Source organism: Oncorhynchus keta, unplaced genomic scaffold, assembly GCF_023373465.1.
Source record: "Oncorhynchus keta strain PuntledgeMale-10-30-2019 unplaced genomic scaffold, Oket_V2 Un_contig_3183_pilon_pilon, whole genome shotgun sequence".
NCBI classification, from domain to species: domain Eukaryota; kingdom Metazoa; phylum Chordata; class Actinopteri; order Salmoniformes; family Salmonidae; genus Oncorhynchus; species Oncorhynchus keta.
In genome coordinates this window covers 1-142,604 of record NW_026287121.1, presented here as the reverse complement: position 1 = coordinate 142,604, position 142,604 = coordinate 1, and the positions used below count along the sequence as shown (strand labels likewise).

The following is a 142,604-nucleotide window of genomic DNA, read 5'->3' as shown; positions in this document are numbered from 1 at the left end:
GAGCCACCTCCATTATTACTACAGTAAACTACAGTGCCACCTAGTGGCAGACCACAGCTCCTGCTACACCCATCACCTCAAAAGTACAGGTCAGCGTTTCCATTAGCAACTACAGTGCACTAAAAAGTGTGGGGGAAAAACATCTCTTCATCGTAATAAGATTTAGATGCACTATTGTAAAGTGGCTGTTCCACTGGATGTCATAATGTAATGCACCAATTTGTAAGTCGCTCTGGATAAGAGCGTCTGCTAAATGACTTGAATGTAAATGTAATAATTCTGGCATTTGGACTGACTATAATGTGAACGCCATCGACAAAGAGGTTAGGATGAACCAGCTCAAAAAAGGAAACAACGGCCATTTTAAGTGTTTGATACCTTTATTTAGCAGTTTTCAATCCAAATGACAAAGTACTCAGCTATCTCATCTCCGAACACAACAGCTGATAATCTGAGTATTGATACTGGAAGAGGAAATAAAACAATGGAATGTTTTTAATTTTAATGGTCACATTTTGTCAAACATTTTTCAATAATTAAGATAAGTTTTTTTTTCTATTTTTTTTGTTGTGTTTGTCCACTTTTGTAACTTTTAATAACGAGGACTAGCTTAAATCTTCTCTAGACCCGGCAGATGTTGTATTCGTTTTTTGTAAAGAAAAACTTTATTCATTTTTGCAATGTTTTCAGAGTTTTCAGGGTTTTTTCCATGTTTAAATTTTTTCTACCATTTTCTTCGGTGAAGCAAGATTACCGTCTCTGAAACAAACAAACGTTAACATTAGTAGCATGACAACGTCGATGTAACACTTAAAAAAAAAAAAAAAACAGATTAAATAATACATTTACAGTCTAAATATAGTTCTTACCGGTTCTTAGCTGGGGACTCCGGCGGGGTTGGTGGGCTTCTGGGCGGACTCCTTGGCCTGGTGAGCCTGCAGCACAGCGACAGCCTCGTCCACCTTGGAGCGGAGAGACTCGGGAGACTCCAGCATGTGGAGCAGCTCGGAGTTGTCTATCTCCAACAGCATGCCGGTGATCTTTCCAGCCAGACTAGGGTGCATGTTTTGGATGAGAGGGAACAGACGCTCGCCTGGAGAATGAGGAGGGGCGGGGGGGGGGGATTCAGCATCAGTAAAAGGACCCAGAAAAAGGCTCAGCAGCCATTGAGGGCCAGCAGTCAGAACAACAGATGGTTCATCAGTGGTTAATTGACGGACATGTTGGGCTCTTTGTCTCAGTTGAAAAATAAGAATCACTGAAAGTCATAAGTTCAGACATTTTTACAGATTACATCATTGACAAAGAGCACATAAAAATGTTGATCGTCGTTTTGAAAAAAGAAGAAGAAGCAGCAAACGGTGTGTAACTCTTTGGGCGACCAGACCAGATTCACATAGAAATGGGCGTTATAGATCCTGCATTCTCACCGAAAGCAAGTCTAAGAAGAGGTAGATATGATCTCTATGTCGCTATTTCTATACTTCCTGTTCTTAAGTTGTTTTTTTCGTGTGTGTTTTACTTTCGTTTTGTGCACCAGCTTCAAACAACTGAAAAGACCATATTTAATGATTTAAAAGATATTTAACAGCGGTTTTAGACAGAACAATGATTCTCTACACAATGACCGATTATTTTATCACGTAAAACTGGAAGTTAACCAAAAATATTTGAATTTTAGCAACCGGGAAATGGCCGGGAGAAACCAACAGGCGAAAATCAGCCAATCCACAACGCCGCCCGGTTCAGCAACATTATGAAACTCTTATCATTCCACTATTACTACAGATATATTCCTGACCTTCCAATGCAGAGGAAGCACCTTTAACTGAAGGAGACGGAGAAGGTCAGTAAAAAAAGAGACTCACCCAACATCTGCTTCTGTTCCTGAGGAGGAGCAGCCGCCAGCATGGAGGCCGTCAGAGGCTCCTGTCCCTGGACGTGGACAGCCGGCTGCTGCATGGGCACCTGGGGCTGGCTGGCCATGTGCTGCTGGGGGTTCCTCACGCCTGCTGCATACTTGTACTGAGGCATCCTCACCGGGGCTGCAGCAGCCGCCGCACCGGCAGGACGCTGGCCCAGGGCCTGGGTGGCTGGAGAGCGAGAGGAGAGAGGAAAGAGAGGGGAGAGGAAAGGAGAGAGAGGAGGAAGAAGAGGAAGAGGAGAGGAGGAAGAGAGGGGAGAGGAGGAAGATGAGGGAGTCAGTCAACATCCAAGAGACAGATTCGTATATTGAGACATGGTGAGCGTACAAAACATAAAGAACACCTTCCAAATATTGAGCTGTACCCCCCCCCATAACAGCCTTAATTCATCGGGACATGGACTCTACAAGATGGCTGGATGTCCTTTGGGTGGTGGACCATTCTTGATACACACGGGAAACTGTTGAGTCTGAAAACCCCAGCAGCGTTGCAGTTCTTGACAAACTCAAACCGGTGTGCCTGGCACCTACTACCTACCACCCCCCCCATTCAAAGGCACCTACTACCTACCACCCCTCCCATTCAAAGGCACCTACTACCTACCACCCCCCATTCAAAGGCACCTACTACCTACCACCCCCCCATTCAAAGGCACCTACTACCTACCACCCCTCCCATTCAAAGGCACATACTACCTACCACCCCCCATTCAAAGGCACCTACTACCTACCACCCCCCATTCAAAGGCACCTACTACCTACCACCCCCATTCAAAGGCACCTACTACCTACCACCCCCCATTCAAAGGCACCTACTACCTACCACCCCCCCATTCAAAGGCACCTACTACCTACCACCCCCCCCATTCAAAGGCACCTACTACCTACCACCCCCCCATTCAAAGGCACCTACTACCTACCACCCCCCCATTCAAAGGCACCTACTACCTACCACCCCCCCATTCAAAGGCACCTACTACCTACCACCCCCCCATTCAAAGGCACCTGCTACCTACCACCCCCCCCCATTCAAAGGCACCTACTACCTACCACCCCCATTCAAAGGCACCTACCTACCTACCACCCCCATTCAAAGGCACCTACTACCTACCACCCCCATTCAAAGGCACCTACTACCTACCACCCCCCATTCAAAGGCACCTACTACCTACCCCCCTTCATTCAAAGGCACCTACTACCTACCACCCCCCATTCAAAGGCACCTACTACCTACCCCCCCCATTCAAAGGCACCTACCTACCACCCCCATTCAAAGGCACCTACTACCTACCACCCCCCCATTCAAAGGCACCTACTACCTACCACCCCCCATTCAAAGGCACCTACCTCAAAGTTCAAAGGCACCTACCACCCCCCCATTCAAAGGCACCTACCACCCTACCCCCCCGTTCAAAGGCACCTACTACCTACCACCCCCCCGTTCAAAGGCACCTACTACCTACCACCCCCCATTCAAAGGCACCTACTACCTACCACCCCCCCTTTGAACTCAAAGGCACCTACTACCTACCACCCCCCATTCAAAGGCACCTACTACCTACCACCCCCCCATTTCAAAGGCACCTACTACCTACCACCCCCCATTCAAAGGCACCTACTACCTACCACCCCCCGTTCAAAGGCACCTACTACCTACCACCACCTACCCTCCCCCGTTCAAAGGCACCTACTACCTACCACCCCCCCATTCAAAGGCACCTACTACCTACCACCCCCCCATTCAAAGGCACCTACTACCTACCACCCCCCCGTTCAAAGGCACCTACTACCTACCCCCCCCGTTCAAAGGCACCTACTACCTACCTACCACCCCCCCCCGTTCAAAGGCACCTACTACCTACCACCCCCATCAAAGGCACCTACTACCTACCACCCCCCCCGTTCAAAGGCACCTACCTACCACCTACCCCACCCCCATTCAAAGGCACCTACTACCTACCCCCCCCGTCAAAGGCACCTACTACCTACCACCCCCCGTTCACACCTACTACCACCCCCCCCCATTCAAAGGCACCTACTACCTACCCTACTACCCCCCCCCGTTCAAAGGCACCTACTACCTACCACCCCCCCGTTCAAAGGCACCTACTACCTACCACCCCCCCCATTCAAAGGCACCTACTACCTACCACCCCCCATTCAAAGGCACCTACTACCTACAAAGGCACCCCCCACCCAAAGGCACCTACTACCTACCACCCCCCCCGTTCAAAGGCACCTACTACCTACCACCCCCCCCATTCAAAGGCACCTACTACCTACCACCCCCCCCATTCAAAGGCACCTACTACCTACCACCCCCATTCAAAGGCACCTACTACCTACCACCCCCATTCAAAGGCACCTACTACCTACCACCCCCCATTCAAAGGCACCTACTACCTACCACCCCCCATTCAAAGGCACCTACTACCTACCACCCCCCATTCAAAGGCACCTACTACCTACCACCCCCCATTCAAAGGCACCTACTACCTACCACCCCCCATTCAAAGGCACCTACTACCTACCACCCCCATTCAAAGGCACCTACTACCTACCACCCCCATTCAAAGGCACCTACTACCTACCACCCCCCATTCAAAGGCACCTACTACCTACCACCCCCCCATTCAAAGGCACCTACTACCTACCACCCCCCATTCAAAAGGCACCTACTACCTACCACCCCCCCGTTCAAAAGGCACCTACTACCTACCACCCCCCCATTCAAAAGGCACCTACTACCTACCACCCCCCCGTTCAAAGGCACTTAAATATTCTGTCTTGCCCGTTCACCCTCTGACACACACACCATGTCTCAAGGCTTAAATCCTTCAACCGACGGTAGAAGTCGAGTAAATAGTAGCTGAAAGGTGGTTGTGAAAACCAGGTAAACTCGCCCATCCTCTGGGTTAACCAGGTAAACTCTGGGTTAACCGGGTAAACTCACCCATTCTCTGGGTTAACCGGGTAAACTCACCCATTCTCTGGGTTAACCGGGTAAACTCACCCATTCTCTGGGTTAACCGGGTAAACTCACCCATTCTCTGGGTTAACCGGGTAAACTCACCCATTCTCTGGGTTAACCAGGTAAACTCACCCATTCTCTGGGTTAACCAGGTAAACTCACCCATTCTCTGGGTTAACCGGGTAAACTCACCCATTCTCTGGGTTAACCGGGTAAACTCACCCATTCTCTGGGTTAACCGGGTAAACTCACCCATTCTCTGGGTTAACCAGGTAAACTCACCCATTCTCTGGGTTAATCGGGTAAACTCACCCATTCTCTGGCCGGCCATCATGCGTGGCACCTGGGAGGACGAGGGCCTCATGGCACCGAAGGTCTGCGGCCTGGGGGCGGACGGACGCATGGCGTTGGGCATGTTCTGGAAGTCTGGAAGCAGAACAGACAATTAAAACAAACCACTTCCTGGGTGGAGCTATTCTCGTCCGGAGTGAAACTGTTGACTAAAATAAATTTTAAAAAATGTAGATCATTACGTTGTGGTCTGACGCCCTGGGTGGCCCAGCGTGGGCCTGGCCTCAGCTGAGCCAGCTGATTGGTGGAGTAGTAGGCGGCGCGGTTCTGAGTCTGGGGGATGGCAGCCATGAAGTACCCAGAAGGAGGGGCAGGCTGGTAGGGGTTGAGGACCGGGTTGGGTACGGGCCGGACGGTGGCCATCCTCTGCATGTACTGGTTGGTGAGGTGAGCCTGGCGCTCCTCTTTCCTCTGGGCCAGCGCCACGTACAGAGGCTTGGTGGCCACGATGCGCCCGTTCATCTCCGTCACGGCCTTGGTGGCCTCCTCCGGGGAGGAGAAGCACACGAAGCCGAAGCCCTTGCTGCGACCACCTTCCATCATCACCTAGAGAGAGAGGCACATTAAATAAAAGGGGTTTCTGAACCAGAAAGACAGGGGCCTATAGACCACACCGCTATATAGACAGGCAACAAGCGTACCACCACACTACAGTAATGGCTCAATCAGAGGGTGAAGTTGACTTAGGAAGGCTGTAGGAAGGGTGTAGAAGGTTGTAGGAATGTGTAGAAGGGGGTAGAAGGGTGTAGAAGGTTGTAGGAATGTGTAGAAGGGGGTAGGAAGGTGTAGAAGGTGTGGGAAGGTGTAGTAGGAAGGTGTAGAAGGTTGTGGGAAGGTGTAGAAGGTTGTGGGAAGGTGTAGAAGGGTGTAGGAAGGTGTAGAAGGGTGTAGGAAGGTGTAGAAGGGTGTAGGAAGGTGTGTAGAAGGTGTAGAAGGGTGTAGGAAGGTGTAGAAGGTTGTAGGAAGGTGTAGAAGGTTGTAGGAATGTGTAGAAGGTTGTAGGAATGTGTAGAAGGTGTAGGAAGGTGTAGAAGGGTGTAGGAAGGTGTAGAAGGGTGTAGGAAGGTATAGAAGGTTGTAGGAAGGGTGTAGAAGGCTGTAGGAAGGTGTAGAAGGCTGTAGGAAGGTGTAGAAGGCTGTAGGAAGGTGTAGAAGGCTGTAGGAAGGTGTAGAAGGTTGTAGGAAGGTGTAGAAGGTTGTAGGAAGGTTGTAGGAAGGTGTAGAAGGGTGTAGAATGGTGTAGGAAGGTTGTAGGAATGTGTAGAAGGTTGTAGGAGGGTGTAGGAAGGTTGTAGGAGGGTGTAGGAATGTGTAGAAGGTTGTAGGAAGGTTGTAGGAAGGTGTAGGAAGGTGTAGGAAGGTGTGTAGAAGGGTGTGGGAAGGTTACCTTGGCGCTGGTGATGGTACCGAAAGGAGAGAACTCCTTCCTCAGCCGCTCGTCGTCGAGGCCATCGTCCAGATTCTTGACGTACAGGTTGACCCCCTGGTAGCGGGTCATACGGTCCTGCTTCATCTGTTCAAACTTGCGTTTCAACTCCGTCTGGCGCTCTCCCTTCTTCTGGGCTCGGCCCACGTAGACCTGTCGCCCGTTGAAATCCTTCCCGTTCATCTCGTCTACAGCCTGAGAACGTGACGGACACAGGCGGTCCCGTTGAGGTCAAGAATCACCGTCTTTTACAGGACACGTAGCTCTATTCAACGTCCAGATAAGCGATAATAAGGACGGTACAACTCACCCTCTGAGCATCCTCGTGCCTCTCAAAGCTGACGAAGCCGAACCCTCGGGACTTCCCGCTGTCGTCCGTCATCACCCTGATGCTCAGGGCCGGTCCTGGAACAGTAGAACCCAACACAAAAACGACATCAAATTCTAACTCTACGGAACCGACATTTTACAACACGAGGGGGGGAAAAAAATCGACAATCTGGGCTAGATTCCGTTATAGCGCCGTGACAAAACATTTATAATAATATAATAATAAATGCCATTTGGCAGACGCTTTTATCCAAAGCGACTTACAGTCAGTCATGTGTGCATACATTCTACGTATGGGTTTTAGTTATTGGACATTAATCGGGCCCCCCCTCCTCCTCCTCGCTTGGTGCCGTTTGCTTCCTAATGACCACACCCCCGGGTGTAGAACAACGGGTGTAGAACAACGACACGTGGAAGACGCTTACCATATTTCCCAAACAGCTCCCTGAGCTTCTCGTCGTCCATGTCCTCTCCGAAGTTCTTGATGTACACGTTGGTGAACTCTCTGGCCCTGGCTCCAAGCTCGGCCTCGCGCTCTTTGCGGGATTTGAAACGCCCGACGAACCTATTGTATGTTATTAATAAAATAATAGTGTTAGTTGAATAGTGTGTTGAAAGGGCTACCTGTTCTGTAGAGTTGGGGAGGGGAGGGGGTGAGCTTGGTGGCATTTGTTACCACCATTTTGACTAAACCCCCCCCACCCCCCAGGGAAAGAGGATTGGGTTTTATAAAGCTGTGAGTAGAGAAGCACAAGGCTACAGAGCAACGGTTCTATATTAGTTGACACTTGAAACAAACAAAACAAAAAACTTGAGTTAGTCAAATTAAAAGTTAGAACTCAAACGAAAACAAAATCATGCTTTAAAAATCAAACCAATTATTTTGAATCCAGTTGAAATTGAAAACCAGTTTGCGTTTACAACTCAAGTTACATTTCTGTACGGTTTGAGTTACATTTCTGTACGGTTTGAGTTGCATTTTAACTCTGTAGACAGCTGACCCCCCCCTTACCACATCTATTATTGATTACGTCTCTTAAGTTCACGAGGACTGATCACACTTACACTTTTCTGTCATTGAGCAGCATGCCGTTCATTTTCTCAATGGCTCTTTCAGCCGCCTCCTGGGTCTCAAAATGCACAAAGCCATAGCCCTTTGAGCCATTCTCGTCACAAACCACCTGGGAGAAGGGACATCGGAAAGAGCACAGGCGGTGGTTTTAAAAAAAAAACACCATGCGCACCAAAACAACAGACTCAAAATTCAACACACATTTCAACCAACACTGGGGGGGGTTGAACAACACAGCACAGCACATGGCAGCCACACACAGCCAGAAAGCGTCTCTTGCTCATCCTACCTTGCACGATAGGATGTTTCCGAACGCCGAGAAGGTGTCATAGAGGGCCTTGTTGTCAATGGACTTGTCCAGGTTCTTGATGAAGATGTTGCCCACACCACTCTTCCTCAGGGAAGGGTCACGCTGAGACCACATGATACGCAGAGGTCTCCCTTTGATGACGTCGAAGTTCATGGTGTCCAGGGCACGTTCAGCTAGAAAACACATATCGGGAGCCGTGTACCATTAAAGAATGCGGGGTTGAAGGAAACCGCGCCATTTGCGGCCGATACTCCCAATTTAATTATTGAACCTAACACGACAACACATTAGGACAGTGAAAGACTCGTTGGCCTCACATAGCTTGCTGAACTGAAACCATGTTAATCAAATGTTGACACGTGACTATGTACTTAGACCTAAATGTTATTCATCACACCGGATTTACATTTTTTTGGTGCAACGTGAACGTGTGAGCCACGTCATGTTATATATATATATATATATTTTTTTTTACTGGTGATTCCATTACCATTACGATTAAATACGATGTATTATTATTTTTTTAAAATAAAATATGAAATAGTTACCATCGGCTGGTTGTTGAAAGTTAACGTAGGCATATCCGAGGGATCGACGAGTGATCATGTCCCTGCAGACCCGGATGGAGAGGATGGGCCCGGCGGGGCTGAACTTCTCGTACAGCATGGCCTCGGTGATATCCTGGTGCAGGTCGCCCACGTACAGGGAGGCCATCGGGTAGCTGGGGGCGCTTGGATTCATGTCTACCGGATCGGGGTTTTGGTTTTTAAATAATACGGGAGGGGAATAAACACGTTACGTTGGCAGGTTAACGTCTGTGAAATGGTGTCTTATGACACCGAAGATTTGCTGTTTGCTAAAAAAAAAAAAAAATGAAATAAAATAAAATGTTTTGGACGTTAACTACTTCGCACTTAGGCCCCAAAAAAAAGCAATGCGGGCCGGTTGGCTAATTCTGCTACCTGGTGTCTAAGCGAGCTAACGTTACCTTCGGGAGGAAATAAATTACCAAAAATAAAGTTTAATAGTAGCTACAATATTTCTTAAACGACGACTAGTTAACGTTACAATAATAACAGATGCGATATCGATAAACAAAACAAAAAATCCCCTGCTACGTTATAGCTTCAAGCTAATAAAAATAATAATAAAATGTCTCGGCGAACTATTAAAATGAAATCACCCCACGCCTTTCCAGCAATGTTATCAAAATGGAACAAAATGACCTTCTCTTCCGAAATCTCGTCCTATTTTCGACGGGTTACTTGTTAAATCCTGCTTCACCGAGTTTTTTTTTCTTTTTCTTACAAAAAAATAATCTTCCCTTGTGTTTATTTATTTTATATATTTTTTTTGTGTTTTTTTTTTGATAATAAAATGTGTGCCGAGGCTCCGGAACACACTCTAGCGTAGCTACGCAGAAGGGAATGAACATGTGGTCATGTGCCGTTGAACCCCCTTAAAACACAGATCTCGCAGATTCTCTCGTTGGTTTGCGTCATCTGATCCTATCAACGCGAGATCTTATTAATCAAAGACCTCTTTGATCAATTACACGTATTGGTTTTTGTTTGTTTTGTTTTCTTCTTCAATTCTACCAAATAATATTCCTTGATTTGACCGCTATTGCTGCTCTCAAATTTCTGCTGTTAGCAAATGCAACACAGCCATTGGTCTTTGAGGTAAAACAAGTTCACGCATGGTTGTATATCTATAACGGGGAAATAACGGGTGGAAGCAGCATTCACTGGTTCCTGTCTTCAGGTTCCAGACACAGACAGTAACTCATGTGAGCAGGGTGGCTGGTGGATTTTCTTCCCGAAAATAATGACGATAATACATAGAAAACGCATGTAATGTTATAACACACAGATACGTTGTTTTGCATGTGGGTTTTGGATTGAACTGAGTGGCAACCCGCCAACGTGGCTGGTGATAATATACATTATATCAGTCAATGCCAAACTCTACCAGCATTAGGCTGGTGTTAATTTCCCTCCCCGCTGATGAGGGTGTCCGTCTGGTAAATGTGCAGATGCTGTACTTTTGAGTCATAAAGACATTCGCAGTATGCGTGCAGTAGCTGTTTTAGCTAATAGTTATTTGTTATAACTAAACCCAAGATAGACCAAAGCTTATCGTTCCAAATGGGAGCCAAATTAATCATAGTGGGGCAGAACGAGCAAGGAGGTGGGCAGAGCCAAGCAAGAGCTATTCAATTCTATTGGTGCGTTCAAGAATTCATTTGCATGTTTCCGTTAGGGAACGCCCACTCGGTGAAGTGCGCATGTGTAAGAACTCATTTCTCGTTTGCATTCCTAAACAACACCATTCAACAACAAAAACAAAAACGTTGGCAAAGGTTAAAGTCTACAAAACGCAGTCCGCTCTGTTTGATATTGATTCTAGTTTTGGAAACAGAAAACTGTATGGAGTTCAAATGTTTCTATAATGAGAAAATGAGCAGAATTTTGGCATAAATTAATTTCGTTCCATCTTCTCCCACCGCTGACCACTGGACTTCCTCTCATTACCATATTTGGTAGTGAGTGGAACACGCCAACCAGATGCTTCACATTGAAACTTCTGGCAAAATATATGTCTCATTGTTCTGTGGTTTTAGTTGTCATGGTCCCCCCCCACTGTACACCGTCAGCCTGCTCTTCCCTCTCACAACCACCAGGGGAAGCAGTCAGTAGGAGAACCTAATCGAAAACATTAACCACACCTGTCTGAGCCCAAACCTGGGTCTGCTTCAGTGTATTTCTGTGGCGGTGAAAACTGTGAACCTCAAATGAGTCCGTCGCCTGGTGTATTTAGGACAAAACTCTGTCTAGAATACCTGTCCCCCCCTAAATCCTCATCCTGAATATATCAGACCACAAGCCCAGGTGTGTATGCTAACCACATGTACGACTCCTGCTGTGGTGCATTGGGGTACCAATTGTTTTCAGTCTCTCCTGATAGACGGGTTTCGGTTCCGGGTGTTGAAATGACTGTTGTGTTACCCCAGTGGGAGGTGTGGCTGGGTTCAGGATCTATACATATGTTAATTAAACCCCAGAGCTTCTCTCACACGTCTCCAGTCTCACTGATAAGGAGTTATGTCAACAATAGTCTGTTTCACTCTCGGTATGCGTGAGCGGAATGTAACGAGGTTTCTGAGGTCCTGGCTGTGAATATCATGCATTCCACCGAGGACCAATGGGAGGGTTCTAACGAGACACCGAGGAGCCAATGGGAGGGGTTCTAATGAGACACTGAGGAGCCAATGGGAGGGGTTCTAATGAGACACTGAGGAGCCAATGGGAGGGGTTCTAATGAGACACTGAGGAGCCAATGGGAGGGGTTCTAATGAGACACTGAGGAGCCAATGGGAGGGTTCTAAAGCTATGGGTTTAATGACCAACACTGAGTAATGGCCCTCAAGCTGTGGGTTTAATGACCAACACTGAGTAATGGCCCTCAAGCTGTGGGTTTAATGACCAACACTGAGTAACGGCCCTCAAGATGTGGGTTTAATGACCAACACTGAGTAACGGCCCTCAAGATGTGGGTTTAATGACCAACACTGAGTAACGGCCCTCAAGCTGTGGGTTTAATGACCAACACTGAGTAATGGCCCTCAAGCTGTGGGTTTAATGACCAACACTGAGTAAGGGGGGGACTACCACTAGACTACCCTGCCTCCCCCCTCTAACCACTAGACTACCTGCCTCCCCCCTCTAACCACTAGACTACCTGCCTCCCCCCTCTAACCACTAGGCTAGCTGCCTCCCCCCTCTAACCACTAGACTACCTGCCTCCCCCTCTAACCACTAGACTACCTGCCTCCCCCCTCTAACCACTAGACTACCTGCCTCCCCCTCTAACCACTAGACTACCTGCCTCCCCCTCTAACCACTAGACTACCTGCCTCCCCCCTCTAACCACTAGACTACCTGCCTCCCCCTCTAACCCCTCTAACCACTAGACTACCTGCCTCCCCCTCCCCCTCTAACCACTAGACTACCTGCCTCCCCCTCTAACCACTAGACTACCTGCCTCCCCCCCCTCTAACCACTAGACTACCTGCCTCCCCTAGACTCTAACCACTAGACTACCTGCCTCCCCCCACTAGACTACCTGCCTCCCCCTCTAACCACTAGACTACCTGCCTCCCCCCTCTAACCACCACTAGACTACCTGCCTCCCCCTCTAACCACTAGACTACCTCCCCCTCTAACCACTAGCCCTCCCCCCCTCTAACCACTAGACTACCTGCCTCCCCCTCTAACCACTAGACTACCTGCCTCCCCCTCTAACCACTAGACTACCTGCCTCCCCCTCCCCCTCTAACCACTAGACTACCTGCCTCCCCTCTAACCACTAGAACTACCTGCCTCCCCTCCCACTAGACTAGACTACCTGCCTCCCCCTCTAACCACTAGACTACCTGCCTCCTCCTCTAACCACTAGACTACCTGCCTCCCCCTCTAACCACTAGACTACCTGCCTCCCCCCTCTAACCACTAGACTACCTGCCTCCCCCCCTCTAACCACTCTAACCACTAAACTACCTGCCTCCCCCCCCCTCTAACCACTAAACTACCTGCCTCCCCCCACTCTCCCCCTAACCACTAGACTACCTGCCTCCCCCTCTAACCACTAGACTACCTGCCTCCCCCCTCCCCCCCTCTAACCACTAGACTACCTGCCTCCCCCTCTAACCACTAGACTACCTGCCTCCTCCCCCTCTAACCACTAGACTACCTGCCTCCCCCTCTAACCACTAGACTACCTGCCTCCCCCTCTAACCACTAGACTACCTGCCTCCCCCTCTAACCACTAGACTAACTGACTACCTGCCTCCCCCCCTCTAACCACTAGACTACCTGCCTCCCCCTCTAACCACTAGACTACCTGCCTCCCCCCCCTCTAACCACTAGACTACCTGCCTCCCCCCCCCTCTAACCACTAGACTACCTGCCTCCCCCTCCCCCTCTAACCACTAAACTACCTGTCATTTCCACTGTTATCGAGTCGACAACACTGATTGGAAGGTGAGTGTTCAAATTAAATCAAACTTTATTTATCACATGCGCTCAATACAACCGGTTTAGACCTTACCGTGAAACGCTTACTTTACAAGCTCTTAACTTAACCAAACCATGCAGTTCAAGAAAGAGTTAAGAAAATATTTACCAAATAAAGTAAAACAATATTTAAAATAAGTAACACAATAAAATAAAATAAAGAGTTCAGGTTAGTCGAGGTCATTTGTTCATATAAGTAGGGGTAAAGTGACTATGCATAGATAAAACAGTGAGTTGCAGTCGTGTGTGGGGGGCAATGTAAATAATCCAGGTGGCCAGTTGAGTAATTGTTCAGCAGTTTAATGGCTTGGGGGAAGAACAATTAATCAAATGGCCACCGCCCCCCCTCCCCCGCCCCTCATGAACATTCTAATGACATTCTGATTCAGAATCTAGTTTTATCAGGGCTGTGTAACCATTGGGCCGGCCAGCATAGGGCTCAGCAACATTCCCATGACATTCTGATTCAGAATCTAGTGTTATCAGGGCTGTGTAACCATTGGGCCGGCCAGCATAGGGCTCAGCAACATTCTAATGACATTCTGATTCAGAATCTAGTTTTATCAGGGCTGTGTAACCATTGGGCCGGCCAGCATAGGGCTCAGCAACATTCTAATGACATTCTGATTCAGAATCTAGTGTTATCAGGGCTGTGTAACCATTGGGCCGGCCAGCATAGGGCTCAGCAACATTCTAATGACATTCTGATTCAGAATCTAGTTTTATCAGGGCTGTGTAACCATTGGGCCGGCCAGCATAGGGCTCAGCAACATTCTAATTCTGATTCAGAATTCAGGGCTGATTCAGAAGGGCTCAGCAACAGACATTCTGATTCATCAGTTTTATCAGGGCTGTGTAACCATTGGGCCGGCCAGCATAGGGCTCAGCAACATTCTAATGACATTCTGATTCAGAATCTAGTTTATCAGGGCTGTGTAACCATTGGGCCGGCCAGCATAGGGCTCAGCAACATTCTAATGACATTCTGATTCAGAATCTAGTGTTATGCTGTGTAACCATTGGGCCGGCCAGCATAGGGCTCAGCAACATTCTAATGACATTCTGATTCAGAATCTAGTTTTATCAGGGCTGTGTAACCATTGGTTCAGCAATCAATGGGAATCTGTGGGCTGTGTAACCATTGGGCCGGCCAGCATAGGGCTCAGCAACATTCTAATGACATTCTGATTCAGAATCTAGTTTTATCAGGGCTGTGTAACCATTGGGCCGGCCAGCATAGGGCTCAGCAACATTCTAATGACATTCTGATTCAGAATCTAGTGTTATCAGGGCTGTGTAACCATTGGGCCGGCCAGCATAGGGCTCAGCAACATTCTAATGACATTCTGATTCAGAATCTAGTTTTATCAGGGCTGTGTAACCATTGGGCCGGCCAGCATAGGACTCAGCAACATTCTAATGACATTCTGATCCAGAATCTAGTTTTATCAGGGCTGTGTAACCATTGGGCCGGCCAGCATAGGGCTCAGCAACATTCTAATGACATTCTGATTCAGAATCTAGTGTTATCAGGGCTGTGTAACCATTGGGCCGGCCAGCATAGGGCTAGCAACATTCTAATGACATTCTGATTCAGAATCTAGTGTTATCATTGGGCCGGCCAGCATAGGGCTCAGCAACATTCTAATGACATTCTGATTCAGAATCTAGTTTATCAGGGCTGTGTAACCATTGGGCCGGCTAGCATAGGGCTCAGCAACATTCTAATGACATTCTGATTCAGAATCTAGTTTTATCAGGGCTGTGTAACCATTGGGCCGGCCAGCATAGGGCTCAGCAACATTCTAATGACATTCTGATTCAGAATCTAGTGTTATCAGGGCTGTGTAGGGCAGCATAGGGCTCAGCAACATTCTAATGACATTCTGATTCAGAATCTAGTTTATCAGGGCTGTGTAACCATTGGGCCGGCCAGCATAGGGCTCAGCAACATTCTAATGACATTCTGATTCAGAATCTAGTTTTATCAGGGCTGTGTAACCATTCAGCAACATTCTAATGACATTCTGATTCAGTTTTATCAGGGCTGTGTAACCATTGGGCCGGCCAGCATAGGGCTCAGCAACATTCTAATGACATTCTCTAGTTTTATCAGGGCTGTGTAACCATTGGGCAGCTAGAATCTAGTTTATCAGGGCTGTGTAACCATTGGGCCTCATTCAGGGCTGTGTAACCATTGGGCCGGCCAGCATAGGGCTCAGCAACATTCTAATGACATTCTGATTCAGGGTAACCATTGGGCCGGCCAGCATAGGGCTCAGCAACATTCTAATGACATTCTGATTCAGAATCTAGTTTTATCAGGGCTGTGTAACCATTGGGCAGCATAGGGCTCAGCAACATTCTAATGACATTCTGATTCAGAATCTAGTTTATCAGGGCTGGATCCCCATTGGTTCCTGCCAAGGGCAGCAGCTTCTAATGACATCTTCCTGGGGTTTATTATGGCATAGGGCTCAGCAACATCCATTCCAGAATTAGTTCCTGTGTAAGGCAGCAGCTAGCAACATCTTCCTGATTCAGGGTTTATTAACCATGGATCCCCATTAGTTCTGATTCTCTAGTGTTATCAGGGCTGTGTAACCATTGGGCAGCAGCTCAGCAACATTCTTCCTGGGGTTTATTATGGATCCCCATTAGTTCAGGGCTGTGTAACCAAGGCAGCAGCTCAGCAACATTCTTCCTGGGGTTTAACCATTGGGCCGGCCATGGATCCCCATTAGTTCAGGGCTGTCAAGGCAGCATAGCTCAGCAACATCTTCCTGGGGTTATCAGGGCTGTGTAACCATTGGGCCGGCCAGCATAGGGCTCAGCAACATTCTAATGACATTCTGATTCAGAATCTAGTGTTATCAGGGCTGTGTAACCATTGGGCAGCAGGACTCAACATTCCCATGACATTCTGATTCAGAATCTAGTGTTATCAGGGCTGTGTAACCATTGGGCCGGCCAGCATAGGACTCAGCAACATTCTAATGACATTCTGATTCAGAATCTGTCAAGGCAGCAGCTCAGCAACATTCTGACATTCCTGGGGTTTATTATGGATCCCCATTAGTTCCTGTCAAGGCAGCAGCTAATGACTCTTCCTGGGGTTTATTATGGATCCCCATTAGTTCCTGTCAAGGCAGCAGCTACTCTTCCTGGGGTTTATTATGGATCCCCATTAGTTCCTGTCAAGGCAGCAGCTATACTCTTCCTTTCCAGGGGTTTATTATGGATCCCCATTAGGATTCCTGTCAAGGCTGCCAAGGCAGCAGCTACTCTTCCTGGGGTTTATTATGGATCCCCATTAGTTCCTGCCAAGGCAGCAGCTACTCTTCCTGGGGTTTATTATGGATCCCCATTAGTTCCTGCTAAGGCAGCAGCTACTCTTCCTGGGGTTTATTATGGATCCCCATTAGTTCCTGCCAAGGCAGCAGCTACTCTTCCTGGGGTTTATTATGGATCCCCATTAGTTACTGTCAAGGCAGCAGCTTCTCTTCCTGGGGTTTATTATGGATCCCCATTAGTTCCTGCCAAGGCAGCAGCTACTCTTCCTGGGGTTTATTATGGATCCCCATTAGTTCCTGCCAAGGCAGCAGCTTCTCTTCCTGGGGTTTATTATGGATCCCCATTAGTTCTGCCAAGGCAGCAGCTCTCTTCCTGGGGTTTATTATGGATCCCCATTAGTTCCTGCCAAGGCAGCAGCTTCTCTTCCTGGGGTTTATTATGGATCCCCATTAGTTCAAGGCAGCAGCTTAGGATTTCCTGTCAAGGCAGCAGCTTCTCTTCCTGGGGTTTATTATGGATCCCCATTAGTTCCTGTCAAGGCAGCAGCTACTCTTCCTGGGGTTTATTATGGATCCCCATTAGTTCCTGTCAAGGCAGCAGCTACTCTTCCTGGGGTTTATTATGGATCCCCATTAGTTCCTGTCAAGGCAGCAGGATCCTCTTCCTCTTCCTGGGGTTTATTATGGATCCCCATTAGTTCCTGTCAAGGCAGCAGCTACTCTTCCTGGGGTTTATTATGGATCCCCATTAGTTCCTGTCAAGGCAGCAGCTACTCTTCCTGGGGTTTATTATGGATCCCCATTAGTTCCTGTCAAGGCAGCAGCTACTCTTCCTGGGGTTTATTATGGATCCCCATTAGTTCCTGTCAAGGCAGCAGCTACTCTTCCTGGGGTTTATTATGGATCCCCATTAGTTCCTGCCAAGGCAGCAGCTACTCTTCCTGGGGTTTATTATGGATCCCCATTAGTTTCTGTCAAGGCAGCAGCTTCTCTTCCTGGGGTTTATTATGGATCCCCATTAGTTCCTGCCAAGGCAGCAGCTACTCTTCCTGGGGTTTATTATGGATCCCCATTAGTTTCTGTCAAGGCAGCAGCTTCTCTTCCTGGGGTTTATTATGGATCCCCATTAGTTCCTGTCAAGGCAGCAGCTACTCTTCCTGGGGTTTATTATGGATCCCCATTAGTTCCTGTCAAGGCAGCAGCTACTCTTCCTGGGGTTTATTATGGATCCCCATTAGTTCCTGTCAAGGCAGCAGCTTCTCTTCCTGGGGTTTATTATGGATCCCCATTAGTTCCTGTCAAGGCAGCAGCTACTCTTCCTGGGGTTTATTATGGATCCCCATTAGTTCCTGTCAAGGCAGCAGCTACTCTTCCTGGGGTTTATTATGGATCCCCATTAGTTCCTGTCAAGGCAGCAGCTACTCTTCCTGGGGTTTATTATGGATCCCCAGTTTCTGTCAGGCAGCAGCTTCTCTTCCTGGGGTTTATTATGGATCCCCATTAGTTCCTGTCAAGGCAGCAGCTACTCTTCCTGGGGTTTATTATGGATCCCCATTAGTTCCTGTCAAGGCAGCAGCTACTCTTCCTGGGGTTTATTATGGATCCCCATTAGTTCCTGTCAAGGCAGCAGCTACTCTTCCTGGGGTTTATTATGGATCCCCATTAGTTCCTGTCAAGGCAGCAGGGGTTTATTATGGATCTACTCTTCCTGGGGTTTATTATGGATCCCCATTAGTTCCTGTCAAGGCAGCAGCTACTCTTCCTGGGGTTTATTATGGATCCCCATTAGTTCCTGTCAAGGCAGCAGCTTCCCCATTCGTTTCTGGGGTTTATTATGGATCCCCATTAGTTCCTGTCAAGGCAGCAGCTACTCTTCCTGGGGTTTATTATGGATCCCCATTAGTTCCTGTCAAGGCAGCAGCTACTCTTCCTGGGGTTTATTATGGATCCCCATTAGTTCCTGTCAAGGCAGCAGCTTCTCTTCCTGGGGTTTATTATGGATCCCCATTAGTTCCTGTCAAGGCAGCAGCTACTCTTCCTGGGGTTTATTATGGATCCCCATTAGTTCCTGTCAAGGCAGCAGCTACTCTTCCTGGGGTTTATTATGGATCCCCATTAGTTCCTGTCAAGGCAGCAGCTACTCTTCCTGGGGTTTATTATGGATCCCCATTAGTTCCTGTCAAGGCAGCAGCTACTCTTCCTGGGGTTTATTATGGATCCCCATTAGTTCCTGTCAAGGCAGCAGCTACTCTTCCTGGGGTTTATTATGGATCCCCATTAGTTCCTGCCAAGGCAGCAGCTACTCTTCCTGGGGTTTATTATGGATCCCCATTAGTTCCTGCCAAGGCAGCAGCTACTCTTCCTGGGGTTTATTATGGATCCCCATTAGTTCCTGCCAAGGCAGCAGCTACTCTTCCTGGGGTTTATTATGGATCCCCATTAGTTCCTGTCAAGGCAGCAGCTACTCTTCCTGGGGTTTATTATGGATCCCCATTAGTTTCTGTCAAGGCAGCAGCTTCTCTTCCTGGGGTTTATTATGGATCCCCATTAGTTCCTGTCAAGGCAGCAGCTACTCTTCCTGGGGTTTATTATGGATCCCCATTAGTTCCTGCCAAGGCAGCAGCTACTCTTCCTGGGGTTTATTATAGATCCCCATTAGTTCCTGTCAAGGCAGCAGCTACTCTTCCTGGGGTTTATTATGGATCCCCATTAGTTCCTGTCAAGGCAGCAGCTACTCTTCCTGGGGTTTATTATGGATCCCCATTAGTTCCTGCCAAGGCAGCAGCTACTCTTCCTGGGGTTTATTATGGATCCCCATTAGTTCCTGTCAAGGCAGCAGCTACTCTTCCTGGGGTTTATTATGGATCCCCATTAGTTCCTGCCAAGGCAGCAGCTACTCTTCCTGGGGTTTATTATGGATCCCCATTAGTTCCTGCCAAGGCAGCAGCTACTCTTCCTGGGGTTTATTATAGATCCCCATTAGTTCCTGTCAAGGCAGCAGCTACTCTTCCTGGGGTTTATTATGGATCCCCATTAGTTCCTGTCAAGGCAGCAGCTACTCTTCCTGGGGTTTATTATGGATCCCCATTAGTTCCTGCCAAGGCAGCAGCTACTCTTCCTGGGGTTTATTATAGATCCCCATTAGTTCCTGTCAAGGTAGCAGCTACTCTTCCTGGGGTTTATTATGGATCCCCATTAGTTCCTGTCAAGGCAGCAGCTACTCTTCCTGGGGTTTATTATGGATCCCCATTAGTTCCTGCCAAGGCAGCAGCTACTCTTCCTGGGGTTTATTATAGATCCCCATTAGTTCCTGTCAAGGCAGCAGCTACTCTTCCTGGGGTTTATTATGGATCCCCATTAGTTCCTGTCAAGGCAGCAGCTACTCTTCCTGGGGTTTATTATGGATCCCCATTAGTTCCTGTCAAGGCAGCAGCTACTCTTCCTGGGGTTTATTATGGATCCCCATTAGTTCCTGTCAAGGCAGCAGCTACTCTTCCTGGGGTTTATTATGGATCCCCATTAGTTCCTGCCAAGGCAGCAACTACTCTTCCTGGGGTTTATTATGGATCCCCATTAGTTCCTGCCAAGGCAGCAGCTACTCTTCCTGGGGTTTATTATGGATCCCCATTAGTTCCTTTCAAGGCAGCAGCTACTCTTCCTGGGGTTTATTATGGATCCCCATTAGTTCCTGCCAAGGCAGCAGCTACTCTTCCTGGGGTTTATTATGGATCCCCATTAGTTCCTGTCAAGGCAGCAGCTACTCTTCCTGGGGTTTATTATGGATCCCCATTAGTTCCTGTCAAGGCAGCAGCTACTCTTCCTGGGGTTTATTATGGATCCCCATTAGTTCCTGTCAAGGCAGCAGCTTCTCTTCCTGGGGTTTATTATGGATCCCCATTAGTTCCTGCCAAGGCAGCAGCTACTCTTCCTGGGGTTTATTATGGATCCCCATTAGTTTCTGTCAAGGCAGCAGCTTCTCTTCCTGGGGTTTATTATGGATCCCCATTAGTTCCTGCCAAAGCAGCAGCTACTCTTCATGGGGTTTATTATGGATCCCCATTAGTTCCTGCCAAGGCAGCAGCTACTCTTCCTGGGGTTTATTATGGATCCCCATTAGTTCCTGTCAAGGCAGCAGCTACTCTTCCTGGGGTTTATTATGGATCCCCATTAGTTCCTGTCAAGGCAGCAGCTACTCTTCCTGGGGTTTATTATGGATCCCCATTAGTTCCTGTCAAGGCAGCAGCTACTCTTCCTGGGGTTTATTATGGATCCCCATTAGTTCCTGCCAAGGCAGCAGCTACTCTTCCTGGGGTTTATTATGGATCCCCATTAGTTCCTGCCAAGCCAGCAGCTACTTTTCCTGGGGTTTATTATGGATCCCCATTAGTTCCTGTCAAGGCAGCAGCTACTCTTCCTGGGGTTTATTATGGATCCCCATTAGTTCCTGCCAAGCCAGCAGCTACTTTCCTGGGGTTTATTATGGATCCCCATTAGTTCCTGTCAAGGCAGCAGCTACTCTTCCTGGGGTTTATTATGGATCCCCATTAGTTCCTGTCAAGGCAGCAGCTACTCTTCCTGGGGTTTATTATGGATCCCCATTAGTTCCTGCCAAGCCAGCAGCTACTTTTCCTGGGGTTTATTATGGATCCCCATTAGTCTCCATTATGGCTCTAAACTGGTAGTGGTATATGTCTTGTCTCCATTATGGCTCTAATCTGATAGTGGTAGATGTCTAGTCTACTTTATGGCTCTAATCTGATAGTGGTAGATGTCTAGTCTACTTTATGGCTCTAATCTGATAGTGTTAGATCTCTAGTCTCCATTATGGCTCTAAACTGATAGTGGTATATGTCTAGTCTCCATTATGGCTCTAATCTGATAGTGGTAGTGGGGTGGTAGATGTCTAGTCTACTTTATGGCTCTAATCTGATAGTGGTATTGGGGTGGTAGATGTCTAGTCTCCTTTATGGCTCTAATCTGATAGTGGTATATGTCTAGTCTCCTTTATGGCTCTAATCTGATAGTGGTAGTAGTGGTGTTAGATGTCTAGTCTCCGGGTTACTACTCTTCCTGGGGTTTATTATGGATCCCGATTCGTTCCTGCCGAGGTAGCAGCTACTTTTCCTGGGGTTTATTATGGATCCCCATTAGTTCCTGCCAAGCCAGCTGCTACTCCAGGTCATCTATAAGTCCATGCTTGGTAAAACTCTGCCTTATCTCAGCTCACTGGTCACGATAACAACACTCACCCCCTAGCACGCGCTCCAGCAGGTATATCTCACTGGTCATCCCCAAAACAAACATCTCATTTGGTCGCCTTTCCTTCCAGTTCTCTGCTGCCATTGACTGGAACGATTTGCAAAAATCGCTGAAGCTGGAGACTCATCTCCCTCACTAACTTTAAACATCTGCAATCTGAGCAGCTTTCCGATCACTGCAGCTGAACATAGTCCATCTGTAAATAGCCCACCCAATCTACCTACCTCATCCCCATATTGTTTTTATTTACTTTTCTGCTCTTTTGCACACCAGTATTTCTACTTGCACATCATCTGCTCATCTATCACTCCAGTGTTATTTTGCTCAATTGTAATTACTTCGCTACTATTGGCCTATTTATTGCCTTACCTCCTCACACCATTTGCACACACTGTATATAGACTTTCTTTTTTCTATTGTGTTATTGACTGTACGCTTGTTTACTCCATGTGTAACTCTGTGTTGTTGTTTGTGTTGTTGTTTGTGTCACTGCTTTGCTTTATCTTGGCCAGGTCGCAGTTGTAAATGAGAACTTGTTCTCACCTGGCCAACCTGGTTAAATAAAGGGTTAGGGTTATATATATATATATATATATATATATATATATATATAAAAATACCTGGTTAAATAAAGGGTTAGGGTTATATATATATATATATATATAAATACCTGGTTAAATAAAGGGTTAGGGTTATATATATATAAATACCTGGTTAAATAAATGGTTAGGGTTATATATATATATATATATATATATAAATACCTGGTTAAATAAAGGGTTAGGGTTATATATATATATAAATACCTGGTTAAATAAAGGGTTGGTGTTATATATATATATAAATACCTGGTTAAATAAAGGGTTATGTATATATATATAAATACCTGGTTAAATAAAGGGTTGGTGTTATATATATATATAAATACCTGGTTAAATAAAGGGTTATGTATATATATATAAATACCTGGTTAAATAAAGGGTTAGGGTTATATATATATAAATACCTGGTTAAATAAAGGGTTAGGGTTATATATATATAAATACCTGGTTAAATAAAGGGTTAGGGTTATATATATATATATATATAAATACCTGGTTAAATAAAGGGTTAGGGTCATATATATATAAATACCTGTTTAAATAAAGGGTTAGGGTGTCACGAGTCCGACCGAGGGTGTTTCCCCTTCCCGGGCGGTTGGCGCTCGGCGGTCGTCGTCACCGGCCTATTAGCTGCCACTGATTGTTTTTCCTCTCCCTCCTTGTATGTTTAGTGGTAGCACCTGTTCATGATTAAATCAGCTAATTAGTTTGTCTTTATTAGACAGCCGGCCCGCCTGGTTGTTGTGCGGGATTATTGCAGTGTAACCTTCGGCTCTGTTGTTAGAAGTACGTGTTAGTGCCTGGTCGTTACGTTTTCTGTTGTACATTCTCATTCCCTGTGTTTGGGGCCGTTACTATTGTGAGCACCCTGGGATGCGTTGGCGCTATTAAAGACGCACAGCTTTGCACTCACTGTCTCCTGCGTTTGACTCCACACACCTACGACACCTGAAGTGTTACAGAATCCCGCACCCGAATCAAATCGAATGGAGTCAGCAGGAGCAGCAGCCAACCCTCTCCCATCGATGGAGGAACGGGTTCTCCACCACACCACCATTCTCCATCGGATCGGATCCGCGATGGATCAAGTGATGGAGAGAATGGACCGATGGGAGAGGAGTGGTCTCCTCTCTCCACCTTCGGCACCCCCGACTCCGGTCTCCCCATCACTCGACTCCAGCACCCTTCGTCTGACGCTACCGAGGGCTTATGATGGAGCGGCGGCGGGTTGCCAGGGGTTTCTGCTTCAGCTGGAGCTATACCTGGCCACCGTTAGACCCCCTCCCTCAGGAGCGGAGAGGGTGAGTGTCCTCATCTCCTGCCTCACGGGTCGTGCTCTGGAGTGGGCGAACGCAGTCTGGAATGGCCCAGACTCAGCGGGAGCACTACCCAGAGTTTTCCTGCCGCTTCCGTGCCGTATTTGATCACCCTATAGACGGCCGAGCGGTGGGAGAACGACTTTTTCATCTCAGGCAGGAGAGGAGGAGCGCCCAGGATTACGCGCTGGAGTTCCGGACCTTGGCAGCCGGATCTGGGTGGAACGACAGGGCCCTTATGGACCACTACAGGTGTGGTCTCCGAGAGGACGTCCGCCGGGAGTTAGCGTGTCGGGACACCACTCTGTCACTGGATCAGCTGATTGACATGTCCATTCGACTGGACAATCTGCTGGCTGCCCGCGGGCGTTCAGAGAGGGTCCTGTGCGTTCCACCACCCGGCCCCTCCGCTCCCATTCCGATGGAGTTGGGAGGGGCTGCGCCGAGGGGTACCGGAGGAGGAGGCCTTCCCTGCACCAACTGTGGTCGGAGAGGACACACGTCTGATCGGTGCTGGGGGGGTCCGTCTGGGAGTAGAGATGGCAGGCGGAACGCTTCTCGGTCACCCCAGGTGAGTCAGCATCAGACTCACCCAGAATCCCTTGTTGGCCATATCTTTGTCTTAATCTCTTTCCTTCACTTTTTTCCCTCTTCCCAGCATAGGGCGCTAGTCGATTCAGGCGCAGCTGGGAACTTTATGGATCGCGGACTCGCCCTTAAGTTAGGGGTTCCGCTGGTGCCGATAGATTCTCCTTTCCCCGTGCACTCCCTAGATAGCCGGCCATTAGGGTCAGGGATGGTCGGGGAGACCACGGTCCCACTGGACATGGTGACGCAGGGGAATCATAGGGAGCGTATCAGTTTTTTTATTATTGATTCGCCTGCGTTTCCAGTGGTGCTGGGGACTCCTGGCTGGCCCGGCACAATCCTAAAATTTCGTGGAGACAAGGGGTTCTCCAGGGGTGGTCAGAGGAGTGTTCTGGAAGGTGTTTGGGAGTTTCCATCGGTGCCACGTCGGTGGAGAGTCCAGACCAGGGTTCCACGGTGTGCATTCCCCCGAGTATGCCGATTTGGCAATCGCTTTCAGTAAAGTGAAAGCGACTAAATTACCACCTTATCGACCGGGAAGGGATTGTACGATAGATCTCCAGGTAGACGCTGCGCTTCCCAAGAGTCATGTGTACCCGCTGTCCCAGGAGGAGACGTTGGCAATGGAGACATATGTCACGGAGTCGCTGGGACAGGGGTACATTCGGCCCTCCATTTCACCCGTCTCCTCGAGTTTCTTTTTTGTGAGGAAAAAGGAGGGAGGTTTGCGTCCGTGTATCGATTATAGAGGTCTAAACGCCATCACAGTGGGGTATAGTTACCCTCTACCTCTCATCGCTACGGCGGTGGAATCGTTCCACGGAGCGCAGTTCTTCACAAAACTGGATCTCAGGAGCGCGTATAGTCTGGTGCGTATTCGGAAGGGAGACGAGTGGAAAACCGCATTTAGTACTACATCCGGCCACTATGAGTACCTCGTCATGCCGTATGGGTTAAAGAATGCTCCAGCCGTTTTCCAATCCTTTGTAGACGAGATTCTCAGGGACCTGTGCGGTCAGGGGTGGTTGTTTATATCGATGACATTCTGATCTACTCGGCCACTCACACCGCGCATGTGTCTCTGGTGCGCAAAGTGCTTGGAAGACTGCTGGAGCATGACCTATACGTCAAGGCTGAGAAATGCGTGTTCTCTAAACGAGCCGTCTCTTTTCTGGGATATCGCATTTCCACCTCGGGGTGGTGATGGAGGGTGAACGCATTAGGGCCGTGCGTAATTGGCCGACTCCAACCACGGTAAAGGAGGTGCAGCGGTTTTTGGGTTTTGCCAACTACTACCGGAGGTTTATCCGGGGTTTTGGCCAGATAGCGGCTCCCATTACCTCACTGCTGGGGGGGGGCCCGGTGCGATTGCAGTGGTCAGCACAGGCGGACAGGGCATTCAACAAGTTGAAGGCGCTGTTCACTGAGGCGCCCGTGTTGGCGCATCCGGATCCCTCTCTAGCATTCATAGTGGAGGTGGACGCGTCCGAGGCTGGGGTGGGTGCCGTGCTATCACAGCGCTCGGGTACGCCACCAAAACTCCGCCCCTGCGCTTTCTTCTCAAGGAAGCTCAGCCCAGCGGAGCGTAACTATGATGTGGGGGACCGGGAGTTGCTAGCGGTGGTTAGAGCTCTGAAGGTGTGGAGACACTGGCTTGAGGGGGCTAAGCACCCTTTTCTCATCTGGACCGACCACCAGAATCTGGAGTATATTCGGGCTGCAAGGAGACTTAACCCACGTCAGGCAAGGTGGGCCATATTCTTCACCCGGTTCCGGTTTACTTTGTCTTATAGACCGGGCTCCCAGAACGTGAGGGCTGACGCACTGTCCCGCCTTTACGACACCGAGGATGGGTCCACCGAACCTACTCCCATCCTTCCCGCCTCTAAGCTGGTAGCCCCAGTGGTATGGGAGGTGGACTCGGACATCGAGCGGGCGTTACGGGCTGAACCCGCGCCTCCTCAGTGTCCAGCGGGGCGAAGGTACGTGCCGCTTGATGTTCGGGACAAGCTGATTCGGTGGGCTCACGTCCTACCCTCCTCGGGTCACCCTGGGGTGACGAGGACAGTGGGGAGCCTTCAGGGAGGTATTGGTGGCCTACGTTGGTTAAGGACGTTAAGGGTTATGTCTCCTCTTGCTCAGTGTGCGCTCAGAGTAAGGCTCCTAGGCACCTTCCTAGAGGGAAGCTACAACCCCTCCCCGTTCCACAGCGGCCATGGTCACATCTGTCCATAGATTTCCTGACCGATCTTCCGCCGTCTCAGGGGAACACCGCGGTTCTAGTGATTGTGGATCGGTTTTCTAAGTCCTGCCGTCTCCTCCCGTTGCCCGGTATCCCTACAGCCCTGCAGACTGCGGAGGCATTATTTACCCATGTCTTTCGGCACTACGGGGTGCCGGAGGACATCGTTTCTGATCGGGGCCCCCAATTCACGTCTCGGGTATGGAGAGCGTTCATGGAACGTTTGGGGGTCTCTGTCAGCCTGACCTCCGGTTATCACCCCGAGAGTAATGGGCAGGTGGAGAGATTGAACCAGGAGGTGGGTAGGTTTCTGCGGTCGTATTGCCAGGATCGGCCAGGGGAGTGGGCACGATACATTCCCTGGGCTGAAATGGCTCAGAACTCACTACGCCACTCCTCTACTAACGTGTCCCCTTTTCAGTGTGTGTTGGGATACCAGCCGGTCCTGGCACCATGGCATCCGAGCCAGACCGAGGCTCCTGCGGTGGAGGAATGGGTACAGCGCTCCAAGGAGACCTGGAGGGCCGTCCAGGAGTCTCTACGACAAGCGAGTGGACGGCAGAAGAGGAGTGCTGACCGCCACCGCAGTGAGGCCCCCGTGTTTGTACCGGGGACAGGGTCTGGCTCTCGACCCGAAACCTACCTCTCCGCTTGCCCTGCCGGAAGCTGGGTCCGCAGTGTGTAGGGCCCTTTAAAGTCCTGAGGAGAATAAACGAGGTGTGTTATCGATTACAACTCCCTTCCTATTATCGAATTAACCCCTCGTTTCATGTGTCTCTCCTCAGGCCGGTGGTAGCTGGTCCCCTGCAGGACAGTGAGGTACCGGAGGTCCCTCCCCCCTCTGGACATCGAGGGGACCCCGGCGTACACGATCCGGGCCATTCTGGACTCAAGACGCCGGGTGAGGGGCCTGCAGTACCTCGTGGACTGGGAGGGGTACGGTCCGGAGGAGAGGTGCTGGGTACCGGTGAGGGACATCTTGGATCCATCCATGTTGAGGATTTCCATCGCCTCCATCCGGATCGCCCTGCACCTCGTCCTCCGGGGCGACCTCGAGGCCGGTGTCGGCGCGCTGCGGGAGCCGCGCGTCAGGAGGGGGGTACTGTCACGAGTCCGACCGAGGGTGTTTCCCCTTCCCGGGCGGTTGGCGCTCGGCGGTCGTCGTCACCGGCCTATTAGCTGCCACTGATTGTTTTTCCTCTCCCTCCTTGTATGTTTAGTGGTAGCACCTGTTCATGATTAAATCAGCTAATTAGTTTGTCTTTATTAGACAGCCGGCCCGCCTGGTTGTTGTGCGGGATTATTGCAGTGTAACCTTCGGCTCTGTTGTTAGAAGTACGTGTTAGTGCCTGGTCGTTACGTTTTCTGTTGTACATTCTCATTCCCTGTGTTTGGGGCCGTTACTATTGTGAGCACCCTGGGATGCGTTGGCGCTATTAAAGACGCACAGCTTTGCACTCACTGTCTCCTGCGTTTGACTCCACACACCTACGACACCTGAAGTGTTACATAGGGTTATATATATATATAAATACCTGGTTAAATAAAGGGTTAGGGTTATATATATATATATATATATAAATACCTGGTTAAATAAAGGGTTAGGGTTATATATATAAATACCTGGTTAAATAAAGGGTTAGGGTTATATATATATATATATATAAATATATATATATATATAAATACCTGGTTAAATAAAGAGTTAGGGTTATATATATATATATAAATACCTGGTTAAATAAAGGTGAAATAAATCAAATAAAACCTGAACCTGAGGTTCAGCAAAATGAGAGCCGTTATAGAACATACATTACAATACAATGATGAATTTACTGTGTTTTAAATGAGGCCTCTCCTCCTGGTTACACCAGTGACCATGTCCCCCGTGCATCCCACAAAGGCGGAGGTGTTGCTAACATTTACGATAGCAAATTTCAATTTACAAAAAAGAAAATGACGTTTTCATTTTTTGAGCTTCTAGTCATGAAATCTATGCAGCCTACTCAATCACTTTTTATAGCTACTGTTTACAGGCCTCCTGGGCCATATACAGCGTTCCTCATTGAGTTCCCTGAATTCCTATCGGACCTTGTAGTCATAGCAGATAATATTCTAATCTTTGGTGACTTTAATATTCACATGGAAAAGTCCACAGACCCACTCCAAAAGGCTTTCGGAGCCATCATCGACTCAGTGGGTTTTGTCCAACATGTCTCCAGACCTACTCACTGTCACAGTCATACTCTGGACATAGTTTTGTCCCATTGAATAAATGTGGATCTTAACGTTTTTCCTCACAATCCTGGACTATCGGACCACCATTTTATTACGTTTGCAATCGCAACAAATAATCTGCTCAGACCCCAACCAAGGAGCATCAAAAGTCGTGCTATAAATTCACAGACAACACAAAGATTCCTTGATGCCCTTCCAGACTCCCTCTGCCTACCCAAGGACGCCAGAGGACAAAAATCAGTTAACCACCTAACTGAGGAACTCAATTTAACCTTGCGCAATACCCCTAAAAACTAAAAACATTTGTCATAAGAAACTAGCTCCCCGGTACACAGAAAATACCCGAGCTCTGAAGCAAGCTTCCAGAAAATTGGAACGGAAATGGCGCCACACCAAACTGGAAGTCTTCCGACTAGCTTGGAAAGACAGTACCGTGCAGTACCGAAGAGCCCTCACTGCTGCTCGACCATCCTATTTTTCCAACTTAATTGAGGAAAATAAGAACAATTCTAAATTTATTTTTGATACTGTCGCAAAGCTAACTAAAAAAGCAGCATTCCCCAAGAGAGGATGGCTTTCACTTCAACAGTAATAAATTCATGAACTTCTTTGAGGAAAAGATCATGATTATTAGAAAGCAAATTACGGACTCCTTTTTAAACCTGCGTATTCCTCCAAAGCTCAGTTGTCCTGAGTCTGCACAACTCTGCCAGGACCTAGGATCAAGAGACACTCAAGTGTTTTAGTACTATATCTCTTGACACAATGATGAAAATAATCATGGCCTCTAAACCTTCAAGCTGCATACTGGACCCTAATCCAACAAAACTACTGAAAGAGCTGCTTCCTGTGCTTGGCACTCCTATGTTGAACATAATAAACGTCTCTATATCCACCGGATGTGTACCAAACTCACTAAAAGTGGCAGTAATAAAGCCTCTCTTGAAAAAGCCTGGACTGGGCTGGGTGAATGGTCTGGATAGGGCTGAGTGACAGGACTAGGTGAATGGTCTGGATAGGGCTGAGTGACTGGACTGGGTGAATGGTCTGGATAGGGCTGATTGACTGGACTAGGTGAATGGTCTGGATAGGGCTGAGTGACTGGACTGAGTGACTGGACTGGGTGAATGGTCTGGATAGGGGTGAGTGACTGGACTGGATAGGGCTGAGTGACTGGACTGGGTGAATGGTCTGGATAGGGCTGAGTGACTGGATTGGGTGAATGGTCTGGATAGGGCTGAGTGACTGGACTGGGTGAATGGTCTGGATAGGGGTGTGTGACTGGACTGGATAGGGCTGAGTGACTGGACTGGATAGGGCTGAGTGACTGGACTGGGTGAATGGTCTGGATAGGGCTGAGTGACTAGGGCTGAGTGACTGGACTGAGTGACTGGACTGGGTGAATGGTCTGGATAGGGGTGTGTGACTGGACTGGATAGGGCTGAGTGACTGGACTGGATAGGGCTGAGTGACTGGACTGGGTGAATGGTCTGGATAGGGCTGAGTGACTGGACTGGGTGAATGGTCTGGATAGGGCTGAGTGACTGGACTGAGTGACTGGACTGGGTGAATGGTCTGGATAGGGGTGAGTGACTGGACTGAGTGAATGGTCTGAATAGGGCTGAGTGACTGGACTGGTGAATGGTCTGGATAGGGCTGAGTGACTGGACTAGGTGAATTTTTTTTTATTTTTAATTTTACCTTTATTTAACCAGGCAAGTCAGTTAAGAACACATTCTTATTTTCAATGGTGGCCTGGGAACAGTGGGTTAACTGCCTGTTCAGGGGCAGAACGACAGATTTGTACCTTGTCAGCTCGGGGGGTTGAACTCGCAACCTTCCGGTTACTAGTCCAACGCTCTAACCACTAGGATGGTCTGGATAGGGCTGAGTGACTGGGCTGGGTGAATGGTCTGGATAGGGCTGAGTGACTGGAATGGGTGACTGGGCTGGGTGAATGGTCTGGATAGGGCTGAGTGACTGGGCTGGGTGAATGGTCTGGATAGGGCTGAGTGACTGGAATGGGTGACTGGACTGGGTGAATGGTCTGGATAGGGCTGAGTGACTGGAATGGGTGACTGGACTGGGTGAATGGTCTGGATAGTGCTGAGTGACTGGGCTGAGTGACTGGACTAGATAGGGTTGAGTGACTGGACTAGGTGAATGGTCTGGATAGGGCTGAGTGACTGGACTGGGTGAATGGTCTGGATAGGGCTGAGTGACTGGATTGGGTGAATGGTCTGGATAAGGCTGAGTGACTGGACTGGGTGAATGGTCTGGATAGGGCTGAGTGACTGGACTGAGTGACTGGACTGGGTGAATGGTCTGGATAGGGCTGAGTGACTGGACTGGATAGGGCTGAGTGACTGGACTGGGTGAATGGTCTGGATAGGGCTGAGTGACTGGACTGGGTGAATGGTCTGGATAGGGCTGAGTGACTGGACTGAGTGACTGGACTGGGTGAATGGTCTGGATAGGGGTGAGTGACTGGAATGGGTGACTGGGCTGGGTGAATGGTCTGGATAGGGCTGAGTGACTGGAATGGGTGACTGGACTGGGTGAATGGTCTGGATAGGGCTGAGTGACTGGGCTGGGTGAATGGTCTGGATGGGGCTGAGTGACTGGAATGGGTGACTGGACTGGGTGAATGGTCTGGATAGGGCTGAGTGACTGGACTGGGTGAATGGTCTGGATAGGGCTGATTGACTGGACTAGGTGAATGGTCTGGATAGGGCTGAGTGACTGGACTGAGTGACTGGACTGGGTGAATGGTCTGGATAGGGGTGAGTGACTGGACTGGATAGGGCTGAGTGACTGGACTGGGTGAATGGTCTGGATAGGGCTGAGTGACTGGATTGGGTGAATGGTCTGGATAGGGCTGAGTGACTGGACTGGGTGAATGGTCTGGATAGGGCTGAGTGACTGGACTGAGTGACTGGACTGGGTGAATGGTCTGGATAGGGGTGTGTGACTGGACTGGATAGGGCTGAGTGACTGGACTGGATAGGGCTGAGTGACTGGACTGGGTGAATGGTCTGGATAGGGCTGAGTGACTGGACTGGGTGAATGGTCTGGATAGGGCTGAGTGACTGGACTGAGTGACTGGACTGGGTGAATGGTCTGGATAGGGGTGAGTGACTGGACTGAGTGAATGGTCTGAATAGGGCTGAGTGACTGGACTGGTGAATGGTCTGGATAGGGCTGAGTGACTGGACTAGGTGAATTTTTTTTTTTTTAATTTTACCTTTATTTAACCAGGCAAGTCAGTTAAGAACACATTCTTATTTTCAATGGTGGCCTGGGAACAGTGGGTTAACTGCCTGTTCAGGGGCAGAACGACAGATTTGTACCTTGTCAGCTCGGGGGGTTGAACTCGCAACCTTCCGGTTACTAGTCCAACGCTCTAACCACTAGGATGGTCTGGATAGGGCTGAGTGACTGGGCTGGGTGAATGGTCTGGATAGGGCTGAGTGACTGGAATGGGTGACTGGGCTGGGTGAATGGTCTGGATAGGGCTGAGTGACTGGGCTGGGTGAATGGTCTGGATAGGGCTGAGTGACTGGAATGGGTGACTGGACTGGGTGAATGGTCTGGATAGGGCTGAGTGACTGGAATGGGTGACTGGACTGGGTGAATGGTCTGGATAGTGCTGAGTGACTGGGCTGAGTGACTGGACTAGATAGGGTTGAGTGACTGGACTGGGTGAATGGTCTGGATAGGGCTGAGTGACTGGACTGGGTGAATGGTCTGGATAGGGCTGAGTGACTGGATTGGGTGAATGGTCTGGATAAGGCTGAGTGACTGGACTGGGTGAATGGTCTGGATAGGGCTGAGTGACTGGACTGAGTGACTGGACTGGGTGAATGGTCTGGATAGGGCTGAGTGACTGGACTGGATAGGGCTGAGTGACTGGACTGGGTGAATGGTCTGGATAGGGCTGAGTGACTGGACTGGGTGAATGGTCTGGATAGGGCTGAGTGACTGGACTGGGTGAATGACTGGACTGGGTGAATGGTCTGGATAGGGGTGAGTGACTGGAATGGGTGACTGGGCTGGGTGAATGGTCTGGATAGGGCTGAGTGACTGGAATGGGTGACTGGACTGGGTGAATGGTCTGGATAGGGCTGAGTGACTGGGCTGGGTGAATGGTCTGGATGGGGCTGAGTGACTGGAATGGGTGACTGGACTGGGTGAATGGTCTGGATAGGGCTGAGTGACTGGAATGGGTGACTGGACTGGGTGAATGGTCTGGATAGGGCTGAGTGACTGGGTTGAGTGACTGGACTAGGTGAATGGTCTGGATAGGGCTGAGTGACTGGACTGGGTGAATGGTCTGGATAGGGCTGAGTGACTGGACTGGGTGAATGGTCTGGATAGGGCTGAGTGACTGGACTAGGTGAATGGTCTGGATAGGGCTGAGTGACTGGACTGGGTGAATGGTCTGGATAGGGCTGAGTGACTGGACTAGGTGAATGGTCTGGATAGGGCTGAGTGACTGGACTAGGTGAATGGTCTGGATAGGGCTGAGTGACTGGACTGGGTGAATGGTCTGGATAGGGCTGAGTGACTGGACTGGATAGGGCTGAGTGACTGGACTGGGTGAATGGTCTGGATAGGGCTGAGTGACTGGACTGGGTGAATGGTCTGGATAGGGCTGAGTGACTGGACTGGGTGAATGGTCTGGATAGGGCTGAGTGACTGGACTGAGTGACTGGACTGGGTGAATGGTCTGGATAGGGGTGTGTGACTGGACTGGATAGGGCTGAGTGACTGGACTGGATAGGGCTGAGTGACTGGACTGGGTGAATGGTCTGGATAGGGCTGAGTGACTGGACTGGGTGAATGGTCTGGATAGGGCTGAGTGACTGGACTGAGTGACTGGACTGGGTGAATGGTCTGGATAGGGGTGAGTGACTGACTGGACTGGAGGGGGGCTGAGTGACTGGACTGGATAGGGCTGAGTGACTGGACTGGGTGAATGGTCTGGATAGGGCTGAGTGACTGGACTGGTGAATGGTCTGAATAGGGCTGAGTGACTGGACTGGTGAATGGTCTGGATAGGGCTGAGTGACTGGACTGGGTGAATGGTCTGGATAGGGCTGAGTGACTGGACTGGGTGAATGGTCTGGATAGGGCTGAGTGACTGGACTGGAGGTGAATGGTCTGGATAATGGGCTGAGTGACTGGACTGGGTGAATGGTCTGGATAGGGCTGAGTGACTGGACTAGGTGAATGGTCTGGATAGGGCTGAGTGACTGGACTGGGTGAATGGTCTGGATAGGGCTGAGTGACTGGACTGGGTGAATGGTCTGGATAGGGGTGAGTGACTGGACTGGATAGGGCTGAGTGACTGGACTGGGTGAATGGTCTGGATAGGGCTGAGTGACTGGATTGGGTGAATGGTCTGGATAGGGCTGAGTGACTGGACTGGGTGAATGGTCTGGATAGGGCTGAGTGACTGGACTGAGTGACTGGACTGGGTGAATGGTCTGGATAGGGGTGTGTGACTGGACTGGATAGGGCTGAGTGACTGGACTGGATAGGGCTGAGTGACTGGACTGGGTGAATGGTCTGGATAGGGCTGAGTGACTGGACTGGGTGAATGGTCTGGATAGGGCTGAGTGACTGGACTGAGTGACTGGACTGGGTGAATGGTCTGGATAGGGGTGAGTGACTGGACTGGATAGGGCTGAGTGACTGGACTGGATAGGGCTGAGTGACTGGACTGGATAGGGCTGAGTGACTGGAATGGGTGACTGGACTGGGTGAATGGTCTGGATAGGGCTGAGTGACTGGAATGGGTGACTGGACTGGGTGAATGGTCTGGATAGTGCTGAGTGACTGGGCTGAGTGACTGGACTAGATAGGGTTGAGTGACTGGACTAGGTGAATGGTCTGGATAGGGCTGAGTGACTGGACTGAGTGACTGGACTGGGTGAATGGTCTGGATAGGGCTGAGTGACTGGACTGAGTGACTGGACTGGGTGAATGGTCTGGATAGGGTTGAGTGACTGGACTAGGTGAATGGTCTGGATAGGGCTGAGTGACTGGACTGGGTGAATGGTCTGGATAGGGCTGAGTGACTGGACTGGGTGAATGGTCTGGATAGGGCTGAGTGACTGGACTGGGTGAATGGTCTGGATAGGGCTGAGTGACTGGACTAGGTGAATGGTCTGGATAGGGCTGAGTGACTGGATTGGGTGAATGGTCTGGATAGGGCTGAGTGACTGGACTGGGTGAATGGTCTGGATAGGGCTGAGTGACTAGGTGAATGGTCTGGATAGGGCTGAGTGACTGGACTGGGTGAATGGTCTGGATAGGGCTGATTGACTGGACTAGGTGAATGGTCTGGATAGGGCTGAGTGACTGGACTGGGTGAATGGTCTGGATAGGGCTGAGTGACTGGACTGAGTGACTGGACTGGGTGAATGGTCTGGATAGGGGTGAGTGACTGGACTGGATAGGGCTGAGTGACTGGACTGGGTGAATGGTCTGGATAGGGCTGAGTGACTGGACTGGGTGAATGGTCTGGATAGGGCTGAGTGACTGGACTGGGTGAATGGTCTGGATAGGGCTGAGTGACTGGACTGAGTGACTGGACTGGGTGAATGGTCTGGATGGGGGTGTGTGACTGGATGGATAGGGCTGAGTGACTGGACTGGATAGGGCTGAGTGACTGGACTGGATAGGGCTGAGTGACTGGACTGGGTGAATGGTCTGGATAGGGCTGAGTGACTGGACTGGGTGAATGGTCTGGATAGGGCTGAGTGACTGGACTGAGTGACTGGACTGGGTGAATGGTCTGGATAGGGGTGAGTGACTGGACTGGATAGGGCTGAGTGACTGGACTGGATAGGGCTGAGTGACTGGACTGGGTGAATGGTCTGGATAGGGCTGAGTGACTGGACTGGGTGAATGGTCTGGATAGGGCTGAGTGACTGGACTGGGTGAATGGTCTGGATAGGGCTGAGTGACTGGACTGGGTGAATGGTCTGGATAGGGGTGAGTGACTGGACTGGATAGGGCTGAGTGACTGGACTGGGTGAATGGTCTGGATAGGGCTGAGTGACTGGACTGGGTGAATGGTCTGGATAGGGCTGAGTGACTGGACTGGGTGAATGGTCTGGATAGGGCTGAGTGACTGGACTGAGTGACTGGACTGGGTGAATGGTCTGGATAGGGGTGAGTGTGACTGGACTGGATAGGGCTGAGTGACTGGACTGGATAGGGCTGAGTGACTGGACTGGGTGAATGGTCTGGATAGGGCTGAGTGACTGGACTGGGTGAATGGTCTGGATAGGGCTGAGTGACTGGACTGGGTGAATGGTCTGGATAGGGCTGAGTGACTGGACTGAGTGACTGGACTGGGTGAATGGTCTGGATAGGGGTGAGTGACTGGACTGGATAGGGCTGAGTGACTGGACTGGATAGGGCTGAGTGACTGGACTGGATAGGGCTGAGTGACTGGACTGGGTGAATGGTCTGGATAGGGGTGAGTGACTGGACTGAGTGAATGGTCTGGATAGGGCTGAGTGACTGGACTGGTGAATGGTCTGGATAGGGCTGAGTGACTGGACTGGGTGAATGGTCTGGATAGGGCTGAGTGACTGGACTGGGTGAATGGTCTGGATAGGGCTGAGTGACTGGACTGGGTGAATGGTCTGGATAGGGCTGAGTGACTGGACTGGGTGAATGGTCTGAGTGACTGGTGGGTGAATGGATAGGGCTGAGTGACTGGACTGGGTGAATGGTCTGGATAGGGCTGAGTGACTGGACTAGGTGAATGGTCTGGATAGGGCTGAGTGACTGGACTGGGTGAATGGTCTGGATAGGGCTGAGTGACTGGACTGGGTGAATGGTCTGGATAGGGGTGAATGGTCTGGATAGGGCTGAGTGACTGGACTGGGTGAATGGTCTGGATAGGGCTGAGTGACTGGACTGGGTGAATGGTCTGGATAGGGCTGAGTGACTGGACTGGGTGAATGGTCTGGATAGGGCTGAGTGACTGGACTGAGTGACTGGACTGGGTGAATGGTCTGGATAGGGGTGAGTGACTGGACTGGATAGGGCTGAGTGACTGGACTGGATAGGGCTGAGTGACTGGACTGGGTGAATGGTCTGGATAGGGCTGAGTGACTGGACTGGGTGAATGGTCTGGATAGGGCTGAGTGACTGGACTGAGTGACTGGACTGGGTGAATGGTCTGGATAGGGGTGAGTGACTGGACTGGATAGGGCTGAGTGACTGGACTGGATAGGGCTGAGTGACTGGACTGGATAGGGCTGAGGACTGACTGGATATGGGTGACTGGACTGGGTGAATGGTCTGGATAGGGCTGAGTGACTGGAATGGGTGACTGGACTGGGCTGAATGGTATGGATAGTGCTGAGTGACTGGGCTGAATGACTGGACTAGATAGGGTTGAGTGACTGGACTAGGTGAATGGTCTGGATAGGGCTGAGTGACTGGACTGAGTGACTGGACTGGATGGGTGAATGGTCTGGGCTAGGGTTGAGTGACTGGACTGGGTGAATGGTCTGGATAGGGCTGAGTGACTGGACTGGGTGAATGGTCTGGATAGGGCTGAGTGACTGGACTAGGTGAATGGTCTGGATAGGGCTGAGTGACTGGATTGGGTGAATGGTCTGGATAGGGCTGAGTGACTGGACTGGGTGAATGGTCTGGATAGGGCTGAGTGACAGGACTAGGTGAATGGTCTGGATAGGGCTGAGTGACTGGACTGGGTGAATGGTCTGGATAGGGCTGATTGACTGGACTAGGTGAATGGTCTGGATAGGGCTGAGTGACTGGACTGGGTGAATGGTCTGGATAGGGCTGAGTGACTGGACTGGTGACTGGACTGGGTGAATGGTCTGGATAGGGGTGAGTGACTGGACTGGATAGGGCTGAGTGACTGGACTGGGTGAATGGTCTGGATAGGGCTGAGTGACTGGATTGGGTGAATGGTCTGGATAGGGCTGAGTGACTGGACTGGGTGAATGGTCTGGATAGGGCTGAGTGACTGGACTGAGTGACTGGACTGGGTGAATGGTCTGGATAGGGGTGTGTGACTGGACTGGATAGGGCTGAGTGACTGGACTGGATAGGGCTGAGTGACTGGACTGGATAGGGCTGAGTGACTGGACTGGGTGAATGGTCTGGATAGGGCTGAGTGACTGGACTGGGTGAATGGTCTGGATAGGGCTGAGTGACTGGACTGAGTGACTGGACTGGGTGAATGGTCTGGATAGGGGTGAGTGACTGGACTGGATAGGGCTGAGTGACTGGACTGGATAGGGCTGAGTGACTGGACTGGGTGAATGGTCTGGATAGGGGTGAGTGACTGGACTGAGTGAATGGTCTGAATAGGGCTGAGTGACTGGACTGGTGAATGGTCTGGATAGAGCTGAGTGACTGGACTAGGTGAATTTTTTTTTATTTTAAATTTTACCTTTATTTAACCAGGCAAGTCAGTTAAGAACACATTCTTATTTTCAATGGTGGCCTGGGAACAGTGGGTTAACTGCCTGTTCAGGGGCAGAACGACAGATTTGTACCTTGTCAGCTCGGGGTTTGAACTCGCAACCTTCCGGTTACTAGTCCAACTCTCTAAGCACTAGGATGGTCTGGATAGGGCTGAGTGACTGGGCTGGGTGAATGGTCTGGATAGGGCTGAGTGACTGGAATGGGTGACTGGGCTGGGTGAATGGTCTGGATAGGGCTGAGTGACTGGAATGGGTGACTGGACTGGGTGAATGGTCTGGATAGGGCTGAGTGACTGGGCTGGGTGAATGGTCTGGATAGGGCTGAGTGACTGGAATGGGTGACTGGACTGGGTGAATGGTCTGGATAGGGCTGAGTGACTGGAATGGGTGACTGGACTGGGTGAATGGTCTGGATAGGGCTGAGTGACTGGGCTGAGTGACTGGACTAGATAGGGTTGAGTGACTGGACTAGGTGAATGGTCTGGATAGGGCTGAGTGACTGGACTGGGTGAATGGTCTGGATAGGGCTGAGTGACAGGGCTGAGTGACTGGACTGGGTGAATGGTCTGGATAGGGCTGAGTGACTGGACTAGGTGAATGGTCTGGATAGGGCTGAGTGACTGGACTGGGTGAATGGTCTGGATAGGGCTGAGTGACTGGACTAGGTGAATGGTCTGGATAGGGCTGAGTGACTGGACTAGGTGAATGGTCTGGATAGGGCTGAGTGACTGGACTGGGTGAATGGTCTGGATAGGGCTAAGTCACTGGACTGGGTGAATGGTCTGGATAGGGGTGAGTGACTGGACTGGATAGGGCTGAGTGACTGGACTGGATAGGGCTGAGTGACTGGACTGGATAGGGCTGAGTGACTGGACTGGGTGAATGGTCTGGATAGGGGTGAGTGACTGGACTGGATAGGGCTGAGTGACTGGACTGGATAGGGCTGAGTGACTGGACTGGATAGGGCTGAGTGACTGGACTGGGTGAATGGTCTGGATAGGGCTTAGTGACTGGACTAGGTGAATGGTCTGGATAGGGCTGAGTGACTGGACTGGGTGAATGGTCTGGATAGGGCTGAGTGACTGGACTGAGTGACTGGACTGGGTGAATGGTCTGGATAGGGGTGAGTGACTGGACTGGATAGGGCTGAGTGACTGGACTGGATAGGGCTGAGTGACTGGACTGGATAGGGCTGAGTGACTGGACTGGGTGAATGGTCTGGATAGGGCTGAGTGACTGGACTGGGTGAATGGTCTGGATAGGGCTGAGTGACTGGGGTGACTGGTCTGGATAGGGCTGACTGGACTGGGTGAATGGTCTGGATAGGGCTGAGTGACTGGACTGAGTGACTGGACTGGGTGAATGGTCTGGATAGGGCTGAGTGACTGGACTGGGTGAATGGTCTGGATAGGGCTGAGACTGACTGGACTGGGGGCTGAATGGTCTGGATAGGGCTGGATAGGGCTGGACTGACTGGTGACTGGACTGGGTGAATGGTCTGGATAGGGGTGAATGTGACTGGACTGGATAGGGCTGAGTGACTGGACTGGATAGGGCTGAGTGACTGGACTGGATAGGGCTGAGTGACTGGACTGGGTGAATGGTCTGGATAGGGCTGAGTGACTGGACTGGGTGAATGGTCTGGATAGGGCTGAGTGACTGGACTGACTGGACTGGGTGAATGGTCTGGATAGGGGTGAGTGACTGGACTGGATAGGGCTGAGTGACTGGACTGGATAGGGCTGAGTGACTGGACTGGGTGAATGGTCTGGATAGGGGTGAGTGACTGGACTGAGTGAATGGTCTGAATAGGGCTGAGTGACTGGACTGGTGAATGGTCTGGATAGAGCTGAGTGACTGGACTAGGTGAATTTTATTTTATTTTAAATTTTACCTTTATTTAACCAGGCAAGTCAGTTAAGAACACATTCTTATTTTCAATGGTGGCCTGGGAACAGTGGGTTAACTGCCTGTTCAGGGGCAGAACGACAGATTTGTACCTTGTCAGCTCGGGGGTTTGAACTCGCAACCTTCCGGTTACTAGTCCAACTCTCTAACCACTAGGATGGTCTGGATAGGGCTGAGTGACTGGGCTGGGTGAATGGTCTGGATAGGGCTGAGTGACTGGAATGGGTGACTGGGCTGGGTGAATGGTCTGGATAGGGCTGAGTGACTGGAATGGGTGACTGGACTGGGTGAATGGTCTGGATAGGGCTGAGTGACTGGGCTGGGTGAATGGTCTGGATAGGGCTGAGTGACTGGAATGGGTGACTGGACTGGGTGAATGGTCTGGATAGGGCTGAGTGACTGGAATGGGTGACTGGACTGGGTGAATGGTCTGGATAGGGCTGAGTGACTGGGCTGAGTGACTGGACTAGATAGGGTTGAGTGACTGGACTAGGTGAATGGTCTGGATAGGGCTGAGTGACTGGACTGGGTGAATGGTCTGGATAGGGCTGAGTGACAGGGCTGAGTGACTGGACTGGGTGAATGGTCTGGATAGGGCTGAGTGACTGGACTAGGTGAATGTCTGGATAGGGCTGAGTGACTGGACTGGGTGAATGGTCTGGATAGGGCTGAGTGACTGGACTAGGTGAATGGTCTGGATAGGGCTGAGTGACTGGACTAGGTGAATGGTCTGGATAGGGCTGAGTGACTGGACTGGGTGAATGGTCTGGATAGGGCTAAGTCACTGGACTGGGTGAATGGTCTGGATAGGGGTGAGTGACTGGACTGGATAGGGCTGAGTGACTGGACTGGATAGGGCTGAGTGACTGGACTGGATAGGGCTGAGTGACTGGACTGGGTGAATGGTCTGGATAGGGGTGAGTGACTGGACTGGATAGGGCTGAGTGACTGGACTGGATAGGGCTGAGTGACTGGACTGGATAGGGCTGAGTGACTGGACTGGGTGAATGGTCTGGATAGGGCTTAGTGACTGGACTAGGTGAATGGTCTGGATAGGGCTGAGTGACTGGACTGGGTGAATGGTCTGGATAGGGCTGAGTGACTGGACTGAGTGACTGAGTGACTGGACTGGGTGAATGGTCTGGATAGGGCTGAGTGACTGGACTGGATAGGGCTGAGTGACTGGACTGGGTAGGGCTGAGTGACTGGACTGGGTGAATGGTCTGGATAGGGCTGAGTGACTGGACTGGGTGAATGGTCTGGATAGGGCTGAGTGACTGGACTGAGTGACTGGACTGGGTGAATGGTCTGGATAGGGCTGAGTGACTGGACTGAGTGACTGGACTGGGTGAATGGTCTGGATAGGGGTGAGTGACTGGACTGGATAGGGCTGAGTGACTGGACTGGATAGGGCTGAGTGACTGGACTGGATAGGGCTGAGTGACTGGACTGGGTGAATGGTCTGGATAGGGCTGAGTGACTGGACTGGGTGAATGGTCTGGATAGGGCTGAGTGACTGGAATGGGTGACTGGACTGGGTTAATGGTCTGGATAGGGCTGAGTGACTGGAATGGGTGACTGGACTGGGTGAATGGTCTGGATAGGGCTGAGTGACTGGGCTGGGTGAATGGTCTGGATAGGGCTGAGTGACTGGAATGGGTGACTGGACTGGGTTAATGGTCTGGATAGGGATGAGTGACTTGAATGGGTGACTGGACTGGGTTAATGGTCTGGATAGGGCTGGATGACTGGACTGGGTGAATGGTCTGGATAGGGCTGAGTGACTGGGCTGGTGACTGGACTGGGTGAATGGTCTGGATAGGGCTGAGTGACTGGAATGGGTGACTGGACTGGGTGAATGGTCTGGATAGGGCTGAGTGACTGGAATGGGTGACTGGACTGGGTGAATGGTCTGGATAGTGCTGAGTGACTGGTCTGAGTGACTGGACTAGATAGGGTTGAGTGACTGGACTAGGTGAATGGTCTGGATAGGGCTGAGTGACTGGACTGAGTGACTGGACTGGGTGAATGGTCTGCATAGGGTTGAATGACTGGACTAGGTGAATGGTCTGGATAGGGCTGAGTGACTGGACTGGGTGAATGGTCTGGATAGGGCTGAGTGACTGGACTGGGTGAATGGTCTGGATAGGGCTGAGTGACTGGACTAGGTGAATGGTCTGGATAGGGCTGAGTGACTGGACTGGGTGAATGGTCTGGAAAGGGCTGAGTGACTGGACTAGGTGAATGGTCTGGATAGGGCTGAGTGACTGGACTGGGTGAATGGTCTGGATAGGGCTGAGTGACTGGACTGGGTGAATGGTCTGGATAGGGCTGAGTGACTGGACTAGGTGAATGGTCTGGATAGGGCTGAGTGACTGGACTGGGTGAATGGTCTGGATAGGGCTGAGTGACTGGACTGGTTGAATGGTCTGGATAGGGCTGAGTGACTGGACTGGGTGAATGGTCTGGATAGGGCTGAGTGACTGGACTGGGTGAATGGTCTGGATAGGGCTGAGTGACTGGACTGGGTGAATGGTCTGGATAGGGCTGAGTGACTGGAATGGGTGACTGGACTGGGTGAATGGTCTGGATAGGGCTGAGTGACTGGACTGGATAGGGCTGAGTGACTGGACTGGGTGAATGGTCTGGATAGGGCTGAGTGACTGGACTGGATAGGGCTGAGTGACTGGACTGGATAGGGCTGAGTGACTGGACTGGGTGAATGGTCTGGATAGGGCTGAGTGACTGGACTGGGTGAATGGTCTGGATAGGGCTGAGTGACTGGACTGAGTGACTGGACTGGGTGAATGGTCTGGATAGGGCTGAGTGACTGGACTGAGTGACTGGACTGGGTGAATGGTCTGGATAGGGGTGAGTGACTGGACTGGATAGGGCTGAGTGACTGGACTGGATAGGGCTGGTGACTGGACTGGATAGGGCTGAGTGACTGGACTGGGTGAATGGTCTGGATAGGGCTGAGTGACTGGACTGGGTGAATGGTCTGGATAGGGCTGAGTGACTGGAATGGGTGACTGGACTGGGTTAATGGTCTGGATAGGGCTGAGTGACTGGAATGGGTGACTGGACTGGGTGAATGGTCTGGATAGGGCTGAGTGACTGGGCTGGGTGAATGGTCTGGATAGGGCTGAGTGACTGGAATGGGTGACTGGACTGGGTTAATGGTCTGGATAGGGATGAGTGACTTGAATGGGTGACTGGACTGGGTTAATGGTCTGGATAGGGCTGGATGACTGGACTGGGTGAATGGTCTGGATAGGGCTGAGTGACTGGGCTGGTGACTGGACTGGGTGAATGGTCTGGATAGGGCTGAGTGACTGGAATGGGTGACTGGACTGGGTGAATGGTCTGGATAGGGCTGAGTGACTGGAATGGGTGACTGGACTGGGTGAATGGTCTGGATAGTGCTGAGTGACTGGTCTGAGTGACTGGACTAGATAGGGTTGAGTGACTGGACTAGGTGAATGGTCTGGATAGGGCTGAGTGACTGGACTGAGTGACTGGACTGGGTGAATGGTCTGCATAGGGTTGAATGACTGGACTAGGTGAATGGTCTGGATAGGGCTGAGTGACTGGACTGGGTGAATGGTCTGGATAGGGCTGAGTGACTGGACTGGGTGAATGGTCTGGATAGGGCTGAGTGACTGGACTGGGTGAATGGTCTGGAAAGGGCTGAGTGACTGGACTGGTGAATGGTCTGGATAGGGCTGAGTGACTGGACTGGGTGAATGGTCTGGATAGGGCTGAGTGACTGGACTGGGTGAATGGTCTGGATAGGGCTGAGTGACTGGGCTGGGTGAATGGTCTGGATAGGGCTGAGTGACTGGAATGGGTGACTGGACTGGGTGAATGGTCTGGATAGGGCTGAGTGACTGGAATGGGTGACTGGACTGGGTGAATGGTCTGGATAGGGCTGAGTGACTGGGCTGAGTGACTGGACTAGATAGGGTTGAGTGACTGGACTAGGTGAATGGTCTGGATAGGGCTGAGTGACTGGACTGGGTGAATGGTCTGGATAGGGCTGAGTGACTGGGAATGGTCTGGATAGGGCTGAGTGACTGGACTGGGTGAATGGTCTGGATAGGGCTGAGTGACTGGACTGGTGAATGGTCTGGACTAATGGTCTGGATAGGGCTGAGTGACTGGACTGGGTGAATGGTCTGGATAGGGCTGGTGACTGGACTGGGTGAATGGTCTGGATGGGGGCTGAGTGACTGGACTAGGTGAATGGTCTGGATAGGGCTGAGTGACTGGACTGGGTGAATGGTCTGGATAGGGCTAAGTCACTGGACTGGGTGAATGGTCTGGATAGGGGTGAGTGACTGGACTGGATAGGGCTGGACTGGGCTGGATGGGCTGAGTGACTGGACTGGATAGGGCTGAGTGACTGGACTGGGTGAATGGTCTGGATAGGGGTGAGTGACTGGACTGGATGAGTGGGCTGAGTGACTGGACTGGATAGGGCTGAGTGACTGGACTGGATAGGGCTGAGTGACTGGACTGGGTGAATGGTCTGGATAGGGCTGAGTGACTGTGACTGGACTGGTGAATGGTCTGGATAGGGCTGAGTGACTGGACTGGGTGAATGGTCTGGATAGGGCTGAGTGACTGGACTGAGTGACTGGACTGGGTGAATGGTCTGGATAGGGGTGAGTGACTGGACTGGATAGGGCTGAGTGACTGGACTGGATAGGGCTGAGTGACTGGACTGGATAGGGCTGAGTGACTGGACTGGGTGAATGGTCTGGATAGGGCTGAGTGACTGGACTGGGTGAATGGTCTGGATAGGGCTGAGTGACTGGACTGAGTGACTGGACTGGGTGAATGGTCTGGATAGGGCTGAGTGACTGGACTGAGTGACTGGACTGGGTGAATGGTCTGGATAGGGCTGAGTGACTGGACTGGGTGAATGGTCTGGATAGGGCTGAGTGACTGGACTGGGTGAATGGTCTGGATAGGGCTGAGTGACTGGACTGACTCTGGATAGGGGTGGTGACTGGACTGGATAGGGCTGAGTGACTGGACTGGATAGGGCTGAGTGACTGGACTGGATGGAGGGCTGAGTGACTGGGGTGAATGGTCTGGATAGGGCTGAGTGACTGGACTGGGTGAATGGTCTGGATAGGGCTGAGTGACTGGACTGAGTGACTGGACTGGGTGAATGGTCTGGATAGGGGTGAGTGACTGGACTGGATAGGGCTGAGTGACTGGACTGGAATAGGGCTGAGTGACTGGACTGGGTGAATGGTCTGGATAGGGGTGAGTGACTGGACTGGGTGAATGGTCTGAATAGGGCTGAGTGACTGGACTGGTGAATGGTCTGGATAGAATGGTCTGAGTGACTGGACTAGGTGAATTTTTTTTTATTTTAAATTTTACCTTTATTTAACCAGGCAAGTCAGTTAAGAACACATTCTTATTTTCAATGGTGGCCTGGGAACAGTGGGTTAACTGCCTGTTCAGGGGCAGAACGACAGATTTGTACCTTGTCAGCTCGGGGTTTGAACTGGCAACCTTCCGGTTACTAGTCCAACTCTCTAACCACTAGGATGGTCTGGATAGGGCTGAGTGACTGGGCTGGGTGAATGGTCTGGATAGGGCTGAGTGACTGGAATGGGTGACTGGGCTGGGTGAATGGTCTGGATAGGGCTGAGTGACTGGAATGGGTGACTGGACTGGGTGAATGGTCTGGATAGGGCTGAGTGACTGGGCTGGGTGAATGGTCTGGATAGGGCTGAGTGACTGGAATGGGTGACTGGACTGGGTGAATGGTCTGGATAGGGCTGAGTGACTGGAATGGGTGACTGGACTGGGTGAATGGTCTGGATAGGGCTGAGTGACTGGGCTGAGTGACTGGACTAGATAGGGTTGAGTGACTGGACTAGGTGAATGGTCTGGATAGGGCTGAGTGACTGGACTGGGTGAATGGTCTGGATAGGGCTGAGTGACTGGACTGGGTGAATGGTCTGGATAGGGCTGAGTGACTGGACTAGGTGAATGGTCTGGATAGGGCTGAGTGACTGGACTGGGTGAATGGTCTGGATAGGGCTGAGTGACTGGACTAGGTGAATGGTCTGGATAGGGCTGAGTGACTGGACTAGGTGAATGGTCTGGATAGGGCTGAGTGACTGGACTGGGTGAATGGTCTGGATAGGGCTAAGTCACTGGACTGGGTGAATGGTCTGGATAGGGGTGAGTGACTGGACTGGATAGGGCTGAGTGACTGGACTGGATAGGGCTGAGTGACTGGACTGGATAGGGCTGAGTGACTGGACTGGGTGAATGGTCTGGATAGGGGTGAGTGACTGGACTGGATAGGGCTGAGTGACTGGACTGGATAGGGCTGAGTGACTGGACTGGATAGGGCTGAGTGACTGGACTGGGTGAATGGTCTGGATAGGGCTTAGTGACTGGACTAGGTGAATGGTCTGGATAGGGCTGAGTGACTGGACTGGGTGAATGGTCTGGATAGGGCTGAGTGACTGGACTGAGTGACTGGACTGGGTGAATGGTCTGGATAGGGGTGAGTGACTGGACTGGATAGGGCTGAGTGACTGGACTGGATAGGGCTGAGTGACTGGACTGGGTGAATGGTCTGGATAGGGCTGAGTGACTGGACTGGGTGAATGGTCTGGATAGGGCTGAGTGACTGGACTGAGTGACTGGACTGGGTGAATGGTCTGGATAGGGCTGAGTGACTGGACTGAGTGACTGGACTGGGTGAATGGTCTGGATAGGGGTGAGTGACTGGACTGGATAGGGCTGAGTGACTGGACTGGATAGGGCTGAGTGACTGGACTGGATAGGGCTGAGTGACTGGACTGGGTGAATGGTCTGGATAGGGCTGAGTGACTGGACTGGGTGAATGGTCTGGATAGGGCTGAGTGACTGGAATGGGTGACTGGACTGGGTTAATGGTCTGGATAGGGCTGAGTGACTGGAATGGGTGACTGGACTGGGTGAATGGTCTGGATAGGGCTGAGTGACTGGGCTGGGTGAATGGTCTGGATAGGGCTGAGTGACTGGAATGGGTGACTGGACTGGGTTAATGGTCTGGATAGGGATGAGTGACTTGAATGGGTGACTGGACTGGGTTAATGGTCTGGATAGGGCTGGATGACTGGACTGGGTGAATGGTCTGGATAGGGCTGAGTGACTGGGCTGGGTGAATGGTCTGGATAGGGCTGAGTGACTGGAATGGGTGACTGGACTGGGTGAATGGTCTGGATAGGGCTGAGTGACTGGAATGGGTGACTGGACTGGGTGAATGGTCTGGATAGTGCTGAGTGACTGGTCTGAGTGACTGGACTAGATAGGGTTGAGTGACTGGACTAGGTGAATGGTCTGGATAGGGCTGAGTGACTGGACTGAGTGACTGGACTGGGTGAATGGTCTGCATAGGGTTGAATGACTGGACTAGGTGAATGGTCTGGATAGGGCTGAGTGACTGGGCTGAGTGACTGGACTGGGTGAATGGTCTGGATAGGGCTGAGTGACTGGACTGGGTGAATGGTCTGGATAGGGCTGAGTGACTGGACTAGGTGAATGGTCTGGATAGGGCTGAGTGACTGGACTGGGTGAATGGTCTGGATAGGGCTGAGTGACTGGACTAGGTGACTGACTGGCTGAGTGACTGGACTAGGGCTGAGTGACTGGACTGGGGTGAATGGTCTGGATAGGGCTGAGTGACTGGACTGGTGAATGGTCTGGACTGGGGCTGAGTGACTGGACTGGATAGGGCTGAGTGACTGGACTGGATAGGGCTGAGGTGACTGGTCTGGATAGGGCTGAGTGACTGGACTGGGTGAATGGTCTGGATAGGGCTGAGTGACTGGACTGGATAGGGCTGAGTGACTGGACTGGATAGGGCTGAGTGACTGGACTGGATGGCTGAGTGACTGGACTGGGTGAATGGTCTGGATAGGGCTGAGTGACTGGACTAGGTGAATGGTCTGGATAGGGCTGAGTGACTGGACTGGGTGAATGGTCTGGATAGGGCTGAGTGACTGGACTAGGTGAATGGTCTGGATAGGGCTGAGTGACTGGACTGGGTGAATGGTCTGGAAAGGGCTGAGTGACTGGACTGGAGGTGAATGGTCTGGATAGGGCTGAGTGACTGGACTGGGTGAATGGTCTGGATAGGGCTGAGTGACTGGGTCTGATAGGGCTGGACTGGACTGGGCTGGAGGACTGGACTGGGTGAATGGTCTGGATAGGGCTGAGTGACTGGACTGGGTGAATGGTCTGGATAGGGCTGACTGTGACTGGACTGAGTGACTGGACTGGGTGAATGGTCTGGATAGGGCTGAGTGACTGGACTGAGTGACTGGACTGGGTGAATGGTCTGGATAGGGGTGAGTGACTGGACTGGATAGGGCTGAGTGACTGGACTGGATAGGGCTGAGTGACTGGACTGGATAGGGCTGGAGGACTGGACTGGGTGAATGGTCTGGATAGGGCTGAGTGACTGGACTGGGTGAATGGTCTGGATAGGGCTGAGTGACTGGAATGGGTGACTGGACTGGGTTAATGGTCTGGATAGGGCTGAGTGACTGGAATGGGTGACTGGACTGGGTGAATGGTCTGGATAGGGCTGAGTGACTGGGCTGGGTGAATGGTCTGGATAGGGCTGAGTGACTGGAATGGGTGACTGGACTGGGTTAATGGTCTGGACTGGTGACTAATGGTCTGGATGGGTGAGGAATGGGTGACTGGACTGGGTGAATGGTCTGGATAGGGCTGGATGACTGGACTGGGTGAATGGTCTGGATAGGGCTGAGTGACTGGGCTGGTGACTGGACTGGGTGAATGGTCTGGATAGGGCTGAGTGACTGGAATGGGTGACTGGACTGGATAGGTGAATGGTCTGGATAGGGCTGAGTGACTGGACTGGAATGGTCTGGATAGGGCTGGTGACTGGGGGTGAATGGTCTGGATAGTGCTGAGTGACTGGTCTGAGTGACTGGACTGGATAGGGTCTGAGTGACTGGACTACTGGTGAATGGTCTGGATAGGGCTGACTGTGACTGGTCTGGATAGGGCTGACTGGACTGGGTGAATGGTCTGGATAGGGCTGAATGACTGGACTGGTGAATGGTCTGGATAGGGCTGAGTGACTGGACTGGGTGAATGGTCTGGATAGGGCTGAGTGACTGGACTGGGTGAATGGTCTGGATAGGGCTGAGTGACTGGACTGGTGAATGGTCTGGATAGGGCTGAGTGACTGGACTGGGTGAATGGTCTGGATGAGGGACTGAGTGACTGGACTGGGTGAATGGTCTGGATAGGGCTGAGTGACTGGACTGGTGAATGGTCTGGATAGGGCTGAGTGACTGGACTGGGTGAATGGTCTGGATAGGGCTGAGTGACTGAGGAATGGTCTGGATAGGGCTGAGTGACTGGACTGGGTGAATGGGTCTGGATAGGGCTGAGTGACTGGACTGGTGAATGGTCTGGATAGGGCTGAGTGACTGGACTGGATAGGGCTGAGTGACTGGACTGGTGAATGGTCTGGATAGGGCTGAGTGACTGGACTGGGTGACTGGTCTGGGTGAATGGTCTGGATAGTGGTGGTGGACTGGACTGGGTAGAGCTGGTGACTGGGCTGAGTGACTGGACTGGGTGAATGGTCTGGATAGGGCTGAGTGACTGGACTGGGTGAATGGTCTGGATAGGGCTGAGTGACTGGACTGGGTGAATGGTCTGGATAGGGCTGAGTGACTGGACTGGTGAATGGTCTGGATAGGGCTGAGTGACTGGACTGGGTGAATGGTCTGGATAGGGCTGGGTGAATGGTCTGGACTGGGTGAATGGTCTGGATAGGGGTGAGTGACTGGACTGGGTAGGGCTGAGTGACTGGACTGGATAGGGCTGAGTGACTGGACTGGATAGGGCTGAGTGACTGGACTGGGTGAATGGTCTGGATAGGGCTGAGTGACTGGACTGGATAGGGCTGAGTGACTGGACTGGAATGGGGCTGAGTGACTGGACTGATAGGGCTGAGTGACTGGACTGGGTGAATGGTCTGGATAGGGCTGAGTGACTGGACTGGGTGAATGGTCTGGATAGGGCTGAGTGACTGGACTGGGTGAATGGTCTGGATAGGGCTGAGTGACTGGACTGAGTGACTGGACTGGGTGAATGGTCTGGATAGGGGTGAGTGACTGGACTGGATAGGGCTGAGTGACTGGACTGGATAGGGCTGAGTGACTGGACTGGGTGAATGGTCTGGATAGGGCTGAGTGACTGGACTGGACTGGGTGAATGGTCTGGATAGGGCTGAGTGACTGGACTGGTGACTGGACTGGGTGAATGGTCTGGATAGGGCTGAGTGACTGGACTGGGTGACTGGACTGGGTGAATGGTCTGGATAGGGGTGACTGACTGGACTGGATAGGGCTGAGTGACTGGACTGGACTGGGGCTGAGTGACTGGACTGGATAGGGCTGAGTGACTGGACTGGGTGAATGGTCTGGATAGGGCTGAGTGACTGGACTGGGTGAATGGTCTGGATAGGGCTGAGTGACTGGAATGGGTGACTGGACTGGGTGAATGGTCTGGATAGGGCTGAGTGACTGGAATGGGTGACTGGACTGGGTGAATGGTCTGGATAGGGCTGAGTGACTGGGCTGGGTGAATGGTCTGGATAGGGCTGAGTGACTGGAATGGGTGACTGGACTGGGTTAATGGTCTGGATAGGGATGAGTGACTTGAATGGGTGACTGGACTGGGTTAATGGTCTGGATAGGGCTGGATGACTGGACTGGGTGAATGGTCTGGATAGGGCTGAGTGACTGGGCTGGGTGAATGGTCTGGATAGGGCTGAGTGACTGGAATGGGTGACTGGACTGGGTGAATGGTCTGGATAGGGCTGAGTGACTGGAATGGGTGACTGGACTGGGTGAATGGTCTGGATAGTGCTGAGTGACTGGTCTGAGTGACTGGACTAGATAGGGTTGAGTGACTGGACTAGGTGAATGGTCTGGATAGGGCTGGACTGTGGACTGGGTCTGGACTGAGTGACTGGACTGGGTGAATGGTCTGGATAGGGTTGAATGACTGGACTAGGTGAATGGTCTGGATAGGGCTGAGTGACTGGACTGGGTGAATGGTCTGGATAGGGCTGAGTGACTGGACTGGGTGAATGGTCTGGATAGGGCTGAGTGACTGGAGTGACTGGACTGGGTGAATGGTCTGGATAGGGCTGAGTGACTGGACTGGGTGAATGGTCTGGTCTGGATAGGGCTGAGTGACTGGACTGGGTGAAAGGGCTGAGTGACTGGACTGGGTGAATGGTCTGGATAGGGCTGAGTGACTGGACTGGGTGAATGGTCTGGATAGGGCTGAGTGACTGGACTGGGTGAATGGTCTGGATAGGGCTGAGTGACTGGACTAGGTGAATGGTCTGGATAGGGCTGAGTGACTGGACTGGGTGAATGGTCTGGATAGGGCTGAGTGACTGGACTGGGTGAATGGTCTGGATAGGGCTGAGTGACTGGACTGGGTGAATGGTCTGGATAGGGCTGAGTGACTGGACTAGGTGAATGGTCTGGATAGGGCTGAGTGACTGGACTGGGTGAATGGTCTGGATAGGGCTGAGTGACTGGAATGGGTGACTGGACTGGGTGAATGGTCTGGATAGGGCTGAGTGACTGGACTGGATAGGGCTGAGTGACTGGACTGGGTGAATGGTCTGGATAGGGCTGAGTGACTGGACTGGGTGAATGGTCTGGATAGGGCTGGGTGACTGGGCTGGTTGAATGGTCTGGATAGGGCTGAGTGACTGGACTGGATAGGGCTGAGTGACTGGACTGGGTGAAGTGTCTGGATAGGGCTGGAGTGACTGGACTGAGTGACTGGACTGGGTGAATGGTCTGGATAGTGGTGGGGGACTGGACTGGGTAGAGCTGAGTGACTGGACTGAGTGACTGGTCTGGGTGAATGGTCTGGATAGGGCTGAGTGACTGGACTAGGTGAATGGTCTGGATAGGGCTGAGTGACTGGAATGGGTGAATGGTCTGGATAGGGCTGAGTGACTGGACTGGATAGGGCTGAGTGACTGGACTGGGTGAAGTGTCTGGATAGGGCTGAGTGACTGGACTGAGTGACTGGACTGGGTGAATGGTCTGGATAGTGGTGGGGGACTCGACTGGGTAGAGCTGAGTCACTGGACTGAGTGACTGGTCTGTGTGAATGGTCTGGATAGGGCTGAGTGACTGGACTAGGTGAATGGTCTGGACAGGGCTGAGTGACTGGACTGGGTGAATGGTCTGGATAGGGCTGAGTGACTGGACTGGGTGAATGGTCTGAATAGGGCTGAGTGACTGGGCTGGTTGAATGGTCTGGATAGGGCTGAGTGACTGGACTGGATAGGGCTGAGTGACTGGACTGGGTGAAGTGTCTGGATAGGGCTGAGTGACTGGACTGAGTGACTGGACTGGGTGAATGGTCTGGATAGTGGTGGGGACTGGACTGGGTAGGGCTGAGTGACTGGACTGAGTGACTGGTCTGGGTGAATGGTCTGGATAGGGCTGAGTGACTGGACTAGGTGAATGGTCTGGATAGGGCTGAATGACTGGGAGGAGGCAGCAGGAGAGGAGGAAGCAGGAGAGTAGGGCTGAGTGACTGGACTGGAGAATGGTCTGGAATGGTCTGGATGGAGAGGACTGGCTGGGTGAGAGGAGGCTGGGGCTGAGTGACTGGACTGGATAGGGAAGTGGACTGGGTCTGGATAGGGCTGAGGAGGACTGGAGGTGAATGGTCTGGATAGGGCTGAGTGGGTGACTGGACTGGGTGAATGGATAGTGGCTGAGTGGACTGGGGTAGAGGAGAGGGCTGAGTGAGGGAGGGGTGAATGGTCTGGATAGGGCTGAGTGACTGGACTGGGTGAATGGTCTGGATAGGGCTGGAGAGACTGGAATGGGTGAAGCTGGAGAATGGTCTGGATAGGGCTGGAGGAATGGTCTGGATAGGGTGAGGACTGGACTGGGGAAGGTCTGGATAGGGCTGAGGACTGGACTGAGTGACTGGACTGGGTGAATGGTCTGGATAGGGCTGGGGCTGAGTGACTGGACTGGGTGAAGGTCTGAGTGAGGGACTGAGTGACTGGACTGGAGGAATGGTCTGGATAGGGCTGAGGACTGGGTGAATGGTCTGGATAGGGCTGAGTGACTGGACTGGGTGAATGGTCTGGAGGGTGAGGAGGACTGGATAGGGCTGAGTGAATGGTCTGGGGAAGTGACTGGACTAGGGCTGAGGCTGGGGGTGAATGGTCTGGATAGGGCTGAGGACTGGACTGGGTGAATGGTCTGGATAGGCTGAGGAAGCTGGAGGGAAGGCTGGATAGGGGGAGGCACTGGACTGGAGGCAAACTGGAGAGGAGGAATGGTCTGGAGAGGAGGGCTGGAGGAGGACAGGAGTGGGCTGAGGCAGCTGGAGAGGAGGTCTGGGCAGGAGGATAGAGTGACTGGACTAGGTGAATGGTCTGGATAGGGCTGAGGAAACTGGAGAATGGTCTGAAGGAGGGCTGAGGAAGCTGGAGAGGAGGCAGGTCTGGAGAGGTCTGGAGGGCTGAGGACTGGACTGGATAGGGCTGAGGGAGGAAGCAGGAGAGGAGTGAAGCAGGATAGGGGCTGAGTGAGGAGAGGACTGGAGCAGGAGGTGAATGGTCTGGAGGTGGTGGAGGAAGGGCAGGAGAGGAGGAAGCTGGAGAGGAGGAAACAGGTGAGGAGGATAGGGCTGAGTGAGGAGAGGAGGCAGTCAGGAGGGGAAACTGGAGAGGAGGAAGCAGGAGAGGAGGAAGCAGGAGAGGAGGCAAGCAGGAGAGGAGGGCTGCAGGAGGACTGGACTGGAGGAATGGAGAGGAGGCAGGGCAGGAGAGGAGGAAGGATAGGAGAGGACTGGCAGCAGGAGGGAGGAAGCAGAGGTCTGGAGAGGAGGCTGAGTGAGGAGGCAGGAGAGGAGGCTGGTCTGAGGAGGAAGCAGGAGGAGGAGGAGGAGGGGAGGAAGCAGGAGAATGGTCTGGAGGCAGCAGGAGGAGGAAGCTGGAGAGTGACTGGAAGGCAGGAGAGGAGAGGAGGAAGCAGAAGGAGGAGAGGAGGCAGCAGGAGGAGGAGGGCAGGAGGAGGAGGAGGCAGGAGGGAGGAATGCAGGATAGGAGGAAGCAGGAGAGGAGGCAGGTCTGAGGAGGCTGCAGGAGAGGAGGAAGCTGGAGAGGAGGCACTGGAGAGGAGGAAGCAGGAGAGGACAGGTGAAGGAGAGGAGGAAGCAGGAGGGAGGAAGCAGGAGAGGAGGAAGCAGGAGAGGAGGAAGCAGGAGAGGAGGCAGCAGGAGGGAGGCAGCAGAGAGGAGGCAGCAGGAGAGGGTGAGGCATGAAGGAGAGGAGGCAGGAGAGGAGGCAGCAGGAGAGGAGGAAACAGGAGAGGAAGGCAACAGGAGGGAGGCAGGAGGAGGAGGAGAATGGTCTGGAGGGCTGAGTGAGGAGCAGGAGAGGAGGAAGCAGGAGAGGAGGCAGCAGGAGGGAGGAAGCAGGAGAGGAGGCAGCAGGAGGAGGAAGAGGAGGAGGCAGGAGGAGGAGAAAGCAGGAGAGGAGGCAGCAGGAGAGGAGGAAGCAGGAGGAGGAAGCAGGAGAGGAGGCAGGGAGAGGAGGAAGCAGAGGAGGCAGGAGAGGAGGCAGCAGGAGAGGAGGAAGCAGGAGAGGAGGAAGGTGGAGAGGAGGCAAGCAGGAGAGGAGGCAGGAGAGGAGGAAGCAGGAGAGGAGGCAGCAGGAGAGGAGGAATGCAGGAGAGGAGGCAGCAGGAGGAGGCAGCAGGAGAGGAGGAATGGTCAGGAGAGGAGGCAGCAGGAGGGAGGCAAGAGGAGAGGAGGCAACAGGAGAGGAGGCAGCAGGAGAGGAGGAAGCAGGAGAGGAGGCAGCAGGAGAGGAGGAAGCAGGAGAGGAGGCAGAGGAGGGAGGCAGGAGAGGAGGCTGCAGAGAGGAGGCAGCAGGAGAGGAGGAGAGCAGGTGAGGAGGAAGCAGGAGAGGAGCTGAGGAGAGGAGGCAGGCAGGAGGGGAGGCAGGAGGAGGAGGAGGAGGACAGGAGAGGAGGAAGCAGGAGAGGAGGCAGGGAGAGGAGGAAGCAGGAGAGGAGGAAGCAGGAGAGGAGGCAGCAGGAGAGGAGGAAGCAGGAGAGGGCAGGCAGCAGGAGAGGAGGAGAGCAGGAGAGGAGGAAGCAGGAGAGGAGGCAGCAGGAGGAGGCAACAGGAGAGGAGGAGGAGAGAGGAGGCAGAAGCAGGAGAGGAGGAAGCAGGAGGGAGGAAGGCAGGAGAGGAGGCAGGAGGAGGAGGAGAGGAGGAAGCAGGAGAGGAGGCAGGAGGAGGAGCAGGAGAGGAGGAAGCAGGAGAGGAGGCAGCAGGAGAGGAGGCAGCAGGAGAGGAGGGAGGCAGGAGAGGAGGAAGCAGGAGAGGAGGAAGGGAGAGGAGGAAAGCAGGAGAGGAGGTAGCAGGAGAGGAGGCAGCAGGAGGAGAGGAGGAAGCAGGAGAGGAGGCAGCAGGAGAGGGAGGCAGGGAGAGGAGGCAGCAGGAGAGGAGGCAAAGCAGGAGAGGAGGCAGCAGGAGGAGGAGGAGGAGGCAGGAGGAGGAGGCAGCAGGAGGGAGGAAGCAGGAGAGGAGGAAGCAGAGAGATAGAAGCAGGAGGGCAGGAGAGGAGGAGAGGAGGCAACAGGAGAGGAGGCAGCAGGAGAGGAGGCAGCAGGAGAGGAGGCAGGAGGAGGAAGCAGGAGAGGAGGAGGCAGGAGAGAGGCAGGAGGAGGAAGCAGGAGAGGAGGAGGAGAGGAGGCAGGAGAGGAGGCAGCAGGAGAGGAGGCAGCAGGAGAGGAGGAAGCAGGAGAGGAGGAAGCAGGAGAGGAGGAAGCAGGAGAGAGGAGCAGGAGAGGAGGAAGGAGGAGGAGAGGAGGCAGCAGGAGAGGAGGCAGGAGAGAGGAGGCAGAGGAGGCACAGGAGAGGAGGAAGCAGGAGAGGAGGCAACAGGAGAGGAGGCAGGAGGAGGAGGCAGCAGGAGAGGAGGCAGCAGGAGAGGAGGCAGCAGGAGAGGAGGAAACAGGAGAGGAGGCAGCAGGAGAGGAGGCAAGCAGGAAGAGGAGGAAGCAGGAGGGAGGCAGCAGGAGAGGAGGCAGCAGGAGAGGAGGCAACAGGAGAGGAGGCAACAGGAGAGGAGGCAGGAGAGGAGGAGGCAGGAGCAGGAGAGGAGGAGGAAGCAGGAGAGGAGGAAGCAGGAGAGGGCAGGAGGAGGAGAGGAGGCAGAGGAGGAAGCAGGAGAGGAGGCAGCAGGAGAGGAGGCAGCAGGAGAGGAGGCAGCAGGAGAGGAGGCAGCAGGAGAGGAGGAAGCAGGAGAGGAGGCAGCAGGAGAGGAGGAAGCAGGAGAGGAGGCAGCAGGAGAGGAGGAAGCAGGAGAGGAGGAAGCAGGAGAGGAGGCAGCAGGAGAGGAGGAAGCAGGAGAGGAGGCAGGAGAGGAGGAAGCAGGAGAGGAGGAAGCAGGAGAGGAGGCAGCAGGAGAGGAGGCAGCAGGAGAGGAGGCAGGAGAGGAGGCAAGCAGGAGAGGAGGAAGCAGGAGAGGAGGAGCAGGAGGAGGCAGCAAGAGGAGAGGAGAGAGAGGAAGCAGGAGAGGAGGAAGCAGGAGAGGAGGCAGGAGGAGGAGGCAGAGAGGAGGAGAGGAGGCAGAGGAAGCAGGAGAGGAGGAGAGCAGCAGGAGAGGAGGCAGCAGGAGAGGAGGAAGCAGGAGAGGAGGCAGCAGGAGAGGAGGCAAGCAGGAGAGGAGGAAGCAGGAGAGGAGGCAGCAGGAGAGGAGGAAGCAGGAGAGGAGGAAGCAGGAGAGGAGGCAGCAGGAGAGGAGGCAACAGGAGAGGAGGAAGCAGGAGGAGGAGAGGAGGCAGCAGGAGAGGAGGAAGCAGGAGAGGAGGCAGCAGGAGAGGAGGCAGCAGGAGAGGAGGCAGGAGAGGAGGCAAGCAGGAGAGGAGGCAGCAGGAGAGGAGGAAGCAGGAGAGGAGGAGGCAGGAGAGGAGGCAACAGGAGAGGAGGCAGCAGGAGAGGAGGAAGCAGGAGAGGAGGCAGCAGGAGAGGAGGCAGGAGAGAGGAAGCAGGAGAGGAGGAAGCAGGAGAGGAGGAAGCAGGAGAGGAGGCAGCAGGAGAGGAGGAAGCAGGAGAGGAGGCAGCAGGAGAGGAGGAAGCAGGAGAGGAGGCAGGAGAGGAGGAAGCAGGAGAGGAGGAGGCAGCAGGAGGAGAGGAGGAGGAGCAGGAGAGGAGGCAGCAGGAGAGGAGGCAGGGAGGAGGCAGGAGGAGGAAGCAGGAGAGGAGGCAGCAGGAGAGGAGGAGGAGGAGGCAGCAGGAGAGGAGGAAGCAGGAGAGGAGGAAGCAGGAGAGGAGGCAACAGGAGAGGCAGCAGGAGAGGAGGCAGGAGGAGGAAGCAGGAGAGGAGGAAGCAGGAGAGGAGGAAGCAGGAGAGGAGGCAAGCAGGAGGAGAGGCAGCAGGAGGAGGCAGCAGGAGAGGAGGCAGCAGGAGAGGAGGCAAGCAGGAGCAGGAGAGGAGGAAGCAGGAGAGGAGGAAGCAGGAGAGGAGGCAGCAGGAGAGGAGGAAGCAGGAGAGGAGGCAGCAGGAGAGGAGGAAGCAGGAGAGGAGGCAGCAGGAGGGAGGAAGCAGGAGAGGAGGAAGCAGGAGGAGGAAGCAGGAGAGGGAGGAAGCAGGAGAGGAGGCAGCAGGAGAGGAGGAAGCAGGAGAGGAGGCAGCAGGAGAGGAGGAAGCAGGAGAGGAGGCAACAGAGGAGAGGAGGAACAGGAGAGGAGGCAGGAGAGGAGGAGGAGGAGGAGAGGAGGCAGCAGGAGGAGGAAGCAGGAGAGGAGGTAGGAAGCAGGAGAGGAGGAGGAAGCAGGAGGAGGCAGGAGGAGCAGGAGAGGAGGAAGCAGGAGAGGAGGCAAGCAGGAGAGGAGGCAGCAGGAGAGGAGGAAGCAGGAGAGGAGGAAGCAGGAGGAGGCAGCAGGAGAGGAGGCAGCAGGAGAGGAGGAGGAGAGAGGCAGGAGAGGAGGCAGCAGGAGAGGCAGGAGAGGAGGCAGCAGGAGGAGGAAGCAGGAGGAGGCAGGAGAGGAGGCAGCAGGAGAGGAGGAAGCAGGAGAGGAGGCAGCAGGAGAGGAGGCAGCAGGAGAGGAGGCAGGAGGAGGAGCAGGAGGGAGGAAGCAGGAGAGGAGGCAGCAGGAGAGGAGGAGGAGCAGGAGAGGAGGAAGCAGGAGAGGAGGAAGCAGGAGAGGAGGCAAGCAGGAGAGGAGGCAGCAGGAGAGGAGGCAGCAGGAGAGGAGAAGCAGGAGAGGAGAGGCAGCAGGAGGGAGGCAGCAGGAGGAGGCAGCAGGAGAGGAGGGAGGCAGCAGGAGAGGAGGCAGCAGGAGAGGAGGCAGCAGGAGAGGAGGCAGAGGAGGGGAAGAGGAGGAGGAAGCAGGAGAGGAGGAAGCAGGAGAGGAGGCAGCAGGAGAGGAGGAAAGGAGGAGAGGAGGCAGCAGGAGGGAGGAAGCAGGAGAGGAGGCAAGCAGGAGAGGAGGCAGCAGGAGAGGAGGCAGCAGGAGAGGAGGCAGCAGGAGAGGAGGCAGGAGAGGAGGCAGAGGAGAAGAGGCAGCAGGAGAGGAGGCAGCAGGAGAGGAGGCAGCAGGAGAGGGAGGCAGGAGAGGAGGCAGCAGGAGGAGGCAACAGGAGAGGAGGCAAGCAGGAGAGGAGGAAGCAGGAGAGGAGGCAGCAGGAGAGGAGGCAGCAGGAGAGGAGGAAGCAGGAGAGAGGCAGCAGGAGAGGAGAAGCAGGAGAGGAGGAGGCAGGAGAGGAGGAAGCAGGAGAGGAGGAGGCAGCAGGAGAGGAGGCAACAGGAGAGGAGGCAGCAGGAGAGGAGGCAAGCAGGAGAGGAGGAGGCAGGAGAGGAGGAAGAGGAGGAGGAGGAAGCAGGAGAGGAGGAAGCAGGAGAGGAGGAAGCAGGAGGAGGCAACAGGAGGAGGAAGCAGGAGAGGAGGCAGCAGGAGAGGAGGCAGAAGGAGAGGAGGCAGGAGAGGAGGAAGCAGGAGAGGAGGAAGCAGGAGAGGAGGAAGCAGGAGAGGAGGCAGCAGGAGAGGAGGAAGCAGGAGAGGAGGCAGCAGGAGAGGAGGAAGCAGGAGGGAGGAAGCAGGAGAGGAAGAGGAGAGGAGGCAGCAGGAGAGGAGGAAGCAGGAGAGGAGGAAGCAGGAGAGGAGGAAGCAGGAGAGGAGGAAGCAGAGAGGGAGGCAACAGGAGAGGAGGAGGAGGAGGAGAGAGGAGGAGGAGGCAGGAGAGGAGGCAGCAGGAGAGGAGGAAGCAGGAGAGGAGGCAGGCAGGAGAGGAGAGGAGGAAGCAGGAGAGGAGGAAGCAGGAGAGGAGGTAGCAGGAGAGGAGGAAGCAGGAGAGGAGGCAGGGAGAGGAGGAAGCAGGAGAGAGGAGGCAACAGGAGAGGAGGAAGCAGGAGAGGAGGCAGCAGGAGAGGAGGCAGCAGGAGAGGAGGAAGCAGAGAGGAGGAGCAGGAGAGGAGGCAGCAGGAGAGGAGGAAGCAGGAGAGGAGGCAGCAGGAGGAGGCAGCAGGAGGAGGAGCAGCAGGAGAGGAGGAAACAGGAGAGGAGGAGCAGGAGAGGAGGCAGCAGGAGAGGAGGAGCAGGAGAGGAGGGCAACAGGAGAGGAGGAAGCAGGAGAGGAGGCAGGAGAGGAGGAAGCAGGAGAGGAGGAAGCAGGAGAGGAGGAACAGGAGAGGAGGCAGCAGGAGAGGAGGCAGCAGGAGAGGAGGAGGCAGGAGAGGAGGCAGGAGAGCAGGAGAGGAGGCAGCAGGAGAGGAGGAGGAGCAGGAGAGGAGGCAGCAGGAGAGGAGGCAAGCAGGAGAGAGGAGGCAGGAGAGGAGGCAGCAGGAGAGGAGGAAGGAGGAGGAGGAGGAAGCAGGAGAGGAGGCAACAGGAGAGGAGGCAGCAGGAGGAAAGCAGGAGAGGAGGCAGCAGGAGAGGAGGAAGCAGGAGAGGAGGAGGAGGAGGCAGCAGGAGGAGGAAGCAGGAGAGGAGGCAGGAGGAGGAGCAGGAGGGAGGCAGCAGGAGAGGAGGCAGCAGGAGAGGAGGCAGGAGGAGAGGAGGCAGCAGGAGAGGAGGCAGGAGGAGGAGGAAGCAGGAGAGGAGGCAGCAGGAGGAGGATGCAGGAGGAGGAGGAAGCAGGAGAGGAGGCAGCAGGAGGAGGCAAGCAGGAGAGGAGGCAGGAGAGGAGGCAGCAGGAGAGGAGGGCAGGAGAGGGAGGAACAGGAGAGGAGGCAGGAGGAGGGAGGCAGCAGGAGAGGAGGAAGCAGGAGAGGAGGCAGCAGGAGAGGAGGCAGCAGGAGAGGAGGAAGCAGGAGAGGAGGAGGAGGAGAGGAGGAAGCAGGAGAGGAGGCAGCAGGAGAGGAGGCAGCAGGAGAGGAGGAAGCAGGAGAGGAGGCAGCAGGAGAGGAGGAAGCAGGAGAGGAGGAAGCAGGAGAGGAGGCAGCAGGAGAGGAGGAAGCAGGAGAGGAGGAAGCAGGAGAGGAGGAAGCAGGAGAGGAGGCAGCAGGAGAGGAGGCAGCAGGAGGAGGCAGCAGGAGAGGAGGAAGCAGGAGGGAGGAAGCAGGAGAGGAGGCAGCAGGAGGGAGGAGCAGGAGAGGAGGCAGCAGGAGGGAGGAAGCAGGAGGAGGAAGCAGGAGAGGAGGAAGCAGGAGAGGAGGAAGCAGGAGAGGAGGCAGCAGGAGAGGAGGAAGCAGGAGAGGAGGCAGCAGGAGAGGAGGCAGCAGGAGAGGAGGCAGCAGGAGAGGAGGAAGCAGGAGAGGAGGAGCAGGAGGAGGAGGCATAAGGAGGAGGAGGCAGCAGGAGAGGAGGAAGCAGGAGAGGAGGAAGCAGGAGAGGAGGAAGCAGGAGGAGGTAGCAGGAGAGAGGAGGAGCAGGAGGGAGGAAGCAGGAGAGGAGGCAGCAGGAGAGGAGGAAGCAGAAGCAGGAGAGGAGGCAGCAGGAGGAGGAAGCAGGAGAGGAGGCAAGCAGGAGAGGAGGCAGCAGGAGAGGAGGAAGCAGGAGGAGGCAGGGAGAGGAGGCAGCAGGAGAGGAGGCAGCAGAGGAGGTAGCAGGAGAGGCAGGAGAAGGAGGAGGCAGGAGAGGAGGAAGCAGGAGAGGAGGCAGCAGGAGAGGAGGAAGCAGGAGAGGAGGCAGCAGGAGAGGAGGCAGCAGGAGAGGAGGAGGAGCAGGAGAGGAGGCAGCAGGAGAGGAGGAAGCAGGAGAGGAGGCAGCAGGAGAGGAGGAAGCAGGAGAGGAGGCAGCAGGAGAGGAGGAAGCAGGAGAGGAGGCAGCAGGAGAGGAGGAAGCAGGAGAGGAGGCAGGAGAGGAGGAAGCAGGAGAGGAGGCAGCAGGAGAGGAGGCAGCAGGAGAGGGAGGCAGGAGAGGAGGAGCAGAAGGAGGCAGCAGGAGAGGAGGAAGCAGGAGAGGAGGCAACAGGAGAGGAGGAAGCAGGAGAGGAGGCAGCAGGAGAGGAGGAAGCAGGAGAGGAGGAGAGGAGGAGAGGAGGCAGGCAGGAGAGGAGGCAGCAGGAGAGAGGAAGCAGGAGAGGAGGCAGGAGAGGAGCAGGAGAGGAGGCAAGCAGGAGAGGAGGAGGTAGCAGGAGAGGAGGCAACAGGAGAGAGGAGGAAGCAGGAGAGGAGGCAGGAGGAGGAAGCAGGAGAGGAGGCAGCAACAGGAGAGGAGGAAGCAGGAGAGGAGGAAGCAGGAGAGGAGGAAACAGGAGAGGAGGAGGCAGGAGGAGGAGGCAGCAGGAGAGGAGGCAGCAGGAGAGGAGGAAGGCAGGAGAGGAGGAGGCAGGAGAGGAGGAAGCAGGAGAGGAGGCAGCAGGAGAGGAGGAAGCAGGAGAGGAGGAAGCAGGAGAGGAGGCAGCAGGAGAGGAGGCAGCAGAGAGGAGGCAGCAGGAGGGAGGAAGCAGGAGAGGAGGAGCAGGAGGAAGGAGGCAGCAGGAGAGGAGGAAGCAGGAGAGGAGGGAGAGGAGGCAGCAGGAGAGGAGGAAGCAGGAGAGGAGGCAGCAGGAGAGGAGGCAAGCAGGAGAGGAGGAAGCAGGAGAGGAGGCAGCAGGAGAGGAGGAAGCAGGAGAGGAGGCAGCAGGAGAGGAGGCAGCAGGAGAGGAGGAAGCAGGAGAGGAGGAAGCAGGAGAGGAGGAAGCAGGAGAGGAGGCAGCAGGAGAGGAGGAGGCAGGAGAGGAGGCAGCAGGAGAGGAGGAAGCAGGAGAGGAGGAAGCAGGAGAGGAGGAAGCAGGAGAGGAGGCAGGAGAGGAGGCAGCAGGAGAGGAGGCAGCAGGAGAGGAGGAAGCAGGAGAGGAGGCAGCAGGAGAGGAGGAAGCAGGAGAGGAGGCAGCAGGAGAGGAGGCAGCAGGAGAGGAGGAAGGAGGAGGAGGCAGGAGAGGAGGCAGCAGGAGAGGAGGCAGCAGGAGGAGGAGGAAGGCAGGAGAGGAGGCAGCAGGAGAGGAGGAAGCAGGAGAGGAGGAAGCAGGAGAGGAGGCAGGAGAGGAGGCAGCAGGAGAGGAGGCAGCAGGAGAGGAGGAGGAAGCAGGAGAGGAGGCAGCAGGAGAGGAGGCAGCAGGAGAGGAGGAAGCAGGAGAGGAGGAAGCAGGAGAGGAGGAAGCAGGAGAGGAGGCAGCAGGAGAGGAGGCAGCAGGAGAGGAGGCAGCAGGAGAGGAGGCAGGAGCAGGAGAGGAGGCAGCAGAGAGGAGGAAGCAGGAGAGGAGGCAGCAGGAGAGGAGGCAGCAGGAGAGGAGGAAGCAGCAGGAGAGGAGGCAGCAGGAGGAGGCAGGGAGAGGAGGCAGCAGGAGAGGAGGAGGAACAGGAGAGGAGGCAGCAGGAGAGGAGGAAGCAGGAGAGGAGGAAGCAGGAGAGGAGGCAGCAGGAGGAGGAGGAGGAGGGGAGGAAGCAGGAGAGGAGGCAGCAGGAGAGGAGGAAGCAGGAGAGGAGGCAGCAGGAGAGGAGGAAGCAGGAGAGGAGGCAGCAGGAGAGGAGGAGGAAGCAAGAGGAGAGGAGGCAGGAGAGGAGGAAGCAGGAGGAGGCAGGAGAGGAGGAGAGGAGGCAGCAGGAGAGAGGAAGCAGGAGAGGAGGCAGGAGAGGAGGAGGAGGAAGCAGGAGGAGGAGGCAGGAGAGGAGGAAGCAGGAGAGAGGCAGCAGGAGAGGAGGCAGCAGGAGAGGAGGAAGCAGGAGAGGAGGCAGCAGGAGAGGAGGCAGCAGGAGAGGAGGCAGCAGGAGAGGAGGAAGCAGGAGAGGAGGCAGCAGGAGAGGAGGAAGCAGGAGAGAGGAGGGAGGCAGGAGAGGGAGGCAGGAGAGGAGGCAGAGGAGAGGAGGCAGCAGGAGAGGAGGAAGAAGGAGAGGAGGCAGCAGGAGAGGAGGAAGCAGGAGAGGAGGAAGCAGGAGAGGAGGCAGCAGGAGAGGAGGCAGAGGAGGAGAGGAAGGCAGCAGGAGAGGAGGAAGCAGGAGAGGAGGAAGCAGGAGAGGAGGCAGCAGGAGAGGAGGAAGCAGGAGAGGAGGAAGCAGGAGAGGAGGCAAGCAGGAGGAGAGGAGGAGGCAGCAGGAGAGGAGGAGCAGGAGAGGAGGAGGAGAGGAGGCAGGGAGGAGGCAGCAGGAGAAGGAGGCAGCAGGAGAGGAGGCAGCAGGAGAGGAGGAGCAGGAGAGGAGGCAGCAGGAGAGGAGGAAGCAGGAGAGGAGGCAGCAGGAGAGGAGGAGGCAGGAGAGGAGGCAGCAGGAGAGGAGGCAGCAGGAGAGGAGGCAGGAGAGGAGGAAGCAGGAGAGGAGGCAGCAGGAGAGGAGGCAGCAGGAGAGGAGGAAGCAGGAGAGGAGGAAGCAGGAGAGGAGGAGCAGGAGAGGAGGCAGCAGGAGAGGAGGCAGCAGGAGAGGAGGAAGCAGGAGAGGAGGCAGGAGAGGAGGAAGCAGGAGAGGAGCAGGAGAGGAGGAGCAGGAGAGGAGGAACAGGAGAGGAGGAAGCAGGAGAGGAGGCAGCAGGAGAGGAGGAGGCAGCAGGAGAGAGGAAGCAGGAGAGGAGGAAGCAGGAGAGGAGGCAGCAGGAGAGGAGGAAGGAGGCAGGAGAGGAGGAAGCAGGAGAGGAGGAAGCAGGAGAGGAGGAGGGAAGGAGGCAGGAGAGAGGAGGCAGGAGGGAGGCAGCAGGAGGAGGAGAGGAGGGAGGAAGCAGGAGAGGAGGCAGCAGGAGAGGAGGCAGCAGGAGAGGAGGCAGCAGGAGGAGGAGGCAGGAGGAGGAGGAAGCAGGAGAGGAGGCAACAGGAGAGGAGGCAGCAGGAGGAGGAAGCAGGAGAGGAGGAAGCAGGAGAGGAGGCAGCAGGAGAGGAGAGGAGGAAGGAGGAGGCAGGAGAGAGGCAGAGGAGAGGAGGCAGGGAGAGGAGGCAGCAGGAGAGGAGGAAGCAGGAGAGGAGGCAGCAGGAGAGGAGGCAGCAGGAGAGGAGGAAGCAGGAGAGGAGGCAGCAGGAGAGGAGGCAGCAGGAGAGGAGGCAGGAGAGGAGGCAGCAGGAGAGGAGGCAGCAGGAGAGGAGGAGCAGGAGAGGAGGCAGGAGAGGAGGCAGGAGAGGAGGCAAGGAGGAGGCAGGGAGAGGAGGCAAGCAGGAGAGGAGGCAGGAGAGGAGGAAGGGAGAGGAGGCAGCAGGAGAGGAGGCAGCAGGAGAGGAGGCAGCAGGAGAGGAGGAAGCAGGAGAGGAGGCAAGCAGGAGAGGAGGCAGCAGGAGAGGAGGAAGCAGGAGAGGAGGCAGCAGGAGAGGAGGCAGGAGGAGGCAGCAGGAGAGGAGGAAGCAGGAGAGGAGGAAGCAGGAGGAGGAGGAAGCAGGAGAGGAGGCAGCAGGAGAGGAGGATAAGGAGAGGAGGCAGGAGAGGAGGCAGCAGGAGAGGAGGAAGCAGGAGAGGAGGCAGCAGGAGAGGAGGCAAGCAGGAGAGGAGGCAAGGAGAGGAGGAAGGAGGCAGGAGAGGAGGCAGCAGGAGAGGAGGAGGAAGCAGGAGAGGAGGAGAGGAGGAAGCAGGAGAGGAGGAAGCAGGAGAGGAGGCAGCAGGAGAGGAGGCAGCAGGAGAGGAGGCAACAGGAGAGGAGGCAGCAGGAGAGGAGGCAGGAGAGGAGGAAGCAGGAGAGGAGGCAGCAGGAGAGGAGGCAGCAGGAGAGGAGGAAGCAGGAGAGGAGGAAGCAGGAGAGGAGGCAGCAGGAGAGGAGGAAGCAGGAGAGGAGGAAGCAGGAGAGGAGGCAGGGAGAGGAGGCAGCAGGAGAGGAGGAAGCAGGAGAGGAGGCAGCAGGAGAGGAGGAAGCAGGAGAGGAGGAAGCAGGAGAGGAGGCAGCAGGAGAGGAGGAAGCAGGAGAGGAGGAAGCAGGAGAGGAGGAAGCAGGAGAGGAGGCAGGGAGGGAGGCAGGAGAGGAGAGGAGGCAGCAGGAGAGGAGGAAGCAGGAGAGGAGGCAGGAGAGGAGGCAGCAGGAGAGGAGGCAGCAGGAGAGGAGGCAGCAGGAGAGGAGGAAGCAGGAGAGGAGGAAGCAGGAGAGGAGGCAGCAGGAGAGGAGGAAGCAGGAGAGGAGGAAGCAGGAGAGGAGGAAGCAGGAGAGGAGGCAGCAGGAGAGGAGGAAGCAGGAGAGGAGGCAGCAGGAGAGGAGGAAGCAGGAGAGGAGGCAGCAGGAGAGGAGGAAGCAGGAGAGGAGGCAGCAGGAGAGGAGGCAGCAGGAGAGGAGGCAGCAGGAGAGGAGGCAGGGAGAGGAGGAAGCAGGAGAGGAGGAGCAGGAGAGGAGGAAGCAGGAGAGGAGGAAGCAGGAGAGGAGGCAGCAGGAGAGGAGGCAGAAGGAGAGGAGGCAGGAGAGGAGGCAGCAGGAGAGGAGGAAGCAGGAGAGGAGGAAGCAGGAGAGGAGGAAGCAGGAGAGGAGGTAGCAGGAGAGGAGGCAGCAGGAGAGGAGGAAGCAGGAGAGGAGGCAGCAGGAGAGGAGGAAGCAGAAGCAGGAGAGGAGGCAGCAGGAGAGGAGGAAGCAGGAGAGGAGGCAGCAGGAGAGGAGGCAGCAGGAGAGGAGGCAGCAGGAGAGGAGGAAGCAGGAGAGGAGGAAGCAGGAGAGGAGGCAGCAGGAGAGGAGGAAGCAGGAGAGGAGGAAGCAGGAGAGGAGGCAGCAGGAGAGGAGGAAGCAGGAGAGGAGGCAGCAGGAGAGGAGGAAGCAGGAGAGGAGGCAGCAGGAGAGGAGGAAGCAGGAGAGGAGGAAGCAGGAGAGGAGGTTTAGGAGAACAGATTTTTTTTTATCTTTTGGAAAAGTTGTATTAACACATTTCCTTTAAAAACAGCTCATACATTTTTTACATCGTTTCATACACATAAAAACGACAATAAGGCATAAAACAGCATTTGAAAGTTACATTTAAATTGGTTAAAAAGTACATGTTGTCCTTCAAGCACGTGAGGGGTGGGCCCACCACCCCATACAGCACGATCTGACCCATACAGCACGAGCTGAGGTGATGAGAGCTGCTGGCAGACACGGGGAGGTCAAGGGGCCCGCTTCCTTCCACAGGTCCCTGGCAGCACTGCATCCCCAGTGCCTCACCGACTCTTCTTGGCCGCAGCCTGGTCCGGGGCACTCGGATGTCCTCGCCATGCCCCATGAGTGCATAACGGCCCTGACCGGGAGGATCTCGTGGGCGACCATCCAGGACAGGTCCCGATGCCGATTCAGGAGAGCAGGATGGGCCACGTTGCGCCAGACGGTTGTGGGCTCACCTATAGCGAGCCCGCGCAAAGTGGGCACACTGGTTCCTGCACAAGAGAGAGAAGAGCGGTGTTTAGTTAAAACAAGTAATTTACATATATATTATCTTCATTAGGCCAAATGGCATTTTATGAAGTTAGTTATAGTGACTGAGTAAGTCTAAAAAAGACAGGCTATTTTTATTGGTCACGTTATTTTCGTTGACGATGTCTTGAAGTCAAGTGGCTCAATATTGAAATGTAGTTTTCTGTACCACACAGGACAACCACAGGACAACCAGGAAAAAGCGACGGTCGGTGGAACTCTGGCGCCACCAACTGGACAATTGCTTCAGTTCGTTTGTGGCAGCAATGCTGCCAGATATACTTGATACAAGATCAAATGTTACGTCAATATTATTATCTCCAAATTGCCCCCCCACGAACACACACACGTAATATATTATTTAATATATTATTATTCCAATTTAGCTGTTGATCTGGTTTTAATTTAACAACGCGTCCTCTCATTTCTGATTGGAGAGCGGGCGACCACGTGATCTTAGAACCTACAAATGTGTTACATTGTAACAGTCAAACGTGGTCATTCCTGGCGTTGATCGACTCCCCATCTACGCCACCATTTATTTAAAGCGTTATATTTTTTTTATGGAAAACAAAAGCATACAGAGTGTAACCATAGTAGAATTTGACGTGTCGGAGAACGGCTACTTTCTCCCGAAACCATTGTGGGTATCGCTTCTCGGCCTTTTGGCTAAGATCAAGTGTAGTATCTGTTCTTATCAGTTTAATATCTGATACGTCCCCTATCTGGGGACCATATATTAAATTGATTTTTGGAATAGGGAGATGGAATAGGGGCTTGCTCCGTCCACTCCACGCATCGACCTGGTATTGCAGTACCTCCAGGAACGGTGCACCCCCTTTCATTGTAAAGAGAAATCAGACGGAGTTGCTTCGTTGATCTATATTGTATATTCATATTGAGCAAACTTCATTTCAATATCAGTGATGGCAAGATAGTACCGTTTTATTGACTACGATAGCTGTTGGGAATGGGGTGCGTTCATCTTCTACTTACTTGTAAACTTTCCTCAACAGTGCATGATCAAAAATATACACACAGAGCTAAGAAATAAAGTAGATCACTTCTCTGGGTTAGGTGGTGTATATATATATATATATACCACCTAACCCAGAGAAGGGATCTACTTTATTACTTAGCTCTGTGTGTATATTAATATATATATATACATACAGAGCTAAGTAATACAGTAGGTGGTAGTTTATGCTGGTAACAGGTATCACCAGCCAGCTTCAGTCCCTACCGCACCAGGAGTAGAAACTCCCCAGATAACCCAAGAAGACTCAAGGCTGTAATCGCTGCCAAAGGTGCTTCAACAAAGTACTGAGTACAGGGTCTGAATACTTCAATGCATTCAAGATAACTGGGAACTCAGAAAACATATATAATTTTCAATGGTCATCCCAACTTGGAATTCCCATTCTCAGTTACTGTTTGAATGAACATTAGAATGCGAAAACAACTCGTAGGTCCTCGTCACGGATTGGCTGTTGCAGCAGACGACCACACCGGGTTCCTATCAGATAAAAAAACAACAAGAAGAGGCTCCCAGTGGGCACGTGATCATCAACACTGGACAACTGAGGAGTGGAAAAGCAGTGCCTGGTCCGACCAATCCTGGTTCCTGTTGCGTCATGCTGATGTCAGGGTTTGGCGTAAGCAGCATGAGTCCATGGCCACATCCTGTCTGATGTCAACGGTACAGGCTGGTGGTGTAATGGTGTGGGGAATGTTTTCCTGGCACACGTTTAGGTCCCTTGATACCAATTCAGCAAACATTTCTATGCCACTAAGAATTCAGGCTGTTCTGGAGGCAAAGGGGGAGTCCGATCGGATGCACCTAGTACACAGAGTATACAAAAGAAAGAACACCTGCTCGTTCCATGATAGACTGACCAGGTCAATGAGGAGTTCCTATTGGCTGATACAGTGACTGGACAGAACATTAGGAACACCTGCTCTTTCCATGACAGACTGACCAGGTCAATGAGGAGTTCCTATTGGCTGATACACTGACTGGACAGAACATTAAGAACACCTGCTCTTTCCATGATAGACTGACCAGGTCAATGAGGAGTTCCTATTGGCTGATACACTGACTGGACAGAACATTAGGAACACCTGCTCTTTCCATGATAGACTGACCAGGTCAATGAGGAGTTCCTATTGGCTGATACACTGACTGGACAGAACATTAGGAACACCTGCTCTTTCCATGACAGACTGACCAGGTGAATGAGGAGTTCCTATTGGCTGATACACTGACTGGACAGAACATTAGGAACACCTGCTCTTTCCATGATAGACTGACCAGGTCAATGAGGAGTTCCTATTGGCTGATACACTGACTGGACAGAACATTAGGAACACCTGCTCTTTCCATGATAGACTGACCAGGTCAATGAGGAGTTCCTATTGGCTGATACACTGACTGGACAGAACATTAGGAACACCTGCTCTTTCCATGATAGAACTGACCAGGTCAATGAGGAGTTCCTATTGGCTGATACACTGACTGGACAGAACATTAGGAACACCTGCTCTTTCCATGATAGAACTGACCAGGTCAATGAGGAGTTCCTATTGGCTGATACACTGACTGGACAGAACATTAGGAACACCTGCTCTTTCCATGATAGACTGACCAGGTCAATGAGGAGTTCCTATTGGCTGATACACTGACTGGACAGAACATTAGGAACACCTGCTCTTTCCATGATAGAACTGACCAGGTCAATGAGGAGTTCCTATTGGCTGATACACTGACTGGACAGAACATTAGGAACACCTGCTCTTTCCATGACAGACTGACCAGGTGAATCCAGGAGAAAGCTGCGATCCCTTAAATCCACTTCAGTGTAGATCAGAGCTTGCCCAACCCTCTTCCTGGAGATCTACTGTCCTGTTGAGAGCTGCCCAACCCTCTTCCTGGAGATCTACTGTCCTGTTGAGAGATGCCCAACCCTCTTCCTGGAGATCTACTGTACTGTTGAGAGATGCCCAACCCTCTTCCTGGAGATCTACTGTCCTGTTGAGAGATGCCCAACCCTCTTCCTGGAGATCTACTGTCCTGTTGAGAGCTGCCCAACCCTCTTCCTAGAGATCTACTGTCCTGTTGAGAGCTGCCCAACCCTCTTCCTGGAGATCTACTGTCCTGTTGAGAGCTGCCCAACCCTCTTCCTGGAGATCTACTGTCCTGTTGAGAGCTGCCCAACCCTCTTCCTGGAGATCTACTGTCCTGTTGAGAGATGCCCAACCCTCTTCCTGGAGATCTACTGTCCTGTTGAGAGATGCCCAACCCTCTTCCTAGAGATCTACTGTCCTGTTGAGAGCTGCCCAACCCTCTTCCTAGAGATCTACTGTCCTGTTGAGAGCTGCCCAACCCTCTTCCTAGAGATCTACTGTCCTGTTGAGAGCTGCCCAACCCTCTTCCTAGAGATCTACTGTCCTGTTGAGAGCTGCCCAACCCTCTTCCTAGAGATCTACTGTCCTGTTGAGAGCTGCCCAACCCTCTTCCTGGAGATCTACTGTCCTGTTGAGAGCTGCCCAACACTCTTCCTGGAGATCTACTGTCCTGTTGAGAGCTGCCCAACCCTCTTCCTAGAGATCTACTGTTCTGTTGGTTTTCCTATTCCAAGTAGATCTCCAGGAAGAGGGTTGAGAGCTGCCCAACCCACTTCCTGGACAGTAGATCTCCAGGAATCTACTGTCCTGTTGAGACTGAACCCACAGGACAGTAGATCTCCAGGAAGAGGGTTGGACTGAAAACCCACAGGACAGTAGATCTCCAGGAAGAGGGTTGGACTGAAAACCCACAGGACAGTAGATCTCCAGGAAGAGGGTTGTACTGAAAACCCACAGGACAGTAGATCTCCAGGAAGAGGGTTGTACTGAAAACCCACAGGACAGTAGATCTCCAGGAAGAGGGTTGTACTGAAAACCCACAGGACAGTAGATCTCCAGGAAGAGGGTTGCGCTGGCCTGGTGTAGATGAAGGGGTGGAGACACCTTCAAGAATCATTTTTAAGCCTCGATACAATTCAGACATGGACTAAAGTTTGTGTGCCCCATTCAGTGGATGAACGGGGTGCGGTTGTAGGTGCCAGGCGCACCGGTTTGTGTCAAGAACTGCAACGCTGCTGGGTTTTTCACACTCCAGTTTCCCGTGTATCAAGAATGGTCCACCACCCAAAGGACATCCGGCCAACTTGACACAATTGTGGGAAGCATTTAAATCAAACATGTGGAATGCTGTCGACACCTTGTGTGTGTGTGAGAGAGAGAGTGTGTGGGGTGGGGGTTGGGTGGGTGTGTGGGTGTTTAGTCTAAGTAATTCTGTGAGCAGCTCTGGAGGTTGTGTGGTCCGGGGGGGTAATAACAGGACGGCTCCAGACATGAGTGATTCAGAGAGAACAGTAGTTCCAACCAATAGCCTTGTTTCCTGGGAAATACAATGTTTTGTTGGTGTGAACCAGCCAACCTGGACTGTTTTTGCAGTATGCCGACCCCTTTCATTACATACTCTGGATTAGTCACCGGGGTTGCCAGATTGGGTCGCCGAGTTGCCCAGGTTGGGGTCACCGAGTTGCCCAGGTTGGGGTCACCGAGTTGCCCAGGTTGGGGTCACCGAGTTGCCCAGGTTGGTGTCACCGAGTTGCCCAGATTGGTGTCACAGAGTTGCCCAGATTGGGGTCACAGAGTTGCCCAGATTGGGGTCACAGAGTTGCCCAGATTGGGTCACCGAGTTGCCCAGATTGGTGTCACAGAGTTGCCCAGATTGGTGTCACAGAGTTGCCCAGATTGGTGTCACAGAGTTGCCCAGATTGGTGTCACAGAGTTGCCCAGATTGGTGTCACAGAGTTGCCCAGATTGGTGTCACAGAGTTGCCCAGATTGGTGTCACAGAGTTGCCCAGATTGGTGTCACAGAGTTGCCCAGATTGGTGTCACAGAGTTGCCCAGATTGGTGTCACAGAGTTGCCCAGATTGGTGTCACAGAGTTGCCCAGATTGGTGTCACAGAGTTGCCCAGATTGGTGTCACAGAGTTGTCCAGATTGGTGTCACAGAGTTGCCCAGATTGGTGTCACAGAGTTGCCCAGATTGGTGTCACCGAGTTGCCCAGATTGGGTCACCGAGTTGCCCAGATTGGTGTCACCGAGTTGCCCAGATTGGTGTCACAGAGTTGCCCAGATTGGGTCACCGAGTTGCCCAGATTGGGTCACCGAGTTGCCCAGATTGGGTCACAGAGTTGCCAGATTTGTGATCTCTTACCAAAGGCGTTGAGGGGGGGGGGAATGGAGATTAAGAGCTATAAAATAATTCAGATCGGACAACGTAAACTTTTAAATTATCTTTTTAATTCCACATACATGAAATAACATTTCCCTCCAGATAACAGTTATGCTTTTGGGTGTTTCGTATGAACATTTCCAAAAAGACATGGACAAAGACAACCAGCCCAACAACAACCTCCCTTTTCTCCCCATTAACGAGTTCTGAACCACAAGTATCAAAAGAAAACCGGAAAATTAAAATAAAAACTGGGGATGGAAAGAAGAAGCAGCAACTAGAAGCAGCGACTAGAAGCAGCGACTAGAAGCAGCGACTAGAAGCAGCGACTAGAAGCAGCGACTAGAAGCAGCGACTAGAAGCAGCGACTAGAAGCAGCGACTAGAAGCAGCGACTAGAAGCAGCGACTAGAAGCAGCGACTAGAAGCAGCGACTAGAAGCAGCAACTAGAAGCAGCGACTTGAAGCAGCGACTTGAAGCAGCAACGAGGGGAAATTCTTCCTGCTCTGCTGGTTTAAAAACAGTCTGAGTATTAGGAGTCCTCTTTGTTCTAGACGTTTCCCAAACCTCCTACTTGACACGGAAATACAAAATGACGTTAGCAGGTCAGTGAAACTGAAGAAGAAGAAAGTGGAGCAGAACAGTGACAGTTTAATGGAATGTAACATCACTATCCAAGGTTTTCCTCTCAGCTGGAACCCTATTCCCTACATAGAACCCTACTCCCTACATAGTGCACTACTGGAACCCTACATAGTGCACTACTGGAACCCTACTCCCTACATAGTGCACTACTGGAACCCTACTCCCTACATAGTGCACTACTGGAACCCTACATAGTGCACTACTGGAACCCTACTCCCTACATAGTGCACTACTGGAACCCTACTCCCTACATAGTGCACTACTGGAACCCTACTCCCTACATAGTGCACTACTGGAACCCTACATAGTGCACTACTGGAACCCTACATAGTGCACTACTGGAACCCTACTCCCTACATAGTGCACTACTGGAACCCTACATAGTGCACTACTGGAACCCTATTCCCTACATAGTGCACTACTGGAACCCTACTCCCTACATAGTGCACTACTGGAACCCTACATAGTGCACTACTGGAACCCTACTCCCTACATAGTGCACTACTGGAACCCTACTCCCTACATAGTGCACTACTGGAACCCTACTCCCTACATAGTGCACTACTGGAACCCTACTCCCTACATAGTGCACTACTGGAACCCTACTCCCTACATAGTGCACTACTGGAACCCTACTCCCTACATAGTGCACTACTGGAACCCTACTCCCTACATAGTGCACTACTGGAACCCTACTCCCTACATAGTGCACTACTGGAACCCTACTCCCTACATAGTGCACTACTGGAACCCTACTCCCTACATAGTGCACTACTGGAACCCTACTCCCTACATAGTGCACTACTGGAACCCTACTCCCTACATAGTGCACTACTGGAACCCTACTCCCTACATAGTGCACTACTGGAACCCTACATAGTGCACTACTGGAACCCTACTCCCTACATAGTGCACTACTGGAACCCTACATAGTGCACTACTGGAACCCTACTCCCTACATAGTGCACTACTGGAACCCTATTCCCTACATAGTGCACTACTGGAACCCTATTCCCTACATAGTGCACTACTGGAACCCTACTCCCTACATAGTGCACTACTGGAACCCTACATAGTGCACTACTGGAACCCTACTCCCTACATAGTGCACTACTGGAACCCTACTCCCTACATAGTGCACTACTGGAACCCTACTCCCTACATAGTGCACTACTGGAACCCTACTCCCTACATAGTGCACTACTGGAACCCTACTCCCTACATAGTGCACTACTGGAACCCTACTCCCTACATAGTGTACTACTGGAGCCCTACTCCCTACATAGTGTACTACTGGAGCCCTACTCCCTACATAGTGTACTACTGGAGCCCTACTCCCTACATAGTGCACTACTGGAACCCTACATAGTGCACTACTGGAGCCCTACTCCCTACATAGTGTACAGGGTGTTTGACCAAGGTCCATAGGGTTCTGGTCTAAAAGTAGTGTACTCCATAGGGAATAGGGTGCCATTTGGGGAGCAGCACAACGACCACGCCAACCCACCATCGATAAGACGCCATCAGGACTATCCCCTAACGCTCCTGCAGTCAGTCGCCGGGCTACAGACTAAAACCGCTCGCTGCTGACTCCTCCAATCAAGAGAGACTGATGTCGAACCACAAATGAATCAAGCAATGTTGTCAAGCACAAGATCTTTACCATGTAGACAGGTAGAGGACTAGACCAGGTTAATTCCCAACCTGAACACAGGTAGAGGACTAGACCAGGTTAATTCCCAACCTGAACACAGGTAGAGGACTGGACCAGGTTAATTCCCAACCTGAACACAGGTAGAGGACTAGACCAGGTTAATTCCCAACCTGAACACAGGTAGAGGACTAGACCAGGTTAATTCCCAACCTGAACACAGGTAGAGGACTAGACCAGGTTAATTCCCAACCTGAACACAGGTAGAGGACTAGACCAGGTTAATTCCCAACCTGAACACAGGTAGAGGACTAGACCAGGTTAATTCCCAACCTGAACACAGGTAGAGGACTAGACCAGGTTAATTCCCAACCTGAACACAGGTAGAGGACTAGACCAGGTTAATTCCCAACCTGAACACAGGTAGAGGACTAGACCAGGTTAATTCCCAACCTGAACACAGGTAGAGGACTAGACCAGGTTAATTCCCAACCTGAACACAGGTAGAGGACTAGACCAGGTTAATTCCCAACCTGAACACAGGTAGAGGACTAGACCAGGTTAATTCCCAACCTGAACACAGGTAGAGGACTAGACCAGGTTAATTCCCAACCTGAACACAGGTAGAGGACTAGACCAGGTTAATTCCCAACCTGAACACAGGTAGAGGACTAGACCAGGTTAATTCCCAACCTGAACACAGGTAGAGGACTAGACCAGGTTAATTCCCAACCTGAACACAGGTAGAGGACTAGACCAGGTTAATTCCCAACCTGAACACAGGTAGAGGACTAGACCAGGTTAATTCCCAACCTGAACACAGGTAGAGGACTAGACCAGGTTAATTCCCAACCTGAACACAGGTAGAGGACTAGACCAGGTTAATTCCCAACCTGAACACAGGTAGAGGACTAGACCAGGTTAATTCCCAACCTGAACACAGGTAGAGGACTAGACCAGGTTAATTCCCAACCTGAACACAGGTAGAGGACTAGACCAGGTTAATTCCCAACCTGAACACAGGTAGAGGACTAGACCAGGTTAATTCCCAACCTGAACACAGGTAGAGGACTAGACCAGGTTAATTCCCAACCTGAACACAGGTAGAGGACTAGACCAGGTTAATTCCCAACCTGAACACAGGTAGAGGACTAGACCAGGTTAATTCCCAACCTGAACACAGGTAGAGGACTAGACCAGGTTAATTCCCAACCTGAACACAGGTAGAGGACTAGACCAGGTTAATTCCCAACCTGAACACAGGTAGAGGACTAGACCAGGTTAATTCCCAACCTGAACACAGGTAGAGGACTAGACCAGGTTAATTCCCAACCTGAACACAGGTAGAGGACTAGACCAGGTTAATTCCCAACCTGAACACAGGTAGAGGACTAGACCAGGTTAATTCCCAACCTGAACACAGGTAGAGGACTAGACCAGGTTAATTCCCAACCTAAACACAGGTAGAGGACTAGACCAGGTTAATTCCCAACCTGAACACAGGTAGAGGACTAGACCAGGTTAATTCCCAACCTGAACACAGGTAGAGGACTAGACCAGGTTAATTCCCAACCTGAACACAGGTAGAGGACTAGACCAGGTTAATTCCCAACCTGAACACAGGTAGAGGACTAGACCAGGTTAATTCCCAACCTGAACACAGGTAGAGGACTAGACCAGGTTAATTCCCAACCTGAACACAGGTAGAGGACTAGACCAGGTTAATTCCCAACCTGAACACAGGTAGAGGACTAGACCAGGTTAATTCCCAACCTGAACACAGGTAGAGGACTAGACCAGGTTAATTCCCAACCTGAACACAGGTAGAGGACTAGACCAGGTTAATTCCCAACCTGAACACAGGTAGAGGACTAGACCAGGTTAATTCCCAACCTGAACACAGGTAGAGGACTAGACCAGGTTAATTCCCAACCTGAACACAGGTAGAGGACTAGACCAGGTTAATTCCCAACCTGAACACAGGTAGAGGACTAGACCAGGTTAATTCCCAACCTGAACACAGGTAGAGGACTAGACCAGGTTAATTCCCAACCTGAACACAGGTAGAGGACTAGACCAGGTTAATTCCCAACCTGAACTTGCCACATTGCATGAGTTGAGAACTACATGTAACACCCTGTTGCTCCGCCCACAAATAATTATACGCTCAGTAGACAAGTCCCTCACCCCAACATACCATAATATACGTCCCAAAACCCCCCACAACCAAGTCCTGGAAAGCAACCCTCCCACAACCAAGTCCTGGAACGAAACCCCCCACAACCAAGTCCTGAATGAAACCCTCCCACAACCAAGTCCTGGAATGAAACCCCTCCCACAACCAAGTCCTGGAAAGCAACCCCCCACGATGATTCCCGAAAGAAGAGTAAACGTATGGAGGTGTGAGACGACGTGACAGACAGAACTAAAGAGAAGCGTTGGGCAGGATGAGGTGGTCAGTCTGTCTGTCTCCTGTTCCTGGAGGTACTGCAATACCAGGTCGATGCGTGGAGTGGACGGAGCAAGCCCCTATTCCATCTCCCTATTCCAAAAATCAATTTAATATATGGTCCCCAGATAGGGGACGTATCAGATATTAAACTGATAAGAACAGATTTTTTTTTTTGTTTTTTTTTTTGGAAAAATAATTTTTATTTTCATTTCGTATTCAAATACAATTACAAATTTAGTGCATAACGTTGTACATAACATGGATACTTACAAACAGTATCAAAAAGTACCATAACAATATCAGAATACCAAAACTCCTTAAAAAAAATGCTGTTCAGCAGAACCTGACCAGTATTATTGGCCTATATTCGAGATTAACATGCCTCTAACAATCTCCAAAAACAATACAAACAATTCTATAAATACAAATATATACATATGCCAAAATGCACTCTGGATAAACCTCAGTGTATATAAAATATCTACAAAGGCTTACTTTACATTCCAAATGTACCTATGTAATACACTTATATCGGTTATACACACATTTACAATGACGGGTGAATCCCTTTCCATCTCTGTTTTACTGATGCCATGCCCTCCTTATCTATTTCGAATTGTATTCTTTTCCAAACTTCCTGTTTTATAAATTGAACCAATCCCGTCGGTGACCACTTGAGGGTGTCATTAACTGCACCACATCTGGCCTCCCAAAGTTTGGTCTTGATAAGGGACACCAGAGTCACTAATGCTAATAATTGCACCCTTTCCACATTTTTTATTTCAAGTTTGGCAACACCTTCATAATCAATGTTTTTTTAAAATCTCAAAAAATTGTTGACTTTTTCCCCAAACTGATTGGGCAAAAGAACATTCCCATAAAACATGTGGAATTGTTTCGATTGCGAAACAATTGTGCCTGGGACAAAATTTATTTAGGGTCAAATTATGATCGTATAAAGTTGAACGGACCGGAAGACGTCTGTGTAAAACAAGCCAATTAAAATCTTTCAGTCTGTTATCTAACCCTTTTAATTGTGTCCGTATCCAGGTGGAAGGCGATATTGGTAACCTGTCTCTTGGACAACAATTTTCTATTAATTTTGCGTATAGCAATCTGTGGTTGATTACATTTTCTTTACTTTGCCCATTCCACTATTTTCTTAAAATGTAACGGGATAATTTCAGCTTTTGGCTTACTATTATCCCACTTCACCATGAATCTTAACGGTACAGACAGCCAGAATTTGATTAAAATGTGACATTTGTGTACAGAAGACGACAAAAGACAACAAATGTTTGAGTAGAACAACGCATCTAGCTTGAGAGGAATATGAGGGAAATCCCTTCCACCAGCCTCTATAGGCTGGTACATCCGATCTCTACGGATGTACTCATATCCCCCCCCAACAGAAATTAAACAGAACCCTTATGAAAGTTTTTCTTAGGGACACCGGCATGGGAAACACATAGACAAAGTGAAGTAATGAAGGCAGAATGTCCGCCTTCAGCACTAACACCTTCCCACTAAACGATAGTCTCCTTACTTTCCACAGTCCCAATCTTTTATTAATTGATAATAGTTTTTCTTTCCAATTAAACATGTCATCTTTAATTTCATTTCCAAAAGATATACCGAGCACTACCATTGGTCCTGTGCACACAGTCAAACCACATAACTGATCCGTTCTCCATTTCCACTGTCCCAAATATTTTATTTCTGTTTTATTCTTGTTTATCTTCGACCCTGACGCAACAGAGAATTCATCAATGATTTTGATAGACTCTTTCAAGCTCAGGTCGTCTTGTAAATATAAAACTGTGTCGTCGGCATATTGCGATATTTTTAGCATATCCCCTCCAGGTAAAATTATGCCTTTGATGTTATAATTTGTCCTAATTGCGCATGCGAAAGGTTCAATATATAAAACATACAATAGAGCAGATAGAGGGTCACCCTGTCTGACACCTCGTAATTGCTTGATGACATTTCCAATATTCCCATTAATATTTACCCTGCTACCCACATTACTATACAGAATTTTTACCCATTTCATAAAATTATTTCCGAACCCAAATTTTTCCATAATTCTAAACAAAAACTCATGGTTTACCATGTCAAAGGCTTTTTCCTGGTCCAAATTCACAGTAATAGCCGGCAGGTGCCTTTCCTCTAAATAGGCTTGAACGTCTCTGTGCAATTGCAAGTTCCAGGTTAATCTTCTCCCCACCACACCACATGTTTGGTCTAAACCAACAACATATGCCATGGCAGAAGATAGGCGATTAGTTACAGCTTTGCTTAATAATTTATAGTCAACACACAACTCAGAAAACATATAATTTTCAATGGTCATCCTAACTTGGAATTCCCATTCTCAGTTACTATTTGAATGAACATTAAATTACGAAAACAACTCGTAGGTCCTCGTCACGGATTGGCTGTTGCAGCAGACGACCACACCGGGTTCCTATCAGATAAAAAAAACAACAAGAAGAGGCTCCCAGTGGGCACGTGATCATCAACACTGGACAACTGAGGAGTGGAAAAGCAGTGCCTGGTCCGACCAATCCTGGTTCCTGTTGCGTCATGCTGATGTCAGGGTTTGGCGTAAGCAGCATGAGTCCATGGCCACATCCTGTCTGATGTCAACGGTACAGGCTGGTGGTGTAATGGTGTGGGGAATGTTTTCCTGGCACACGTTTAGGTCCCTTGATACCAATTCAGCAAACATTTCTATGCCACTAAGAATTCAGGCTGTTCTGGAGGCACCTAGTACACAGAGTATACAAAAGAAAGAACACCTGCTCGTTCCATAGACTGACCAGGTCAATGAGGAGTTCCTATTGGCTGATACACTGACTGGACAGAACATTAGGAACACCTGCTCTTTCCATGATAGACTGACCAGGTCAATGAGGAGTTCCTATTGGCTGATACACTGACTGGATAGAACATTAGGAACACCTGCTCTTTCCATGATAGAACTGACCAGGTCAATGAGGAGTTCCTATTGGCTGATACACTGACTGGACAGAACATTAGGAACACCTGCTCTTTCCATGATAGACTGACCAGGTCAATGAGGAGTTCCTATTGGCTGATACACTGACTGGACAGAACATTAGGAACACCTGCTCTTTCCATGATAGACTGACCAGGTGAATGAGGAGTTCCTATTGGCTGATACACTGACTGGACAGAACATTAGGAACACCTGCTCTTTCCATGATAGACTGACCAGGTCAATGAGGAGTTCCTATTGGCTGATACACTGACTGGACAGAACATTAGGAACACCTGCTCTTTCCATGATAGAACTGACCAGGTCAATGAGGAGTTCCTATTGGCTGATACACTGACTGGACAGAACATTAGGAACACCTGCTCTTTCCATGATAGAACTGACCAGGTCAATGAGGAGTTCCTATTGGCTGATACACTGACTGGACAGAACATTAGGAACACCTGCTCTTTCCATGATAGAACTGACCAGGTCAATGAGGAGTTCCTATTGGCTGATACACTGACTGGACAGAACATTAGGAACACGTGCTCTTTCCATAATAGACTGACCAGGTCAATGAGGAGTTCCTATTGGCTGATACACTGACTGGATAGAACATTAGGAACACCTGCTCTTTCCATGATAGAACTGACCAGGTCAATGAGGAGTTCCTATTGGCTGATACACTGACTGGACAGAACATTAGGAACACCTGCTCTTTCCATGACAGACTGACCAGGTGAATCCAGGAGAAAGCTGCGATCCCTTAAATCCACTTCAGTGTAGATCAGAGCTTGCCCAACCCTCTTCCTGGAGATCTACTGTCCTGTTGAGAGCTGCCCAACCCTCTTCCTGGAGATCTACTGTCCTGTTGAGAGATGCCCAACCCTCTTCCTGGAGATCTACTGTACTGTTGAGAGATGCCCAACCCTCTTCCTGGAGATCTACTGTCCTGTTGAGAGATGCCCAACCCTCTTCCTGGAGATCTACTGTCCTGTTGAGAGCTGCCCAACCCTCTTCCTGGAGATCTACTGTCCTGTTGAGAGCTGCCCAACCCTCTTCCTGGAGATCTACTGTCCTGTTGAGAGCTGCCCAACCCTCTTCCTGGAGATCTACGGTCCTGTTGAGAGCTGCCCAACCCTCTTCCTGGAGATCTACTGTCCTGTTGAGAGATGCCCAACCCTCTTCCTGGAGATCTACTGTCCTGTTGAGAGATGCCCAACCCTCTTCCTAGAGATCTACTGTCCTGTTGAGAGCTGCCCAACCCTCTTCCTAGAGATCTACTGTCCTGTTGAGAGCTGCCCAACCCTCTTCCTAGAGATCTACTGTCCTGTTGAGAGCTGCCCAACCCTCTTCCTAGAGATCTACTGTCCTGTTGAGAGCTGCCCAACCCTCTTCCTGGAGATCTACTGTCCTGTTGAGAGCTGCCCAACCCTCTTCCTGGAGATCTACTGTCCTGTTGAGAGCTGCCCAACCCTCTTCCTAGAGATCTACTGTTCTGTTGGTTTTCATTCCAAGTAGATCTCCAGGAAGAGGGTTGGACTGAAAACCCACAGGACAGTAGATCTCCAGGAAGAGGGTTGGACTGAAAACCCACAGGACAGTAGATCTCCAGGAAGAGGGTTGGACTGAAAACCCACAGGACAGTAGATCTCCAGGAAGAGGGTTGTACTGAAAACCCACAGGACAGTAGATCTCCAGGAAGAGGGTTGTACTGAAAACCCACAGGACAGTAGATCTCCAGGAAGAGGGTTGTACTGAAAACCCACAGGACAGTAGATCTCCAGGAAGAGGGTTGTACTGAAAACCCACAGGACAGTAGATCTCCAGGAAGAGGGTCTACTGGCCTGTGTAGATGAAGGGGTGGAGACACCTTCAAGAATCATTTTTAAGCCTCGATACAATTCAGACATGGACTAAAGTTTGTGTGCCCCATTCAGTGGATGAACGGGTGCGGTTGTAGGTGCCAGGCGCACCGGTTTGTGTCAAGAACTGCAACGCTGCTGGGTTTTTCACACTCCAGTTTCCCCTGTTGTATCAAGAATGGTCCACCACCCAAAGGACATCCGGCCAACTTGACACAATTGTGGGAAGCATTTAAATCAAACATGTGGAATGCTGTCGACACCTTGTGTGTATGTGAGAGAGAGTGTGTGGGGGTGGGGGTTGGGTGGGTGTGTGGGTGTTTAGTCTAAGTAATTCTGTGAGCAGCTCTGGAGGTTGTGTGGTCCGGGGGTAATAACAGGACGGCTCCAGACATGAGTGATTCAGAGAGAACAGTAGTTCCAACCAATAGCCTTGTTTCCTGGGAAATACAATGTTTTGTTGGTGTGAAGCAGCCAACCTGGACTGTTTTTGCAGTATGCCGACCCCTTTCATTACATACTCTGGATTAGTCACCGGGGTTGCCAGATTGGGTCACCGAGTTGCCCAGGTTGGGGTCACCGGTTGGGGTCAGTTGCCCAGGTTGGGGTCACAGAGTTGCCAGGTTGGGGTCACAGAGTTGCCCAGATTGGTGTCACAGAGTGATTGGTGTCACAGAGTTGCCCAGATTGGTGTCACAGAGTTGCCCAGATTGGTGTCACAGAGTTGCCCAGATTGGTGTCACAGAGTTGCCCACAGAGTTGCCCAGATTGGTGTCACAGAGTTGCCCAGATTGGTGTCACAGAGTTGCCCAGATTGGTGTCACAGAGTTGCCCAGATTGGTGTCACAGAGTTGCCCAGATTGGTGTCACAGAGTTGCCCAGATTGGTGTCACAGAGTTGCCCAGATTGGTGTCACAGAGTTGCCCAGATTGGTGTCACAGAGTTGCCCAGATTGGTGTCACAGAGTTGCCCAGATTGGTGTCACAGAGTTGCCCAGATTGGTGTCACAGTTGCCCAGTTGCCCAGAGTTTGGGTCACCGAGTTGCCCAGATTGGTGTCACCGAGTTGCCCAGATTGGTGTCACCGAGTTGCCCAGATTGGGTCACCGAGTTGCCCAGATTGGGTCACCGAGTTGCCCAGATTGGGTCACCGAGTTGCCCAGATTGGGTCACAGAGTTGCCAGATTTGTGATCTCTTACCAAAGGCGTTGAGGGGGGGGGGAATGGAGATTAAGAGCTCTAAAATAATTCAGATCGGACAACGTAAACTTTTAAATTATCTTTTTAATTCCACATACATGAAATAACATTTCCCTCCAGATAACAGTTATGCTTTTGGGTGTTTCGTATGAACATTTCCAAAAAGACATGGACAAAGACAACCAGCCCAACAACAACCTCCCTTTTCTCCCCATTAACGAGTTCTGAACCACAAGTATCAAAAGAAAACCGGAAAATTAAAATAAAAACTGGGGATGGAAAGAAGAAGCAGCGACTAGAAGCAGCGACTAGAAGCAGCGACTAGAAGCAGCGACTAGAAGCAGCGACTAGAAGCAGCGACTAGAAGCAGCGACTAGAAGCAGCGACTAGAAGCAGCGACTAGAAGCAGCGACTAGAAGCAGCGACTAGAAGCAGCGACTAGAAGCAGCGACTAGAAGCAGCAACTTGAAGCAGCAACTTGAAGCAGCAACTTGAAGCAGCAACTTGAAGCAGCAACGAGGGGAAATTCTTCCTGCTCTGCTGGTTTAAAAACAGTCTGAGTATTAGGAGTCCTCTTTGTTCTAGACGTTTCCCAAACCTCCTACTTGACACGGAAATACAAAATGACGTTAGCAGGTCAGTGAAACTGAAGAAGAAGAAAGTGGAGCAGAACAGTGACAGTTTAATGGAATGTAACATCACTATCCAAGGTTTTCCTCTCAGCTGGAACCCTATTCCCTACATAGTGCACTACTGGAACCCTACTCCCTACATAGTGCACTACTGGAACCCTACATAGTGCACTACTGGAACCCTACATAGTGCACTACTGGAACCCTACATAGTGCACTACTGGAACCCTACATAGTGCACTACTGGAACCCTACATAGTGCACTACTGGAACCCTACATAGTGCACTACTGGAACCCTACATAGTGCACTACTGGAACCCTACTCCCTACATAGTGCACTACTGGAACCCTACTCCCTACATAGTGCACTACTGGAACCCTACATAGTGCACTACTGGAACCCTACTCCCTACATAGTGCACTACTGGAACCCTACTCCCTACATAGTGCACTACTGGAACCCTACATAGTGCACTACTGGAACCCTACATAGTGCACTACTGGAACCCTACATAGTGCACTACTGGAACCCTACATAGTGCACTACTGGAACCCTACATAGTGCACTACTGGAACCCTACTCCCTACATAGTGCACTACTGGAACCCTACTCCCTACATAGTGCACTACTGGAACCCTACTCCCTACATAGTGCACTACTGGAACCATAGTGCACTACTGGAACCCTACTCCCTACATAGTGCACTACTGGAACCCTATTCCCTACATAGTGCACTACTGGAACCCTACTCCCTACATAGTGCACTACTGGAACCCTACTCCCTACATAGTGCACTACTGGAACCCTACTCCCTACATAGTGCACTACTGGAACCCTACTCCCTACATAGTGCACTACTGGAACCCTACTCCCTACATAGTGCACTACTGGAACCCTACTCCCTACATAGTGCACTACTGGAACCCTACATAGTGCCCTACTGGAACCCTATTCCCTACATAGTGCACTACTGGAACCCTAATCCCTACATAGTGCACTACTGGAACCCTATTCCCTACATAGTGCACTACTGGAACCCTACTCCCTACATAGTGCACTAGGAACCCTGCACTACTGGAACCCTACTCCCTACATAGTGCACTACTGGAACCCTACTCCCTACATAGTGCACTACTGGAACCCTATTCCCTACATAGTGCACTACTGGAACCCTATCCCTACATAGTGCACTACTGGAACCCTATTCCCTACATAGTGCACTACTGGAACCCTACTCCCTACATAGTGCACTACTGGAACCCTACTCCCTCTACATAGTGCACTACTGGAACCCTACTCCCTACATAGTGCACTACTGGAACCCTACTCCTACATAGTGCACTACTGGAACCCTACTCCCTACATAGTGTACTACTGGAACCCTACTCCCTACATAGTGCACTACTGGAACGCTACTCCCTACATAGTGCACTACTGGAACCCTACTCCCTACATAGTGTACTACTGGAACCCTACTCCCTACATAGTGTACTACTGGAGCCCTACTCCCTACATAGTGTACTACTGGAGCCCTACTCCCTACATAGTGTACTACTGGAGCCCTACTCCCTACATAGTGCACTACTGGAACCCTACATAGTGCACTACTGGAGCCCTACTCCCTACATAGTGTACAGGGTGTTTGACCAAGGTCCATAGGGTTCTGGTCTAAAAGTAGTGTACTTCATAGGGAATAGGGTGCCATTTGGGGAGCAGCACAACGACCACGCCAACGACCACGCCAACCCACCATCGATAAGACGCCATCAGGACTATCCCCTAACGCTCCTGCCGTCAGTCGCCGGGCTACAGACTAAAACCGCTCGCTGCTGCCTCCTCCAATCAAGAGAGACTGATGTCGAACCACAAATGAATCAAGCAATGTTGTCAAGCACAAGATCTTTACCATGTAGACAGGTAGAGGACTAGACCAGGTTAATTCCCAACCTGAACACAGGTAGAGGACTAGACCAGGTTAATTCCCAACCTGAACACAGGTAGAGGACTAGACCAGGTTAATTCCCAACCTGAACACAGGTAGAGGACTAGACCAGGTTAATTCCCAACCTGAACACAGGTAGAGGACTAGACCAGGTTAATTCCCAACCTGAACACAGGTAGAGGACTAGACCAGGTTAATTCCCAACCTGAACACAGGTAGAGGACTAGACCAGGTTAATTCCCAACCTGAACACAGGTAGAGGACTAGACCAGGTTAATTCCCAACCTGAACACAGGTAGAGGACTAGACCAGGTTAATTCCCAACCTGAACACAGGTAGAGGACTAGACCAGGTTAATTCCCAACCTGAACACAGGTAGAGGACTAGACCAGGTTAATTCCCAACCTGAACACAGGTAGAGGACTAGACCAGGTTAATTCCCAACCTGAACACAGGTAGAGGACTAGACCAGGTTAATTCCCAACCTGAACACAGGTAGAGGACTAGACCAGGTTAATTCCCAACCTGAACACAGGTAGAGGACTAGACCAGGTTAATTCCCAACCTGAACACAGGTAGAGGACTAGACCAGGTTAATTCCCAACCTGAACACAGGTAGAGGACTAGACCAGGTTACACAGGTAGAGGACTAGACCAGGTTAATTCCCAACCTGAACACAGGTAGAGGACTAGACCAGGTTAATTCCCAACCTGAACACAGGTAGAGGACTAGACCAGGTTAATTCCCAACCTGAACACAGGTAGAGGACTAGACCAGGTTAATTCCCAACCTGAACACAGGTAGAGGACTAGACCAGGTTAATTCCCAACCTGAACACAGGTAGAGGACTAGACCAGGTTAATTCCCAACCTGAACACAGGTAGAGGACTAGACCAGGTTAATTCCCAACCTGAACACAGGTAGAGGACTAGACCAGGTTAATTCCCAACCTGAACACAGGTAGAGGACTAGACCAGGTTAATTCCCAACCTGAACACAGGTAGAGGACTAGACCAGGTTAATTCCCAACCTGAACACAGGTAGAGGACTAGACCAGGTTAATTCCCAACCTGAACACAGGTAGAGGACTAGACCAGGTTAATTCCCAACCTGAACACAGGTAGAGGACTAGACCAGGTTAATTCCCAACCTGAACACAGGTAGAGGACTAGACCAGGTTAATTCCCAACCTGAACACAGGTAGAGGACTAGACCAGGTTAATTCCCAACCTGAACACAGGTAGAGGACTAGACCAGGTTAATTCCCAACCTGAACACAGGTAGAGGACTAGACCAGGTTAATTCCCAACCTGAACACAGGTAGAGGACTAGACCAGGTTAATTCCCAACCTGAACACAGGTAGAGGACTAGACCAGGTTAATTCCCAACCTGAACACAGGTAGAGGACTAGACCAGGTTAATTCCCAACCTGAACACAGGTAGAGGACTAGACCAGGTTAATTCCCAACCTGAACACAGGTAGAGGACTAGACCAGGTTAATTCCCAACCTGAACACAGGTAGAGGACTAGACCAGGTTAATTCCCAACCTGAACACAGGTAGAGGACTAGACCAGGTTAATTCCCAACCTGAACACAGGTAGAGGACTAGACCAGGTTAATTACCAACCTGAACACAGGTAGAGGACTAGACCAGGTTAATTCCCAACCTGAACACAGGTGGAGGACTAGACCAGGTTAATTACCAACCTGAACACAGGTAGAGGACTAGACCAGGTTAATTCCCAACCTGAACTTGCCACATTGCATGAGTTGAGAACTACATGTAACACCCTGTTGCTCCGCCCACAAATAATTATACGCTCAGTAGACAAGTCCCTCACCCCAACATACCATAATATACGTCCCAACCCCCCCCCACAACCAAGTCCTGGAAAGCAACCCTCCCACAACCAAGTCCTGGAATGAAACCCCCCCACAACCAAGTCCTGGAATGAAACCCCTCCCACACCCAAGTCCTGGAATGAAACCCCTCCCACAACCAAGTCCTGGAAAGCAACCCCCCTACAACCAAGTCCTGGAATGAAACCCCCCCCACAACCAAGTCCTGGAATGAAACCCCCCCCACAATGATTCCCGAAAGAAGAGTAAACGTATGGAGGTGTGAGACGACGTGACAGACAGAACTAAAGAGAAGCGTTGGGCAGGATGAGGTGGTCAGTCTGTCTGTCTCAGTGTTGATAGATAGAGGATGATGACAGTCAGTCAGACAGACAGACCAGGGAACAGGAACCAGGTCAGTCTCTACCCTCCTCAGCATCCTCTCCATCTCCCTGGTTGTCTGAGGTCCACAGCTACAGAGATGAGAGAGAGGACAGAGAGAGAGGACAGAGATGAGAGAGAGAGGACAGAGATGAGAGAGAGAGGACAGAGATGAGAGAGAGAGGACAGAGATGAGAGAGAGAGGACAGAGATGAGAGAGAGAGGACAGAGATGAGAGAGAGACAGAGATGAGAGAGAGAGGACAGAGATGAGAGAGACAGACAGAGATGAGAGGACAGAGATGAGAGAGAGGACAGAGATGAGAGAGACAGGACAACATGAAAAGGACTGAGAGGTCAACATTCACAGACATGAGAGAGGACAGAGAGAGAGGACAGAGGACAGAGAGAGAGACAGAGAGAACCACTAACAGAGAGAGTCAGAGAGAGAGGACAGAGAGAGAGGACAGAGAGAGAGGACAGAGAGAGAGGACAGAGATGAGACAGCGATTAACATGTTAAAAAAAGACTGTAGGTCAACATTCACATTACATGTCAGTAGAGCTGACCTCGGACTGAGGACATTCACTCATTCTACATTCTATTCATTTAGCAGACTCTCTGATCCAGAACCACTAACAGTAGTGAGTCATTTAGTAGACTCTCTGATCCAGAACCACTAACAGTAGTGAGTCATTTAACAGACTCTCTACAGTAGTGAGTCATTTAGCAGACTCTCTGATCCATAACCACTAACAGTAGTGAGTCATTTAGCAGACTCTCTGATCCAGAACCACTAACAGTAGTGAGTCATTTAGCAGACTCTCTGATCCAGAACCACTAACAGTAGTGAGTCATTTAGCAGACTCTCTGATCCAGAACCACTAACAGTAGTGAGTCATTTAGCAGACTCTCTGATCCAGAACCACTAACAGTAGTGAGTCATTTAGCAGACTCTCTGATCCAGAACCACTAACAGTAGTGAGTCATTTAGCAGACTCTCTACAGTAGTGAGCCATTTAGCAGACTCTCTACAGTAGTGAGTCATTTAGCAGACTCTCTGATCCAGAGACACTAACAGTAGTGAGTCATTTAGCAGACTCTCTGATCCAGAGTGACTACAGTAGTGAGTTATTTAGCAGACTCTCTGATCCAGAGTCACAGGTTACAGCAGTGAGTCATTTAGCAGACTCTCTGATCCAGAGACACTAACAGTAGTGAGTCATTTAGTGACTCTCTGATCCAGAACCACTAACAGTAGTGAGTCATTTAGCAGACTCTCTGATCCAGAACCACTAACAGTAGTGAGTCATTTAGCAGACTCTCTGACCAGAACCACTAACAGTAGTGAGTCATTTAGCAGACTCTGATCCAGAACCACTTTCAGTAGTGAGTCATTTAGCAGACTCTCTGATCCAGAACCACTAACAGTAGTGAGTCATTTAGCAGACTCTCTGATCCAGAACCACTAACAGTAGTGAGTCATTTAGCAGACTCTCTGATCCAGAGCCACTAACAGCAGTGAGTCATTTAGCAGAATCTCTACAGTAGTGAGTCATTTAGCAGACTCTCTGATCCAGAGACACTAACAGTAGTGAGTCATTTAGCAGACTCTCTGATCCAGAGCCACTAACAGTAGTGAGTCATTTAGCAGACTCTCTGATCCAGAGCCACTAACAGAAGTGAGTCATTTAGCAGACTCTCTGATCCAGAGACACTTTGCAGTAGTGAGTCATTTAGCAGACTCTCTGATACCAGAGCCAACAGCAGTGAGTCATTTAGCAGACTCTACAGTAGTGAGTCATTTAGCAGACTCTCTGATCCAGAGACCACTAACAGTAGTGAGTCATTTAGCAGACTCTCTGATCCAGAGCCCACTTCCACAGACCAGTGAGTTACCATAACAGACTCTCTGATCCAGAGTCATTTACAGCAGCAGACTCTCTGATCCAGAGACACTAACAGTAGTGAGTCATTTAGCAGACTCTCTGATCCAGAACCACTAACAGTAGTGAGTCATTTAGCAGACTCTCTGATCCAGAACCACTAACAGTAGTGAGTCATTTAGCAGACTCTCTGGCCAGAACCACTAACAGTAGTGAGTCATTTACAGACCACTGATCCAGAACCAGGACTTACAGTAGTGAGTCATTTAGCCAGACTCTCAGACCCAGAACCACGCCAACAGTAGTGAGTCATTTAGCAGACTCTCTGACCCAGAACCACTAACAGTAGTGAGTCATTTAGCAGACTCTCTGATCCAGAGCCACTAACAGCAATGAGTCATTTACAGACTCTCTGATCCAGAGACACTAACCCAGTAGTGGAGTCATTTAGCAGACTCTCTGATCCAGAGACACTAACAGTAGTGAGTCATTTAGCAGACTCTCTGATCAGAGACACTTACAGTAGTGAGTTATTTAGCAGACTCTCTGATCCAGAGTCATTTGGCACAGCAGTGAGTCATTTAGCAGACTCTCTGATCCAGAGTCATTTACAGCAGTGAGTCATTTCTAACAGACTCTCTGATCCAGAGACACTTACAGTAGTGAGTTTTTGACAGACTCTCTAAGTAGTGAGTCATTTAGCAGACTCTCTGATCCAGAGACACTAACAGCAGTGAGTCATTTAGCAGACTCTCTGATCCAGAACCACTAACAGTAGTGAGTCATTTAGCAGACTCTGATCCAGAACCACTTACAGTAGTGAGTCATTTAGCAGACTCTCTGATCCAGAACCACTAACAGTAGTGAGTCATTTAGCAGACTCTCTGACTCCCTAACCACTCAACAGTAGTGAGTCATTTACTGACAGACTCTGATCCAGAGCCAGGTAACAGCAGTGATTCATTTAAAGACAGAAGTGACTCTACAGTAGTGAGTCATTTAGCAGACTCTCTGATAAGAGCCACTAACAGCAGTGAGTCATTTAGCAGACTCTCAGTGATCCAGAACCACTAACAGTAGTGAGTCATTTAAAGGCCTCTCTGATCCAGAGCCACTAACAGTAGTGAGTCATTTAGCAGACTCTGATCCAGAACCACTAACAGTAGTGAGTCATTTAAAAACCCTAGACAGTCTGATCCAGAGCCACTAACAGCAATGAGTCATTTAAAGCAGACTCTCTGATCCAGAGACACTAACAGTAGTGAGTCATTTAGCAGACTCTGATCCAGAGACACTACAGTAGTGAGTCATTTAAAGACTCTCTGATCAGAGACACTAACAGTAGTGAGTCATTTAAAGACTCTCTGATCCAGAGCCACTAACAGCAGTGAGTCATTTAAGACTCTACAGTAGTGAGTTATTTAAAGACTCTCTGATCAGAGCCACTAACAGCAGTGAGTCATTTAGCAGTGACTCTCTGTATAAAGAACCACTAACAGTAGTGAGTCATTTAGCAGACTCTGATCCAGAACCACTAACAGTAGTGAGTCATTTAGCAGACTCTCAGTGATCCAGAGCCACTAACAGCAGTGAGTCATTTAAAGACCTCTACAGCAGTGAGTTATTTAAAGGCCCTAGACAGTCCCTGATCCAGACCACTAACAGCAGTGACCCATTTAAAGCAGACTGACTCCACATCCAGAACCCTAGACAGTAGTGAGTCATTTAGCAGACTCTGATCCAGAACCACTAACAGTAGTGAGTCATTTAGTAGACCTCTGATCCAGAACCACTAACAGAGTGAGCAGTCATTTAGCAGACTCTCTGATCCAGACCACTAACAGTAGTGACCATTTAGCCCTAGACTCCCAGGCCACTAACAGCAGTGAGTCATTTAGCAGAATCCTACAGTAGTGACCATTTAGCAGACTCTCTGGACCAGAGCCACTAACAGTAGTGAGTCATTTAGCAGACTCCTGAGCAGACCCCACTAACAGTAGTGCAGTCATTTAGCATAAAGGCTCTCTGACCAGAGCCACTAACAGTAGTGAGTCATTTAAAGGCAGACCTCAGGTATAAAAACCACTAACAGTGACCCATGTTAAGACCTGATCCAGACCACTAAAAAACAGCAGTGAGTCATTTAGCAGACCTACAGTAGTGAGTCATTTAGCAGACTCTCTGAGAGAGACACTTACAGTAGTGAGTCAGTGACTCCCAGATCCAGAGACCCTTACAGTAGTGACCCATTTAAAGACTCTCTGATCCAAAACCCTAACAGTAGTGAGTCCATTTAAAGACTCTCTGATCCAGAGCCACTAACAGCAGTGAGTCAGGAGAATCTCCACGTATCCAGAGACCTTACAGTGAGTCATTTAGCAGACTCTCTGATCCAGAGACCCAGTAGTGAGTCATTTAAGACTCTAGAGTAGTGAGTCATTTAGTAGACAGTGATCCAGAGACACCTAGAGCAGTGAGTCATTATAAAGACTCTCTGAGCAGTGAGCATTTAAAGGCCTCTTAGAGAGACAACAGTGAGTCATTTAACAGACTCAGTGATCCAGATACCACTAACAGTAGTGAGTCATTTAGCCCTAGACTCCCTGATCCAGAACCACTAGAGTAGTGAGTCCATTTAAAGACCCTAGAGCAGTGACCCCAGGTTAAAGGCCTAGAGCAGTGACTCCTGATCCAGTAACCCTAGAGCAGTGAGTCATTTAGCAGACTCTCTATAAAGGCCCTACAGTGAGTGACCCATTTAAAGCAGACTCTCTACAGTAGTGAGTCATTTAGCAGACTCTCTGATAAACCACTAGTGAGCCATGTATAAAGACTCTCTAGAGTAGTGACCCATTATAAAAAGACCCTAGAGCAGTGACCACCAGTAGTGAGTCATTTAGCAGACTCTCTGAGTGAGCCCTAACAGTAGTCAAAGGCTCTCAGTGACCCAGATAAAGGCCCTAGAGCAGTGACCCCATTTAAAGACTCTCTGAGCAGAGCCACTAAAAGTAGTGAGTCATTTAAAGACCCTAGAGCAGTGACCCCATTTAAAGACCTCTACAGTAGTGAGTCATTTAAAGACCTACAGCAGTGAGTCATTTAAAGACTCTCTGACAGTATAAAGACCCAGTGCAGTGACCCCATGTATAAAGGTTCCTAGAGCAGTGAGACAGGTATAAAGGCCCTAGAGCAGTGACCCCATGTATAAGGCCCTAGAGCAGTGACCCAAAACAAAAAACCATAGAGAGTGACACCAGTGACTCTCCGACCCATAGTCAACCCAGTGACCCTAGAGGAACTACCCATTTATAAAGTTACTGTCAAGAGTCTCTCAGTGAGCCCAGCATATAAAGGCCCTGAGCTTTGAGGAGTCTTCGCCAGAGAATCCAGTTATGCAAAGGCCCTAGAGCAGTGAGCCCATGAAGGAAAACAGAACATAAAAAAAGGTAAAAACCCATATTGGATGACTGCAGTGACCCCATGGGTTTGGAGCTGGAGAGAAAGGCATCTCTGACCCCAGTATAAAAACCAGTCAGTGACATTAAAATCTGGAAGGAAGAGAGGGGTCCGCGCTTAGCCCTAGAACAGTGACTCACCTCTAAAGACTCTGATAGGCCCCATGTCGTAAAGGTTCCCTGAGGTGACAGGGCCCTAGAGCAGTGACAGAAACTGGGTGCTTCATAAAGACCCAAATTAATTAGCCAGTAATTGTGAAAGTTTGGTTAATTTGACCCCAATAAAAGAAATAGAGCAGTTATCTACCTTTGACAAGCAGCCAGTTAACTCCCATACCAATTTCAAATGTTTCTGAACTAATATCTGACAAACCCAGAAATATGAAGTGATTTCAGAATGAAAGTTAACGTGACCCATCTTAGAACATGTTTGCTGTACGTCCAACCGTGCCTCACAAAAGACCCAGACCACGTGTTACCATGCCAAAGACCCAGGACCTCCACATCCACAGACCCGTGTTAAAGGCCCAGAGCAGTGACCTCCACATCCGCAGACCACGTGTTACCACGCCAACCCAGGACCTCCACATCCACAGACCACGTGTTACCACGCCAACCCAGGACCTCCACAGACCACAGACCACGTGTTACCACGCCAACCCAGGACCTCCACAGACCACGTGTTACCACGCCAACCCAGGACCTCCACATCCAGACCACGTGTTAGCAGTGACAACCCAGGACCTCCACAACCGCAGACCACGTGTTACCACGCCAACCAGGACCCCACAAAAGGCCGCAGACCACATGTTAAAGCCAACCCAGGACCCCACATCCCAGACCACGTGTTACCATGCCAACCCAGGACCTCCACATCCACAGACCAGTGACCACCCAACCCAGGACCTCCACATCCAAGACCACGTACCATGAGCCCAGGACCTCCACATCCACAGACCACGTGTTACCATGCCAACCCAGGACCTCCACATAAAGACCACGTGTTAGAGCAGGACCCCATGGTAACACGTGGTCAGTGTGGATGTGAGGCCGGTAAAGACCCTAGAGCAGTGACATGTTCTAGAGCAGTGAGCCCATGGTATAAAAATGTACATTAAATTATGTTTTGTGACAAAACTGCAAAAAACCATTAGAGTGGCCTTTTGTTGTCCCCCAGCACAAGGTGACCCCAGTATAAAGGCCCTAGAGCAGTGACCCCAGGTATAAAGGCCCTAGAGCAGTGACCCCAGGTATAAAGGCCCTAGAGCAGTGACCCCAGGTATAAAGACCCTAGAGCAGTGACCCCAGGTATAAAGGCCCTAGAGCAGTGACCCCATGTATAAAGGCCCTAGAGCAGTGACCCCATGTATAAAGGCCCTAGAGCAGTGACCCCATGTATAAAGGCCCTAGAGCAGTGACCCCATGTATAAAGGCCCTAGAGCAGTGACCCCAGGTATAAAGGCCCTAGAGCAGTGACCCCAGGTATAAAGGCCCTAGAGCAGTGACCCCATGTATAAAGGCCCTAGAGCAGTGACCCCAGTGACCCCAGGTATAAAGGCCCTAGAGCAGTGACCCCAGATATAAAACCCTAGAACAGTGACCCCATGTATAAAGGCCCTAGAGCAGTGACCCCATGTATAAAGGCCCTAGAGCAGTGACCCCAGGTATAAAGGCCCTAGAGCAGTGACCCCATGTATAAAGGCCCTAGAGCAGTGACCCCATGTATAAAGACCCTAGAGCAGTGACCCCATGTATAAAGACCCTAGAGCAGTGACCCCATGTATAAAGACCCTAGAGCAGTGACCCCAGTGACCCCATGGTATAAAGACCCTAGAGCAGTGACCCCATGTATAAAGACCCTAGAGCAGTGACCCCATGTATAAAGACCCTAGAGCAGTGACCCCATGTATAAAGACCCTAGAGCAGTGACCCCATGTATAAAGACCCTAGAGCAGTGACCCCATGTATAAAGGCCCTAGAGCAGTGACCCCATGTATAAAGACCCTAGAGCAGTGACCCCAGGTATAAAGGCCCTAGAGCAGTGACCCCATGTATAAAGGCCCTAGAGCAGTGACCCCATGTATAAAGGCCCTAGAGCAGTGACCCCATGTATAAAGGCCCTAGAGCAGTGACCCCATGTATAAAGACCCTAGAGCAGTGACCCCCATGTATAAAGGCCCTAGAGCAGTGACCCCATGTATAAAGACCCTAGAGCAGTGACCCCAGGTATAAAGGCCCTAGAGCAGTGACCCCATGTATAAAGACCCTAGAGCAGTGACCCCAGGTATAAAGGCCCTAGAGCAGTGACCCCATGTATAAAGACCCTAGAGCAGTGACCCCATGTATAAAGACCCTAGAGCAGTGACCCCAGGTATAAAGACCCTAGAGCAGTGACCCCAGGTATAAAGGCCCTAGAGCAGTGACCCCATGTATAAAGGCCCTAGAGCAGTGACCCCAGGTATAAAGGCCCTAGAGCAGTGACCCCCAGGTATAAAGGCCCTAGAGCAGTGACCCCCATGTATAAAGGCCCTAGAGCAGTGACCCCAGGTATAAAGGCCCTAGAGCAGTGACCCCAGGTATAAAGGCCCTAGAGCAGTGACCCCAGTGACCCCAGGTATAAAGACCCTAGAGCAGTGACCCCAGTGTATAAAGGCCCTAGAGCAGTGACCCCATGTATAAAGGCCCTAGAGCAGTGACCCCAGGTATAAAGGCCCACATTTCACGGGTCACTTCAGTCCAATCTTTTTCTTCTTCTCTTCTAACTCAGGCACCGACGACCCTTTGAAAACAACCCACCAGTCGAGACTCTCTGCCCTATCAGGACTGTCAACCTCATCATCAAGCGGCCATCTTGGACGGGCTCATAACCACATACCGTCTTGGCCAGTTTGCAGGCCTGCTCGGGGGAGTTGAGGATCTCGTAGTAGAAGACAGAGAAGTTGAGAGCCAGGCCCAGACGAATCGGGTGGGTGGGTTGCATGTCCTTCTTGCTGATCTCAAACGCATCCTTATAGGCCTCCTGGGAGTTACCGATGATGGCTGGAGAGAGGAAGAGGAAGATTAGAAATATACTACTTTAAATACATCTCTTTAAGGGGATAACAGCAACAGTCATTTTGATTAATAACTCTTATTTCAGACAGTGTTCAGGCTTTAAGATTAGAAATTATAACCCCCCAAAAAATACAACTTGAAAAACTAAAGAGCAAGAAAATCCTGGCATGTTGTGGGCTGGAGGTAACGTCTGTAGGCAGTGAGTGAAAGAGATAACGTTATCACAATGGTTGTCGTGGTAAAGGTGGGCGGGACCGTGGGCCTTCGAGGAGCATTAAGTTAAGGTCTACTTCCTGTGCCAGTTCCAGAGAGGTGGAGACTAGACGACGTCTTCCACTGTGCAGCTCAACACAGTTGACTGACACGAAGAGGAACCGAGCCCTGCTTTAACTTCCTGTTCACACATTCTCTCTGATTAGCATCTACTGGTCTCCCTCACGGCTTCCTTCAGTCACTAGAACCAGCCTCCCTCACAGCTTCCTGCAGTCACTAGAACCAGCCTCCCTCACAGCTTCCTTCAGTCACTAGAACCAGCCTCCCTCACAGCTTCCTGTAGTCACTAGAACCAGCCTCCCTCACAGCTTCCTGTAGTCACTAGAACCAGCCTCCCTCACAGCTTCCTGTAGTCACTAGAACCAGCCTCCCTCACAGCTTCCTGTAGTCACTAGAACCAGCCTCCCTCACAGCTTCCTTCAGTCACTAGAACCAGCCTCCCTCACAGCTTCCTTCAGTCACTAGAACCAGCCTCCCTCACAGCTTCCTGTAGTCACTAGAACCAGCCTCCCTCACAGCTTCCTGTAGTCACTAGAACCAGCCTCCCTCACAGCTTCCTGTAGTCACTAGAACCAGCCTCCCTCACAGCTTCCTTCAGTCACTAGAACCAGCCTCCCTCACAGCTTCCTGTAGTCACTAGAACCAGCCTCCCTCACAGCTTCCTGTAGTCACTAGAACCGGCCTCCCTCACAGCTTCCTTCAGTCACTAGAACCAGCCTCCCTCACAGCTTCCTTCACTCACTAGAACCAGACTCCCTCACAGCTTCCTTCAGTCACTAGAACCAGCCTCCCTCACAGCTTCCTGTAGTCACTAGAACCAGCCTCCCTCACAGCTCCCTGCAGTCACTAGAACCAGCCTCCCTCACAGCTTCCTGCAGTCACTACAACCAGCCTCTACTGGCCTCCCTCACAGCTTCCTGCAGTCACTACAACCAGCCTCCCTCACAGCTTCCTGTAGTCACTAGAACCAGCCTCCCTCACAGCTTCCTGTAGTCACTAGAACCAGCCTCCCTCACAGCTTCCTGCAGTCACTAGAACCAGCCTCCCTCACAGCTTCCTGCAGTCACTAGAACCAGCCTCCCTCACAGCTTCCTGCAGTCACTACAACCAGCCTCTACTGGCCTCCCTCACAGCTTCCTGCAGTCACTAGAACCAGCCTCCCTCACAGCTTCCTGTAGTCACTAGAACCACACCTAACCCTAATAATGACCCCCGTTATGACTCCTATGAATAACACACCTAACCCTAATGACCCCGCTATGACTCCTATAAACAACACACCTAACCCTAATGACCCCGCTATGACTCCTATGAACACACCTAACCCTAATGACCCCGCTATGACTCCTATGAACAACACACCTAACCCTAATGACCCCGCTATGACTCCTATGAACACACCTAACCCTAATGATCTCGCTATGACTCCTATGAATAACACACCTAACCCTAATGACCCCGCTATGACTCCTATGAACAACACACCTAACCCTAATGACCCCGCTATGACTCCTATGAATAACACATCTAACCCTAATGACCCTGCTATGACTCCTATGAATAACACACCTAACCCTAATGACCCCGCTATGACTCCTATGAATAACACTAGGATTATGTAGGACACACCCTTATGTATCAGAGGGCCCAATGAGGTCAGTTTCCTGGGCGTGGCATCACCACGTAGTAAGGTTTATAGAAAACCTAAAGCTCTGGATCAACCAGAGCGCCACAGCTCTACTGCTGCAACACAAAGTAAACAGGCCACACCTTTCTCTTCCCCTCTCGCTCTCTCCGAGTGGCCCACCGCTACCGGGCCGCTGAGCCAGCCGCTACCGGGCCGCTGAGCCAGCCGCTACCGGGCCGCTGAGCCAGCCGTTACCGGGCCGCTGAGCCAGCCGTTACCGGGCCGCTGAGCCAGCCGTTACCGGGCCGCTGAGCCAGCCGTTACCGGGCCGCTGAGCCAGCAGTTACCGGCCAACGCTGAGCCAGCCGTTGCCACGACAAGGAGGCGCTGAGCCAGCCAACGACAAGGAGCACTGCTGAGCCAGCAGTTACCGACAAGGCCACTGAAACAATAATTCCATGAATGGCGTGGTATCCAACCAGCCACCCAGGAGGCCCTGAAATCAACTATTTGATTCCCTTTGCCAACGACAAGGAGGCACTGAGCCACTCAGCCAACGACAAGGAGGCACTGAGCCACTCAGCCAACGACAAGGAGGCACTGAGCCAATCAGCCAACGACAAGGAGGCACTGAGCCAATCAGCCAACGACAAGGAGGCACTGAGCCACTCAGCCAACGACAAGGAGGCACTGAGCCACTCAGCCAACGACAAGGAGGCACTGAGCCACTCAGCCAACGACAAGGAGGCACTGAGCCACTCAGCCAACGACAAGGAGGCACGCAGAATCAGCAACTCCTCTATTTAAAAAAAGGGGACAACGATGCAAGGATCAGCTGTCCAAAAAGACACTGAAAATAAATAAATGCATTGACATTAATTTGCAGTGTGTTTAAGCTGGTTTGTGTTTCTTTCCCAGATATGAAGGATTCTGTTTCGACGGCGTGCCAACGACGAGCTCAATGATTGTTATTTTCTAGACGGCAGATATATTAAAAATATTTAATTTCATTCAATTCATCCCCAGACATCCTTCAGGACTGAAACACTGTCTAAAGTACCGTCACCCTGATTCGTAAAAGACTGTCACGTCCCCCCAAAATAAAAGAAGTAGACGGCCCATTACGTGACAAAAGGTTGATATCAAAACGTTCCCCAACACAGACCTGTCTACCTGTTCCCCAACACACACACACACCCGTCTACCTGTTCCCCAACACACACACACCCGTCTACCTGTTCCCCCAACACACACACACCCGTCTACCTGTTCCCCCACACACACCCGTCTACCTGTTCCCCAACACACACCTGTCTACCTGTTCCCCAACACAGACACACACACACACCTGTCTACCTGTTCCCCAACACAGACACACACACACACCTGTCTACCTGTTCCCCGACACAGACACACACCTGTCTACCTGTTCCCCGACACAGACACACACACACCTGTCTACCTGTTCCCAACGACACAGACACACACACACCACTGTCTACCTGTTCCCCCAACACAGACACTGAGCAATCACCAACACCTGTCTACCTGTTCCCAACACAGACACACACACACACCTGTCTACCTGTTCCCCAACACAGACACACACACACACCTGTCTACCTGTTCCCCAACACAGACACACACACCTGTCTACCTGTTCCCCAACACAGACACACACCTGTCTACCTGTTCCCCAACACAGACACACACCTGTCTACCTGTTCCCCAACACAGACACACACCTGTCTACCTGTTCCCCAACACAGACACACACCTGTCTACCTGTTCCCCAACACAGACACACACCTGTCTACCTGTTCCCCAACACAGACACACACCTGTCTACCTGTTCCCCAACACAGACACACACCTGTCTACCTGTTCCCCAACACAGACACACACCTGTCTACCTGTTCCCCGACACAGACACACACCTGTCTACCTGTTCCCCAACACAGACACACACCTGTCTACCTGTTCCCCAACACAGACACACACCTGTCTACCTGTTCCCCAACACAGACACACACCTGTCTACCTGTTCCCCAACGACACAGACATACACCTGTCTATCTGTTCCCCAACACAGACACACACCTGTCTACCTGTTCCCCAACACACACACACCTGTCTTCCTGTTCCCCAACACAGACACCTGATTGGCTAGCACAAAGGGACTTATCAAAGGGCTTACCGGCTTTCTCCTCTCCAACCGCCACCTCGGCTAAGTAGCGGTAGTAATCTCCTTTCATTTTCAAATAGAACACTTTGCTCTCGGCCGGAGTAGCATTGGGGATGAGGAACTGGTTCAGAAGACCCTGTAGAGAGACACAGACGGAAGACAAGTTGTTGTTAGAAATAAGCAAATCAGACACCCAGCCACCACACTCAGTTATTTACATGTGAATTGTTGGCTCTCGTCTACAGCACCACCATTTGCAGCTCTGCAAAAGGTATCACCTCACATCGTATAGGCAGGTCTAGACCCCCCCAGTACCAGTTTCTCTGGAAATCACATCTTGTCGTGTGATGTAGTAGTAGGGAGTTGTAGTTTCCAGCCGTGTGATGTAGTAGTAGGGAGTTGTAGTTTCCAGCCGTGTGACATAGTAGTGGGGAGTTGTAGTTTCCAGCCGTGTGACATAGTAATAGTGGGGAGTTGTAGTTTCCAGCCGTGTGACATAGTAGTGGGGAGTTGTAGTTTCCAGCCGTGTGACATAGTAGTGGGGAGTTGTAGTTTCCAGCCGTGTGATGTAGTAGTAGGGAGTTGTAGTTTCCAGCCGTGTGACATAGTAGTGGGGAGTTGTAGTTTCCAGCCGTGTGATGTAGTAGTAGAGAGTTGTAGTTTCTAGCCGTGTGATGTAGTAGTAGGGAGTTGTAGTTTCCAGCCGTGTGATGTAGTAGTAGGGAGTTGTAGTTTCCAGCCGTGTGATGTAGTAGTAGGGAGTTGTAGTTTCCAGCCGTGTGATGTAGTAGTAGGGAGTTGTAGTTTCCAGCCGTGTGATGTAGTAGTAGGGAGTTGTAGTTTCCAGCCGTGTGATGTAGAAGTAGGGAGTTGTAGTTTCCAGCCGTGTGATGTAGTAGTAGGGAGTTGTAGTTTCCAGCCGTGTGATGTAGTAGTAGGGAGTTGTAGTTTCCAGCTGTGTGATGTAGTAGTAGGGAGTTGTAGTTTCCAGCCGTGTGATGTAGTAGTAGGGAGTTGTAGTTTCCAGCCGTGTGATGTAGTAGTAGGGAGTTGTAGTTTCCAGCCGTGTGATGTAGTAGTAGGGAGTTGTAGTTTCCAGCCGTGTGATGTAGTAGTAGGGAGTTGTAGTTTCTAGCCGTGTGATGTAGTAGTAGGGAGTTGTAGTTTCTCAGCCAACGTGTGATGTAGTAGTAGAGACAAGGAGTTGAGTTTCAGCCGTGTGATGTTTCAGCCAGCCGTGTGATGTAGTAGTAGAGAGTTGCCAGTTTCCAGCCGTGTGATGTAGTAGTAGGGAGTTGTAGTTTCCAGCTGTGTGATGTAGTAGTAGGGAGTTGTAGTTTCCAGCCGTGTGATGTAGTAGTAGGGAGTTGTAGTTTCTAGCCGTGTGATGTCGTAGTAGGGAGTTGTAGTTTCTAGCCGTGTGATGTAGTAGTAGGGAGTTGTAGTTTCCAGCTGTGTGATGTAGTAGTAGGGAGTTGTAGTTTCTAGCCGTGTGATGTAGTAGTAGGGAGTTGTAGTTTCTAGCCGTGTGATGTCGTAGTAGAGAGTTGTAGTTTCTAGCCGTGTGATGTAGTAGTAGAGAGTTGTAGTTTCCAGCTGTGTGATGTAGTAGTACGGAGTTGTAGTTTCCAGCCGTGTGATGTAGTAGTAGGGAGTTGTAGTTTCCATCCGTGTGATGTAGTAGTAGAGAGTTGTAGTTTCCAGCCGTGTGATGTAGTAGTACGGAGTTGTAGTTTCCAGCCGTGTGATGTAGTAGTAGGGAGTTGTAGTTTCAGCATCCGTGTGATTGTAGTTTCCATCCGTGTGAGGAGCCACTAGTAGTAGAGAGTTGTAGTTTCTAGCCGTGTGATGTAGTAGTAGAGTTGTAGTTTCCAGCCGTGTGATGTAGTAGTAGGGAGTTGTACTTTCCAGCCGTGTGATGTAGTAGTAGGGAGTTGTAGTTTCCAGCCGTGTGATGTAGTAGTAGGGAGTTGTAGTTTCCAGCCGTGTGATGTAGTAGTAGGGAGTTGTAGTTTCCAGCCGTGTGATGTAGTAGTAGGGAGTTGTAGTTTCCAGCTGTGTGATGTAGTAGGGAGTTGTAGTTTCCAACAGGCCAATATTCTACATACAGTGCATTCGGAAAGTATTCAGACCCCTTGACTTTGTCCACGTTGTTACGTTAGAGCCTTATTCTAAAATAGTTTTTTTTAAATGCATCAATCTATATTTCAATACTCCATAATGACAAAGCAAAAACAGGTTTAGAGATTTATGAAAACTTAAAATTAAACCGTAAATGTTACAATAACATAAGTATTCAGACCCTTAACTCAGTACTTTGTTGAAGCACCTTTGGCAGTAATGCTGTAAGTAACCACCTGACTCCTCAAGAACATGGTTCCTGGGTAATGCCCTGAACATGGTTCCTGGGTAATGCCCTGAACCACCGGACTCCTCTAGAACATGGTTCCTGGGTAATGCCCTGAACCACCCGACTCCTCTAGAACCACATGACTGACTCATCTAGAACATCCCCTCGGTGGGGCACACCCTGGGTGAGAGAGAGAGACCTCCCCCTGGGTGAGAGAGAGAGAGAGAGACATCCCCTCCCTGGGTGAGAGAGAGAGACACCCCCTCCCTGGGTGAGAGAGAGAGACACCCCCCCTGGTGAGAGAGAGACACCCCTCCCTGGGTGAGAGAGAGAGACACCCTCCCTGGGTGAGAGAGAGAGACACCCCCTGGGTGAGAGAGAGAGACACCCCCTCCCTGGGTGAGAGAGAGAGAGACACCCCCTCCCTGGGTGAGAGAGAGAGACACCCTCCCTGGGTGAGAGAGAGAGACACCCCCTCCCTGGGTGAGAGAGAGAGAGACACCCCCTCCCTGGGTGAGAGAGAGAGACACCCCCTCCCTGGGTGAGAGAGAGAGACATCCCCCTGGGTGAGAGAGAGAGACATCCCTCCTGGGTGAGAGAGAGAGAGACATCCCCTGGGTGAGAGAGAGAGACACCCCTCCCTGGGTGAGAGAGAGAGACATCCCCCTGGGTGAGAGAGAGAGTTGAGACATGGGTGAGAGAGAGACCCCCTGGGTGAGAGAGAGAGATCCCCTGGGTGAGAGAGAGAGACATCCCCTGGGTGAGAGAGAGAGAGTTCCCTGGGTGAGAGAGAGACACCCCCTGGGTGAGAGAGACATCCCCTGGGTGAGAGAGACATCCCCTGGGTGAGAGAGACATCCCCTGGGTGAGAGAGACACCCCTGGGTGAGAGAGACATCCCTGGGTGAGAGAGAGACACATCCCCTGGGTGAGAGAGAGACATCCCCTGGGTGAGAGAGAGAGAGTTGTAGTTCCCCTGGGTGAGAGTAGAGAGACACCCCCTGGGTGAGAGAGAGAGACACCCCCTGGGTGAGAGAGAGAGACACCCCCTGGGTGAGAGAGAGAGACACCCCCTGGGTGAGAGAGAGAGACACCCCCTGGGTGAGAGAGAGACACCCCCTGGGTGAGAGAGAGAGACACCCCCTGGGTGAGAGAGAGAGACACCCCCTGGGTGAGAGAGAGAGACACCCCCTGGGTGAGAGAGAGAGACACCCCCTGGGTGAGAGAGAGAGACACCCCCTGGGTGAGAGAGAGAGACATCCCCTGGGTGAGAGAGAGAGAGAGACATCCCTGGGTGAGAGAGAGAGAGAGACATCCCCTGGGTGAGAGAGAGAGAGAGAGACATCCCCTGGGTGAGAGAGAGAGAGAGAGAGAGACATCCCCTGGGTGAGAGAGAGAGAGAGAGAGACATCCCCTGGGTGAGAGAGAGAGAGAGAGACATCCCCTGGGTGAGAGAGAGAGAGAGAGACATCCCCTGGGTGAGAGAGAGAGAGAGAGACATCCCTGGGTGAGAGAGAGAGAGAGAGACATCCCCTGGGTGAGAGAGAGAGAGAGACATCCCTGGGTGAGAGAGAGAGAGAGACATCCCTGGGTGAGAGAGAGAGAGACATCCCTGGGTGAGAGAGAGAGAGACATCCCCTGGGTGAGAGAGAGAGAGAGACATCCCTGGGTGAGAGAGAGAGAGAGACATCCCCTGGGTGAGAGAGAGAGAGAGAGAGACATCCCCTGGGTGAGAGAGAGAGAGACATCCCTGGGTGAGAGAGAGAGACATCCCTGGGTGAGAGAGACATCCCCTGGGTGAGAGAGAGAGACACCCCCTGGGTGAGAGAGAGAGACACCCCCTGGGTGAGAGAGAGAGAGACACCCCCTGGGTGAGAGAGAGAGACACCCCGTGGGTGAGAGAGAGAGACACCCCCTGGGTGAGAGAGAGAGACACCCCCTGGGTGAGAGAGAGAGACATCCCCCTGGGTGAGAGAGAGACATCCCCTGGGTGAGAGAGAGAGAGAGAGATCCCCTGGGTGAGAGAGAGAGAACATCCCCTGGGAGAGAGAGAGACATCCCCTGGGTGAGAGAGAGAGAGAGAGACATCCCCTGGGTGAGAGAGACATCCCCTGGGTGAGAGAGACATCCCCTGGGTGAGAGTGAGACATCCCCTGGGTGAGAGAGAGAGAGAGAGATCCCCTGGGTGAGAGAGAGAGAGAGACATCCCCTGGGTGGTGAGAGAGAGAGAGAGACATCCCCTGGGTGAGAGAGAGAGAGAGAGAGACATCCCCTGGGTGAGAGAGAGAGAGAGAGACATCCCCTGGGTGAGAGAGAGAGAGAGAGAGATCCCCTGGGTGAGAGAGAGAGAGAGAGACATCCCCTGGGTGAGAGAGAGAGAGACATCCCCTGGGTGAGAGAGAGAGAGAGACATCCCCTGGGTGAGAGAGAGAGAGAGACATCCCCTGGGTGAGAGAGAGAGAGAGAGACATCCCCTGGGTGAGAGAGAGAGAGAGACATCCCCTGGGTGAGAGAGAGAGAGAGACATCCCCTGGGTGAGAGAGAGAGAGAGAGAGAGACATCCCCTGGGTGAGAGAGAGAGAGAGACATCCCCTGGGTGAGAGAGAGAGAGAGACATCCCCTGGGTGAGAGAGAGAGAGAGAGACATCCCCTGGGTGAGAGAGAGAGAGAGACATCCCCTGGGTGAGAGAGAGAGAGAGACATCCCGTGGGTGAGAGAGAGAGAGACATCCCCTGGGTGAGAGAGAGAGAGAGAGAGACATCCCCTGGGTGAGAGAGAGAGAGAGAGAGAGAGAGACATCCCCTGGGTGAGAGAGAGAGAGAGAGAGACATCCCCTGGGTGAGAGAGAGAGACATCCCCTGGGTGAGAGAGAGAGAGAGACATCCCTGGGTGAGAGAGAGAGAGATCCCTGGGTGAGAGAGAGAGAGAGACATCCCCTGGGTGAGAGAGAGAGAGACATCCCCTGGGTGAGAGAGAGAGAGACATCCCCTGGGTGAGAGAGAGAGAGAGAGACATCCCCTGGGTGAGAGAGAGAGAGAGACATCCCCTGGGTGAGAGAGAGAGAGAGAGAGACATCCCCTGGGTGAGAGAGAGAGAGAGAGACATCCCTGGGTGAGAGAGAGAGAGAGAGACATCCCCTGGGTGAGAGAGAGAGAGAGACATCCCCTGGGTGAGAGAGAGAGACATCCCCTGGGTGAGAGAGAGACATCCCTGGGTGAGAGAGAGAGGGTGAGAGAGAGAGACATCCCCTGGGTGAGAGAGAGACATCCCCTGGGTGAGAGAGACATCCCTGGGTGAGAGAGAGAGAGAGACATCCCTGGGTGAGAGAGAGAGAGACATCCCCTGGGTGAGAGAGAGAGAGAGAGACATCCCCTGGGTGAGAGAGAGAGAGAGACATCCCCTGGGTGAGAGAGAGAGAGACATCCCCTGGGTGAGAGAGAGAGAGACATCCCTGGGTGAGAGAGAGAGAGAGAGACATCCCCTGGGTGAGAGAGAGAGAGAGAGACATCCCCTGGGTGAGAGAGAGAGAGACATCCCCTGGGAGAGAGAGAGAGAGACATCCCCTGGGTGAGAGAGAGAGAGAGAGAGACATCCCCTGGGTGAGAGAGAGAGAGACATCCCCTGGGTGAGAGAGAGAGAGAGACATCCCCTGGGTGAGAGAGAGAGACATCCCCTGAGAGAGAGAGAGAGAGACATCCCCTGGGTGAGAGAGAGAGACATCCCTGAGGTGAGAGAGAGAGACATCCCCTGGGTGAGAGAGACATCCCCTGGGTGAGAGAGACATCCCTGGGTGAGAGAGACATCCCCTGGGTGAGAGAGAGAGAGACATCCCCTGGGTGAGAGAGAGAGAGAGAGAGACATCCCCTGGGTGAGAGAGAGAGAGAGAGAGAGACATCCCCTGGGTGAGAGAGAGAGAGAGAGAGAGAGACATCCCTGGGTGAGAGAGAGAGAGAGAGAGAGACATCCCCTGGGTGAGAGAGAGAGAGAGAGAGACATCCCCTGGGTGAGAGAGAGAGAGAGAGAGACATCCCCTGGGTGAGAGAGAGAGAGAGACATCCCTGGGTGAGAGAGAGAGAGAGACATCCCCTGGGTGAGAGAGAGAGAGAGAGAGACATCCCCTGGGTGAGAGAGAGAGAGAGAGACACCCCTGGGTGAGAGAGAGAGAGAGAGACATCCCCTGGGTGAGAGAGAGAGAGAGACATCCCCTGGGTGAGAGAGAGAGAGAGAGAGACATCCCCTGGGTGAGAGAGAGAGAGACATCCCCTGGGTGAGAGAGAGAGAGAGAGAGAGACATCCCCTGGGTGAGAGAGAGAGAGAGAGAGACATCCCCTGGGTGAGAGAGAGAGAGACATCCCCTGGGTGAGAGAGAGAGAGAGAGAGATCCCCTGGGTGAGAGAGAGAGAGAGAGAGAGACCCTGGGTGAGAGAGAGAGAGAGAGAGACATCCCCTGGGTGAGAGAGAGAGAGAGAGAGATCCCCTGGGTGAGAGAGAGAGAGAGAGAGAGACATCCCCTGGGTGAGAGAGAGAGAGAGAGAGAGAGAGAGACATCCCCTGGGTGAGAGAGAGAGAGAGAGACATCCCCTGGAGAGAGAGAGAGAGAGAGAGACATCCCCTGGGTGAGAGAGAGAGAGAGAGACATCCCCTGGGTGAGAGAGAGAGAGAGACATCCCCTGGGTGAGAGAGAGAGAGACATCCCCTGGGTGAGAGAGAGAGAGACATCCCTGGGTGAGATAGAGAGAGAGACATCCCTGGGTGAGAGAGAGAGAGAGACATCCCCTGGGTGAGAGAGAGAGAGAGAGACATCCCCTGGGTGAGAGAGAGAGAGAGAGAGACATCCCCTGGGTGAGAGAGAGAGAGACATCCCTGGGTGAGAGAGAGAGAGAGAGACATCCCCTGGGTGAGAGAGAGAGAGAGAGACATCCCCTGGGTGAGAGAGAGAGAGAGACATCCCCTGGGTGAGAGAGAGAGAGACATCCCCTGGGTGAGAGAGAGAGAGACATCCCCTGGGTGAGAGAGAGAGAGAGACATCCCCTGGGTGAGAGAGAGAGAGAGACATCCCCTGGGTGAGAGAGAGAGAGAGACATCCCCTGGGTGAGAGAGAGAGAGAGACATCCCCTGGGTGAGAGAGAGAGAGAGACATCCCCTGGGTGAGAGAGAGAGAGAGAGACATCCCTGGGTGAGAGAGAGAGAGACATCCCCTGGGTGAGAGAGAGAGAGAGACATCCCCTGGGTGAGAGAGAGAGAGAGAGACATCCCCTGGGTGAGAGAGAGAGAGAGACATCCCCTGGGTGAGAGAGAGAGAGAGAGACATCCCCTGGGTGAGAGAGAGAGAGAGAGACATCCCCTGGGTGAGAGAGAGAGAGAGAGAGACATCCCCTGGGTGAGAGAGAGAGAGACATCCCCTGGGTGAGAGAGAGAGAGAGAGACATCCCCTGGGTGAGAGAGATCATCCTGGGTGAGAGAGAGAGAGAGACATCCCCTGGGTGAGAGAGAGAGAGAGACATCCCCTGGGTGAGAGAGAGAGAGAGAGACATCCCCTGGGTGAGAGAGAGAGAGAGAGACATCCCCTGGGTGAGAGAGAGAGAGAGAGACATCCCCTGGGTGAGAGAGAGAGAGAGACATCCCCTGGGTGAGAGAGAGAGAGACATCCCCTGGGTGAGAGAGAGAGAGAGACATCCCTGGGTGAGAGAGAGAGAGAGACATCCCCTGGGTGAGAGAGAGAGAGAGACATCCCTGGGTGAGAGAGAGAGAGAGACATCCCCTGGGTGAGAGAGAGAGAGAGACATCCCTGGGTGAGAGAGAGAGAGAGACATCCCCTGGGTGAGAGAGAGAGAGAGACATCCCCTGGGTGAGAGAGAGAGAGAGACATCCCCTGGGTGAGAGAGAGAGACATCCCCTGGGTGAGAGACATCCCCTGGGTGAGAGAGAGAGAGAGACATCCCTGGGTGAGAGAGAGAGAGAGACATCCCCTGGGTGAGAGAGAGAGAGAGAGAGAGAGACATCCCCTGGGTGAGAGAGAGAGAGAGACATCCCCTGGGTGAGAGAGAGAGAGAGAGACATCCCCTGGGTGAGAGAGAGAGAGACATCCCCTGGGTGAGAGAGAGAGAGACATCCCCTGGGTGAGAGAGAGAGAGAGACATCCCCTGGGTGAGAGAGAGACATCCCTGGGTGAGAGAGAGACATCCCCTGGGTGAGAGAGACATCCCCTGGGTGAGAGAGAGACATCCCAAAGCTAATCCCCTGGCTGAACGAGGCCCTACAACAGCTAATTACACTGAGCTGATTCCTGTCAGACCAGGGCTAGAACCAGGCAGGCAGGAAAACCTCAATCATTTCAAGAGGGAGGGAGGGACAAGGTTTGGGTACGAGCCCCAGTCGAAGCACCTCTCGTCAATAAATTGACATGGCAAACTGGTTGGCGGAAAATAAATTATATGGCATTTTGAAGGATGAAAACTCACGGTGGGTCAAAGCCACCGAGAGAGAGAGAGAGAGAGCACCTCCCCTTCCCCAGTCGTCTTACCAGCACATCGTTACAGATCTCCTTCAGTTCCTTCTCTATCTTCTCCCTGTACTCCTTGGCCATGGCCTGCTTCTTCTCGCTGCCCTCAGTCTTCTGCTCGATGCTGGACACCACCCTCCAGGAGGAACGCCGAGCGCCCACCACGTTCTTATAGGCCACAGAGAGGAGGTTCCGCTCCTCGTTGGACAACTGGGTGCCTTCCTCTGTCACAGCCTTCATGGAGGCCGCCATGTCGTCGTAGCGCTCGGCCTGCTCCGCCAGCTTGGCCTTCTGGACCAGCTCCTTCTGAACCACCTCGCTCTTGTCAACCATGGCTACTCAGGACTGAGGACAGAGAAGAAGAAACATGGCTGCCATGGTTACTGGGGACTGAGGAGAGAGAAGAAGAAACATGTCAACCATGGTTACTGGGGACTGAGGAGAAGAAACATGTCAACCATGGTTACTAGGGACTGAGGAGAGAGAAGAAGAAACGTAGCCATGGTTACTAAGGACTGAGAGGAAGAAACATGGCTGCCATGGTTACTAGGGACCGAGAGGAAGAAACATGTCAACCATGGATACTAGGGACCGAGAAGAAGAAACATGTCAACCATGGATACTAGGGACCGAGAAGAAGAAACATGGCTGCCATGGTTACTAGGGACCGAGAAGAAGAAACATGGCTGCCATGGTTACTAGGGACCGAGAAGAAGAAACATGGCTGCCATGGTTACTAGGGACCGAGAAGAAGAAACATGGCTGCCATGGTTACTAGGGACCGAGAAGAAGAAACATGGCTGCCATGGTTACTAGGGACCGAGAAGAAGAAACATGTCAACCATGGTTACTAGGGACTGAGAAGAAACATTGCTGCCATGGTTACTAGGGACTGAGGAGAGAGAAGAAGAAACGTAGCCATGGTTACTAGGGACTGAGGAGAGAGAAGAAGAAACATGTCAACACCATGGTTACTAGGGACTGAGGAGAGAGAAGAATAAATATCAACCATGGTTACTAGGGACTGAGGGGGGAGAAGAAGAAACGTAACCATGGTTACTAGGGACTGAGAAGAAGAAACATGGCTGCCATGGTTACTGGGGACTGAGGAGAGAGAAGAAGAAACATGTCAACCATGGTTACTAGGGACTGAGGAGAGAGAAGAATAAATATCAACCATGGTTACTAAGGAGGAAGAAACATGTCAACCATGGTTACTAGGGACTGAGGAGGGAGAAGAAACGTAGCCATGGTTACTAGGGACTGAGGAGAGAGAAGAACAAACATGTCAACCATGGTTACTGGGGACTGAGGAGAGAGAAGAAACATGCCAACCATGGTTACTAGGGACTGAGGAGAGAGAAGAAACATGTCAACACCATGGTTACTAGGGACTGAGGAGAGAGAGAAGAATAAATATCAACCATGGTTACTGGGGACTGAGGAGAGAGAGAAGAATAAATATCAACCATGGTTACTAGGGACTGAGGAGAGAGAGAAGAATAAATATCAACCATGGTTACTGGGGACTGAGGAGAGAGATGAAACATGTCAACACCATGGTTACTGGGGACTGAGGAGAGAGAAAGAATACATATCAACCATGGTTACTAGGGACTGAGGAGAGAGAGAGAAACATATCAACCATGGTTACTAGGGACTGAGGAGAGAGAATAATAAATATCAACCATGGTTACTAGGGACTGAGGAGAGAGAAGAATAAATATCAACCATGGTTACTAGGGACTGAGGAGAGAGAAGAATAAATATCAACCATGGTTACTAGGGACTGAGGGGAGAGAAGAATAAATATCAACCATGGTTACTAGGGACTGAGGAGAGAGAAGAATAAATATCAACCATGGTTACTAGGGACTGAGGAGAGAGAAGAATAAATATCAACCATGGTTACTAGGGACTGAGGAGAGAGAAGAAGAAACATGTCAACCATGGTTACTAGGGACTGAGGAGAGAGAAGAATAAATATCAACCATGGTTACTAGGGACTGAGGAGAGAGAAGAAGAAACATGTCAACCATGGTTACTAGGGACTGAGGAGAGAGAAGAAGAAACATGTCAACCATTGTTACTAGGGACTGAGGAGAGAGAAGAATAAATATCAACCATGGTTACTAGGGACTGAGGAGAGAGAAGAAACATGTCAACCATGGTTACTAGGGACTGAGGAGAGAGAAGAATAAATATCAACCATGGTTACTAACATGTCAACATGGTTACTAGGGACTGAGGGGGAGAAAATAAACGTAGACATGGTTACTAAGGACTGAGGAGAGAGAAGAAACATGTCAACCATGGTTACTAGGGGACTGAGGGGGAGAAGAAAAATGTCAACACCATGGTTACTAGGGTTACTAGGGACTGAGGGGAGAAGAAACATGTCAACGCCATGGTTACTAGGGACTGAGGAGAGAGAGAAGAAACATGTCAACCATGGTTACTAGGGACTGAGGAGAGAGAAGAATAAATATCAACCATGGTTACTAGGGACCGAGGAGAGAGAAGAAGAAACAGTCTAGGGACTGAGGAGAGAGAGAAGAAACATGTCAACCATGGTTACTAGGGACTGAGGAGAGAAATGTTGGCATGTCATACAGGGTCAAGCTGCAGTGGAACGCCCCTGGACGGAGAGCAAGGTAAGTGGTCCTACTCAAGGGCACACCGGTAAAGGATGGTTGTTACAATCTGAACCCAGAAGCCCTGCAGTTACCAGATCCATTCCCAGCTCACGAGCTGGGATTCAAATCGACAACTGCCCGCACCAACACGGAACAAAGTCTAACCTGTAGCTAGCACCAAAGCCCTATAGCTAGCACCAAAGCCCTATAGCTAGCACCAAAGCCCTGTAGCTAGCACCAAAGCCCTGTAGCTAGCACCAAAGCCCTGTAGCTAGCACCAAAGCCCTATAGCTAGCACCAAAGCCCTATAGCTAGCACCAAAGCCCTATAGCTAGCACCAAAGCCCTATAGCTAGCACCAAAGCCCTATAGCTAGCACCAAAGCCCTATAGCTAGCACCAAAGCCCTATAGCTAGCACCAAAACCCTATAGCTAGCACCAAAGCCCTATAGCTAGCACCAAAGCAAACAACTCATAAACTCAGGGTAATTCCTGATTAAAAAAAAAAAAAACAAGCACCAGAAAAAGTTTAAATATCACTAAACGTAGCCGTTTGTTCCTCATGTAATCTAGAAACTGAAGTGAGGTGCGGTTGTGATCCACAATGTAACAAATGCAAAGCATAAACCAGGACCGACCAAAACAGACAGCAGTGAGAATAGTTCTACACCGAATCAATAACCGACATCTGCTGGTACCATGCAGAATGGCCCACGGGTCTACAGACAACACTGATGTACCACGCTCAATCAATCCCATACTTTCCATTCCGTAATATACACACACACACATGTAGACTCGCCTGGTACTGTGGCTTGGGGGTCATGTGAGACGACGTGCACTGTGCATTTCCGCTAACATTATCCAGGTTAAGACCTGATATGGATGGTATGTACGACACAGCAGTGAAAGCACACCAAGCCTGGTTCCTACCGTGTAAAGAAAAACGCGGATGTGCATTGCCACACCCATGTTGTACCTAATTGTAAAACGATTATAGCACAGAAATGGCAAGCATTTACACACACACAGATGGCGATGGACATACTGTACAATTCATGTACTGTTTAGTTATTAGCCACGTTGAATGTCCAACGGATGTAAAAGTTAAGATTGATTCATATCGCTATAAATGGCCAACGGGAGGATGTCGTCCTCCGCCTTAAAATGACAACCGTATATTACTGCTGTTTCTCATCCGGAAAGTACGAGTGAATCCCGGCATTGCGCACAATCAAACCGTGCCTGGGACATAAGCTTCGCTCCGATCGATCAAAATGAAAGGGTTTTAAAAAAGTCAGATTAGGTTTGCTATTTTATTTATACGAGTTAGTTAGTTGGTTAGTTAACAAGGCCGCTAACTGAGTTCTCCATGCGAGTAAAAGTGTTTTTGTTCGTGATCTGCCTCCAAAAAAAAACACCGACGGGGCATTTTTTTTCTTTCATTTTTCATATTTATTCCAACGACAACATGTTTTAAATATCCAATAACTGTTTTCTGTCAGTAAACGACGAAATACTGGGTCCAAAAACGGTTTTATAAATTATCTAGCGAGCCAGCTAGGGTTTTGTTGCCGACCAAAGCCCATGTTGAATAAAACTCGGTTGGTTTGTCTGCTATTGCTAACTAAATTCAACAGATTAGCTACAACACAATTAGGTAGAAAAAGAAAAAAGGTAACTTACTCGAAACCTGACAAGATGCACACAAAAATAAAACCTGTCCCCCAAAAGAAACAAAACCGGTAGCTATTGTTCGTTGGTCGGCTAACTGCATTTCTAGCTAACGTTAGCCACCTGACAACCAACTAACCGGATCTCTAACCGTTACATATACTACCCGCTATTTCTCCCCTCAAAGTAAGATCCATAGTGAACATATTACATCAAAACATTAGTTAAACGTGAGTTTTTGAACTGAGAACAGGCCTCTTACCTGAGTGCAACGGGCTACTAGTGGTGTTGTCGGTGTGGCTCGCTCGCGACGGTACACAGCTGCTTCTCTCTCAACCGGTCTGAGTGTCGAGTCCACGGGGTTTCCCTCCAATCACACCCCAGCAGCAGGGGCGCACTCGGTACCACAGCCACAAAGTCACTACATTAGAATGAACACAACAAATAAAATAAAAACAGTCAGATTTTTATTTTTTATTTATTTTTTATTTTTTATTTTTTATTATAAACACAACAAATAAAATAAAAACCGTCAGATTTTTATTTTATTTTTTTATTTTTTTAAATTTTTATTATGAACACAACAAATAAAATAAAAACAGTCAGATTTTTATTTTATTTTTTAAATTATTTTTTTTTTATTATGAACACAACAAATACAAAAAAACAAAGTCAGATTTTTGTATTTATTTATTTTGAACACATAATAAATAATATGACTAATATAATAATATAATATGACTAATCCCCCCCGCTTATTTAAAAAAAATCTGATTTTAAAAAACAACCTAACTTTAAAACACACTGCTCACATTATTCCTTAACCTTAAATGAAAGGCCAAAAAGGAACGTTTACTGGCTGTGGTAACTAGTGACAACAGGCAGGGAGCGAGTGACGTCAAAGGATACCATGGCAACCCGTGATTGACGTGATGGTTTATCGACCATTCGATGAGAAACTCCTTTATCAGAAGAGGTGTAGGGCAGGCTATGAGAAGATGTTGGTTTTGCAACCCATTTAAATTATAATAAAATATACTTATATACCCTACCTGTGATTGATTATCTCACCACTGTCACCTACATAGCAATTTGGCGGGAATAGTCAGAATGGGGCGTAAAACTCTTGATTAACAGGTAAAAATGTCAGAATCTTCTATGTTGAACAAACATGTGGAATTGACAGTCTAATACATGGAGATAATTTGCGAGCGTTTGAGGACGTCACAAACGACCTAACTAGAACACAGAACACAGAGTTTGCCTGATAGAAGGTCTATTTCTGTTCTCCAGTCAGTTTCCATGGGGAAAGTGGTTCTATTTTTACCTAGTCACATGTTCTCCCCTAAGACTGGGATATTAAGCCGGTAACCTATTTAAGATCTCTGACTGATAGTTCAGTTTCAGACAGACAGACAGACAGACAGACAGACAGACAGACAGACAGACTACTTTGAGTGTCAATATCAATTAAACCTAACATTGTACTGGAAAGGGCTGTGGCTAGGAGTGGTTTTGAGATAGAGGGAGAGTGAGTGAGTCAGTGTGTGTTTCTGTTGAATGACTGGTAGAGTAGGTTCTCTCTCTCTCTACAGACTTACACACACACACACACAATCAATCAATCAATCAAATGTATTTATAAAGCCCTTTTTACATCAGCCAATGTCACAAAGTGCTGTACAGAAACTCAGCCTTAAACCCCAAACAGCAAGCAATGCAGGTGTAGAAGCACGGTGGCTAGGAAAAACTCCCTAGAAAGGGCAGAACCTAGGAAGAAACCTAGAGAGGAACCGGGCTATGTGGGGTGGCCAGTCCTCTTCTGGCTGTGCTGGGTGGAGATTATTACAGAACATGACCAAGATGTTCAAATGTTCATAAATGACCAGCATGGTCAAATAATAATAATCACAGAAGTTGTCGAGGGTGCAGCAAGTCAGCACACACACACACACACACACACACACACACACACACACACACACACACACACACACACACACACACACACACACACACACACACACACACACACACACACACACACACACACACACACACACACACACACACACACACACACACACACAGGAGTAGTGAGTAACGCACTGACAAATGTGACAACTCCCTGAGATTCCCATGATGTTTGTGATAGAGAGAGAGAGAGAGAGAGAGGCAGGGAGAGAGAGAGAGGCAGGGAGAGATAGAGAGAGAGATAGAGAGAGGGGAGAAGAGAGTGAAGGAGAGTGAAAGAGAGAGAGAGAGCGAGAGAGAGAGACAGAGAGAGAGAGAGAGAGAGAGAGAGAGAGCGAGAGAGAGAAAGAGAGCGAGAGAGAGAAAGAGAGAGATAGAGAGAGGGAGAGAGAGATAGAGAGAGAGAGAGAGAGAGAGAGAGAGAGAGAGAGAGGAGAGAGAGATAGAGAGAGAGATAGAGCAAGAGAGAGAGAGAGAAAGAGAGAGGCAGGGAGAGAGAGAGAGAGAGAGAGAGAGAGAGAGAGAGAGAGAGAGAGCGAGAGAGAGAAAGAGAGCGAGAGAGAGAAAGAGAGAGAGAGAGAGTGAAAGAGAGAGCGAGAGAGTGCGAGAGAGAGCGAGAGAGAGAGACAGAGAGAGAGACAGAGATAGAGAGAGAGAGCGAGAGAGAGAAAGAGAGCGAGAGAGAGAAAGAGAGAGAGAGAGAGAGAAAGAGAGAGAGAGATAGAGAGATAGAGCAAGAGAGAGAGAGAGAGAGAGAGAGGGAGAGAGAGATAGAGAGATAGAGCAAGAGAGAGAGAGAGATAGATAGATAGAGATAAAGAGTGAACCATTTCACGGTGTGTTTCTCTAAACCTGTCTGTCCAGTTCCTCTGTAGGTCTATAGAACGGTACAGGCATGTTGTGTCACCAACCTATTTACCATCTAGAGTCCTTCACCACTAGAACAAACAGATTTGAAGATTTCCATTTAACCTGACACGATTTCTTTATTTTATTCTAGAAAAATATATTTGATGATAAACTCTAAAGAGATGATGAGATAAGCAGGAAAAGTCAAATGAATCATGAAAAAAAAATGTATCAGCTGTCATCAGTCAGTGTTATTCTGAACAGTAGATATTCTTATTCTAGCCTGGAACGACCAATTGATATGGTGATGAAACACAGCATACAGGTTAGGATTCCAGGCTATTCCTGCCGTGACCATGATGGGTGACTAACTGGAGGAGTCATTAGCTGGAATGAGCTCTGGGAGACTCACTACTGGACTCTGAATCAGAGTAGATCAAATCAAATCAAATCAAATTTATTAATATAGCCCTTCGTACATCAGCTGATATCTCAAAGTGCTGTACAGAAACCCAGCCTAAAACCCCAAACAGCAAACAATGCAGGTGTAAAAGCACGGTGGCTAGGAAAAACTCCCTAGAAAGGCCAAAACCTAGGAAGAAACCTAGAGAGGAACCGGGCTATGTGGGGTGGCCAGTCCTCTTCTGGCTGTGCCGGGTGGAGATTATAACAGAACATGACCAAGATGTTCAAATGTTCATAAATGACCAGCATGGTCGAATAATAATAAGGCAGAACAGTTGAAACTGGAGCAGCAGCACAGTCAGGTGGACTGGGGACAGCAAGGAGCCATCATGTCAGGTAGTCCTGGGGCACGGTCCTAGGGCTCAGGTCCTCCGAGAGAGAGAGAAAGAAAGAGAGAATTAGAGAGAGCATATGTGGGGTGGCCAGTCCTCTTCTGGCTGTGCCGGGTGGAGATTATAACAGAACGTGGCCAAGATGTTCAAATGTTCATAAATGACCAGCATGGTTGAATAATAGTAAGGCAGAACAGTTGAAACTGGAGCAGGAGCATGGCCAGGTGGACTGGGGACAGCAAGGAGTCCTCATGTCAGGTAGTCCTGGGACATGGTCCTAGGGCCCAGGCCAGTTGAAACTGGAGCAGCAGCATGGCCAGGTGGACTGGGGACAGCAAGGAGTCATCATGTCAGGTAGTCCTGGGGCATGGTCCTAGGGCTCAGGTCCTCCGAGAGAGAGAAAGAAAGAGAGAAGGAGAGAATTAGAGAACGCACACTTAGATTCACACAGGACACCGAATAGGACAGGAGAAGTACTCTAGATATAACAAACTGACCCTAGGCCCCGACACATAAACTACTGCAGCATAAATACTGGAGGCTGAGACAGGAGGGGTCAGGAGACACTGTGGCCCCATCCGAGGACACCCCGGACAGGGCCAAACAGGAAGGATATAACCCCACCCACTTTGCCAAAGCACAGCCCCCACACCACTAGAGGGATATCTTCAACCACCAACTTACCATCCTGAGACAAGGCCGAGTATAGCCCACAAAGATCTCCGCCACGGTACAACCCAAGGGGGGCAACCCAGACAGGCCGACCACAACAGTGAATCAACCCACCCAGGTGACGCACCCCCCCAGGGACGGCACGAGAGAGCCCCAGCAAGCCAGTGACTCAGCCCCGTAACAGGGTTAGAGGCAGAGAATCCCAGTGGAAAGAGGGGAACCGGCCAGGCAGAGACAGCAAGGGCGGTTCGTTGCTCCAGAGCCTTTCCGTTCACCTTCCCACTCCTGGGCCAGACTACACTCAATCATATGACCCACTGAAGAGATGAGTCTTCAGTAAAGACTTAAAGGTTGAGACCGAGTTTGCGTCTCTGACATGGAGAGAAGGCCCGAGTCCCAAACGGTACCCTATTGTCTTTATAGTGCACTACGGTTATTTGTTCCTAGGCCGTCATTGAAAATAAGAATTTGTTCTTAACTGTTTTGCCTAGTTAAATAAAGGTAAAATAAATAAAAAACTGTTGACCAGGGCCCATAGGGAATAGGGTACCAGGGCCCATATGGAATAGGGTACCAGGGCCCATAGGGAATAGGGTACCAGGGCCCATTGGGAATAGGGTGCCAAGGCCCATAGGGAATAGGGTGACAGGACCCATAGGGAATAGGGTACCAGGGCCCATAGGGAATAGGGTACCAGGGCCCATATGGAATAGGGTACCAGGGCCCATAGGGAATAGGGTGCCAAGGCCCATAGGGAATAGGGTGACAGGACTTTTAGGGAATAGGGTACCAGGGCCCATAGGGAATAGGGTACCAGGGCCCATAGGGAATAGGGTACCAGGGCCCATAGGGAATAGGGTGCCAAGGCCCATAGGGAATAGGGTGACAGGGCCCATAGGGAATAGGGTACCAGGGCCCATAGGGAATAGGGTACCAGGGCCCATAGGGAATAGGGTACCAGGGCCCATAGGGAATAGGGTACCAGGACCCATAGGGAATAGGGTAGCAGGGGCCATAGGGAATAGGGTGCCAGGGCCCATAGGGAACAGTGGGTTAACTGCCTGTTCAGGGGCAGAGAGTGACAGATTTTTACCTTATCAGCTCAGGGATTCGATCCAGCAACCTTTCGGTTACTAGTCCAACACTTTAACCACTAGGCTACCCTGCCGCCCCATAGGGTAGTGTACTACGTTTTACCAGGGCCCATAGGGAATAGGGTGCCAGGGCCCATAGGGAATAGGGTGCCAGGGCCCATAGGGAATAGGGTGCCAGGGCCCATAGGGAATAGGGTACCAGGGCCCATAGGGAATAGGGTACCAGGGCCCATAGGGAATAGGGTGCCAGGGACCATAGGGAATAGGGTACCAGGGCCCATAGGGTATAGGGTACCAGGGCCCATAGGGTATAGGGTACCAGGGCCCATAAGGAATAGGATACCAGGACCCATAGGGAATAGGGTACCAGGACCCATAGGGAATAGGGTGCCAGGGCCCATAGGGAATAGGGTACCAGGGCCCATAGGGAATAGGGTACCAGGGCCCATAGGGAATAGGGTGCCAGGGACCATAGGGAATAGGGTACCAGGGCCCATAGAGAATAGGGTACCAGGGCCCATAAGGAATAGGGTACCAGGACCCATAGGGAATAGGGTACCAGGACCCATAGGGAATAGGGTACCAGGGGCCATAGGGAATAGGGTGCCAGGGCCCATAGGGAACAGTGGGTTAACTGCCTGTTCAGGGGCAGAGAGTGACAGACTTTTACCTTATCAGCTCAGGAATACGATCCAGCAACCTTTCGGTTACTAGTCCAACACTTTAACCACTAGGCTACCCTGCCGCCCCATAGGAGGAGGGGAGGAGGAGGAGGAGGGGGAAGGAGGAGGAGGAGGAGGGAGGGGGAGGAGGAGGAGGAGGGGGGGGAGGGGGAGGAGGAGGAGGAGGATGAGGAGGAGGAGGAGGAGGAGGAGGAGGGGGGAGGAGGAGGAGGAGGAGGGGAGGAGGAGGAGGAGGGGGAGGGGGAGGAGGGGGGGAGGGAGGAGGGGGAGGAGGAGGAGGGAGGAGGGGGAGGAGGAGGAGGAGGAGGGAGGAGGGAGGAGGAGGAGGGAGGGGGAGGAGGAGGAGGAGGAGGAGGGGGGAGGAGGGGGAGGAGGGGGGAGGAGGAGGAGGGGGAGGAGGAGGGAGGGGGAGGAGGGGGAGGAGGAGGAGGAGGAGGAGTCCAGAGTCCAAAAATATGTATGGGAGTGAGGAGGAGGAGGAGGAGGGGAGGAGGAGGAGGAGGAGGAGGAGGAGGGGAGGGGGAGGAGGGGGAGGAGGAGGAGGAGGGGAGGGGGAGGAGGGGGGGGGTTGGAAATCAGCCCATTTCCTGTTGTTCCCACCTGCTGTAGCTCCAGTTGAAACTGATCTGGCAGAACAGTCCTGTTCCATCCATCTGGTGTCAGTATATACCAGGACATCATCAACGACAAAACAAACAGAACAATATTCACCCGCTGAGGAGAACGGCCGGACCGCTATTCTACTTCCTTGATTCCTCACGTCCTGTCTCCTTGCTTCCTTCTCTAAATGCGTTGGTGGAGAAGATCAGAAGGGAGGAAGCTCAGATCTTCGACTCCAATATTCTTTGAAAAAGAGACGAGGAGGGAAGATGTGAGGAATCAAGGAGATACAATTGAGATTCACCCAAAGTGTTGGGCCTTAAGGTACAGCCCCCCTCATCAGTACAGACAGCAGTAGATCACCCTAGGTGTTGGGCCTTAAGGTACAGCCCCCCATCAGTACAGACAGCAGTAGATCACCCTAGGTGTTGGGCCTTAAGGTACAGCCCCCCCATCAGTACAGACAGCAGTAGATCACCCTAGGTGTTGGGCCTTAAGGTACAGCCCCCCCATCAGTACAGACAGCAGTAGATCACCCTAGGTGTTGGGCCTTAAGGTACAGCACCCCCCATCAGTACAGACAGCAGTAGATCACCCTAGGTGTTGGGCCTTAAGGTACAGCACCCCCCATCAGTACAGACAGCAGTAGATCACCCTAGGTGTTGGGCCTTAAGGTACAGCACCCCCCATCAGTACAGACAGCAGTAGATCACCCTAGGTGTTGGGCCTTAAGGTACAGCACCCCCCCATCAGCACAGACAGCAGTAGATCACCCTAGGTGTTGGACCTTAAGATACAGCACCCCCCCCCATCAGTACAGACAGCAGTAGATCACCCTAGGTGTTGGGCCTTAAGGTACAGCACCCCCCATCAGTACAGACAGCAGTAGATCACCCTAGGTGTTGGGCCTTAAGGTACAGCACCCCCCCATCAGTACAGATAGCAGTAGATCACCCTAGGTGTTGGACCTTAAGATACAGCACCCCCTCATCAGTACAGACAGCAGTAGATCACCCTAGGTGTTGGGCCTTAAGGTACAGCACCCCCCCCATCAGTACAGACAGCAGTAGATCACCCTAGGTGTTGGACCTTAAGATACAGCACCCCCCATCAGCACAGACAGCAGTAGATCACCCTAGGTGTTTGGCCTTAAGATACAGCACCCCCCCATCAGTACAGACAGCAGTAGATCCAGATCCACTGAGAAAAGGCAAAACTCTCATGAGCAGATTTGTCTCTCCCCTCTGGTCAAACAGAGTTACAGTACTGGGATAGATTCCTCTTTCAGTCGTAAGGTTGTTAAATGAGGTTAAACAACACTGATCTAGGTCACTCTGAAAAAGCCAACTAACTGTGAGAAGGATGGTCCCTGAAGGACAACAGAGAGACAGAGACAGGAACTTAGAGGTTGGGAGATACAACTGGTTCACCTGACAGAGACAGGACCTTAGAGGTTGGGAGATACAACTGGGTCACCTGACAGAGACAGGACCTTAGAGGTTGGGAGATACAGCTGGGTCACCTGACAGAGACAGGAACTTAGAGGTTGGGAGATACAACTGGGTCACCTGACAGAGACAGGAACTTAAAGGTTGGGAGATACAACTGGGTCACCTGACAGAGACAGGACCTTAGAGGTTGGGAGATACAACTGGGTCACCTGACAGAGACAGGACCTTAGAGGTTGGGAGATACAACTGGGTCACCTGACAGAGACAGGACCTTAGAGGTTGGGAGATACAGCTGGGTCACCTGACAGAGACAGGACCTTAGAGGTTGGGAGATACAACTGGGTCACCTGACAGAGACAGGACCTTAGAGGTTGGGAGATACAACTGGGTCACCTGACAGAGACAGGACCTTAGAGGTTGGGAGATACAGCTGGGTCACCTGACAGAGACAGGAACTTAGAGGTTGGGAGATACAACTGGGTCACCTGACAGAGACAGGACCTTAGAGGTCCAGGAGATCACCACACTGTCTGTGCTGCTAAGACTAGTATTACTGAGACCAGGAGACCAGGAGACCACCACAGACTACTGAGACCAGAAGACCAGGGGACCAGGAGACCACCACACTGTATGTGCTGCTAAGACTAGTATTACTGAGACCAGGAGACCACCACAGACTACTGAGACCAGGAGACCACCACACTGTCTGTGCTGCTAAGACGAGTATTACTGAGACCAGGAGACCACCACAGACTACTGAGACTACAGGACTGCCTGACATGATGACTCCTTGTTGTCCCCAGTCCACCTGGCTGTGCTGACTTGCTGCACCCTCGACAACCATTGTGATTATTATTATCTTACCCTGCTGGTCATTTATGAACATTTGAACATCTTGGCCATGTTCTGTTATAATCTCCACCTGGCACAGCCAGAAGAGGACTCATAGCCTGGTTCCTCTCTAGGTTTCTTCCTAGGTTCTGGCCTTTCTAGGGAGTTTTTCCTAGCCACCGTGCTTCTACATCTGCATTGCTTGCCGTTTGTGGGTTTTAGGCTGTGTTTCTGTACAGCACTTTGAGATATCAGCTGATGTACGAAGGGCTATATAAATAAATTTGATTTGATTTGAAAATGTCAGTGAAGGCACTTGCCAGTTGGTCAGAGCATGCTCGGAGTACACTTCCTGGTAATCTGCTTGGCCCTGCAGCCTTGTGAATGTTGAACTGTTTAAAGGTCTTACTCACGTCGGCGACGGAGAACGTGATCACACAGTCGTCCGGAACAGCTGATGCTCTCATGCATGCCTCAGTGTTGCTTGCCTCAAAGCGAGCATAGAAGTGATTTAGCTCATCTCGTAGGCTCGTGTCACTGGGCAGCTTGGCTGTGCTTCCCTTTGTAGCCCGTAATAGTTCACAAGCCCTGCCACATCCGACGAGTGTCAGAGCTGGTGTAGTAGGATTCGATCTTAGTCCTGTATTCGCTGGGCTGAAGAGACTGAGATTCAGAAACCCATTCGCTGGACTGAAGAGACTGAGATTCAGAAACACATTCGCTGGACTGAAGAGACTGAGATTCAGAAACCCATTCGCTGGGCTGAAGAGACTGAGATTCAGAAACCCATTTGCCCTTTGTGCTGTTGTCTCTACCTTCTTGTTGTTGTCTCTACCTTATTGCTGTTGTCTCCACCTTCTTGCTGTTGTCTCTACCTTCTTGCTGTTGTCTCTACCTTCTTGCTGTTGTCTCTACCTTCTTGCTGTTGTCTCTACCTTCTTGCTGTTGTCTCTACCTTTGTGATGTTGTCTCTACCTTCTTGCTGTTGTCTCTACCTTCTTGTTGTTGTCTCTACCTTCTTGCTGTTGTCTCTACTTTCTTGCTGTTGTCTCTACCTTCTTGCTGTTGTCTCTACCTTCTTGCTGTTGTCTCTACCTTCTTGCTGTTGTCTCTACCTTATTGCCCTTTATGTTGTCTCTACCTTCTTGCTGTTGTCTCCACCTTCTTGCTGTTGTCTCTACCTTCTTGTTGTTGTCTCTACCTTCTTGCTGTTGTCTCTACCTTCTTGCTGTTGTCTCTACCTTCTTGCTGTTGTCTCTACCTTCTTGCTGTTGTCTCCACCTTCTTGCTGTTGTCTCTACCTTCTTGCTGTTGTCTCTACCTTCTTGCTGTTGTCTCTACCTTCTTGTTGTTGTCTCTACCTTCTTGCTGTTGTCTCTACCTTCTTGCTGTTGTCTCTACCTTCTTGCTGTTGTCTCCACCTTCTTGCTGTTGTCTCCACCTTCTTGCTGTTGTCTCTACCTTCTTGCTGTTGTCTCCACCTTCTTGCTGTTGTCTCCACCTTCTTGCTGTTGTCTCTACCTTCTTGCTGTTGTCTCTACCTTCTTGCTGTTGTCTCTACCTTCTTGCTGTTGTCTCTACCTTCTTGCTGTTGTCTCTACCTTCTTGCTGTTGTCTCTACCTTCTTGCTGTTGTCTCTACCTTCTTGCTGTTGTCTCTACCTTCTTGCTGTTGTCTCTACCTTCTTGCTGTTGTCTCTACCTTCTTGCCCTTTATGTTGTCTCTACCTTCTTGCTGTTGTCTCTACCTTCTTGCTGTTGTCTCTACCTTCTTGCTGTTGTCTCTACCTTCTTGCTGTTGTCTCTACCTTCTTGCTGTTGTCTCTACCTTCTTGCTGTTGTCTCTACCTTCTTGCTGTTGTCTCCACCTTCTTGCTGTTGTCTCTACCTTCTTGCTGTCGTCTCTACCTTCTTGCTGTTGTCTCTACCTTCTTGCTGTTGTCTCTACCTTCTTGCTGTTGTCTCTACCTTCTTGCTGTTGTCTCTACCTTCTTGCTGTTGTCTCTACCTTCTTGCTGTTGTCTCTACCTTCTTGCTGTTGTCTCTACCTTCTTGCTGTTGTCTCTACCTTCTTGCTGTTGTCTCTACCTTCTTGCTGTTGTCTCTACCTTCTTGCTGTTGTCTCTACCTTCTTGCTGTTGTCTCTACCTTCTTGCCCTTTATGTTGTCTCTACCTTCTTGCTGTTGTCTCTACCTTCTTGCTGTTGTCTCTACCTTCTTGCTGTTGTCTCTACCTTCTTGCTGTTGTCTCTACCTTCTTGCTGTTGTCTCCACCTTCTTGCTGTTGTCTCTACCTTCTTGCTGTTGTCTCTACCTTCTTGCTGTTGTCTCTACCTTCTTGCTGTTGTCTCTACCTTCTTGCTGTTGTCTCTACCTTCTTGCTGTTGTCTCTACCTTCTTGCTGTTGTCTCTACCTTCTTGCTGTTGTCTCTACCTTCTTGCTGTTGTCTCTACCTTCTTGCCCTTTATGTTGTCTCTACCTTCTTGCTGTTGTCTCTACCTTCTTGCTGTTGTCTCTACCTTCTTGCTGTTGTCTCTACCTTCTTGCTGTTGTCTCTACCTTCTTGCCCTTTATGTTGTCTCTACCTTCTTGCTGTTGTCTCTACCTTCTTGCTGTTGTCTCTACCTTCTTGCTGTTGTCTCTACCTTCTTGCTGTTGTCTCTACCTTCTTGCTGTTGTCTCTACCTTCTTGCTGTTGTCTCTACCTTCTTGCTGTTGTCTCCACCTTCTTGCTGTTGTCTCCACCTTCTTGCTGTTGTCTCTACCTTCTTGCTGTTGTCTCTACCTTCTTGCTGTTGTCTCTACCTTCTTGCTGTTGTCTCCACCTTCTTGCTGTTGTCTCTACCTTCTTGCTGTTGTCTCTACCTTCTTGCTGTTGTCTCTACCTTCTTGCTGTTGTCTCTACCTTCTTGCTGTTGTCTCTACCTTCTTGTTGTTGTCTCTACCTTCTTGCTGTTGTCTCTACCTTCTTGCTGTTGTCTCCACCTTCTTGCCCTTCTTGCTGTTGTCTCTACCTTCTTGCTGTTGTCTCCACCTTCTTGCTGTTGTCTCTACCTTCTTGCTGTTGTCTCTACCTTCTTGCCCTTCTTGCTGTTGTCTCTACCTTCTTGCTGTTGTCTCTACCTTCTTGCTGTTGTCTCTACCTTCTTGCTGTTGTCTCTACCTTCTTGCTGTTGTCTCCACCTTCTTGCTGTTGTCTCTACCTTCTTGATGTTGTCTCCACCTTCTTGCCCTTCTTGATGTTGTCTCTACCTTCTTGTTGTTGTCTCTACCTTCTTGCTGTTGTCTCTACCTTCTTGCTGTTGTCTCTACCTTCTTGCTGTTGTCTCTACCTTCTTGCTGTTGTCTCTACCTTCTTGCTGTTGTCTCCACCTTCTTGCTGTTGTCTCTACCTTCTTGCTGTTGTCTCTACCTTCTTGCTGTTGTCTCTACCTTCTTGTTGTTGTCTCTACCTTCTTGCTGTTGTCTCTACCTTCTTGCTGTTGTCTCTACCTTCTTGTTGTTGTCTCTACCTTCTTGCTGTTGTCTCTACCTTCTTGCTGTTGTCTCTACCTTCTTGCTGTTGTCTCTACCTTCTTGCTGTTGTCTCTACCTTCTTGCTGTTGTCTCTACCTTCTTGCTGTTGTCTCCACCTTCTTGCTGTCGTCTCTACTTTCTTGCTGTCGTCTCTACCTTGTTGCTGTCGTCTCTACCTTCTTGCTGTTGTCTCTACCTTCTTGCTGTTGTCTCCACCTTCTTGCTGTTGTCTCTACCTTCTTGCTGTTGTCTCTACCTTCTTGCTGTTGTCTCTACCTTCTTGTTGTTGTCTCTACCTTCTTGTTGTTGTCTCTACCTTCTTGTTGTTGTCTCTACCTTCTTGCTGTTGTCTCTACCTTCTTGCTGTTGTCTCTACCTTCTTGCTGTTGTCTCTACCTTCTTGCTGTTGTCTCTACCTTCTTGCTGTTGTCTCTACCTTCTTGCTGTTGTCTCCACCTTCTTGCTGTTGTCTCTACCTTCTTGTTGTTGTCTCTACCTTCTTGCTGTTGTCTCTACCTTCTTGCTGTTGTCTCTACCTTCTTGCTGTTGTCTCTACCTTCTTGCTGTTGTCTCTACCTTCTTGCTGTTGTCTCTACCTTCTTGCTGTTGTCTCTACCTTCTTGCTGTTGTCTCTACCTTCTTGCCCTTTATGTTGTCTCTACCTTCTTGCTGTTGTCTCTACCTTCTTGCTGTTGTCTCTACCTTCTTGCTGTTGTCTCTACCTTCTTGCTGTTGTCTCTACCTTCTTGCTGTTGTCTCTACCTTCTTGCTGTTGTCTCTACCTTCTTGCTGTTGTCTCCACCTTCTTGCTGTTGTCTCTACCTTCTTGCTGTCGTCTCTACCTTCTTGCTGTTGTCTCTACCTTCTTGCTGTTGTCTCTACCTTCTTGCTGTTGTCTCTACCTTCTTGCTGTTGTCTCTACCTTCTTGCTGTTGTCTCTACCTTCTTGCTGTTGTCTCTACCTTCTTGCTGTTGTCTCTACCTTCTTGCTGTTGTCTCTACCTTCTTGCTGTTGTCTCTACCTTCTTGCTGTTGTCTCTACCTTCTTGCTGTTGTCTCTACCTTCTTGCTGTTGTCTCTACCTTCTTGCTGTTGTCTCTACCTTCTTGCCCTTTATGTTGTCTCTACCTTCTTGCTGTTGTCTCTACCTTCTTGCTGTTGTCTCTACCTTCTTGCTGTTGTCTCTACCTTCTTGCTGTTGTCTCTACCTTCTTGCTGTTGTCTCCACCTTCTTGCTGTTGTCTCTACCTTCTTGCTGTTGTCTCTACCTTCTTGCTGTTGTCTCTACCTTCTTGCTGTTGTCTCTACCTTCTTGCTGTTGTCTCTACCTTCTTGCTGTTGTCTCTACCTTCTTGCTGTTGTCTCTACCTTCTTGCTGTTGTCTCTACCTTCTTGCCCTTTATGTTGTCTCTACCCTCTTGCTGTTGTCTCTACCTTCTTGCTGTTGTCTCTACCTTCTTGCTGTTGTCTCTACCTTCTTGCTGTTGTCTCTACCTTCTTGCCCTTTATGTTGTCTCTACCTTCTTGCTGTTGTCTCTACCTTCTTGCTGTTGTCTCTACCTTCTTGCTGTTGTCTCTACCTTCTTGCTGTTGTCTCTACCTTCTTGCTGTTGTCTCTACCTTCTTGCTGTTGTCTCTACCTTCTTGCTGTTGTCTCCACCTTCTTGCTGTTGTCTCTACCTTCTTGCTGTTGTCTCTACCTTCTTGCTGTTGTCTCTACCTTCTTGCTGTTGTCTCTACCTTCTTGCTGTTGTCTCCACCTTCTTGCTGTTGTCTCTACCTTCTTGCTGTTGTCTCTACCTTCTTGCTGTTGTCTCTACCTTCTTGCTGTTGTCTCTACCTTCTTGCTGTTGTCTCTACCTTCTTGTTGTTGTCTCTACCTTCTTGCTGTTGTCTCTACCTTCTTGCTGTTGTCTCTACCTTCTTGCCCTTCTTGCTGTTGTCTCTACCTTCTTGCTGTTGTCTCTACCTTCTTGCTGTTGTCTCTACCTTCTTGCTGTTGTCTCCACCTTCTTGCCCTTCTTGCTGTTGTCTCTACCTTCTTGCTGTTGTCTCTACCTTCTTGCTGTTGTCTCTACCTTCTTGCTGTTGTCTCTACCTTCTTGTTGTTGTCTCTACCTTCTTGCTGTTGTCTCTACCTTCTTGCTGTTGTCTCTACCTTCTTGCCCTTCTTGTTGTTGTCTCTACCTTCTTGCCCTTCTTGCTGTTGTCTCTACCTTCTTGCTGTTGTCTCTACCTTCTTGCTGTTGTCTCTACCTTCTTGCTGTTGTCTCTACCTTCTTGCTGTCAACCCCTCTACCTTCTTGCTGTTGTCTCCACCTTCTTGCTGTTGTCTCTACCTTCTTGCTGTTGTCTCTACCTTCTTGCTGTTGTCTCTACCTTCTTGTTGTTGTCTCTACCTTCTTGCTGTTGTCTCTACCTTCTTGCTGTTGTCTCTACCTTCTTGCTGTTGTCTCTACCTTCTTGCTGTTGTCTCCACCTTCTTGCTGTTGTCTCTACCTTCTTGCTGTTGTCTCTACCTTCTTGCTGTTGTCTCTACCTTCTTGCTGTTGTCTCTACCTTCTTGCTGTTGTCTCTACCTTCTTGCTGTTGTCTCTACCTTCTTGCTGTTGTCTCCACCTTCTTGCTGTTGTCTCTACCTTCTTGCTGTTGTCTCTACCTTCTTGCTGTTGTCTCCACCTTCTTGCTGTTGTCTCTACCTTCTTGCTGTTGTCTCTACCTTCTTGCTGTTGTCTCTACCTTCTTGTTGTTGTCTCTACCTTCTTGCTGTTGTCTCTACCTTCTTGCTGTTGTCTCTACCTTCTTGCTGTTGTCTCTACCTTCTTGCTGTTGTCTCTACCTTCTTGCTGTTGTCTCTACCTTCTTGCTGTTGTCTCCACCTTCTTGTTGTTGTCTCTACTTTCTTGCTGTCTCTCTACCTTGTTGCTGTGTCTCTACCTTCTTGCTGTCGTCTCTACCTTCTTGCTGTTGTCTCCACCTTCTTGTTGTTGTCTCTACCTTCTGCTGTTGTCTCTACCTTTTGCTGTTGTCTCTACCTTCTTGTTGTTGTCTCTACCTGTCTTGTTGTTGTGTCTACCATTCTTGTTGTTGTCTCTACCATGTCTTGCTGTTGTCTGACTACCTGTCTTGCTGTTGTCTCTACCATTCTTGCTGTTGTCTCTACCTTCTAATGCTGTTGTCTAATACCTTCTAATACTGTTGTCTCTACCTGCTGTGCTGTTGTCTCTAATATTCTGTGTTGTCTCCACATGTTGTGTTGTCTAATACCTGCTGTGTTGTTGTCTCTACCTGTTGTGTTGCTACCTTCTTGCTGTTGTCTAATACCATGTTGTGTTGCTAATATGCTGTGCTAATACCATGTTGTGTTGCTAATATGCTGTGCTAATACCATGTTGTGTTGCTAATATGCTGTGCTAATACCATGTTGTGTTGCTAATATGCTGTGCTAATACATGTGTTGCTACTATGCTGTGCTAATACCATGTTGTGTTGCTAATATGCTGTGCTAATACCATGTTGTGTTGCTACTATGCTGTGCTAATACCATGTTGTGTTGCTAATATGCTGTGCTAATACCATGTTGTGTTGCTAATATGCTGTGCTAATACCATGCTGTGCTGCTACCAGGTTTTGTGTTGCTACCATGTTGTGTTGCTACTATGCTGTGCTAATACCATGTTGTGTTGCTACTATGCTGTGCTAATACCATGTTGTGTTGCTACTATGTTGTGCTAATACCATGTTGTGTTGCTACTATGCTGTGCTAATACCATGTTGTGTTGCTACTATGCTGTGCTAATACCATGTTGTGTTGCTACTATGCTGTGCTAATACCATGTTGTGTTGCTACTATGCTGTGCTAATACCATGTTGTGTTGCTACTATGCTGTGCTAATACCATGTTGTGTTGCTACTATGCTGTGCTAATACCATGTTGTGTTGCTACTATGCTGTGCTAATACCATGTTGTGTTGCTACTATGCTGTGCTAATACCATGTTGTGTTGCTACTATGCTGTGCTAATACCATGTTGTGTTGCTACTATGCTGTGCTAATACCATGTTGTGTTGCTACTATGCTGTGCTAATACCATGTTGTGCTGCTACTATGCTGTGCTAATACCATGTTGTGTTGCTACTATGCTGTGCTAATACCATGTTGTGCTGCTACTATGCTGTGCTAATACCATGTTGTGTTGCTACTATGCTGTGCTAATACCATGTTGTGTTGCTACTATGCTGTGCTAATACCATGTTGTGTTGCTACTATGCTGTGCTAATACCATGTTGTGTTGCTACTATGCTGTGCTAATACCATGTTGTGTTGCTACTATGCTGTGCTAATACCATGTTGTGTTGCTACTATGCTGTGCTAATACCATGTTGTGCTGCTACTATGCTGTGCTAATACCATGTTGTGTTGCTACTATGCTGTGCTAATACCATGTTGTGTTGCTACTATGCTGTGCTAATACCATGTTGTGTTGCTACTATGCTGTGCTAATACCATGTTGTGTTGCTACTATGCTGTGCTAATACCATGTTGTGCTGCTACTATGCTGGGCTAATACCATGTTGTGTGTTGCTGACATGTGTTCTCTTTATGTAGTGTTGATGTGTGTTTTGTCCTGTATGTTATTGTTTAATCCCAGCCCCGTCCCCGCCCCCCGTCCCGTCCCTATCTGTCCCCGTCCCGTCCCCGCAGGAGGCCTTAATATAATAATAATAAGTTTGTTCTTATATGCCATTTAAATGAATGGACGCTTTAATCCAAAGCTGACTTACAGTCATGTGTGCATACATTCTACGTATGGGTGGTGTCCCTGGATCGTTACCCACTACCCTGGCGTTACAAGCGCCATGCTCTACCAACTGAGCTACAGAAGGACCCTTCTGCCCTTCTGGTAGGCCGTCATTGTAAATAAGAATTTGTTCTTAACTGACCTGCCTGGTTAAATGAAGGTCACATAAAGGTTAAATCAATACAAATAGAACGCCAGCCCTGGGCTACATGATCTGTGTCAGTGTGGGTGAGTGTCTTTCTCTGTTCTCCTCCCGACCTCCACTGCACCACAGCAACTGATCTGTCTTTTCTCACAGGCACAGACACAGGCACAGACACAGAAACGGGCACAGACACAGAAACAGGCACAGGCACAGGCACAGACACAGACACAGACACAGACACAGACACAGACACAGACAGGCAGACACAGACACACAGGCACAGACACAGACACAGGCACAGACACAGGCACAGACACAGGCACAGACACAGACACAGACACAGACACAGACACAGGCACAGACACAGACACAGACACAGACACAGACACAGACACACAGACACAGACACAGACACAGACACAGACACAGGCACAGACACAGACACAGGCACAGGACACAGACACAGACACAGACACAGACACAGACACAGACACAGACACAGGCACAGACACAGACACAGACACAGACACAGACACAGGACACAGACACAGACACAGACACAGACACAGACACAGACACAGGCACAGGCACAGGCACAGACACAGACACAGACACAGACACAGACACAGACAGACACAGACACAGACACAGACACAGACACAGACACAGACACAGACAGACACAGACACAGACACAGACACAGACACAGGCACAGACACAGACACAGACACAGACACAGACACAGACACAGACACAGACACAGACACACCAGACACAGGACACGGACACAGACACAGCACAGGACACACGGACAGCAGACACAGCACAGACACAGACACAGACACAGGCACTGGTCAGAAACAAATCACCATTTCACACATTTATCAGCTTTGACCAAAACCAACTGGTCAGCTTTTGACTTCGAATGTGAATTTGCAACCACCTCAGCTCGGCCACCATTGGTCAGCCACCAGCGCAACCTCAGCTCGGCCACCAATGGTCAGCCACCTCAACTCGGCCACCAATGGTCAGCCACCTCAGTACCACCTCAGCTCGGCCACCATTGGTCAGCCAAATGCTCAATACAGATTATTATTATAGAGAACAGAGAAGTTGCACAAAAATCATTAATACATTTTTTAAAAACCAAATATATCTATATATTTTTCGACCAGCCCACCTCAGTCCAAGATGGCCCAGCCCCTCTGACATTTGGCAGAATTGCCAATCGGCCAATCCGCCCACGTCCTGAAATCAGTTTTCCTTCCCCGAATCAATTCTCAGAGATGTAGTACAAATATGTTCCACTAGGTGGCAGAATATCCCTGAAAACAACTTGTCATCCCCCCCAGAGAGCGGCCCTGTCCATCCACTTACTGTCGTATCAAAACTCTCAGGCTCAGACGTAAATGCATTTACACACTGTGATTCGCTCATGTTAGGATGTCTCACCTTGTGTTACGATCTAACTGATCTACCATCGGCAGCATCCTGGCTCAGAGAATCCCTAAAGTGGCAGGCTATTGGTCAATTTTCTTTTAAATTTCACCTTATTTAACCAGGTATTTATATATATATATAAAACCCTAACCCTTTATTTAACCAGGTATTTATATATATATAACCCTAACCCTTTATTTAACCAGGTATTTATATATATATTTATTTATATATATATATATATATATATATATATATATATATAACCCTTTATTTAACCAGGTATTTATATATATATATACCCTAACCCTTTATTTAACCAGGTATTTATATATATATATAACCCTTTATTTAACCAACCCTTATATTTAACCCCTAACCCTTTATTTAACCAGGTATTTATATATATATATATAACCCTTTATTTAACCAGGTATTTATATATATATATAACCCTACCCTTTATTTAACCAGGTATTTATATATATATATATATATACCCTTTATTTAACCAGGTATTTATATATATAACCCTAACCCTTTATTTAACCAGGTATTTATATATATATATAACCCTAACCCTTTATTTAACCAGGTATTTATATATATATATACCCTTTTATTTAACCAGGTATTTATATATATATAACCCTAACCCTTTATTTAACCAGGTATTTATATATATATATAACCCTAACCCTTTATTTAACCAGGTATTATATATATATAACCCTAACCCTTTATTTAACCAGGTATTTATATATATATATATATATAACCCTAACCCTTTATTTAACCAGGTATTTATATATATATATATATAACCCTAACCCTTTATTTAACCAGGTATTTATATATATATATAACCCTAACCCTTTATTTAACCAGGTATTTATATATATATATAACCCTAACCCTTTATTTAACCAGGTATTTATATATATATAACCCTAACCCTTTATTTAACCAGGTATTTATATATATATAAAACCCTAACCCTTTATTTAACCAGGTATTTATATATATATAACCCTAACCCTTTATTTAACCAGGTATTTATATATATATATATAACCCTTTATTTAACCAGGTATTTATATATATATATAACCCTTTATTTAACCAGGTATATATATATATAACTTTATTTAACCAGGTATTTATATATATATATATAACCCTTTATTTAACCAGGTATTTATATATATAAACCCTAACCCTTTATTTAACCAGGTATTTATATATATATATATATATTTATATATATATATATATATATATATATATATATAACCCTAACCCTTTATTTAACCAGGTATTTATATATATATAACCCTAACCCTTTATTTAACCAGGTATTTATATATATATATAGCCTAACCCTTTATTTAACCAGGTATTTATATATATAACCCTAACCCTTTATTTAACCAAGTATTTATATATATATATATATAGCCCCTATACCCCCTATACAGCCCTTATACAGTCCCTATACAGTCCATATACAGCCCTATATACAGTCCCTATACAGCCCTTATACAGTCCATATACAGCCCCTATACAGTCCCTATATACAGCCCATAGGAGAAGAGGGTAGGAGAGAGGGTAGGAGAAGAGGGTAGGAGAGAGGGTAGGAGAGAGGGCAGGAGAGAGGGTAGGAAGGGTAGGGAAGAGGGTAGGAGAGAGGGTAGGAGAAGAGGGGTAGGAGAGAGGGTAGGAGAAAGGGTAGAAAGAGGGAAGGAGAGGAGGGTTAGGAGGAGGGTAGGAGAGAGGGTAGGAGAAGAGGGGTAGGAGAGAGGGTAGGAGAGGAGGGTAGGAGAGAGGGTAGGAGAGAGGAGAAGGAGAAGAGGGTAGGAGAGAGGGTAGGAGAAGAGGGTAGGAGAGAGGGTAGGAGAAGAGGGTAGGAGAGAGGAGAAGAGGGTAGAGGGTAGGAGAGGGTAAGAGGGTAGGAGAGAGGGGTAGGAGAAGGGTAGGGTAGGAGAGAGAGGGTAGGTAGGGGTAGAGAGGGTAGGAGAGAGGGTAGAGAGAGAGAGGGTAGGAGAGAGAGGGTAGGAGAAGAGGGTAGGAGAAGAGGGTAGGAGAGGAGGGTAGGAGAGAGGGTATGAGAGGAGGGTAGGAGAGAGGGGTAGGAGAAGAGGGTAGGAGAAGAGGGTAGGAGAGAGAGGGTAGGAGAAGAGGGTAGGAGAGAGGGTAGAGGGAGGGTAGGAGAGAGGAGAAGAGGGTAGGAGAGAGGGTAGGGTAGAGAGAGGGTAGGAGAGAGGGTAGGAGAGAGGGTAGGAGAAGGAGGAGGGTAGAGAGGGGGAGAGAGGGTAGGAGAGAGGGAGGAGAGGAGGGTAGGAGAGGGGTAGGAGAGGAGGGTAGGAGAGGGAGAGAGGGTAGGGTAGGAGAAGAGGGTAGGAGAGAGGGGTAGGAGAGGAGGGTAGGAGATGAGGGTAGGAGAGGGGTAGGAGAGAGGGTAGGAGAGAGGGTAGGAGAAGGGTAGGAGAAGAGGGTAGGAGAGGGGGTAGGAGAGGAGGGTAGGAGAGAGGGTAGGAGAGAGGGTAGGAGAGAGAGGGTAGGAGAGAGAGGGTAGGAGAGAGGGTAGAAGAGGGTAGAAGAGGGTAGGAGAGGGTTGGAGAAGAGGGGAGGGAGAGTAGGAGGGAGAGTAGGATTAGAGGGTAGCAGAGAGGGTAGGAGAAGAGGGTAGGAGAGAGGGTAGGAGAGAGGGTAGGAGAAGAGGGTAGGAGAGAGGGTAGCAGAGAGGGTTGGAAGAATATTAATTCCACACATTCCAGTGGCTGCTTCGATAAGCTCCTATGTGTTTCCATGGTGACATAATAGCCATGTTTCCATGGTGATATAATGGCCATGTTCTGATGTAGGTCTCTATTTAAACAGCATGTAAGGAAATCCTCCTCAATGCTGTGACTATTTCTCACTAGTTGGGTCTTCATTTACAACGTTAAAAGGACTGATGAGGAGTTAGAGCTGCTGATTGGCTGCTGTTTAAACCCTTAATTGGGTTCCTAGTCGTTGTTGTTCCCACTTTGATGTAATCCTGTGTGTCAGGGGTGTCGTGATGAAGAGGGTGTCACGACCTGCTGAGGAACATGTCTGTCCGCCTCCTGCCAAACACTTCAAACCAGAAACCAGGAAGAGAGGTGGGTGGTTATCATAACTTCCTCATCTCTCTCTTGTCTACACCACTACAGGGAACATCAGTCACGTCTCCTGTCTACAGGGAACATCAGTCATGTCTCCTGTCTACATCACTACTAGGAACATCAGTCATGTCTCCTGTCTACAGGGAACATCAGTCATTCAGACAGAACCTAGGACCTCCTGAACATCAGGACCTCCCTGTCATCAGACAGATCCTGTCTAGGAACTCTCAATACAGAGGACATCAGTCATGTCCTCTCAGGGAACATCATACAGAGGACCTCCTGTCATTCAGACAGATCCTAGGACCTCTCAATACAGAGGGACCTCCTGTCATTCAGACAGATCCTAGGACCTCTCAATACAGAGGAACATCAGTCATTCCTGACAGAACCTAGTCACCTCCTCAGTCATTCAGACAGATCCTAGGACCTCTCAATACAGAGGACCTCCTGTCATTCAGACAGATCCTAGGACCTCTCAGGGAACATCAGTCACGACCTCCTGTCATTTAGGGAACATCAGTCAATCACTAGGGAACATCAGTCATTCTCCTGTCTACAGGAACATCAGTCACTCTCTCACTACAGGGAACATCACACGGAGGACCTCCTGTCATTCAGACAGATCCTAGGACCTCTCAATACAGAGGACCTCCTGTCATTCAGACAGATCCTAGGACCTCTCAATACAGAGGACCTCCTGTCATTTAGACAGATCCTAGGACCTCTCAATACAGAGGACCTCCTGTCATTTAGACAGATCCTAGGACCTCTCAATACAGAGGACCTCCTGTCATTTAGACAGATCCTAGGACCTCTCAATACAGAGGACCTCCTGTCATTTAGACAGATCATAGGACCTCTCAATACAGAGGACCTCCTGTCATTCAGACAGATCCTAGGACCTCTCAATACAGAGGACCTCCTGTCATTTAGACAGATCCTAGGACCTCTCAATACAGAGGACCTCCTGTCATTCAGATCCTAGACCTCTCAATAGAGGACCTCCTGTCATTTAGACAGATCCTAGGACCTCTCAATACAGAGGACCTCCTGTCATTTAGACAGATCCTAGGACCTCTCAATACAGAGGACCTCCTGTCATTTAGACAGATCAGGACCTCTCATTCCTGTCAGACAGATCCTAGGACCTCTCAATACAGAGGACCTCCTGTCAGTCACATTTAGACAGATCCTAGGACCTCTCAATACAGAGGACCTCCTGTCATTTAGACAGATCCTAGGACCTCTCAATACAGAGGACCTCCTGTCATTTAGACAGATCCTAGGACCTCTCAATACAGAGGACCTCCTGTCATTTAGACAGATCCTAGGACCTCTCAATACAGAGGACCTCCTGTCATTCAGACAGATCCTAGACAGAGGACCTCCTGTCATTCAGACAGATCCTAGGACCTCTCAATACAGAGGACCTCCTGTCATTTAGACAGATCCTAGGACCTCTCAATACAGAGGACCTCCTGTCATTTAGACAGATCCTAGGACCTCTCAATACAGAGGACGTCCTGTCATTCAGACAGATCCTAGGACCTCTCAATACAGAGGACCTCCTGTCAGTCACATTTAGACAGATCCTAGGACCTCTCAATACAGAGGACCTCCTGTCAGTCACATTTAGACAGATCCTAGGACCTCTCAATACAGAGGACCTCCTGTCATTTAGACAGATCCTAGGACCTCTCAATACAGAGGACCTCCTGTCATTTAGACAGATCCTAGGACCTCTCAATACAGAGGACCTCCTGTCATTTAGACAGATCCTAGGACCTCTCAATACAGAGGACCTCCTGTCATTTAGACAGATCCTAGGACCTCTCAATACAGAGGACCTCCTGTCATTCAGACAGATCCTAGGACCTCTCAATACAGAGGACCTCCTGTCATTTAGACAGATCCTAGGACCTCTCAATACAGAGGACCTCCTGTCATTTAGACAGATCCTAGGACCTCTCAATACAGAGGACCTCCTGTCAGTCACATTCAGACAGATCCTAGGACCTCTCAATACAGAGGACCTCCTGTCATTCAGACAGATCCTAGGACGTCTCAACAGAGAATGATTCCTGTGCTGTATGAAATCCTAGCTCAGAGTCAGACTTTTATAATGTTTCTTTTATATTGTAGACATTCGGTTCTGCATCACTGTTTAAATATTCTCCATGTCATGTTAATGGGGAGACAATATGGCCGCCGTAGAACGTTCTAGTGTGCGTGCATCACAACGCAGGAACCTCAATGTCCCATCTAAACTCTTGGCTCTGGCCTTTCTGTTATTCGTGAGGAGTTGGAACCAACAAAAACAAACAAGAGACTTGGAAAAAGAAGACACGATATCCAAAAATTCGCGCAGAAAACTTGCAGCTTTAATTCTTGCTTTTTAAAGTTGACCCCCCCCCCAAAAAAACCTAACAAATCCTGTGTTAACAAAAACAACTACAAGATCACTAAATACACCAATACAAAATCTACAAAATCCAAAAGGAGGACAAACATTTTGTTTGACAGATCATTTGACAGTATAAATGTATACAATACTGTTTGTGTTTATTTGGCACTTGACCACATGGTTTATTGATTTCTTACAGAAACGTTACAGCCGACCACTAAAAACAATAGAGAAATATATATTTAACCAGGTATTCATATATATATATATATATATATATATAACCCTTTATTTAACCAGGTATTTATATATATATATATATATAACCCTAACCCTTTATTTAACCAGGTATATATATATATATATATATATATATATAACCCTTTATTTAACCAGGTATTTATATATATATATAACCCTTTATTTAACCAGGTATTTATATATATATATAACCCTTTATTTAACCAGGTATTTAAAAACAATAGAGAAATACATTAAAAAACCAATGTGAAAATCATTGCAGTAGAGTTGTGATCCTCAGTTATTTTTTAAATGTACTTTCTTTACAAAACAGCAGTTATTAAAACATAAAAACCATTCCAAGATTTGTCCAATGAACACGAAGCCAACTGAAACCGCTGGGTTTTTAGGCCCTGATCTGGGGCCTCCGTTACATTCAACTGGCAGGAGATGGAAGGGTTGGTTTAATGGGGTTCCTGCCTGAGCAACTGGTGCGGTATAACTGATCCAGGAACTGGTGCGGTATAACTGATCCAGGAACTGGTGCGGTATAACTGATGGGGTTGCGCTGTCGCTATGGGGTTGCGCTGTCGCTATGGGGTTGCGCTGTCGCTATGGGGTTGCTCTGTCGCTATGGGGTTGCGCTGTCGCTATGGGGTTGCTCTGTCGCTATGGGGTTGCGCTGTCGCTATGGGGTTGCTCTGTCGCTATGGGGTTGCGCTGTTGCTATGGGGTTGCGCTGTTGCTATGGGGTTGCGCTGTCGCTATGGGGTTGCGCTGTTGCTATGGGGTTGCGCTGTTGCTATGGGGTTGCGCTGTCGCTATGGGGTATTGTGTGTGTGTGAATACATTGTATATTTGTCTCAGGGCCAGATTCATGGCTCAGATCCTTGTTATGGGGTTGGTTGTGTTGTGGTTGAATATAACAGGGTTGTGTTGTGGTTGAATATAACAGGGTTGGTTGTGTTGTGGTTGACTATAACAGGGTTGTGTTGTGGTTGAATATAACAGGGTTGTGTTGTGGTTGAATATAACAGGGTTGTGTTGTGGTTGAATATAACAGGGTTGTGTTGTGGTTGAATATAACAGGGTTGTGTTGTGGTTGAATATAACAGGGTTGTGTTGTGGTTGAATATAACAGGGTTGTGTTGTGGTTGACTATAACAGGGTTGGTTGTGTTGTGGTTGAATATAACAGGGTTGTGTTGTGGTTGAATATAACAGGGTTGTGTTGTGGTTGAATATAACAGGGTTGTGTTGTGGTTGAATATAACAGGGTTGTGTTGTGGTTGAATATAACAGGGTTGTGTTGTGGTTGAATATAACAGGGTTGTGTTGTGGTTGAATATAACAGGGTTGTGTTGTGGTTGAATATAACAGGGTTGTGTTGTGGTTGAATATAACAGGGTTGTGTTTGTGGTTGAATATAACAGGGTTGTGTTGTGGTTGAATATAACAGGGTTGTGTTGTGGTTGAATATAACAGGGTTGTGTTGTGGTTGAATATAACAGGGTTGTGTTGTGGTTGAATATAACAGGGTTGTGTTGTGGTTGAATATAACAGGGTTGTGTTGTGGTTGAATATAACAGGGTTGTGTTGTGGTTGAATATAACAGGGTTGTGTTGTGGTTGAATATAACAGGGTTGTGTTGTGGTTGAATATAACAGGGTTGTGTTGTGGTTGAATATAACAGGGTTGTGTTGTGGTTGAATATAACAGGGTTGTGTTGTGGTTGAATATAACAGGGTTGGTTGTGGTTGAATATAACAGGGTTGTGTTGTGGTTGAATATAACAGGGTTGTGTTGTGGTTGAATATAACAGGGTTGTGTTGTGGTTGAATATAACAGGGTTGTGTTGTGGTTGAATATAACAGGGTTGTGTTGTGGTTGAATATAACAGGGTTGTGTTGTGGTTGAATATAACAGGGTTGGTTGTGTTGTGGTTGAATATAACAGGGTTGTGTTGTGGTTGAATATAACAGGGTTGTGTTGTGGTTGAATATAACAGGGTTGTGTTGTGGTTGAATATAACAGGGTTGTGTTGTGGTTGAATATAACAGGGTTGTGTTGTGGTTGAATATAACAGGGTTGTGTTGTGGTTGAATATAACAGGGTTGGTTGTAACAGGGTTGTGTGGTTGAATATAACAGGGTTGTGTTGTGGTTGTGTGAATATAACAGGGTTGTGTTGTGGTTGAATATAACAGGGTTGGTTGTGTTGTGGTTGAATATAACAGGGTTGTGTTGTGGTTGAATATAACAGGGTTGTGTTGTGGTTGAATATAACAGGGTTGTGTTGTGGTTGAATATAACAGGGTTGGTTGTGTTGTGGTTGAATATAACAGGGTTGTGTTGTGGTTGAATATAACAGGGTTGTGTTGTGGTTGAATATAACAGGGTTGTGTTGTGGTTGAATATAACAGGGTTGTGTTGTGGTTGAATATAACAGGGTTGGTTGTGTTGTGGTTGAATATAACAGGGTTGTGTTGTGGTTGAATATAACAGGGTTGTGTTGTGGTTGAATATAACAGGGTTGTGTTGTGGTTGAATATAACAGGGTTGTGTTGTGGTTGAATATAACAGGGTTGTGTTGTGGTTGAATATAACAGGGTTGTGTTGTGTTGTGGTTGAATATAACAGGGTTGGTTGTGTTGTGGTTGAATATAACAGGGTTGGTTGTGTTGTGGTTGAATATAACAGGGTTGGTTGTGTTGTGGTTGAATATAACAGGGTTGGTTGTGTTGTGGTTGAATATAACAGGGTTGTGTTGTGGTTGAATATAACAGGGTTGTGTTGTGGTTGAATATAACAGGGTTGTGTTGTGGTTGAATATAACAGGGTTGTGTTGTGGTTGAATATAACAGGGTTGTGTTGTGGTTGAATATAACAGGGTTGTGTTGTGGTTGAATATAACAGGGTTGTGTTGTGGTTGAATATAACAGGGTTGTGTTGTGGTTGAATATAACAGGGTTGTGTTGTGGTTGAATATAACAGGGTTGGTTGTGTTGTGGTTGAATATAACAGGGTTGGTTGTGTTGTGGTTGAATATAACAGGGTTGGTTGTGTTGTGGTTGAATATAACAGGGTTGTGTTGTGGTTGAATATAACAGGGTTGTGTTGTGGTTGAATATAACAGGGTTGTGTTGTGGTTGAATATAACAGGGTTGTGTTGTGGTTGAATATAACAGGGTTGTGTTGTGGTTGAATATAACAGGGTTGGTTGTGGTTGAATATAACAGGGTTGGTTGTGTTGTGGTTGAATATAACAGGGTTGGTTGTGTTGTGGTTGAATATAACAGGGTTGGTTGTGTTGTGGTTGAATATAACAGGGTTGTGTTGTGGTTGAATATAACAGGGTTGTGTTGTGGTTGAATATAACAGGGTTGTGTTGTGGTTGAATATAACAGGGTTGTGTTGTGGTTGAATATAACAGGGTTGTGTTGTGGTTGAATATAACAGGGTTGTGTTGTGGTTGAATATAACAGGGTTGGTTGTGTTGTGGTTGAATATAACAGGGTTGTGTTGTGGTTGAATATAACAGGGTTGGTTGTGTTGTGGTTGAATATAACAGGGTTGGTTGTGTTGTGGTTGAATATAACAGGGTTGTGTTGTGGTTGAATATAACAGGGTTGTGTTGTGGTTGAATATAACAGGGTTGTGTTGTGGTTGAATATAACAGGGTTGGTTGTGTTGTGGTTGAATATAACAGGGTTGGTTGTGTTGTGGTTGAATATAACAGGGTTGTGTTGTGGTTGAATATAACAGGGTTGGTGTGTGTGGTTGAATATAACAGGGTTGTGTTGTGGTTGAATATAACAGGGTTGTGTTGTGGTTGAATATAACAGGGTTGTGTTGTGGTTGAATATAACAGGGTTGGTTGTGTTGTGGTTGAATATAACAGGGTTGGTTGTGTTGTGGTTGAATATAACAGGGTTGGTTGTGTTGTGGTTGAATATAACAGGGTTGTGTTGTGGTTGAATATAACAGGGTTGTGTGTGTGGTTGAATATAACAGGGTTGTGTTGTGGTTGAATATAACAGGGTTGTGTTGTGGTTGAATATAACAGGGTTGTGTTGTGGTTGAATATAACAGGGTTGTGTTGTGGTTGAATATAACAGGGTTGTGTTGTGGTTGAATATAACAGGGTTGTGTTGTGGTTGAATATAACAGGGTTGTGTTGTGGTTGAATATA

The 142,604-nt window shown here is 50.2% G+C and overlaps 2 protein-coding genes, 4 long non-coding RNA genes and 3 other non-coding genes across 9 annotated transcripts; 3 read left to right on the top strand and 6 right to left on the bottom strand.

Moving 5' to 3' along the window:
* Positions 1-869: 869 nt before the first annotated feature.
* LOC118383930 (polyadenylate-binding protein 1A) lies at positions 870-9,826 on the bottom strand. Its single transcript, XM_052507814.1, has 10 exons — positions 8,933-9,826; positions 8,364-8,557; positions 8,068-8,183; positions 7,428-7,567; positions 6,983-7,077; positions 6,634-6,867; positions 5,429-5,792; positions 5,208-5,321; positions 1,869-2,093; positions 870-1,093 (listed from the first exon to the last, which is right to left on the bottom strand). Exons 1-10 carry the CDS (start codon positions 9,123-9,125, stop codon positions 876-878), a joined length of 1,893 nt encoding a protein of 630 aa, XP_052363774.1. The 5' UTR covers positions 9,126-9,826; the 3' UTR covers positions 870-875.
* On the bottom strand, positions 1,230-1,308 carry LOC118381067 (small nucleolar RNA SNORD72). The gene has a single exon (XR_004824992.1). It is a non-coding gene; the product is annotated as a small nucleolar RNA SNORD72 (small nucleolar RNA).
* A 58,045-nt stretch (positions 9,827-67,871) lies between the features above and the next one.
* LOC127923758 (U2 spliceosomal RNA) lies at positions 67,872-68,062 on the top strand. Its single transcript, XR_008115281.1, has one exon. It is a non-coding gene; the product is annotated as a U2 spliceosomal RNA (small nuclear RNA).
* Positions 68,063-77,268: 9,206 nt separating this feature from the next.
* On the bottom strand, positions 77,269-77,455 carry LOC127923759 (U2 spliceosomal RNA). Its single transcript, XR_008115283.1, has one exon. It is a non-coding gene; the product is annotated as a U2 spliceosomal RNA (small nuclear RNA).
* Positions 77,456-83,395: 5,940 nt separating this feature from the next.
* On the bottom strand, positions 83,396-86,138 carry LOC127923755 (uncharacterized). Its single transcript, XR_008115278.1, has 2 exons — positions 85,286-86,138; positions 83,396-84,090 (listed from the first exon to the last, which is right to left on the bottom strand). It is a non-coding gene; the product is annotated as an uncharacterized LOC127923755 (long non-coding RNA).
* Positions 86,139-94,759: 8,621 nt separating this feature from the next.
* Positions 94,760-96,204, top strand: LOC127923754 (uncharacterized). Its single transcript, XR_008115277.1, has 3 exons — positions 94,760-94,893; positions 95,134-95,220; positions 95,696-96,204. It is a non-coding gene; the product is annotated as an uncharacterized LOC127923754 (long non-coding RNA).
* An 8-nt stretch (positions 96,205-96,212) lies between these two features.
* Positions 96,213-114,178, bottom strand: LOC118383813 (14-3-3 protein beta/alpha-A-like). The gene is made up of 4 exons (XM_052507813.1): positions 114,031-114,178; positions 109,481-109,804; positions 100,621-100,744; positions 96,213-96,508 (listed from the first exon to the last, which is right to left on the bottom strand). The coding sequence occupies exons 2-4, from the start codon at positions 109,790-109,792 to the stop codon at positions 96,228-96,230; spliced, it is 717 nt and encodes a 238-aa protein (XP_052363773.1). The 5' UTR covers positions 109,793-109,804; positions 114,031-114,178; the 3' UTR covers positions 96,213-96,227.
* A 13,500-nt stretch (positions 114,179-127,678) lies between these two features.
* LOC127923757 (uncharacterized) lies at positions 127,679-128,864 on the bottom strand. The gene is made up of 3 exons (XR_008115280.1): positions 128,835-128,864; positions 127,976-128,273; positions 127,679-127,709 (listed from the first exon to the last, which is right to left on the bottom strand). It is a non-coding gene; the product is annotated as an uncharacterized LOC127923757 (long non-coding RNA).
* A 10,340-nt stretch (positions 128,865-139,204) lies between these two features.
* LOC127923756 (uncharacterized) lies at positions 139,205-139,808 on the top strand. The gene is made up of 2 exons (XR_008115279.1): positions 139,205-139,455; positions 139,504-139,808. It is a non-coding gene; the product is annotated as an uncharacterized LOC127923756 (long non-coding RNA).
* Positions 139,809-142,604: the final 2,796 nt, after the last annotated feature.

Excerpts from the sequence above, each read along its gene's own strand:
- LOC118383930 (XM_052507814.1), bottom strand. The coding sequence starts at position 9,125 with ATGAATCCAAGCGCCCCCAGCTACCCGATGGCCTCCCTGTACGTGGGC. Across the intron at positions 6,868-6,982 it reads GGCACGAGGATGCTCAGAGG|GCTGTAGACGAGATGAACGG; the intron begins GTGAGTTGTACC and ends TCACGTTCTCAG. Across the intron at positions 1,094-1,868 it reads GGAACAGAAGCAGATGTTGG|GCGAGCGTCTGTTCCCTCTC; the intron begins GTGAGTCTCTTT and ends CTCATTCTCCAG.
- LOC118383813 (XM_052507813.1), bottom strand. The coding sequence starts at position 109,792 with ATGGTTGACAAGAGCGAGGTGGTTCAGAAGGAGCTGGTCCAGAAGGCC. Across the intron at positions 100,745-109,480 it reads AGATCTGTAACGATGTGCTG|GGTCTTCTGAACCAGTTCCT; the intron begins GTAAGACGACTG and ends GTCTCTCTACAG. Across the intron at positions 96,509-100,620 it reads GGTTGGAGAGGAGAAAGCCG|CCATCATCGGTAACTCCCAG; the intron begins GTAAGCCCTTTG and ends TCCTCTCTCCAG.